General features: G+C 43.6%; 2 protein-coding genes across 3 annotated transcripts in view; both read right to left on the reverse strand.

Annotated features, from left to right (window-relative positions):
- Nucleotides 1–760: 760 nt before the first annotated feature.
- Nucleotides 761–71062, reverse strand: slc38a3b (solute carrier family 38 member 3b). 2 transcript variants are annotated; one of them, XM_029683931.2, is made up of 17 exons: nt 70644–71062; nt 41104–41279; nt 39998–40018; nt 39726–39807; nt 39295–39410; nt 34802–34875; nt 34142–34234; nt 32898–32979; nt 13309–13391; nt 12348–12406; nt 10789–10971; nt 10562–10641; nt 7932–8032; nt 5456–5580; nt 5003–5147; nt 4057–4160; nt 761–3877 (listed from the first exon to the last, which is right to left on the reverse strand). In XM_029683931.2, the coding sequence occupies exons 2-17, from the start codon at nt 41217–41219 to the stop codon at nt 3773–3775; spliced, it is 1569 nt and encodes a 522-aa protein (XP_029539791.1). In that variant the 5' UTR covers nt 41220–41279; nt 70644–71062; the 3' UTR covers nt 761–3772. The 2 variants fall into 2 exon arrangements, with proteins under 2 accessions (XP_029539791.1, XP_029539792.1); XM_029683932.2 differs by lacking the exon at nt 39998–40018 and having other exon boundaries at nt 70644–71061.
- A 60486-nt stretch (nt 71063–131548) lies between these two features.
- The window catches only part of LOC115123729 (RNA-binding protein 5-B-like), a 13368-nt gene continuing 737 nt past the window's right edge, over nt 131549–144179 (reverse strand). Inside the window, exons 3-25 of the mRNA XM_029653083.2 lie at nt 143573–143738; nt 140010–140168; nt 139729–139798; nt 139239–139312; nt 138395–138478; nt 138007–138067; nt 137582–137644; nt 137292–137452; nt 136986–137083; nt 136799–136886; nt 136646–136717; nt 136483–136546; nt 136021–136112; nt 135788–135905; nt 135438–135529; nt 135124–135306; nt 134767–134907; nt 134564–134641; nt 134262–134450; nt 134049–134123; nt 133818–133921; nt 133069–133198; nt 131549–132682 (exon numbers count right to left, since the gene is read on the reverse strand). Of these exons, the coding sequence (XP_029508943.1) occupies nt 132557–132682; nt 133069–133198; nt 133818–133921; nt 134049–134123; nt 134262–134450; nt 134564–134641; nt 134767–134907; nt 135124–135306; nt 135438–135529; nt 135788–135905; nt 136021–136112; nt 136483–136546; nt 136646–136717; nt 136799–136886; nt 136986–137083; nt 137292–137452; nt 137582–137644; nt 138007–138067; nt 138395–138478; nt 139239–139312; nt 139729–139798; nt 140010–140168; nt 143573–143738 (2488 nt within the window). The 3' untranslated portion in view covers nt 131549–132556. The remainder of the gene's footprint in view (nt 132683–133068; nt 133199–133817; nt 133922–134048; nt 134124–134261; nt 134451–134563; nt 134642–134766; nt 134908–135123; nt 135307–135437; nt 135530–135787; nt 135906–136020; nt 136113–136482; nt 136547–136645; nt 136718–136798; nt 136887–136985; nt 137084–137291; nt 137453–137581; nt 137645–138006; nt 138068–138394; nt 138479–139238; nt 139313–139728; nt 139799–140009; nt 140169–143572; nt 143739–144179) is intronic.

Here is a 144179-nt window from a genome sequence, read left to right on the forward strand (position 1 = left end):
AGGAACTTAAACGTTGGCTTTCTTACATGGCACATATTGCACTTTTACTTTCTTCTCCAACACTGTTTTTGCATTATTTAAACCAAATTAAACATTTCATTATTTATTTGAGACAAAATAAAATCTATTTATGTATTATATTAATTTAAAATAAAAGTGTTAATTGTTCATGGTTAACTGAGCTGAATAGTGCTCGTGACCTCTCGAGGGGCTTCATTTTCGACATGCATCTGAGAAGAGTGGCAAGACTGAAAATGGATTTGATTTACACTGGAAGATGAAAAGAGAGCATGTTTTTTATAGTACTTTCTTGAATTAAGCATCCATCCAAGAAGGCACATTCTGATGACCTAGTGTGCAAGAGTATATTATGGAGTTGTTTGTAGCGCCCCCATGTGTTGAGAATTAGGAATATTCATAGTGAGATTTCTTGGTAACGCATAAATAAAAGTAAAACCAGACCTTACTGGAATCTGACAAGAAAATGTCCCATAGTTGTCCCGTAAACATTAGTGTTGTTAGGCAAGGACAGGGGCATACTGATCCAGGGCAAGTTTAAGTGTGTTTATCTAAACACAGCTTTACCTTGAGCAGTATGGCAGACGATAGACCATGTACTACTTGACCATAGAGCAGAAACCCTTTGACAGAAGCTATAACAAACCTGTGTGTGTGTGTGTGTGTGTGTGTGTGTGTGTGTGTGTGTGCATATGTGTGGTGATAATACAGACAACAAATAAGGACAGAAATGACTCAGGTGTAAAAACTTTTACATTTGTTTTATTGTCAGACTGAAACTGTCCCTGCTATTTACACTATAAAAGCTAGATATGCATCACAAATATAAAGGGTTTACATTTATGTACATTATTTATATAAGCCCAAAGTTCATACATAACTTGTTATTCATGCATAGTGCTGTCATTTCCTCAGAAATAAATTGCAAAGTTAAAACAAGAGCTATAACAACATGTTAACTGGCTTGCATAGTTTGGGTTGGGTACAAGAGAAAATGTTGAAAATGTTGCCCCAGACGTTCTAACAGTGATAGCAAAGCTCTAAAGTTGAAGCGCAAGGGCTCTCAGAGAGAAACAGTTGGTAGTAGCTAGATACTGTATACTGTAGGCACATTCCCAGACAGAAGAGGCCTAAGGATTAAGGTAATATACCATAGTCTATGGCAGGGACGGGCTGGACCGTAGTGTCCACTGGTTATTGCTGTATTATTCATTCCACTCAGCGACTGATAGAGACCTGAGAACCCAATGACCGTTATGGATCAATGAAGTACCAGGGAGCAGAGACAACCAGACACTGTTGAGTTGCCTGTTCTTGATCTATGGCAAGGTGTTGCCTCCTTTATACCACAACCACTGCCTCAGCAAGACCAGGAGAAATATGGGTTTGAGGCAGATACATGCATTAACTTTTTAGCCGTTGAGTAAAAGAAAGACCCCTCAACAATATTCTCTTGATTCAAAAATTTAAATCAATTATTGTGCACAAAGACAAAGCAACATCAGAAGCAGTGTATAAGAATAATGAAATATAAAATAGCAATTGTCTTACATATGTAGGACTTGGCAAATTATACGTTTGAGATTAGAAAACACCACTAACAAAGTACCCACCACTTTGTGAGTCTAACCTTTACATTGGTTGAATTATTTTTCACGGGTTATGTCAATTCAACTCTTTCAGCTATAACAGGATTCAATAAGTTATATTATGGGTTTTTCAACAATTATCAATGTTATTACAAAGTTATTACAATGCTATCCCAGTTTGAGAGAACAGATGTCACAGTGTTGTTTTGAAAATCATGTATCAAATGCTGCGTTATGAAATTGAGAAGCCTAAAGGGGCTTTTGAATCACATTCAAATCTAACAATCTCAGTTCACTTCATCGTCAACGCTTTAAAAACTGTACTTAATCACAAGACCTTACGTTTAGAAACCAGATACATTAGGAGATACAGCCATATAGCCACACGTTTTGGAAGTCCTGATATCAGCATACTATGCCTGGAATATCACAGTAGTTCATTTAGTGTGTTAAATTAATCAATTAATAAATCAGTCAATCACCAGACAGGTGACACTTGCTTTCTCCACTAAAACCTCAACCACCAATCACAAAACAAGTAGAAAAGAGATGTTAAAATACAATAAAGACTAACTCAACAACATAACCACATAACCAAAAACACTTTTCCTCCATATTACGTCATGCCAAAAACAGTAAGCCAAACCCCAGTTGTAACTGAAAGGGCACAGTTGAACTGTTCTGAATTTAGACAAGGGTTTACAAATTCATTGTAGAAATATAAGTATTCATTTAATATGTGATATTAGTGTTAAAAAGGTCAGTTTAAGTCATTCATCTTAAATTGATAAAAGCACAATTGATCATAAAAATCTGTCAATACTGTATCTAGGATGTCAGTTGATCATCTAACTAACATGAATGTAAAAGGCTGTTTATCTTTTTCTTCTTAATCAGCTCATTGCCCTCAAGATGCCTCCTATACCTTCAACTGTCATCTAAACTCTCCAATATGCAATGTCATACAATACACTACAGACTGTACATACCATCTATAAAGTCTATCAAAATACCTGATCATATAGTTAAATACTCTGTTCGGAGTCCATTAGCACACCTTGTGAAATTAAAAAACATGGATACATCTATATAATAAATAGAGATGACTATTTCACTGTATAGGCTATTTGTGTGGTTGTTTGAGTCATTCTTCCATCATCTGAGTGTACTGTAGGTACCAGGGACACAGGAAGAGTTCAATAACATAATGCATCATGGGACATATTCTTGAACTAAGCCCAACAACCACATGCACCCTTAGCTTTGGCAGATAAAACAACACAGGCTAATGGCACTCCTGGTAGAAAACATGTGAAAATATACTTTATCTGTGTATGCCCGCACAAATAGAATATTTGGAAAAGCGTGGTAAACTTTGATGGTTAAAGTACGTGCTGATGGCAGAAAGTGATTGACAGGAATACCAAGAGAACCACAGAATGTATGTTTTACAGCACTCACCTAACCTATAGATGTAACCATTTCTTCTATAGTACAAAAATACCATATGACACATAATGTAGAGTCACTTCCCTATCATGTAGTCATGTGCTTCCTTTGCCTTCTTTACATATAGATTCCACCATATCTACATATGTACAGTACTACAGTACATGTAGCTGCAGTTCACATGAACACAGTGGTCAGTGAGAAAGAAACAGGTGGATGGAAAGAGAAGGATGGAGGGAAGGAGGGAGGGAGTGAAGAAGGGGGAACCAACATGAGTTTCTTTCTTCTGGATTTTCCATTGACTTGGATGCACTATCCCACTGATAAATAACAATAATCAGCATGATTTAAAAAAAAATACCCTGTTTAGTCCTGATGATTCATGTAAAAGTACTCCTCTGTGATGGCCTACATACAGTGATTATGAAACCTTTTGTTCAAATAAGTTCTCTACTGCTTAACAATAGTACAGACTGTTTTGTCCGAGTCTTTAGTCTCAAGAGGACTGAAATGTTCAGCATGGTTTTTCCCAGCGGGTTGATTATGTCTCCCCCTCCCTACTCCCAACCTCACTGAAGCCTTTGACCTTTGCTCTACCACGGAGGGGATAGTGCATCAATTACATGAAAACAGTTCTAAACACACACCTAGGCATCCCCTTAAAGCCTCTGCCAACCCCCAGATGACCCCGGCATGTGAAGAGCAGAGGACGGCCTCTAGTGACCACCGCCAGAGTTGCTGCTCCCTGTTGTCCAATCAATGATGATGAAGCTCAAACTCATGGTCATGAAGGCGACGCCCAGACCAGCGAAACAGGCAGCCTGGGAAGACAGAGGAAACACCATCATTAGAATATTTATTTGTATATGGTAACCAGAACCATACTCTAACCATAGTCATAAGGACACACATTAACAGTAATGATGAAGAATCTTACACAGATCAAATCAAGATATGAGAATATTACAATTATCATGTAGAGGATGAGATATGTGCTCACTAATATCTTGGGGGTGGAAAACATGGGTTCCTGTTCCTTAGGCACAATGCGGATGTAGAAGACGGCAGGGAAGATAAAGATGAGACAGGGGGCAGATGTGGCACCTGGAGGAGGAACAGGGGGATGGAGCAAGAGGAGGAGAGGTGCAGGTCAGAGCTACAGATCATTTTACACAGGACATCCAGTAGAACAAACTGTCCAAAAACAGAATATGGGCCACGGCCAACATTCACAAACACTGTCAGATTTCCCTCTTTTAGTGGATGATGATTGGTGCTGTGGCTTGGTCCATGACCTTTAACCACCTTGACTTTGACCTCCATAACATGAAACATGTTGTTCATTCAAGGGAAAGAGATGTAAAAAAAATATATATATATTGACTCAGGTCATGTGTTTATCATTGAGTGAATAAGCACTGGCCCGCTGGTCACGTTTTGTGTTGTGTTTTAAGGCCAGACACAGTGGAGATATTATCAAAACAGAGATCCACTGCTATGTCAACACTGCTCACTTCAATTGGAGCAAAAGAGAGAAAGTGAATCAAGAATTACAGGTGCAGGTGCATAACCACACATTTAACCATGTAAAACATCCCAGACAACAGCAACTTCTACATGTAAAATATTTTTGGCTAGGTCAGGTAAAGTATGTCAATTTAAAGGGACAGTTTCTGTTCCTGGACTAAAAAGCACTTTCAATGGAGAATCATCATTGAATTGTCATTAATCCAGGACTAGGTTTAATCTGTATTTCTTAGTCCAGGACTAGGTTTAATCTGTACTTCTTAGTTCGGGACTAGGTTTAATCTGTATTTCTTAGTCCAGGACTAAATTTAATCTGTACTTCTTAATCCAGGACTAGGTTTAATCTGTGTTTCTTAGTCCAGGACTAGGTTTAATCTGTACTTCTTAGTTCAGGACTACATTTAATCTGTGTAACTAACCGATGATGCCGAAGATTCCCAGGATGTTGGGGGCGAAGATGACCAGAATGTTGATTAAGGAGAGCAGGGTGATGGCGATGGCCACATGACGAAGCCAGTTAAACGATTTACTGGAGAAAAACATCTGGTTCAAGGCCCTGCGCACCTGAGGGGGCAGAGAGAGAGAGGGAGGGAGGGGGAGAGAGGAATAAGGAGGGAAAGGGGCAGAGTTACTGTCAGAAACAACCGTGTCATTCCTCTTGAAATGAGCATTTGACTGTAATTCATCAAGCCATGACACCCACCATTTCAAATTAAGACATGAGGAATCAAACTAAATGTAAGCCACCCACGGAACCCCCAGACACCCCACCAATCCCACCCCAACGGCCAGTATACAATATCAGTTTTCTATGTCTGTCAGAAGAGGGAAGAGGCTATAGTGGAGAACGGGAGGGGGTGGGTGTAACTTACTGGGAAGAGCACGATGGGGACAGTCAGTGTGACAGCGGTGAGGACAGCCAATCGCACGCACAGGATGAGCGTGTCATAAGGGTCGATTTTGCTGTATGTGTGTAGCAGCTCTGGCTCAGTCTTACCTGTCAGGGTAACGTCAGGGGGTACCATCAGGGTAATGTCAAAGTAACGTCACAGGGTAAGATAAGGGGGTAATGTCAGGTGGTAACACCAGGGGGTAAGATCAAGGGGTAACATCAGGGGGTAACATTAGAGATAACATCAGGGGTAACAATAGAGATAACACCAGGGAAACATTAGAGATAACACCAGGGAAACATTAGAGATAACACCAAGGGTAACATTAGGGGTAACAGAGATAACACCAGGGGTAACATTAGAGATAACACCAAGGGTAACATTAGGGGTAACAGAGATAACACCAGGGGTAACATTAGAGATAACATCAGGGAAACATTAGGGGTAATATTAGAGATAACATCAGGGGTAACATTAGAGAACATCAGGGAAACATTAGGGGTAATATTAGAGATAACATCAGGGGTAACATTAGAGATAAGGGGGTAACATCAGGGGGTAATGTCAGGTGGTAACACCAGGGAGTAACATCAGGGACAAAAACATCAGAGGGTAACATCAGGGTAAGATCAGAGATAACAGGGTAACATCAGGGTAACAGAGGGTAACATCAGGGGTAACATTAGAGATAACATCAGGGAAACATTAGAGATAACACCAGGGGTAACATCAGGGTAAGAGCAGAGATAACAGGGTGACATCAGGGGGTGACATCAGATTATGGGTAACACCAGGGAAACATTAGAGATAACACCAGGGAAACATTAGAGATAACACCAGGGAAACATTAGAGATAACATCAGGGAAACATTAGGGGTAATATTCGAGATAAGGGGGTAACATCAGGGGATAACATCGGGGGGTAACATCAGGGTAAGAGCAGAGATAACAGGGTGACATCAGGGAGTAACGGTAACATTAGGGTAACATCAGAGGGTAACATCAGGGTAAGAGCAGAGATAACAGGGTGACATCAGGGGGTAACATCAGATTATGGGTAACATTAGGGGTAACGTCAGGGAAACATTAGAGATAACACCAGGGAAACATTAGAAATAACACCAGGGAAACATTAGAGATAACACCAGGGAAACATTAGGGGTAACAGAGATATCTCTAATGTTACCCCTGATGTTATCTCTGTTACCCCTAATGTTTCCCTGGTGTTATCTCTAATGTTTCCCTGGTGTTATCTCTAATGTTTCCCTGGTGTTATCTCTACTGTTTCCCTGATGTTATCTCGAATGTTTCCCTGGTGTTATCTCTAATGTTTCCCTGGTGTTATCTCTAATGTTACCCCTGATGTTAACACCAGGGAAACATTAGAGATAACACCAGGGAAACATTAGAGATAACACCAGGGGTAACATTAGAGATAACATCAGGGAAACAGTAGAGATAACACCAGGGAAACATTAGAGATAACATCAGGGAAACATTAGGGGTAACACCAGGGAAACATTAGAGATAACACCAGGGAAACATTAGCGATAACATCAGGGAAACATTAGAGATAACACCAGGGAAACATTAGGGGTAACAGAGATAACATTGGGGGTAACAGAGATAACATTAGAGGTAACATCAGGGGTAACATTAGAGATAACACCAGGGAAACATTAGGGGTAACAGAGATAACATTAGGGGTAACATTAGAGATAACATCAGGGGTAACATTAGAGAACATCAGGGAAACATTAGGGGTAATATTAGAGATAATATCAGGGAAACATTAGAGAACATCAGGGAAACATTAGAGGTAACAGGGGTAACATCAAGAATCACAGTATTGTACACTGAACCTCCAAACGTAGCCTTACTTATGTTGACTCATACATTGAAGTCTGCTGTTCCTCGTTGAAAGACATAAAAACAACATGTGTCTCAAGCTACAATAATATTACAGTGTGTAGTATTCAATAATGACCACAAGGGGGAGTCATGCTCTTATTTCCAAAAGACAGAAAACGCACTTACTGTTTCGGTTCAATAACATTGCAAATGTTCAGGAGGGAACATGAGGAGTGTGCAATATGGATATTGTGTTTATGTTTAAACTGTACATTACTGCAAATATAGTCTTGTGGCCTATGAGGCATTTGTTTTGTATCTTATGCTAGCTTGTTGCAAGAAAATTATTTAGAAATACAATGTCTCTTTAGAACCTATGCAAAATACTTGATTGGTTGGAGAAGTGGCAAGTTGAACTAGTTTCCATTTACACTCTACTTAACACCAGATACGTGAGACTACTTTCTGAGGAGATCCTCCCAGGCTTTCCAACTTAACGAGATAAGCCTGGGCTTCTGAGACTACGGCACACATAATCATGACTACGGTATATTTCAGCCTGAGGAAAGGGCAGGAGTTTAAGTGGTGAAGAGGAGGTGCTCACCGTAAAAGGTCAGGTAGCCGAAGAGAGCAGCCAGGAAGTACATGGTGTACATCACCAGGATGGAGAGGTTGGAGACATGCTGCATCCTCCTCTGAGAAGGGCTGGATAACACACACACACACACACACTGGTTAACAGCCAACATTGACTGGAAAATATTGTGGTTCCAATCCTATGGCTCAGTGGGTTAGGGTAAGAGCAATGTTCTTTCAAATTTTGTTCCGTCACTGATCAAATTTCAGGTCTGCTGAGCGCAAACTTCCAGCGCAAACTGAGGCTGTACCTGCTTAAAATTACAGTTTGAACAGTGGCCAAGTAGGCTACTGTGGCTATTTGATCATAATGTAGGCCTACCAGAGTGGCCTACCCTAAAAAACAATGGAAAAAAATGCATCCAATAACATTTTAACAGGGAAATAGCTGTTCTATCATTCAGCCTACAGTAGCAGCCAACGTGCTGTTCAATGTAGGTCTACAGTCCATGAGACTTTTGAAAAAAACACGCAGGGCTTGACATGAGTCTGTTTATCCACTTGTCCTTCAGACAAGGAGGCGACAGAAAATATAGTTTTTTTGATGCAAGAAACCACTTTACAATATAAAATGCATTATTATTCCCATACCATTATTACAGAGAATCAGACAAACTATTCTACCCTCTGCCTATTGGCTACTTAGCTTATTCAAACCTGTCTCAAAACACAACACTGCCCCTTTAAGACAACAAAAAACCTCTTTACCCGACTCCCTTTTCCTAAGATGTCTAGAAATGTACATGTTTTGTGCTCTTGTTGGAAGCAATCACTCCCCCATTGCTGACTACAAATGATCTATAACTGGGCTAAGAACTCACTAACTAGCAAAGGATATGAACAAATGTGAACACATGGCTACATACTGCTCGTTTTGACATCAAAGCGAGAGCTGCATCTACTCACGCTCATGCTGTAAACACAATCCAGTTCAAAGAGAATGGCACAGATCCATATATGGCAATGGTCTGGTTGCATATAGGCCTACTGCAGCACTGATTGGTTATGTCGCACCGGTCTGTGTAGAGTAGGGGTTGAGTAGTGGGTGTCAATGCAATAGAATCCTACTCTGATGCTTTCTGCCTACAACAAAATCTGCGGCATAGTTAGTTTTGCATACTAAGTCTTGCGTAGTTTTGTTTCGGTATGTTGCATTGAAAGTGGCTAATATTGACTTGATTCAATCACAGTTGCTACAGTAAAGGAAAACATTGTTAGTGTTAACAAGGAAAACTAGAAAGTTGAGTGAAGTTCAATCTCATGCTTCTCTTCACAGGCTGATATTTCTTCTGCTCTCTGCACTGCAGTCTCTGGCTACTGAGCGACAGTCTCGGGCTACTGCACTGCAGTCTCTGGCTACTGAGCGACAGTCTCGGGCTACTACACTGCAGTCTCTGGCTACTGAGCGACAGTCTTCGGGCTACTGCACTGCAGTCTCGGGCTACTGCACTGCAGTCTCGGGCTACTGCACTGCAGTCTCGGGCTGTCTGAGGTCCTGAGCGCTCTGAGGCAGATTTTCATCAGGGAACTCTCTGTACTTTGCTCCATTCACCTTTCCTGACTACTCTACCAGTCCCTGTTGCTGAAAACATCCCCACAGCATGATGCTGCCACCACCACACCTCACAGTAGGAATGGTGCCAAGTTTCCTCCAGATGTGACTCTTGGCATTCAGGCCAAAGAGTTCAATCTTGGTTTCATCAGACCAGAGAATCTTGTTTCTCATGGTCTGACAGTTCTTTAGGTGCCTTTTGGCAAACTCCAAGTGGGCTGTCATGTGCCTTTTACTGAGGAGCGGCTTCTGTCTGGCTACTCTAACATAAAGGCCTGATTGGTTGTCCTTCTGGAAGGTTCTCCCATCTCCACAGAGTAACTCTGGAGCTCGGTCAGAGTGACCATCGGGTTCTTGGTCACCTCCCTGACCAAGGCCCGTCTCCCCCGATTGCTCAGTTTGGCCAGGCGGCCAGCTCTAGGAAGAGTCTTGGTGGTTCCAAACTTCTTCCATTTAAGAATGATGGAGGCCACTGTATTCTTGGGGACCTTCAATGCTGCAGACATTTTTTGGTACCCTTCCCCAGATCTGTGCCTCGACACAATCATGTCTCGAGCTCTACAGACAATTCCTTCGACCTCTTGGCTTGGTTTTTGCTCTGACATGCTGTGGGACCTAATATAGACAGGTGTGTGCCTTTCCAAATCATGTCCAATCAATTGAATTCACCACAGGTGGACTCCAATCAAGTTCAATGGAAACAAGATGCACCTGAGCTCAATTTCTCATAGCAAAGGTTCTGAATACTTATGTAATTAAGGTATTTCTGTTTTTTATCATTTGCAAACATTTCTAAAAACCTGTTTTCACTTTGTCATTATGGAATATTGTGTGTAGATTGATGAGGACAAAAAACTATTTCATACATTTTAGAATAAGGCTGTAATGTAACAAAATGTGGAAAAGATCAAGGGGTCTGAATTCGTTCCAAATGCACCGTATTCTATATGCATGTAGGAACCTATGAACAGAGGTTTAGTGCTGACACTAGGGAGGCACCGTGTGGAGACAGATGGAACAAGGTTGGGTAAGGTAGGCATACTCACTTGCGGAGCTCAGTGTAGATAGGCAGAACCTCAGGATGGCACACAAAGGCAAAGGCCAGGATGGGGACGGTGTATGCTGTCTGTGAAGGAAAAACACAAACACCTAATGAGCTTGACTATGGTCAAAAGTAGTGCATTATATAGGGAATAGGGTGCCATTTGGGAAACAGTCCTAACCCTAGCCCAGGGCTGGTGAAACATTGGCCCTGTGGTCTGGTCTACTGTACCTGAGAGTTCATGGTGAACATTTTTGCACCACAGTGGGAGTCATCCACCTCGTGCAACAGACCATTATCATGGAGAGCGTGGTTATCAGTGACGTTCAGGTGGATGTCCAGGTGAGAGACCGTGTGATTGGCTGCAGAGAACTCCTCAAACGGACAGGGAATCTGGAACTTCTTATAGATCACCTACAGAGGAAGTACAGACTCAGTGAGCATAGCCTTGCTATTGAGAAAAGCCGCCGTAGGCAGACCTGGCTCTCAAGAGAAGACAGGCTATGTGCACACTGCCCACAAAATGAGGTGGAAACTGAGCTGCACTTCCTAACCTCCTGCCAAATGTATGACCATATTAGAGACACATATTTCCTTCAGATTACACAGACCCACAATAATTTGAAAACAAATTGATAAACTCCCATATCTATTGGGTGAAATACCACAGTGTGCCATCACAGCAGCAAGTTGTGTGACCTGTTGCCACAAGAAAAGGGCAACCAGTGAAGAACCAGTAATTATTTGCACATAATATGACGTTTGAAATGCCTTTATTCTTTTGGAACTTTTGTGAGTGTAAAGTTTACTGTTCATCTTTTTAGTTTATTTCACTTTTGTTTATCATCTATTTCACTTGCTTTGGCAATGTAAACTTATGTTTCCCATGCCAATAAAGCCCCTTCAATTGAATTTAAATTGAGAGGAGGAGGAGGAGAAGGGGGAAGATGGAGAGAGAAAAGAGGAGGAAAAGGGGGAGGAGAGATAGAGATGGAGGAGGAGGGATAGAGAAGGAGGAGGGGGAGGGATAGAGGAAGAGCGAGAGGAGGAGGAGAACGAGGTATAGAGGGAGAAAGAGGAGAATGGGAGGAGGGAAAAGGGGAGAGGAGGGATAGAAGAGAGAGAGGAGGAGGAGGGAGAGGAGAGATATGGGAGAGAGAGAGGAGGAGGATGGATAGAGGGAGAGGGAGGGAGAGAGAGAGAGAGAGGGGAGAAGAAGAGAGAGAGAGGGAGAGAAAATAGTGGAGGAGAAGAAGGGATAGAGGGAGAGAGACAGGAGAAGGGGGAGGGAGAGGAGAGATAGAAGAGGAGGAGGGAGAGGAGAGAGAGGAGGAGGATGGATAGAGGGAGAGAGGAGGAGGAGGATGGGTAGAGGGAGAGAGAGAGAGAGAGAGGAGGAGGAGAAGGGATAGAGGGAGAGAGGGGGAGGAGGAGGAAGAGGAGGGGAGGAGAGATAGAGGGAGTTGGAATAGGAGGAGGAGAGAGGTAGGATACACATCAAGCAACACAGCAACATGTCTGAGATCAGTGTCATACACACACAGGGAATAGACATGAGTATGAGAGATGAAGGAGGGATGAGGGAGGAAGGAAGAGGGAAGGAGAGGGAGTATTATGGAGCTCAGAAAAGCTATTTCTTATGATTAGATGACTCAGTCTATGAGAGGAAGGGAGAGGAATGAGATGAACGAGGGAGGGAGGAGGCGAGGAAGCAAAGGGAGGAGAGAGGAGGGAGAGAGGAATGAGAGAAGGGGGAGAGGAAGGAGAGGAGAGTGAAGAAACAAACGTACCGCACTGAGGAAGAAGACCATGCAGCTAAGGGAGAAACCACTGGTATAGCCCAGGTAGCCTGTAGAGCACAAAACAATGACATATTAGAAATAATGGAATAGAATTGTGAGCTATTTAAGTTTGGTGGTCACACTAGATGTAGCCTACTAATGGTGGAAAGACCACATCCAATTACATGCCTTTAACATGGAAATGAGTACCAGTGACAGGAGGAGATTGCTGCGCTTCATTTCTTAAAATGTGCTGCAGGGGCGTGGACCAATCATGATTGCCACTGCAACACACACATTGTGTTGCACTGTGTGTGCGTGTGTGTGTGTGTGTGTGTGTAACCGCACCACGATGCAGCATCTCATCTGTGTTAGTGTTGACTTGGTCGTCTACGACTCTGTGTTTCTGGGCTCCATAGAGACATAGGAGGCTAATTGGATCCCTGCCGTTTCCACGGCAGAACCAATACCGGGCCAGGAGAGCAGGAGCGGTGTGAGGGTCTGATTGGCTGCTGTGTGACCCAGGAGAGTTGACAATGCTGTCAGGACCTCCACACGGCAATGGAAGCCTTAATACACCCTGCGGTATTCCTCCACCTTCACCTCCACCTTGCTTCAGTAAGAGTGTAGCTCTCACATCTAACCACATGTACCTGTTATAACCTAATGTAAAGCTATCTGAGGCTTTCATAAGATCTGGCCCAGCAGGACAGCTGTGCATATGTCCTTATGTAGTGGAGGTGGTTCAGTGAACTACACTCTCTTGATGACTAGCCTTGCCTGAGACCCGAAGATTCATGTTAGCTCCCAGAGCCTAACGGCTGGCCTTTAGCTTAGTTAGCTAACACAGTATTCAGTTGTGTGTTGTGGACAACCCAGGTTTATTACGTGGTTAGTGTCACATATGAGCTTGCTGTTATTTTGCGGGAAAACAAAGAGGTTGGAAGGGAGAAGAAGAGGTGCAACTCACCCAGCTGCTTCATCAGGGCCAAAGGAAGGATCACGCTAATGGAGACCATGATCACCAGGTAGTTCCCATTCAGGTACCACAAACTAAGAGCGATATATTTATATATATATATATGAATGAGAGAGAGAGAGAGAGAGAGAGAGACAGGCAGAGAGAGAATTTTAAAATCCCCTTTATTGAGTCAGCACATGAACATTCAACCCTCAGTAATCATGCACCACCGTGCTCATGTAAGAAAAAACAGACATTTGAGAGTGTTTATGGGAGGACAAGATCCCCCTCATTGTCAACAGAGCACAACCCCCTCTGAAGGCCCTATGTATGGATGAAAAGCCTGTCCGTACAGTTCATTCTGGTCTTCTAGATGGCTAGCTTGGCTACTTCTGACAAAAAACTCAGAACAAAACAGACAACCTTCCTAAAAGCTTGGCTCTAGGTGCACCAAATTTATACTGGTGTCTATCGCCCCATGTATGATCCCCCATTGGAGTTCAGCTGTCCGTTTGTCAATTGGCAACTTTTGGGGAAGTGCTTGGACCAAACAACTCAAAACTGACATCACCCCTGCCAAAGTATGTGCATGCATGTTGTGTACATGAGAGATAGAGAGAGAGAGAGAGAGAGAGAGAAGGGAGATAACTTACAGTATTAGAGAGGAAATTGCATAACACCACACTAAATGTTCTGATTGATTGATTGAGTCACTGCCAGAGTCAGAATATAGTCTGTCTAATAGTTCTGCTCTGGTCTATTATGTAAGAGCCAGGCTAGGTTTACAGTGGAACGCCTGTTGGGCTTATTGGGGAAATATGTCTATTTCTGACGATTGTTTCTGCGTGACATTGCTCTTTCATCTGGCACGGGGGGTCTGAAGCACTCTCTTATATAAGGCTATTGATTTACATGGGCGTTGATAGTTCCAATAAGGGTAGCATATAGGGACCCACCCCACACATACTTTCCACCCAAGCATATTTTCCTTCCACAGGGCCTTGGCCTGAGCACCAGTACGAGCTCCCTGCCTCCAGCCAAACACAGGCAAGGACAGTGCTCTCTATATGCTCTATCCTCATCTGGGAGGTCTGCTACATCATAACATACGTGATCCAGACGGATTTGAGGCTTCTAAATAGCCACTAATAATGCATAACGGTCTCCATGTGCACGTCAACAGGCATTGAGATGTGTCACGTTGCATTCTCAGCGCTGAGAATGTTGGACACAGGGTGACCCCATGGTCAGATCACATGGTGGCTTGGGACAGGTTGAGGGCCAGTAACTGTTCACCCCAGGCTCAGTCTGAGAGAACCATTCCTAACATCTAATTGTTTTTTAATAAGTCTCACCACAACAGTGTCTATGTGAAACACCTCAGGCTTGCTCGGCCATGTCCTGCTGCTGCCCTGTGAACAAGCTAATTACAATAACACCAAGGGAACAGGCTAATAGCATTACCACCAAGGGAACAAGCTAATAACATTAACACCAAGGGAACAAGCTAATAACATTAACACCAAGGGAACAGGCTAATAACATTAACACAAAGGGAACAGGCTAATAGCATTAACACCAAGGGAACAGGCTAATAACATTAACACCAAGGGAACAAGCTAATAATATTAACACCAAGGGAACAGGCTAATAACATTAACACCAAGGGAACAGACTAATAGCATTAACACCAAGGGAACAGGCTAATAACATTAACACCAAGGGAACAGGCTAATAGCATTAACACCAAGGGAACAGGCTAATAACATTAACACCAAGGGAACAGGTTAATAACATTAACACCAAGGGAACAGGCTAATAACATTAACACCAAGGGAACAAGCTAGTTACAATAACACCAAGGGAACAAGCTAATAACATGAACACCAAGGGAACAGGCTAATAACATTAACACCAAGGGAACAAGCTAATAACATTAACACCAAGGGAACAAGCTAGTAACAATAACACCAAGGGAACAAGCTAGTAACATTAACACCAAGGGAACACACTAATAACATTAACACCAAGGGAACAAGCTAATAGCATTAACACCAAGGGAACAGGCTAATAACATTAACACCAAGGGCACAGGCTAATAGCATTAACACCAAGGGAACAGGCTAATAACATTAACACCAAGGGAACAAGCTAGTTATATTATCGCCATGGGAACAAGCTAGTAACATTAACACCAAGGGAACAAGCTAGTAACATTAACACCAAGGGAACAAGCTAGTAACATTAACACCAAGGGAACAAGCTAGTAACAATAACACCAAGGGAACAAGCTAGTAACATTAACACCAAGGGAACACACTAATAACATTAACACCAAGGGAACAAGCTAATAGCATTAACACCAAGGGAACAGGCTAATAACATTAACATTAACAACAAGCTAGTTATATTATCGGGGAACAAGCTAGTAACATTAACACCAAGGAACAAGCTAGTAACATTAACACCAAGGGAACAAGCTAGTAACATTAACACCAAGGGAACAAGCTAGTTACAATAACACCAAGGGAACAAGCTAGTAACAATAACATCAAGGGAACAAGCTAGTTACAATAACACCAAGGGAACAAGCTAGTAACATTAACACCAAGGGAACAAGCTAGTTACAATAACACCAAGGGAACAAGCTAGTTACATTAACACCAAGGGAACGAGCTAGTAACATTAACACCAAGGGAACAGGCTAATAGCATTAACACCAAGGGAACAGGCTAATAACATTAACACCAAGGGCACAGGCTAATAGCATTAACACCAAGGGAACAGGCTAATAACATTAACACCAAGGGAACGAGCTAGTAACATTAACACCAAGGGAACAGGCTAATAACATTAACACCAAGGGAACAGGCTAATAGCATTAACACCAAGGGAACAGGCTAATAACATTAACACCAAGGGAACAAGCTAGTTACAATAACACCAAGGGAACAAGCTAGTAACAATAACACCAAGGGAACAAGCTAGTAACATTAACACCAAGGCAACAAGCTAGTTACAATAACATCAAGGGAACAAGCTAGTAACAATAACACCAAGGGAACAAGCTAGTAACATTAACACCAAGGGAACAAGCTAGTAACAGTAACACCAAGGGAACAAGCTAGTTACAATAACACCAAGGGAACAAGCTAGTAAACTTAACACCAAGGGAACAAGCTAGTTACAATAACACCAAGGGAACAAGCTAGTTACAATAACACCAAGGGAACAAGCTAGTTACATTAACACCAAGGGAACAAGCTAGTAACATTAACACCAAGGGAACAGGCTAATAGCATTAACACCAAGGGAACAAGCTAGTAACATTAACACCAAGGGAACAGGCTAGGGAACAAGCTAGTAACAATAACACCAAGGGAACAAGCTAATAACATTAACACCAAGGGAACAAGCTAATAACATTAACATCAAGGGAACAAGCTAGTTACAATAACACCAAAGGAACAAGCTAGTTACAATAACACCAAGGCAACAAGCTAGTTACAATAACACCAAGGGAACAAGCTAGTAACAATAACATCAAGGGAACAAGCTAGTAACAATAACACAAAGGGAACAAGGTAGTAACATTAACACCAAGGGAACAAGCTAGTAACAGTAACACCAAGGGAACAAGCTAGTTACAATAACATCAAGGGAACAAGCTAGTAACAATAACACAAAGGGAACAAGCTAGTAACATTAACACCAAGGGAACAAGCTAGTAACAGTAACACCAAGGGAACAAGCTAGTTACAATAACACCAAGGGAACAAGCTAGTAACAATAACATCAAGGGAACAAGCTAGTTACAATAACACCAAGGGAACAAGCTAGTAACATTAACACCAAGGGAACAAGCTAGTTACAATAACACCAAGGGAACAAGCTAATTACAATAACACCAAGGGAACAAGCTAGTAACAATAACATCAAGGGAACAAGCTAGTAACATTAACACCAAGGGAACAAGCTAGTAACATTAACACCAAGGGAACAAGCTAGTTACAATAACAGCAAGCGAACAAGCTAGTAACAATAACACCAAGGGAACAGGCTAATAACATTGACACCAAGGGAACAGGCTAATAACATTGACACCAAGGGAACAAGCTAATAACATTAACATCAAGGGAACAAGCTAGTTACAATAACACCAAGGGAACAAGCTAGTAACAATAACACCAAGGGAACAGGCTAGTCACATTAACACCAAGGCAACAAGCTAGTTACAATAACACCAAGGGAACACGCTAGTAACAATAACATCAAGGGAACAAGGTAGTAACATTAACACCAAGGGAACAAGCTAGTAACATTAACACCAAGGGAACAAGCTAGTTACACCAAGGGAACAAGCTAGTTACAATAACACCAAGGGAACAAGCTAGTAACATTAACACCAAGGGAACAAGCTAGTTACAATAACACCAAGGGAACGAGCTAGTTACAATAACATCAAGGGAACAAGCTAGTAACAATAACATCAAGGGAACAAGCTAGTAACATTAACACCAAGGGAACAAGCTAGTAACATTAACACCAAGGGAACAAGCTAGTTACAATAACACCAAGGGAACAAGCTAGTAACAATAACACCAAGGGAACAGGCTAATAACATTAACACCAAGGGAACAAGCTAGTAACATTAACACCAAGGGAACAAGCTAATAACATTAACACCAAGGGAACACGCTAGTTACAATAACATCAAGGGAACAGGCTAATAGCATTAACACCAAGGGAACATGCTATTAACATTAACACCAAGGGAACAAGCTAGTTACAATAACACCAAGGGAACAGGCTAGTAACAATAACACCAAGGGAACAAGCTAGTTACAATAACACCAAGGGAACAGGCTAATAGCATTAACACCAAGGGAACAAGCTAATAACAATAACATCAAGGGAACAAGCTAGTTACAATAACACCAAGGGAACAGACTAATAGCATTAACACCAAGGGAACAAGCTAATAATATTAACATCAAGGGAGCAGGCTAGTTACATTAACACCAAGGGAACAGGCTAATAGCATTAACACCAAGGGAACAAGCTAGTAACATTAACACCAAGGGAACAGGCTAATAACATTAACACCAAGGGAACAAGCTAGTAACAATAACACCAAGGGAACAAGCTAATAACATTAACACCAAGGGAACAAGCTAATAACATTAACATCAAGGGAACAAGCTAGTTACAATAACACCAAGGGAACAAGCTAGTTACAATAACACCAAGGGAACAAGCTAGTAACAATAACACCAAGGGAACAAGCTAGTAACATTAACACCAAGGCAACAAGCTAGTTACAATAACACCAAGGGAACACGCTAGTAACAATAACATCAAGGGAACAAGCTAGTAACAATAACACAAAGGGAACAAGGTAGTAACATTAACACCAAGGGAACAAGCTAGTAACAGTAACACCAAGGGAACAAGCTAGTTACAATAACACCAAGGGAACAAGCTAGTTACAATAACACCAAGGGAACAAGCTAGTAACATTAACACCAAGGGAACAAGCTAGTTACAATAACACCAATGGAACAAGCTAGTTACAATAACACCAAGGGAACAGGCTAATAACATTAACACCAAGGGAACACGCTAGTTACAATAACACCAAGGGAACAAGCTAGTTACAATAACACCAAGGGAACAAGCTAGTTACAATAACACCAAGGGAACAGGCTAATAGCATTAACACCAAGGGAACAAGCTAATAACATTAACATCAAGGGAACAAGCTAGTAACAATAACATCAAGGGAACAAGCTAGTTACAATAACACCAAGGGAACAGGCTAATAGCATTAACACCAAGGGAACAAGCTAATAACATTAACATCAAGGGAGCAGGCTAGTTACAATAACACCAAGGGAACAGGCTAGTAACAATAACACCAAGGGAACAAGCTAGTTACAATAACACCAAGGGAACAGGCTAATAGCATTAACACCAAGGGAACAAGCTAGTAACAATAACACCAAGGGAACAGGCTAATAACATTAACACCAAGGGAACAAGCTAGTAACATTAACACCAAGGGAACAAGCTAATAACATTAACACCAAGGGAACAAGCTAGTAACAATAACACCAAGGGAACAAGCTAGTTACAATAACACCAAGGGAACAAGCTAGTTACATTAACACCAAGGGAACAAGCTAGTAACATTAACACCAAGGGAACAGGCTAATAGCATTAACACCAAGGGAACAAGCTAGTAACATTAACACCAAGGGAACAGGCTAATAACATTAACACCAAGGGAACAAGCTAGTAACAATAACACCAAGGGAACAAGCTAATAACATTAACACCAAGGGAACAAGCTAATAACATTAACATCAAGGGAACAAGCTAGTTACAATAACACCAAAGGAACAAGCTAGTTACAATAACACCAAGGCAACAAGCTAGTTACAATAACACCAAGGGAACAAGCTAGTAACAATAACATCAAGGGAACAAGCTAGTAACAATAACACAAAGGGAACAAGGTAGTAACATTAACACCAAGGGAACAAGCTAGTAACAGTAACACCAAGGGAACAAGCTAGTTACAATAACATCAAGGGAACAAGCTAGTAACAATAACACAAAGGGAACAAGCTAGTAACATTAACACCAAGGGAACAAGCTAGTAACAGTAACACCAAGGGAACAAGCTAGTTACAATAACACCAAGGGAACAAGCTAGTAACAATAACATCAAGGGAACAAGCTAGTTACAATAACACCAAGGGAACAAGCTAGTAACATTAACACCAAGGGAACAAGCTAGTTACAATAACACCAAGGGAACAAGCTAATTACAATAACACCAAGGGAACAAGCTAGTAACAATAACACCAAGGGAACAAGCTAGTAACATTAACACCAAGGGAACAAGCTAGTTACAATAACAGCAAGCGAACAAGCTAGTAACAATAACACCAAGGGAACAGACTAATAACATTGACACCAAGGGAACAAGCTAATAACATTAACATCAAGGGAACAAGCTAGTTACAATAACACCAAGGGAACAAGCTAGTAACAATAACACCAAGGGAACAGGCTAGTCACATTAACACCAAGGCAACAAGCTAGTTACAATAACACCAAGGGAACACGCTAGTAACAATAACATCAAGGGAACAAGGTAGTAACATTAACACCAAGGGAACAAGCTAGTAACATTAACACCAAGGGAACAAGCTAGTTACACCAAGGGAACAAGCTAGTAACAATAACACCAAGGAACAAGCTAGTTACAATAACACCAAGGGAACAAGCTAGTAACATTAACACCAAGGGAACAAGCTAGTTACAATAACACCAAGGGAACGAGCTAGTTACAATAACATCAAGGGAACAAGCTAGTAACAATAACATCAAGGGAACAAGCTAGTAACATTAACACCAAGGGAACAAGCTAGTAACATTAACACCAAGGGAACAAGCTAGTTACAATAACACCAAGGGAACAAGCTAGTAACAATAACACCAAGGGAACAGGCTAATAACATTAACACCAAGGGAACAAGCTAGTAACATTAACACCAAGGGAACAAGCTAATAACATTAACACCAAGGGAACACGCTAGTTACAATAACATCAAGGGAACAGGCTAATAGCATTAACACCAAGGGAACATGCTATTAACATTAACACCAAGGGAACAAGCTAGTTACAATAACACCAAGGGAACAGGCTAGTAACAATAACACCAAGGGAACAAGCTAGTTACAATAACACCAAGGGAACAGGCTAATAGCATTAACACCAAGGGAACAAGCTAATAACAATAACATCAAGGGAACAAGCTAGTTACAATAACACCAAGGGAACAGGCTAATAGCATTAACACCAAGGAACAAGCTAATAATATTAACATCAAGGGAGCAGGCTAGTTACATTAACACCAAGGGAACAGGCTAATAGCATTAACACCAAGGGAACAAGCTAGTAACATTAACACCAAGGGAACAGGCTAATAACATTAACACCAAGGGAACAAGCTAGTAACAATAACACCAAGGGAACAAGCTAATAACATTAACACCAAGGGAACAAGCTAATAACAATAACAGCAAGGGAACAAGCTAGTTACAATAACACCAAGGGAACAAGCTAGTAACAATAACACCAAAGGGAACAAGCTAGTAACATTAACACCAAGGCAACAAGCTAGTTACAATAACACCAAGGGAACACGCTAGTAACAATAACATCAAGGGAACAAGCTAGTAACAATAACACAAAGGGAACAAGGTAGTAACATTAACACCAAGGGAACAAGCTAGTAACAGTAACACCAAGGGAACAAGCTAGTTACAATAACACCAAGGGAACAAGCTAGTTACAATAACACCAAGGGAATAAGCTAGTAACATTAACACCAAGGGAACAAGCTAGTTACAATAACACCAAGGGAACAAGCTAGTTACAATAACACCAAGGGAACAAGCTAGTTACAATAACACCAAGGGAAGAGGCTAATAGCATTAACACCAAGGGAACAAGCTAATAACATTAACATCAAGGGAACAAGCTAGTAACAATAACATCAAGGGAACAAGCTAGTTACAATAACACCAAGGGAACAGGCTAATAGCATTAACACCAAGGGAACAAGCTAATAACATTAACATCAAGGGAGCAAGCTAGTTACAATAACACCAAGGGAACAGGCTAGTAACAATAACACCAAGGGAACAAGCTAGTTACAATAACACCAAGGGAACAGGCTAATAGCATTAACACCAAGGGAACAAGCTAGTAACAATAACACCACGGGAACAGGCTAATAACATTAACACCAAGGGAACAAGCTAGTAACATTAACACCAAGGGAACAAGCTAATAACATTAACACCAAGGGAACAAGCTAGTTACAATAACACCAAGGGAACAAGCTAGTAACAATAACACCAAGGGAACAAGCTAGTTACAATAACACCAAGGGAACAAGCTAATAACATTAACACCAAGGGAACAAGCTAGTTACAATAACACCAAGGGAACAAGCTAGTAACAATAACACCAAGGGAACAAGCTAGTTACAATAACACCAAGGGAACAAGCTAGTAACAATAACATCAAGGGAACAAGCTAGTAACATTAACACCAAGGGAACAAGCTAGTTACAATAACACCAAGCGAACAAGCTAGTAACAATAACACCAAGGGAACAGGCTAATAACATTGACACCAAGGGAACAAGCTAGTTACAATAACACCAAGGGAACAAGCTAGTAACAATAACACCAAGGGAACAGGCTAGTCACATTAACACCAAGGCAACAAGCTAGTTACAATAACACCAAGGGAACAAGCTAGTAACAATAACATCAAGGGAACAAGGTAGTAACATTAACACCAAGGGAACAAGCTAGTAACATTAACACCAAGGGAACAAGCTAGTTACAATAACACCAAGGGAACAAGCTAGTAACATTAACACCAAGGGAACAAGCTAGTTACAATAACACCAAGGGAACGAGCTAGTTACAATAACATCAAGGGAACAAGCTAGTAACAATAACATCAAGGGAACAAGCTAGTAACATTAACACCAAGGGAACAAGCTAGTAACATTAACACCAAGGGAACAAGCTAGTTACAATAACACCAAGGGAACAAGCTAGTAACAATAACACCAAGGGAACAGGCTAATAACATTAACACCAAGGGAACAAGCTAGTAACATTAACACCAAGGGAACAAGCTAATAACATTAACACCAAGGGAACACGCTAGTTACAATAGTTACAATAACATCAAGGGAACAGGCTAATAGCATTAACACCAAGGGAACATGCTATTAACATTAACACCAAGGGAACAAGCTAGTTAACAAAGGGAACAAGCTAGTTACAATAACACAAGGGAACAGGCTAGTTAACAATAACACCAAGGGAACAAGCTAGTAACAATAACACCAAGGGAACAAGCTAGTAACATTAACACCAAGGCAACAAGCTAGTTACAATAACACCAAGGGAACACGCTAGTAACAATAACATCAAGGGAACAAGCTAGTAACAATAACACAAAGGGAACAAGGTAGTAACATTAACACCAAGGGAACAAGCTAGTAACAGTAACACCAAGGGAACAAGCTAGTTACAATAACACCAAGGGAACAAGCTAGTTACAATAACACCAAGGGAACAAGCTAGTAACATTAACACCAAGGGAACAAGCTAGTTACAATAACACCAAGGGAACAAGCTAGTTACAATAACACCAAGGGAACAAGCTAGTAACAATAACACCAAGGGAACAAGCTAATAACATTAACACCAAGGGAACAAGCTAATAACATTAACATCAAGGGAACAAGCTAGTTACAATAACACCAAGGGAACAAGCTAGTTACAATAACACCAAGGGAACAAGCTAGTAACAATAACACCAAGGGAACAAGCTAGTAACATTAACACCAAGGCAACAAGCTAGTTACAATAACACCAAGGGAACACGCTAGTAACAATAACATCAAGGGAACAAGCTAGTAACAATAACACAAAGGGAACAAGGTAGTAACATTAACACCAAGGGAACAAGCTAGTAACAGTAACACCAAGGGAACAAGCTAGTTACAATAACACCAAGGGAACAAGCTAGTTACAATAACACCAAGGGAACAAGCTAGTAACATTAACACCAAGGGAACAAGCTAGTTACAATAACACCAAGGGAACAAGCTAGTTACAATAACACCAAGGGAACAGGCTAATAACATTAACACCAAGGGAACACGCTAGTTACAATAACACCAAGGGAACAAGCTAGTTACAATAACACCAAGGGAACAAGCTAGTTACAATAACACCAAGGGAACAGGCTAATAGCATTAACACCAAGGGAACAAGCTAATAACATTAACATCAAGGGAACAAGCTAGTAACAATAACATCAAGGGAACAAGCTAGTTACAATAACACCAAGGGAACAGGCTAATAGCATTAACACCAAGGGAACAAGCTAATAACATTAACATCAAGGGAGCAAGCTAGTTACAATAACACCAAGGGAACAGGCTAGTAACAATAACACCAAGGGAACAAGCTAGTTACAATAACACCAAGGGAACAGGCTAATAGCATTAACACCAAGGGAACAAGCTAGTAACAATAACACCAAGGGAACAGGCTAATAACATTAACACCAAGGGAACAAGCTAGTAACATTAACACCAAGGGAACAAGCTAATAACATTAACACCAAGGGAACAAGCTAGTAACAATAACACCAAGGGAACAAGCTAGTTACAATAACACCAAGGGAACAGGCTAATAGCATTAACACCAAGGGAACGTGCTAGTAACAATAACACCAAGGGAACAGGCTAATAACATTAACACCAAGGGAACAAGCTAGTAACATTAACACCAAGGGAACAAGCTAATAACATTAACACCAAGGGAACAAGCTAGTTACAATAACACCAAGGGAACAAGCTAGTTACAATAACACCAAGGGAACAAGCTAGTAACAATAACACCAAGGGAACAAGCTAGTAACAATAACATCAAGGGAACAAGCTAGTTACAATAACACCAAGGGAACAAGCTAGTAACAATAACACCAAGGGAACAAGCTAGTTACAATAAATAACCACAAGGGAACAAGGTAGTAACATTAACACCAAGGGAACAAGCTAGTAACAGTAACACCAAGGGAACAAGCTAGTTACAATAACACCAAGGGAACAAGCTAGTTACAATAACACCAAGGGAACAAGCTAGTAACATTAACACCAAGGGAACAAGCTAGTTACAATAACACCAAGGGAACGAGCTAGTTACAATAACACCAAGGGAACAAGCTAGTAACAATAACATCAAGGGAACAAGCTAGTAACATTAACACCAAGGGAACAAGCTAGTAACATTAACACCAAGGGAACAAGCTAGTTACAATAACACCAAGGGAACAAGCTAATAACATTAACACCAAGGGAACAAGCTAGTAACATTAACACCAAGGGAACAAGCTAATAACATTAACACCAAGGGAACACGCTAGTTACAATAACACCAAGGGAACAAGCTAGTTACAATAACATCAAGGGAACAGGCTAATAACATTAACATCAAGGGAACAAGCTAGTAACAATAACATCAAGGGAACAAGCTAGTAACAATAACACCAAGGGAACAGGCTAATAGGGAACAAGCTTAAATAACACCAAGGGAACAAGCTAATAACATTAACATCAAGGGAGCAAGCTAGTTACAATAACACCAAGGGAACAGGCTAGTAACAATAACACCAAGGGAACAAGCTAGTTACAATAACACCAAGGGAACAAGCTAGTTACAATAACACCAAGGGAACAAGCTAATAGCATTAACACCAAGGGAACAAGCTAGTAACATTAACACCAATGGAACAAGCTAGTTACAATAACACCAAGGGAACAAGCTAGTAACAATAACATCAAGGGAACAAGCTAGTAACAATAACACCAAGGGAACAAGCTAGTAACATTAACACCAAGGGGACAAGCTAGTAACATTAACACCAAGGGAACAAGCTAGTTACAATAACACCAAGGGAACAAGCTAGTAACAATAACATCAAGGGAACAAGCTAGTTACAATAACACCAAGGGAACAAGCTAGTAACAATAACACCAAGGGAACAAGCTAGTTACAATAAATAACCACAAGGGAACAAGCTAGTAACATTAACACCAAGGGAACACGCTAGTTACAATAACACCAAGGGAACAAGCTAGTAACATTAACACCAAGGGAACACGCTAGTTACAATAAATAACCACAAGGGAACACGCTAGTTACAATAACACCAAGGGAACAAGCTAGTAATATTAACACCAAGGGAACACGCTAGTTACAATAACATCAAGGAAACAAGCTAATAACATTAACACCAAGGGAACAAGCTAGTTACAATAACACCAAGGGAACAAGCTAGTAACATTAACACCAAGGGAACACGCTAGTTACAATAACACCAAGGGAACACGCTAGTAACAATAAATAACCACAAGGGAACAAACTAGTAACATTAACATCAAGGAAACAAGCTAAACTCAGCAAAAGAAGAAACGTCCCCTCACTGCTTTTATCTTTGAATAAACATCCAGGAGCCTCTTAAAGAAGTTACAGGTCTGTGAGAGCCAGAAATCGTGTTTGTTTGTAGGTGACCAAATACTTATTTTCCACCATAATTTGCAAATAAATCCATTAAAAATCCTACAATGTGATTTTCTGGATTTTTTTTTCTCATTTTGTCTGTCATAGTTGAAGTGTACCTATGATGAAAATTACAGGCCTCTCTCATCTTTTTAAGTGGGAGAACTTGCACAATTGGTGGCTGACTAAATACTTTTTTGCCCCACTGTGCGTGGGCGCGTCTGCTCTTGTGTGGGGACGAAGGCTGGAGAAACTTTAGAGAGTCCCTAGGAAGCAGGAAGCACAGACCATGACCTTTCATGGCATTTTAATCTTTATGATCATGTTTTATTAGAGATCAGGAGGTGGGGGTGGGGGGGTCTTGACCCTGTGTCAAACCCACTTTTGATCCACCTGTCCATCTCCTGCTCTGTCTTTGAGGAAGAGTACCTTACCTTATGTTCTATCCAGCTGCCTATGATTTCGTATATACTGTACTGTACATACTATCCTCTTCCTTCATGTAGCCCTCTACTATCCTCTTCCTTCATATGTAGCCCTCTACTATCCTCTTCCATCATATGTAGCCCTTTACTCTCCTCTTACTTCATATGTAGCCCTCTACTATCCTCTTCCTTCATATGTAGCCCTCTACTATCCTCTTGTTTCATATGTAGCCCTCTACTCTCCTCTTCCTTCATGTAGCTCTCTACTATCATCTTCCTTCATATGAGCCTCTACTATCCTCTTCCTTCAGATGTAGCCTCTACTATCCTCTTCCTTCAGATGTAGCCTCTACTATCCTCTTCCTTCATATGTAGCCTCTACTATCCTCTTCCTTCATGTTGCCCTCTACTATCCTCTTCCTTCATATGTAGCCCTCTACTATCCTCTTCCTTCATATGTAGCCTCTACTATCCTCTTCCTTCATGTAGCCCTCTACTATCCTCTTCCTTCATATGTAGCCCTCTACTATCCTCTTCCTTCATGTAGCCCTCTACTATCCTCTTCCTTCATATGTAGCCTCTACTATCCTCTTCCTTCATGTAGCCCTCTACTATCCTCTTCCTTCATATGTAGCCTCTACTATCCTCTTCCTTCATATGTAGCCTCTACTATCCTCTTCCTTCAGATGTAGCCTCTACTATCCTCTTCCTTCATATGTAGCCTCTACTATCCTCTTCCTTCATGTTGCCCTCTACTATCCTCTTCCTTCATATGTAGCCCTCTACTATCCTCTTCCTTCATATGTAGCCTCTACTATCCTCTTCCTTCATGTAGCCCTCTACTATCCTCTTCCTTCATATGTAGCCCTCTACTATCCTCTTCCTTCATGTAGCCCTCTACTATCCTCTTCCTTCATATGTAGCCTCTACTATCCTCTTCCTTCAGATGTAGCCTCTACTATCCTCTTCCTTCATATGTAGCCTCTACTATCCTCTTCCTTCATGTTGCCCTCTACTATCCTCTTCCTTCATATGTAGCCCTCTACTATCCTCTTCCTTCATATGTAGCCTCTACTATCCTCTTCCTTCATGTAGCCCTCTACTATCCTCTTCCTTCATATGTAGCCCTCTACTATCCTCTTCCTTCATGTAGCCCTCTACTATCCTCTTCCTTCATATGTAGCCTCTACTATCCTCTTCCTTCATGTAGCCCTCTACTATCCTCTTCCTTCATATGTAGCCTCTACTATCCTCTTCCTTCAGATGTAGCCTCTACTATCCTCTTCCTTCATATGTAGCCTCTACTATCCTCTTCCTTCAGGTGTAGCCTCTACTATCCTCTTCCTTCATATGTAGCCTCTACTATCCTCTTCCTTCATGTTGCCCTCTACTATCCTCTTCCTTCATATGTAGCCCTCTACTATCCTCTTCCTTCATATGTAGCCTCTACTATCCTCTTCCTTCATGTAGCCCTCTACTATCCTCTTCCTTCATATGTAGCCCTCTACTATCCTCTTCCTTCATGTAGCCCTCTACTATCCTCTTCCTTCATGTGTAGCCTCTACTATCCTCTTCCTTCATGTAGCCCTCTACTATCCTCTTCCTTCATATGTAGCCTCTACTATCCTCTTCCTTCAGATGTAGCCTCTACTATCCTCTTCCTTCATATGTAGCCCTCTACTATCCTCTTCCTTCATATGTAGCCTCTACTATCCTCGTCCTTCATATGTAGCCTCTACTATCCTCTTCCTTCATATGTAGCCCTCTACTATCCTCTTCCTTCATGTAGCCCTCTACTATCCTCTTCCTTCATATGTAGCCTCTACTATGCTCGTCCTTCATGTTGCCCTCTACTATCCTCTTCCTTCATGTTGCCCTCTACTATCCTCTTCCTTCATGTAGCCCTCTACTATCCTCTTCCTTCATATGTAGCCTCTACTATCCTCTTCCTTCATGTCACCCTCTACTATCCTCTTCCTTCATATGTAGCCTCTACTATCCTCTTCCTTCATATGTAGCCTCTACTATCCTCTTCCTTCATGTAGCCCTCTACTATCCTCTTCCTTCATATGTAGCCTCTTCTTCCTTCTACTATCCTCTTCCTTCAGATGTAGCCTCTACTATCCTCTTCCTTCATATGTAGCCCTCTTCTATGTAGCCTCTATCCTCTTCCTTCAGATGTAGCCTCTACTATCCTCTTCCTTCATATGTAGCCTCTACTATCCTCTTCCTTCATGTTGCCCTCTACTATCCTCTTCCTTCATATGTAGCCCTCTACTATCCTCTTCCTTCATGTAGCCCTCTACTATCCTCTTCCTTCATATGTAGCCTCTACTATCCTCTTCCTTCATGTAGCCCTCTACTATCCTCTTCCTTCATATGTAGCCTCTACTATCCTCTTCCTTCAGATGTAGCCTCTACTATCCTCTTCCTTCATATGTAGCCTCTACTATCCTCTTCCTTCATATGTAGCCTCTACTATCCTCTTCCTTCATATGTAGCCCTCTACTATCCTCTTCCTTCATGTAGCCCTCTACTATCCTCTTCCTTCATATGTAGCCTCTACTATGCTCGTCCTTCATGTAGCCTCTACTATGCTCGTCCTTCATGTTGCCCTCTACTATCCTCTTCCTTCATGTTGCCCTCTACTATCCTCTTCCTTCATGTAGCCCTCTACTATCCTCTTCCTTCATATGTAGCCTCTACTATCCTCTTCCTTCATGTAGCCCTCTACTATCCTCTTCCTTCAGATGTAGCCTCTACAATCCTCTTCATTCAGATGTAGCCTCTACTATCCTCTTCCTTCATATGTAGCCTCTACTATCCTCTTCCTTCATATGTAGCCCTCTACAATCCTCTTCCTTCATGTTGCCCTCTACAATCCTCTTCCTTCATGTTGCCTTCTACTATCCTCTTCCTTCATGTTGCCCTCTACAATCCTCTTCCTTCATGTTGCCCTCTACTATCCTCTTCCTTCATGTTGCCCTCTACTATCCTCTTCCTTCATGTTGCCCTCTACTATCCTCTTCCTTCATGTTGCCCTCTACTATCCTCTTCCTTCATATGTAGCCCTCTACAATCCTCTTCCTTCATGTTGACCTCTACAATCCTCTTCCTTCATGTTGCCCTCTACTATCCTCTTCCTTCATGTTGCCCTCTACTATCCTGTTCCTTCATATGTAGCCCTCTACTATCCTCTTCCTTCATATTGCCCTCTACTATCCTCTTCCTTCATGTTGCCCTCTACTATCCTCTTCCTTCATGTTGCCCTCTACTATCCTCTTCCTTCATGTTGCCCTCTACTATCCTCTTCCTTCATGTTGCCCTCTACTATCCTCTTCCTTCATGTTGCCCTCTACAATCCTCTTCCTTCATATGTAGCCCTCTACAATCCTCTTCCTTCATGTTGCCCTCTACTATCCTCTTCCTTCATGTTGCCCTCTACTATCCTCTTCCTTCATGATGCCCTCTACAATCCTCTTCCTTCATATGTAGCCCTCTACAATCCTCTTCCTTCATGTTGCCCTCTACAATCCTCTTCCTTCATGTTGCCCTCTACTATCCTCTTCCTTCATATGCCCTAGCCTTCCTTCATGTTGCCTACAATCCTCTTCCTTCATGTTGCCCTCTACAATCCTCTTCCTTCATGTTGCCCTCTACTATCCTCTTCCTTCATGTTGCCCTCTACTATCCTGTTCCTTCATATGTAGCCCTCTACTATCCTCTTCCTTCATATTGCCCTCTACTATCCTCTTCCTTCATGTTGCCCTCTACTATCCTCTTCCTTCATGTTGCCCTCTACTATCCTCTTCCTTCATGTTGCCCTCTACTATCCTCTTCCTTCATGTTGCCCTCTACTATCCTCTTCCTTCATATGTAGCATCTACTATCCTCTTCCTTCATGTTGCCCTCTACTATCCTCTTCCTTCATGTGTAGCCTCTACTATCCTCTTCCTTCATGTCCAATTTGTAAGTCGCTCTGGATAAGAGCGTCTGCTAAATGACTTAAATGTAAATCTAATGTTGCCCTCTACAATCCTCTTCCTTCATGTTGCCCTCTACTATCCTCTTCCTTCATATGTAGCCCTCTACTATCCTCTTCCTTCATGTTGCCCTCTACTATCCTCTTCCTTCATATGTAGCCCTCTACTATCCTCTTCCTTCATGTTGCCCTCTACTATCCTCTTCCTTCATGTAGCCTTTACTATCCTCTTCCTTCATGTTGCCCTCTACTATCTTCTTCCTTCATGTAGCCCTCTACTATCCTCTTCCTTCATATGTTGCCCTCTACTATCCTCTTCCTTCATGTTGCCCTCTACTATCCTCTTCCTTCATGTTGCCCTCTACTATCCTCTTCCTTCATGTAGCCCTCTACAATCCTCTTCCTTCATGTTGCCCTCTACTATCCTCTTCCTTCATGTTGCCCTCTACTATCCTCTTCCTTCATATGTAGCCCTCTACTATTCTGTGTGAGAGTGAGTGACAGGCACTTATCCAATCAGACACACTGTATGAATCACTGTAAACCCATTTCTATTTTAATAACCTTGGGCCATAAACAAACCCTTACTCCACAAATGTAAAAGCACCTGAAACCAGAGAATATGATGTACTGACCATGTAAGTATAGAGGGAGCTAAAGAAGTATGGGTGTGTGCATGATGTTGTGTGCATGCTGCTGTGTGTGCGTACTGTTGTGTGTGCATACTTGTTGTGTTTGCGTACTGGTGTGTGTGTGTGTGTACTGTTGTGTATGCGTACTGTTGTGTGTGTACTGTTTAAATGTCTGGACATAAAGTTTCCTGTCTATGTGTTTGTGCCTGAGTTGACCTGTCCTTTAGTGTGACCTGAACTGAGGCTGCCCCCCCAGTCCAGACAGCTCTCAGCTGTCACCTGATAATGTGTGTATGTGTGTTTGCTTGATATGTGTTTGATCCTTCCCCAAATACACACACACACACGCGTCACAATCTGACCCTGTCACACCCCTCCTCATCAACAACAAAGGGTGATGACAGGCCTTCAGAGAACTCTAATATCCCCATGGAGAAATACCTGCACTCTCCCAGAAATGAAACGCACACCCATAACAACAGTTCAACACACTACAATCACTTAGCTACAGGACACACAGAAACCCACTGAGACACATGGTCTGAGCATCAGACTAGCTGGATAACAGAGGGCTCTAAGCCAGAGCACAGAGGACGGACGGAGAAGCCGTCTCATCTCACCTCCATTTGTCAGGAGGCCAACACCATTGAGATAAATATGAGCCATTTTCACTGCTCTTCTGGCTGCACTACTGTACATTTCTTTCATGTATTCAACTCCCCCGTGTCAACTACAGCCAGTGTGCTTTGATGCAGGGCTGAGCCCTTTGGCCAGGCTAATAGAGAAGGGAGCTGTGATGTTTCCTAAAGCAGCCTGGCTGGCTGGCTGACTGGCTGGGTAGGGCAGGACAGGGCTCAGCTCTCTGCACTCCCTGTCGTGTCCAGTCCAGGGTTTGTTTTTAGATCCAGCCAGAGGGAGAAGCAGTGCAGGAAACCACTTCAGACAGCCAGGGACCGTAGGGGTGCCCAAAACACCACCACAACACTTCTGTTTGGAGGCGTTGTCACCACAACCCATGGGTGGTCGAAGAGACGTATGCTAGCCATTCCTGACAATCCTCTCTGTTCTGTCTAGCAGACAGCAGGCTCCCACCCCTGCCCCACCTCTCACCTGGAATACGAGGCAATGCCAGGTGAACCAGGGTCCATGCAAAGCTACCAGCTACAGCTCCACAGGCAGAAAGGGCCTTCATCTGGGCGTTTAGCAGGGAACAACGTTGTGGAACATTCCGATATACTTTATAGAACAAACATGTCTCACTTACATGCAAAATTAGGAATCACATCCACTCTACTCTTGCATTTTCTATGTTCAGCATTTGCCTACTGTGGGCCTGGAATGTAGAGACATGTTAGATCTAGTGGACAGACCAAAAATAGTACTCACTCAGCCGTGGGGTCTGCCCTACTGAAGGCCTGGATGACCAATGGGAACTCAGACTTGACGATGTACAGGTAGCTGGACATGGCTGTGAGGAGTAGAGACCGACAGAAACTATGAGTGACACAGTCAGTGACATTTAATCAAGACGTAGCTAACACCTTCACATATGGGTGACTCACTCAGTCACCACATAGAACATTCACCTGGGGAAAGACAGACGTACAGACGTCTAGAAAAGAACAAACTGCACAGTGTGAAAAGACATTTTCTAAAGGCATGAATTATTAAAACGATATACAAACATAAAAAGCTATTCAACAGTTCTCAAAGAAAATTAAAGTTTTCCCCCATTTCAGAACACATCCTCTTCTTCATAATGTGTCCACATTTCAGCACATTTTTATTTTATTTTATTGAAATTTTATTTAACTAGGCAAGTCAGTTAAGAACTAATTCTTATTTACAATGACGGCCTACACCTGCCAAACCCAGACGACGCTGGGCCAATTGTGCACTGCTCATGTGTTATTAAGTGGTTATTCCCTCATGTGCCCTCACATCCAACTGAATAAGTGACCATGCATTGTCCATGTAATTAATGTCTACATTCTGAATTTGATCAAACTGTTCCTATTCTATTCTTACTCTCCATGTGTAATTCCTCGCCTTGACCTAAAACAACCTGATTCATGATTCTCAGACAGTACTTTGTGTTATGTGTTCTCTGTGTGGTACAAGGAGACACTTCACTTCACTGCTACAGTAAGAAACACAATGGTAACATGGCTGGCTGGTTGGTGCTGGCTGGTTGGTGCTGGCTGGTGCTGCCTGTGCCTCAGTCAAAGCTAGGGATCAGACCACGCAGGAAGGCAGGCAGCCAACACACTGCCAACGCCAACACACCACCTCGTAACCAAGGCAGCAGCTGTTAGCTAACTGGACAGCTGGCCTTAGCTCCTTAATACACTGCCATATCATATATACACACACACAGAAAGAGAGAGAGAGAGAGAGACAGTGAGGGCTAGAGCTGTATTACTAGTACTATATAAATATGGAGAATGGGGTGGGGGTGGGGGGGGGGCTAATGTGAAGGCCTGAACTCCAAGTGAACAGGAAGACCAAACAGTCTGCCTGCCTGTCTACTGCAGAGCTTTGTGATTCATCATAACACTATAACCACTACAAATACACACAGATGTGAATTGTTGAGATAAACTAGACCAGTGACCACAGTGTCCTCTCACCTCCAATGTTCTGTAGTGTGATGGCGATACCAGCGGCCATCTTGCCTGTGGTGCCAAAGGCTCTATAGCCTAGTTGTTCATAAGCTCGGATTCCTGGAAGAGGAAGAGGGTTGTGCAACATCATCATTACACAGCTTTACAGGGGACACCCAGGTAGTAAATCAAACCACACTTAGTTATATAGTCCGTGTAGAATCTACAGGTTAATCTACAGAAATTAATATGCCAGGCCTCTATTTCCATGCCAGTCCTCTATTTCCATACTAGGCCCCTATACAGGAATATGAACGCACAACAATATATAAACATTTGTCAACATCCTTAATGCTGGGCCATTGGGGATCCATTACATTGTAATAGCACATTACTTCCCCAAGCTAATCTATCCAAGCTGCAATCAAGACATGCGAATGCTAAAACGGTAATTATGCCAGCCATCACTTTTTCTCCATTTGGCCCTGTCCCTGTGACTGGACACAGCAGCAGCCCAACATATGTAGTAGCGTCATCTCCTCTCAATGGTTCAGCAATAGTGTCACACACCCCTACGTCTTGGAGTGTTGCCACTGGATCAAACAATGTGTATGTATAACTACAGTACACATAGCTACACAAGCACCATTCAAGCATGAGGTCCACTGAAGACGAGGGTCAGCTTACCCACAATGCCAGAGGATTTGAGCAGCAGGTGAATGGAGTAGGAGGACAGAGCCGCCACAGCAGTCAGAAGAAACCTGGGAGGAGAGAGAGAAAGAGTACATGATAAACACATCAATACCTCATTTCAATGCAGTGAAAGGTCTTTAGTTGAGCAAGCTCATTATTGACTGTGGAAGTGAACTCCTTTCTGACCATATGTAATAATACAGTACAAACACACACGTCTACGACAAGCACTGCACTTAGTGGCTTGACTAGGAGCCAATAGAACAAAATAAATTACAGTTTGAGATTACAATTGTCTGGGTATAATTCCAAAAATAAACATTTAAAGGTTTTACTGAAATACATTAAATTGTATCATGATGGGATTACTAGGATGAACAGTGAAAAAGTACAGCTAGAACAAAGCCAACTTTGGCTGGCTAACCACCAACTGTAATGTCCAACTGTAGCCATTTGATCTAAAGGATCAAGTACAGACAGTTAATAAAGGCAAGCGCTTTCTCAGCAGACTCTCAATGTCATGAAAAGGTAATGCTGTATGATGTTGCCAACAGTCTGAGAAAATCATGTCGGGGGTAAGAACTTAGGAACTATGTGTGGGGGGGTTTAATAAAGGACGTAAGTCTGCGTCCAGCCATCCTGGTCTATTGTAATACTCTGAGAAACAGTGTTTTCCACAACTGCTCTTCCCCTTATGCCCCTGTGCCAAAGGGAGCGCAGAGCGGAGTCGCAGTCCGCCTACAGAACACTGACCCCTTCGATCAGCATTCCTAGAGGGTCAGAGGGCGCTCTCGATGCCATCACCTTTCCCAGACCTCAGAGTCTGGCCCCTACAGCCAGATGGAGGCCCCTTGACTACTGACCACAGCAGAGGTGAGGATCCTAGCATCTGGCCACAGTCAGCGTGGGCACAGAGGTTAAGCCCTGACATTCCACTGACCACCAAAAGAGCAGGGCCTTGGGTATGTAGGCCTATGTGGCCATTCCTCCATGAGTCACAACAGCCGGTGAATGAGACCACGGCATCGAGTGTGAGCTGCTCAATGGTTGGTTTGGTTCCATGTCCAGGAAGTCTCAGTTCTCAGGTCTAAATGTCCTGTTATAGGACCATTATTCCCACTCTGTTGTTAGTGCTATGGGAAACGCTGAGTGATGCTGAGTAAGAAATCATGGAAATTCTGAGTGATGTTGACAAAGAAATCATGGAAATTCTGAGTGATGCTGAGTAAGAAATCATGGAAATGCTGAGTGATGCTGACAAAGAAATCATGGAAATGCTGAGTGATGCTGAGAAATAAATAATGGAAACGCTGAGTGATGCTGAGTAAGAAACCCTGGAAACGCTGAGTGACACTAAGAAATCATGGAAATGCTGAGTGATGCTGAGTAAGAAATCATGGAAACGCTGAGTGATGCTGATTAAGAGATTATGTAAATGCTGAGTGATGCTGAGTAAGAAATCATGGAAACGCTGAGTGATGCTGATGAAGAAATCATGGAAATGCTGAGTGATGCTGAGTAAGAAATCATGGAAATGCTGAGTGATGCTGAGAAATAAATCATGGAAACGCTGAGTGATGCTGAGTAAGAAATCATGGAAGCGCTGAGTGATGCTGATTAAGAGATTATGTAAATTCTGTGTGATGCTGAGTAAGAAATCCTGGAAACGCTGAGTGACACTAAGAAATCATGTAAATGCTGAGTGATGCTGAGTAAGAAATCATGGAAACACTGAGTGATGCTGATTAAGAGATTATGTAAATGCTGAGTGATGCTGAGTAAGACATCCTGGAAACGCTGAGTGACACTAAGAAATCATGTAAATGCTGAGTAAGAAATCATGGAAACACTGAGTGATGCTGATTAAGAGATTATGTAAATGCTGAGTGATGCTGAGTAAGAAATCCTGGAAATGCTGAGTGACAATAAGAAATCATGTAAATGCTGAGTGATGCTGAGAAATAAATCATGGAAATGCTGAGTGATGCTGAGTAAGAAATCATGGAAATGCTGAGTGATGCTGAGTAAGAAATCATGGAAATGCTGAGTGATGCTGAGTAAGAAATCATGGAAATTCTGAGTGATGCTGAGTAAGAAATCATGTAAATGCTGAGTAAGAAATCCTGGAAACGCTGAGTGACAATAAGAAATCATGTAAATGCTGAGTGATGCTGAGAAATAAATCATGGAAATGCTGATTGATGCTGAGTAAGAAATCATGGAAATGCTGAGTGATGCTGAGTAAGAAATCATGGAAACGCTGAGTGATGCTAAGTAAGACACCATGGAAACACTGAGTGATGCTGAGAAAGAAATCATTGAAACACAGAGATGATGAGAAAGAAATTATGGAAACGCTGAGTAAATGTGTAAATGCTGGACTATAAATGGTTCCATCCTCTATTATACTTATGCTAAAATGTTTATTATACTTTACTGAACCATTTCATATATGTTCTTATTCTTATATTTTATTTCTTATTGTTGTTGCATTGTCGAGTAAGGAACCTAAGCAAGTAAGCATTTCATTGGACGGTGTATACCATGTGTATCCCATACATACAACTAAAACTCAAAACTTGAGTAAGGCATCATGGAAACGCTAAGTGATGCATCATGGAAGATCATGACATATCACTCCTGCAAGGCGAATGGGACCGGTTTCAGGGCTCCCCCCCACGTCCCCTGAGGACTGCTAAGGTGTATGGCATTCCCAGGGGACGTGGGGGAGCCCTGAAACGGCTCCCATGTGCTGAGGAGGCAGATAACTTATATTTGGGTCTCCTAGTTCTCTTGAGAAATGGGGGTTTTCTATCTTGAGTTACAGTAGGTTACCATTGAGACACAAAGAAGGTTCTGCGTCGGTCACACCAACAATGCCACAAATCTACAATATAGTTGTTCAATATAAAATAGTCTGTTTTTCCATGGGAAAAGAAAGGACTTGGACCAATGACTTGAAATGTAATCACATTTTGTTTGCTACAGGAATCGAGACTTACTTTTACCAGAAGACATGCCTAAGAGTCCAAAGTCGGTAATACTATACTTAGATGGGAAGAAACATCCTTGGGTCAGAATACACAGACAAACAAATCCATGTGAATTGATTCCTGCTTCTAACAAATACATCTATGTGAAGCTGTTGAACAATAACCTGAAGTCACAAAGCCAGAGAAATGCCTCTGTTAATGGGATTTCTTTCATAAAAGCTGCATTAGAGACTTAAACAATAGGTTTTTATTTGCCGCAATCTCACTAAAACAATTCCTAGTAGGTTCATAAAGAAGAAAGCCTTCATGAAGACAGCTTAGTTACTTGGTAACATTTATTTTCAGGTCGAAGGGTTTCTTCATTCACCAAAGTTTCTCAAAGGTGACCTTGTTTGACATTAGTCTTTGTGGAAAAGCATAAGTTCAGCATGAGCACCATGTCATTGGGACAAAATTTGCAACAAAGATGATAACAATCACCATGGCGATGGTGATGATGCGTCAGGTGACCGTGAGCTCTAAGGAAGGGTTCTGCTGTTGACTCCATCTTTAGAGGAGAAACTCTTTAGAATCCATAGAATAGGTTGTGTTCCCATGCAGAGTTGTGACTGAAGTCCTGCTCCCTGCAGCTAAACAAACCAACACAGCGTCACGCCTTTCTAGGGTCTGCTTGTGTTCACAGGGGCGGGAACAAGAGTTGGAGCAATGGGGGAGGATGGGAGGGAGAGGATAGTGTGGACCACCTCACCACAGACCCCCCAGCTCCACCCTGGCCCCTTCTCACCCCATCCTGGCCCAGCATCCCTCTTGAAGCAGGCAGGCTAGGCCTCTGGGCAGAGAGCATTTCTGATCGTCTCAGCTCCCTCCTGCAAGCGAAGGTTGTGGCTATTTTCAACTCCCACTCCAGCCCTTTCCACTCTGTGGTATCTATGTGCAGCCTAAAGGCTATCACTGGGACTGGGGAGTACGTTCTCCACAGGCTCTCTGCTTAGGCAAAGGGAGATCACACCACAACAAGCTGGCAGAGGCAGTGCGACTAGCAACAGACCAATGGCTAATGTGTGACTCCTACTGTGTCGGTGCTCAGTGTGTCACTTGCGGTTTCAGGGTTTTACGAGATGAGGAATGAAGAAACACTAAGCCACCTGGGGAAAGGAGAGACTAGGAGACAGTTAAGAAGCAAGGGGCAGGACTAGACATTACATTTAGATTACATTTACATTATATTTTGGTCATTTAACAGCAGTGGAGGCTGGTGGGAGGAGCAATAGGAGGACGGGCTCATTATAATGGATGGAATGAAATGAATGAACGGAGCCAAACATGTGGTTTATATATGTTTGATGTGTTTAATATCGTTCCATTTCTTCCATTCCAGCCATTACAATGAGCTGTTCATCCTTTAGCTCCTACTAACAGCCTCCACTGTTTAACAGACACTCTTATTCAGAGCGACTCACAGTACAGTGCTGTATCGCTGACGGTTTGACTTACAGGAAGAGGAGGATGCCAGTGTTGGCCATGGCATAAGCCAGTCCCAGGATTCCACTGCCCATGATAGCATTCCCCAGGTTGAACACAGACATGCCGAAAGACGTCTTTCCCTCAAACTGATCAAAACAAATACAACAATTCAGTTCATTCAATACTGAGGTAAAGCAGAAAATGGCTGCTGTTCTTACATTTTTAAACTCATGATTTTTATCAAGTGCAATGTGACAGGCAGAATGTGTTACCAGATTCCAATCACAGTGTGTTCATCCCAAGTGGCACCCTATTCCCTATATAGTACACTTCTTTTGAACAAACCCCTATGGTCAAAAGTAGTGCACTACATAGGGAATAGGGTACCCACTTGGAACAAAGCCAGGGAGTGATGTTTGAGTTGAGGTACATGTGGAGGTAATGAAGTCAGCTACACTCACATCTGTGAAGCGCATGGGCTTCCTCCCTTCTCCGTTGGGCAGAAACTCCTCATTCTCCAGGATGGCATCAGGATCATCAAACCTGGATGAAACAAAAAACCTGCAGCTTAAAATGGGGACACAAGCTACACAGACAGGAGGGAGTTAATTGTTAAAACAGTGTTAAAAATGCTTCACTCAAAGGATTGTTTGTGAGTAATGATTTGACATCGTCAGTAGGCCTACTAGGTAGAGATTGTCGGTGTGACTGTGTGTAGAAAGTAGAAACCTACCTGACGTTTTGAGTACCATTTCTGTGTTGGAAACAGAGCGTCCATGGGGCGTAGGAAGGACAAAAACAAGGCAAACATGCACTTAGAAACACAAACACCACTCAGGAAATCAGACGTCATTCACGCTCTATAAACACTTCATACTCATTACTGATGTCATACACTTAGCACAAGGAGGACATGACAAGCAAACACAATGTGCAATGGTGGAAATTGAAACAGAGTTTTATGAGGTCCTTGTATAAGACCTCTACATCCCAAATGGCACCATATTCCCTTTATAGTGCACTGCTTTTGACCAGGGACTATAGGGAAAGTACCACACTATGTAGAGAACAGGGTGCCATTTGTGATACAAACAGTGTCTCTGTATTTTATGGTTAATTACCAGTGTTTGGAATAATGTGGATGAATATATTGTATTGACCGGTGACATTTACAGGCTGTTTAATGGGTTTTGGTTTCCACACAGGTAGATAGATGACAGCAACACATGGTACATTCACAAACTGTAACACAACACAGGACAAAGCCATTACTCTCTCCAGTCTAAGGTACTGGAATAATGAGGGCTGGGCATAACACTGCATGCAGAGGGCAAAATAAATGTCACCACCCTTATATGACAGTAAGATCAAAGCATCCCTTCAAAAACAATTGGAATGGAATATACAATGTAATGTTTATGTGGTATGCAGTAGAGGCAACATGAAAAAAATATAAACACCAGATAGGTGCAGTGAAATGTGTTGTTTTACAGGGACAACCCAAAGTAGGTTGGCGCCACTGGAGCAAATTAGGGTTAAGTGGCTTGCTCAAGCACACATTGAGAGGTTTTCATTTTTTTCGGATCAGGTATTGAAACCAGCAAACTTTGGAATACTGGCCCAATGCTCTAACCGCTATAAACTGCCGCACCAATCAGGTGTAATCTGTGACTAAAGTCATTGTTTTGAGCCAAGTGTACGGCCCTTCTCAGCTGCTCATCGGAGAGAGATTTTTTATAGTTGTGGTAGTTGTTGAACAATTCAATAGTCTAACAACAATAATTGAGGTAGGTGTTAGAGCGGGGTGGGGAAAAGAAAGGACAGGAGAAGTAAACTCACGTGTCTAATTCCTCTACCATGGTCTTCATGGACACATACGTGTCATCTTCTAGGTCGTGACCTTTCCCATTGGGCGATTGTCCCAAGATGCTCATCTCTGATTGGTCTGGCTCCATGCTCTAAGCAGCACTTATGATACACTGTGTGTGGTCCTCTCAGTCTGCTCCCTCGGGTATCTAGAGCAGAGAGAGAAGGCATTTCATTGACACAGATCCCACAATTACTCCCCTATCTGTCTTGTGTATCTACAGGATACAGTGCACATGGTGACACTTGTAAATGTATAAATAGGCATTCAGTAAAAAAAAAACATCCAACAATAAACTTCAACGGCTAGTCTCTCTCTGCTAATGACTGTGTGCATTTCGCTACACTCGCAATAACATCTGCTAACCATATGTACGTGACCAATGAAATTTGAATTTGATTTGTGGTGACTCATTTATTTACACAGTAAAACTTTCACTTCAACATCCAAGATCTGACCTGTTTCACACACTTTCTTATGGTATAAATTATTCTGAATCAACTCAAGCCACGACACTATGCTTTTTGGGCAACTACAATACCAAGTAATGCAAATAGGTCCAAAGCATGGGGTCAAAGTTTGTGTTTGAGCCAATGTCACATCATCATTACACTGTTTGCTCATGGTGTTCCACTCAGTGATGTCACAAGGCCTGCCAGCTTCTCAGAGCTGAGAACGGAGGTGGTTCAACTTAACCCTCAGTTCAGGTCCCACGTAATGTTGTCACACAGACACTTTCCTCCCACGCCTAGCCTATGTACACAAACTACACCAGCCACACATAACCTACCCAAGTAGCACATACCATGTTGGAATTTCATTACTTCAGCATAACATTTCTTACATGTTTCCTCGTGGTTCTATTTAGTCATGTTCTCAAATTGTTACAAGAACATTAATTAAACTTTCCATAAAAACCACAAGAAAACTTTTGTAACGTCTAAGAATGTTATTTAAAAACATATACATTCTGTTCTCAGTATCAGAACTCAGGATAAGACACAGGTGCAGACAGCTAGAGTCACAGATGTGTATTGACCCAAACAGGGCAGGCAAAAGTCAGGTCAAAGGTCCATAATCCAGGGCAGAGTGAATAAGGTACAGAACAGCAGGCAGGCTCAGGACCGGCAGAGGTTCGTAAACAGCTCAGAGTCAGTCAGGCAGGCGCAGGACTCGGACAGACTGCTCAGGACAGACTGCTCAGGACAGACTGCTCAGGACAGACTGCTCAGGACAGACTGCTCAGGACAGACTGCTCAGACCAGACTGCTCAGACCAGACTGCTTAGACCAGACTGCTCAGACCTGACAAGACAAACTGGCAACAGACAAGCAGAGAACACGGGTATAAATACAATGGGGATAAAGAGGAAGATGGGCGACACCTGGAGGGGGAGTGGAGACAAGCACAAAGACAGGTGAAACAGATCAGGGTGTGACACTCAGCATCAACAAAATTCTCTCTACACTACATCTTGTTAAGTGTGTGTAGGTGTGTTGGTTACACCTGATCTCAATGAGTGCTTGTTTCCTTTAAAATGGGGTCTGTCTGAATAGGCTAAAATAAACAGCTTTGTGTGTGTAAAAAAACATGGCATGCTGGCTTCAGCCTTGTGGCGCAGTGGACTAATTCAATGGATGAGGACAAGGAAACCAGTTTCACTAGTTCAAATCTCACAAACTCACAAAAATTATTGCGTTGGCATGCTTAATGAAAACATTTCCACCTGTGCTTTAACAAGTTTACCCAGAATAAGCTAACGGTGTAATTAAAATTATTATTGAAACATTCAGTGAAAGTTTTAAGGAAGTTATTAAAACACTCCAAATAACCTATAATTTCCATTCTCAGAGCCTTAATAAATCCTTCCAGGAAGATATTCCAGGAAACATATTAAAGCATTATCAGAAGCTCCCTGCAACCTAAATATAAATGTTCCCAGTACAGGCAAAATGTTCCCTAACGTTCTCAGTATGTTTAAAAAACGCTCCGTTTTCTGGCCAGGAAACGTATGGCTTCGTACCCACAACCAATGTGAAACCAAAAACGTAAGTTTGCACAACTTCCAAGGAACCAAATGTGCTAGCTGGATAGTGACGTGAATGGAACTATACAGAACAAAAATATAAACGCAACTTGCAAAAATGTCAACAATTTTAATTACATTTATTAGGCCCTAATCTATGGATTTCACACGACTGAGTGGGGGCGCAGCCATAGGTGGGCCTGGGAGGGCATAGGCCCACCCACTTGGGAGCCAGGCCAACACACTGGAGAGCCAGGCACAGACAATCAGAATGAGTTTTTCTCCACAAAAGGGCTTTATTACAGACAGAAATACACCTCAGTTTCATCAGCTGTCCAGGTGGCTGGTCTCAGATGATCCCGCTGGTGAAGAAGCCGGATGTGGAGGTTCTGGGCTGGCGTGGTCACACGTGGTCTGTGATTGTGAGCCCGGTTGGGCATACTGTCAAATTCTCTAAAACGACGTTGAAGGCAGCTTATGGTAGAGAAATTCACATTCAATTCTTTGGCAAAAGCTCTGGTGCACATTCTTGCAGTCAGCATACCAATTACACGCCCCCTTAAAACTTGAGACATCTGTGGCATTGTGTTGTGTGGCAAAACGGCACATTTTAGAATGGCCTTTTATTGTCCCCAGCACAAGGTGACCTGTGTAATGATCATGCTGTATAATCAGCTTCTTGATATGCCACACCTGTTCAGTGGATGGATTATATTGGCAGAGGAGAAATGCTCACTAACAGGGATGTAAACAAATTTGTGCACCAAATTTGAGAGAAATCATCTTTTTGTGCATATGGAATATTTCTGGGATCTTTTATTTCTGCTTGAAACATGGGACCAAGACTTTACATGTTGCGTTTATATTTTTGTTCAGTATAGATAAATCCTTAAGCTAACATAGCTGGTCATGTAACTGTAAATGTTTTGGGTTTTGACCATGGTCTGAAGGTAAAGATGAGAGGTTGAGTTGGAGGGTAAGGAGATGGAGACGACTATGATATACGATCTCTGTCTGAAAGGTCAATGTAACAGTATAACTTTAGACCGTCCCCTCGCCCATACCCGGGCGCGAACCAGGGACCCTCTGCACACATCAACAACTGACACCCACGAAGCATCGTTACCCATCGCTCCAGAAAAGCCGTGGCCCTTGCAGAGCAAGGGGAACCACTACTTCAAGGCCTCAGAGCAAGTGACGTCACCGATTGAAACGCTATTTAGCGCGAACCACCGCTAACTAAGCTAGCGTTTCACATCCGTTACATCAACACACTAAACCTGCAGAGTAATAATGTATGTGCGGGTGTTAACCTTTCTGCAGTGATGGTATAGTTACTCCCCACCAGGTTGCATGCCCTCAGTGACAACGATTCACCTCATTTCCAATTTCTTCTGTGATCTCAGAGGCTCACAAGGGGTCAGTTCCACAGACAGACAATGGGCAGTGTTGTTGTGATGGGAGCAGCTTCCCGGGTGAAGACAGCAGACAGCAGCCCCATTGTGTCACCACAACAAGTGTCCCCCTGCCTGCCAGAGTCTCTTTAGTCGCAGCTCACCACACAGCTGTTAATCAATCAACCACCACTCCAGTTTCAACAGTAAAATTACAATATGTGATCAGGGAAGTCATGCACCCCAAAAATCTCAGGGGATGTGAGGATGGCTGGGGGGTGGTCCAGAGGGGGGGCTGGGCCCTCTGTCCGGAAGTTGGAGCAATTAGCAGTTTTCGAACACCTCAAACAGCTTTTTTCCTGCAATCTAGAGCAATCTAGAGCCATAATCACTAATCATTGAAAATCATTGAAAATAAGAATTTGTTCTTAACTGACTTGCCTAGTAAAATAAAGGTAACATTTAAAAGAAAAAATGTGTATATTCTTCTGCACATCTAAGCATAATTCTTGAGCTGTCTGGTGGTGATTTTTTTTAAGAAACAAAAAACTTTTCTGCATCTCTTCTAAAATCTGGGTGAAAGATTGAAAGGAATGTGAATCTTGTTCAGTACGTTTAGTTATTACTTGCTTTTTAAAAGTCTATCAACCTTGTCAACAGGCATACCAGCTAAGATAGTTAGACAAGCTAGCTACTCTAACTTGATTTATTAGGATCCCCATTAGCCAATGCTAGTTTTACACATAACGAATAACAATTTACATACATGTAAAAACATGAACATGTAGTGTGTGTGTGTGTGCATCTATCACAGGCCTGGGCAACTCCAGTCCTCAAGGGGCCTGATTGGTGTCACACTTTTGCCCCAGCTAACCCACCTAACAACAATAATCAAGTAATCATAATCTTCAATTTAGATAGCAATTAGTTTAAATCAGCTGTGTTTGCCAGGGATAGGGGAAAAGTGACACCGTGTACATTATACAACACCGTGGAGGTGTTTAAACTTGTTTTTTTTAAACCAGGTTTGCTGTTCACTTGTGTTACATTCCCACAAGACAAAAAGAAAATGTTGATCACAACAAAGGGAACTAACAAAGAAAATCACTTTAACAACCAAAACAAAAAGGGGTTCAAAAGGGGTTCTGAAAGGCGCCCATGTATGTACCCACTGAAAGATGTCAAAGCCACTAGTAAAGGGTTCTTAAAGACACCCGCCATGGATGCCCACTAGGTTAGCTAATATATACTGAATAAAAATATAAACGCAACATGTAAAGTTTTGTTCTTGTTCCATGAGCTAAAACAAAAGATCCCAGAAATGTTCCATACGCACAGAAAGCTTATTTCTTAAAAATGTTGTGCACACATTTCTTTACATCCCTGTTAGTGAGCATTTATTCTTTGCCAAGATAATACATCCACCGGACAGGTGTGGCATATCAAGAAGCTGATTAAACAGCAGGATCATTATACAGGTGTACGTTGTGGTGGGGACAATAAAAGGCCACTCTAAAATGTGCAGTTTAGTCAAACAACACAATACTACAGATGTCTCAAGTTTTGAGAGAACATGCAATTGACATGCTGACTGCAGGAATGTCCACCAGAGTTGTTGCCAGATAATTAATTGTTAATTTCACAACCATAATACGCATTCAACATCATATTAAAGAATTTGGCAGTACGTCAAATTTTGAAAAATGAGAGAGAAAGATCACATCACATTGCATGGCTGGGTGCCAGCAGCGTTTTGCATGCGCAACAGCTTGGAGCAGACATTTCTCTCTCTCTCCTATTGAAGAAGCTACAATCCCGGTTGAGATATTATCGATCATATATTGTAAAAACAACCTGAGGATTGATTATAAAAAACGTTTGACATGTTTCTACGAACATTACGGACACTATTTGGAATTTGTGTCTGCGATGTCGTGACCACTCGAGCCTGTGGATTTCTGAACATAACCAAATGGAGGTATTTTGGATATAAAAATAATCTTTATGGAACAAAAGGAACATTTATTGTGGAACTGGAAGTCTTGTGAGTGCAAACATCCGAATATCATCAAAGGTAAGCGATTCATTTTATTGCTTTTCTGACTTTCGTGACCAATCTACTTGGCTGCTAGCTGTTTGTAATATTTTATCTACTGAGAGATATGTCCTTACATAAACGCTTGGTATGCTTTCGCCAAAAATCTTTACTGAAATCTGACACGCCAGGTGGATTAACAACAAGCTAAACTGTGTTTTGCTATATTGCACTTGTGATTTCATGAAAATTAAATATTTTTAGTAATTTAATTTGAATTTGGAGCTCTACAAATCAGCGGATGTTGACGAAAATGATCCCGCTAACAGGATGGATGCATCAAGAGGTTTTAACAAACTATAGCTTTGGCAAGTCGGTTAGGACATCTACTTTGTGCATGACACAAGTCATTTTTCTAACAATTATTTAAAGACAGATTATTTCACTTATAATTCACTGTATCACAATTCCAGTGGGTCAGAGGTTTACATACACAAAGTTGACTGTGCCTTTAAACATCTTGGAAAATTCAAGAAAAGGATGTTATGGATTTAGAAGCTTCTGATAGAGGATCGTTACACAATTATCCTTCGTCTGATGAAGAGTAGTCAAGATCGGACCAAAACGCAGCGTGGTAAGTGTCCATGTTAATATTTATTTTAACTCAGAACACTAAGGCAAAATAACCAAAAAATAGACCAACACGAAACAGTTCTACCTGGTACAGAGACAGAAAACAACTACCCACAAACACAGGTGGGAACAGGCTACCTAAGTATGGTTCTCAATCAGAGACAACGATAGACAGCTGTCTCTGATTGGAACCATACTAGGCCAAACACAGACATACAAAACATAGAATGCCCACCCCAACTCACGCCCTGGCCAAACCAAAAGAGATACATAAAAAAGGAACTGGACGCGACAAATTGACATAATTTGAGTCAATTGGAGGTGTACCTGTGGATGTATTTCAAGGCCTACCTTCAAACTCAGTGCCTCTTTGCTTGACATCATGGGAAAATCAAAAGAAATCAGCCAAGACCTCAGAAAAAAAATTGTAGACCTCCACAAGTCTGGTTCATCCTTGGGAGCAATTTCCAAACGCCTGAAAGTACCACGTTCATCTGTACAAACAATATTATGCAAGTATAAACACCATGGGTCCACGCAGGCGTCATACCACTCAGGAAGGAGATGTGTTCTGTCTCATAGAGATGAACGCACCTTGATGCGAAAAGTGCAAATCAATCCCAGAACAACATAGCAAAGAACCTTGTGAATATGCTGGAGGAAACAGGTACAAAAGTATTTATATCCACAGTAAAATGAGTCCTATATCGACATAACCTGAAAGGTCGCTCAGCATGGAAGAAGCCAATGCTCCAAAACCGCCATAAAAAAGCCAGACTATGGTCTTCAAATGCACATGGGGACAAAGTTCGTACTTTTTGGAGAAATGTCCTCTGGTCTGATAAAACAAAAATAGAACTGTTTGGCCATAATGTCCATCGTTATAATTGGAGGAAAAAGGGGGAGACTTGCAAGCCAAAGAACACCAACCCAACCGTGAAGCATGGGGTGGCAGCATCATGTTGTGGGGGTGCTTTGCTGCAGGAGTGACTGGTGCACTTCACAAAATAGATGGCATCATGAGAAAAATTATGCGGATATAGTGAAGCAACATCTCAAGACATCAGTCAACTTAAAGCTTGGTCGCAAATGGGTCTTCAAAATGGACAATGAACACAAGCATACTTCCAAAGTTGTGGCAAAATGACCTCAATCCTATTGAAAATTTGTGGGCAGAACTAAAAAAGTGTGTGTGCGAGCAAGGTGGCCTAGAAACCTGACTCAGTTACACCAGCTCTGTCAGGAGGAATGGGCCAAAATTCACCCAACTTATTGTGAGAAGCTTGTGGAAGGCTACCTGAAACGTTTGACCCAAGTTCAAATCAAATCTTATTTGTCACATACACATGGTTAGCTGATGTTAATGAGAATGTAGCGAAATGCTTGTGCTTCTAGTTCTGACAATGTAGTAATAACCAACGAGTAATCTAACCTAACAGTTTCACAACAACTACCTTATACACACAAGTGTAAAGGGATGAAGAATATGTACATAAAGATATGAGTGATGGTACAGAACGGCATAGGCAAGATGCAGTAGATGGTATTGAGTACAGTATATATATATATATATATGAGATGAGTGATGTAGGGTATGTAAACATATAAAAGTGGCATAGTTTAAAGTGGCTAGTGATACATGTATTACATAAAGATGGCAAGATGCAGTAGATGGTATAGAGTACAGTATATATGTCAGGACCCGGTTACGAACCCGGGTCTCCGGAGTGAGAAACAGTCACTTAACCAACTGAGCCACGAATAGTCGGCAGAACCCAGAAGATGAGGCAGACACAGCAGTACTTGAGACGGTGTATTTAATGTAGTAAAAAGTGAAGTCCTTCAGGAACACATGTAACTCCACAACCTCAAAAGGAATTCCACAAGAACAAAGGTAATCCTCCAAGACAAAAAAGGTAAATCCACAAGGTGGTAGGTATAGCACAAAAAGCCTCAAAAGATACTCAAAAAATAAATAAACAAGAACAAAAAACAGAATTCCACAAGAGCATCCACCGGGATCAACAAGAGTTAACAGAATACTAGGGCTGGGTGCTAACATACAAACACAGAGCAAAGGACTGAGGAAAACAAAGGGTTTAAATACAATCAGGGGAAACGAGGCACAGGTGCAAATAATAATGGGGATCAAGGGAAAACAAAAGGTCAAAAGGCACAATGGGGGCATCTAGTGACCAAAAACCGGAACAACCCTGGCCAAATCCTGACAGAATCCCTCCCCTAGGAACGGCTCCTGACGTTCCTACCAGCTCTCTCAGGGTGGAGAGCCCTGAACTGACGAATGAGGTCAGGGTCCAGTATGTCTTTGGCAGGAACCCAGGAGCGCTCCTCGGGACCGTAGCCTTCCCAGTCCACCAGATACTGCCAGGACCGCTGCACCCGGCGGGAATCCAGTATCCGATGGACGGTATAAGCCGGCTGGCCTCCAATGACACGAGGCGGAGGGGAGGTCTGTCTGCCGGGACAAGGGAGAAAAACAACAGGTTTTAATAAGGAAATGTGAAATGTGGGATTAATCTTAAGGGATCTGGGTAAGTGTAGGCGATAAGAAACTGGGTTAACTCTCCTGGCAACCTTAAAGGGACCGATGTATTTTTGGGACAGCTTGCGAGACTCCACCCGTAGTGGTAAGTCTCTTGTGGAGAGCCAGACTCTCTGGCCGGGCGCAGGGTAGGCCCGGGACGGCGACGTCTGTTGGCTTGTTGTTGGTACCTCTGTGAGGAACGCATAAGATTAAGACGGGTCTTCCTCCACATAAGCCGACAGCGTCTGACGAACTTCAAGGCTGAAGGCACTCTGACTTCTGCCTCCTGGTCCGGGAACAATGGAGGGGCATAGCCAAACTGACACTCGTGCGGGGACATACCAGTGGAGGAGGAGCGCAAGGTTTTGTGCGCGTATTCGGCCCAAACAATGAAGGACGACCATGTGGACGGGTTGTTACGAGTCATACATCGGAGGGTGGCTTCCAGCTCTTGATTCATCCTCTCTGTTTGGCCGTTGGACTCCGGATGGTACCCTGAAGATAGACTGGCAGAAGTACCCATGAGTTGGCAGAAGGCCTTCCAAAACCTTGAGGCGAACTGGGGACCTCTGTCAGAAACCATATCTTGAGGAATGCCGAAGACTCGGAACACATGATTAATTACCAACTCAGCCGTCTCCTTGGCAGAAGGTAACTTAGTCAGAGGGACGAACCTGGCCGCCTTTGAAAACCTGTCGATTATGACTAGGATAGTAGTATTGCCATGGGATGGAGGAAGGCCAGTAATAAAGTCCAACGAGATATGGGACCAGGGTCTGTGGGGAATAGGTAAAGGGTGAAGGAGTCCTTGAGGGCGGAGGTGAGAAGATTTGCCCTGGCAGCACACGGGGCAGGCATTGACGAAAGAGGCAACGTCTTCTCTTATGGTAGGCCACCAGAACTTACGCTGGATGAACTCCAAGGTGCGACCTACGCCCGGGTGACAGGTGAGGCGAGAGGAGTGCCCCCACAGAAGGACCTGAGTCCTCACTGCCTTGGGGACAAACAACCGATTGGCAGGACCCCCTTTCGGGTCCGGTTCGATAGCTTGAGCTCGTCTCACGGTATCCTCAACTTGCCACGAAATCGGAGCCACGATCTTAGCAGCAGGAAGGACAGGCATGTCCGTGTCATCTCGAATGGCAGGAGCGTAGACTCGGGACAGGGCATCCGGTTTGAGATTCTTCGACCCGGGCCGATAGGTGAGGATAAACTGGAATCGATTGAAGAAAAGAGACCATCTAGCTTGTCTAGAGTTCAACCGCTTCGCCTGCTGGATATACTCCAGATTTTTGTGGTCCGTAAGCACTTGAAACGGGTGAGAAGCCCCCTCGAGCCAGTGTCTCCATTCCTTCAATGCCATCTTAACCGCTAGGAGTTCACGATCCCCCACATCGTAGTTCCTCTCAGCCGGGGTAAGCCGGTGAGAAGAAAGCACACGGATGAAGCTTCTTGTCTTCACCCCTCTGAGACAGGACAGCTCCAACACCAACCTCTGAGGCGTCTACCTCCACCACAAACGGTTCATCAGTAGTCGGTAGTATCAGGATGGGAGCAGAGGACGCGCTGCTTGAGTCCTTGGAAGGCCGTCTCAGCTTCTCTTCCCCACAAAAACCTTGCATTGCCACCCTTGGTTAAAGCTGAGAGAGGGCTGCCACCAAGCTGAAGTTCTTGATGAACTTGCGGTAAAAGTTTGTGAAGCCCAGGAAACGCTGAACTTCCTTAACGGATTTGGGGGTGGGCCAATCCGCTACCGCCCCTACCTTCCTGGGGTTCATTTGGACTCGACCGGGTTCCACTACAAATCCCAGAATTGTACTCGGGATGAATGGAATTCACATTTTTCCGGCTTAACGTACAGATGGCTGTCTAGGAGGCGTTTGAGTACTTGTCTGACATGCTTTGTGTGTTCTTGAAGAGAGCTCGAAAAGATGAGGATGTCATCCAAGTAAACAAACACAAATATGTTAAGCATATCCCTAAGCACATCGTTTATGAGCGCTTGGAACACCGCTGGGGCGTTGGTCAGGCCGAAGGGCATCACCAAGTATTCATAGTGACCAGTAGGCGTGTTGAACGCGGTCTTCCACTCGTCACCAGGTCTGATCCGCACAAGATGGTATGCGTTCCGCAGGTCAAGCTTAGTGAAAACAACTGCTTCCTGGAGCAGCTCGAAGGCTGTGGCCATAAGGGGTAGCGGGTAACGGTTACGGACGGTTATGGCATTGAGTCCCGGTAGTCGATGCAAGGACGTAATCCACCGTCTTTCTTGGCCACAAAGAAAAACCCTGCTCCCGCCGGGGAGGTGGATGGACGCATGAGGCCTGCTTCCAGAGCGTCCTTGATGTAGGTATCCATAGCAGCTCGTTCGGGTGGAGATAGGGAAAAGATCCGACCCCTGGGGGGGCAAGTGCCCGGAAACAGTTCGATGGGGCAATCATAAGGTCTATGGGGTGGTAGCATGGTGGCCCTCTGTTTGCTAAATACCAGTTTGAGGTCATGGTAACACTCGGGAACTCGGGTCAGGTCGATGGATTCTAAAGACTCGGGAGTAGAACTCGGGAATTCGGGAAAATACATGTAGCTTGGCACGTAGGACCCCACTGCTTGATAGTGCCCACAGACCAGTCGATGTGAGGGTTATGGCTGTGAAGCCAGGGGTATCCAAGGACGAGAGGGAACTCGGAACAGGAGATCAAATGAAAGTTCATCAATTCCTTGTGTTGTGAAACTGAAAGTCGCAAGGAGGTAGTGACATGAGTGACAAGTCCAGATCCCAAAGGGCTTCCATCCAATGTAGTAACCCTCATGGGGTCACTTAGAGGTTCAAAGGGAACGCCATTCTCCTTCGCCCAGACACCATCCATGAAGTTACCTGCGGCTCCAGAGTCTACCAAGGCTTGAAGGTGAAGCTTGTGGTTGTCCCAGGAAAGGGTGACTGGAATGAGCAGACGGGAGTTGGACGGATGGGAGGAGGTTATCTTTCCCGTTACAGTTCCCCCGGTCTGTACGGGACAGAGCGTTTCCCTGGAGCCCGGGACACGTGGAACGGAAATGGCCCGGTTTGCCGCAATATAGACAGCGTCGCTCCCTCATCCGGCGGTCTCTCTCAGCCTGGGAGATGCGTCCAATCTGCATGGGTTCCGGTGGAGCCAGCGAGGATAAAGGTGGGGACTCGGAGCTGGGACTGATAGGGGCTAGAGGTCTACGGTTGAGTTCTCTCTCTCTCAGACGCTGGTCAATGCGTGAGGCCAACTTGATCAGGGACTCGAGATTGTCCGGTGGTTCCCGAGTGGCCAGTTCATCTTGGATAGTGTCGGAAAGGCCTTTCAGAAAGCACACAGTGAGCGCCTCGTTGTTCCAACCACTCGCTGCTGCCACCGTGCGGAACTGGATGGCATAGTCCGTCACGCTGCGCCGACCTTGGTGGAGAGTCAGGAGCTGTTTGGCTGAGTCAGGACCACTGCTTGGGCCTTGAAACACTCGTTTGAATTCCTCAACAAAGGCAGAGTAGCTGGCACAGCAGGAACTATGGGCATCCCACACAGCAGTAGCCCAGGCCAGGGGTTTTTCCGACAGCAGGGTGATGATATATGCGATCTTAGACCGGTCGGTGGGGAACGACGAGGGTTGCAGCTCGAAGGAGAGAGAACATTGGGTGAGAAACCCTTTACAAGCACTTGGATCACCTGAGAACCGTTGGGGAGGTGGAAGACGAGGTTCAGCCAGAGGGTTAACTGCCATGGGTACGTGAATCTGAGGTACTGGGACGGGAACTGTTGCCGAGGTAAGTCGATCAGATATCTGCTTTATGGAAGTCAGCATCTCCGACAGAAGATGAGAATGTCTAGCCATTAAGGCCTCTTGCTGAACCAGGGCGGCTTCGTGGCGTTGGACAGTCTCCTGGTGGTGGGACAGCATGGCAACAAGGTCCTGGGAACTGGCTGCCTCTGGGTTCATTTTTGGCTCTGTGTTTCTGTCAGGACCCGGTTACGAACCCGGGTCTCCGGAGTGAGAAACAGTCACTTAACCAACTGAGCCACGAATAGTCGGCAGGACCCAGAAGATGAGGCAGACACAGCAGTACTTGAGACGGTGTATTTAATGTAGTAAAAAGTGAAGTCCTTCAGGAACACATGTAACTCCACAACCTCAAAAGGAATTCCACAAGAACAAAGGTAATCCTCCAAGACAAAAAAGGTAAATCCACAAGGTGGTAGGTATAGCACAAAAAGCCTCAAAAGATACTCAAAAAATAAATAAACAAGAACAAAAAACAGAATTCCACAAGAGCATCCACCGGGATCAACAAGAGTTAACTGAGGTCATAAGGTGAATGCACCAATTTGTAAGTCGCTCTGGATAAGAGCGTCTGCTAAATGACTTAAATGTAATGTAAATGTTAACAGAATACTAGGGCTGGGTGCTAACATACAAACACAGAGCAAAGGACTGAGGAAAACAAAGGGTTTAAATACAATCAGGGGAAACGAGGCACAGGTGCAAATAATAATGGGGATCAAGGGAAAACAAAAGGTCAAAAGGCACAATGGGGGCATCTAGTGACCAAAAACCGGAACAACCCTGGCCAAATCCTGACAATATACATTTAAGATGAGTAATGTAGGGTATGTAAACATTATATTAAGTGGCATTGTTTAAAGTGGCTAGTGATACATTTTTTCCATCATTTTTTCCAATATTAAAGTGGCTGGAGTTGAGTCAGTATGTTGGCAGCAGCCACTCAATGTTAGTGGTGGCTGTTTAACAGTCTGATGGCTTTGAGATAGAAGCTGATTTTTCAGTCTCTTGGTTCCTGCTTTGATGCACCTGTATTGACCTCGCCTTCTGGATGACGACACTACAGTGGTAGGCTTGATTACCAACAACGACGAGATGACCTACAGGGAGGAGGTGAGGGCCTCAACAAAACAAAGGAGATGATCGTGGACTTCAGGAAACAGTAGAGGGAGCACCCCCCCCTATCCACATCGACGGGCCAGTAGTGGAGAGGGTAGTAAGTTAAGTTCCTCGGCGTACACATCACGGACAAACTGAATTGGTCCACCCACACAGACAGCGTGGTGAAGAAGGAGAAGCAGTGCCTCTTCAACCTCAGGAGGCTGAAGACATTCGGCTTGTCACCAAAAGCACTCACAAACTTTTACAGATGTTAATGTTAGTTAATGTTAGTGGTGGCTGTTTAACAGTCTGATGGCCTTGAGACAGAAGCTGTTTTTCAGTCTCTCGGTCCCTGCTTTGATGCACCTGTACTGACCTCGCTTCAGATCCACTGGGAATGTGACGAAAGAAATAAAAGCTGAAATAAATCACTCTACTATTATTCGGACATTTCACATTCATAAAATAAAAGTGGGGAACCTAACTGACATAAGACAGGGAATCTTTACGAGGATTAAATGTCAGGAATTGTGAAAAACTGAGTTTAAATGTATTTGGCTAAGGCGTATATAAACTACAGACTTCAACTGTATATACAGAGAAAATAGTCGGCCCAAGAATTGAACCCTGTGGCACCCCCATAGAGACTGCCAGAGGTCCGGACAACAAGCCCACCGATTTGACACACTGAACTCTATCTGAGAAGTAGTTGGTGAACCAGGCGAGGCAATCATTTGAGAAACCAAGTGCAATGGTCGTCGTCGTCTGATGAGGAAGAATCGGACCAAAGTGCAGCGTGGTAAGTGTTCATGACTTTTATTAAACTGAACACTGAAACAAAAATAACAAAGTGCAAAACCAAACCAAAACAGTCCTGTCAGGTGCAGAACACTAAACAGAAAACAACTACCCACAAAACACAGGTGGAAAAAAGCTACCTAAGTATGGTTCCCAATCAGAGACAACGATAGTCAGCTGTCCCTGATTGAGAACCATACCCGGCCAAAACAAAGAAATACAAAACATAGAAAAGAGAACATAGAATGCCCACCCCAAATCACACCCTGACCAAACCAAAATAGAGACATAAAAAGCTCTCTAAGGTCAGGGCGTGACACCAAGGCTATTGAGTCTGCCGATAAGATACATACATGTGTTACGTAAAGAAAGCAAGGGTTGAGGGAATAGGGAATGCTTTTCCTAAAAACTAGGGATTTCGGTAACATTACTTTTCAGTCAGAAATGGCTGTAATTATGTTGCAGCGTCAGCAACACGGACAGCGCGATAAACACTTTGATGTTCTGTGACATCGCTGCAGCAAATCAAATCAAATTTTATTTGTCACATACACATGGTTAGCAGATGTTAATGCGAGTGTAGCGAAATGCTTGTGCTTCTAGTTCCGACAATGCAGTAATAACCAACAAGTAATCTAACTAACAATTCCAAAACTACTGTCTTATACACAGTGTAAGGGGATAAAGAATATGTACATAAGGATATATGAATGAGTGATGGTACAGAGCAGCATAGGCAAGATACAGTAGATGGTATCGAGTACAGTATATACATATGAGATGAGTATGTAAACAAAGTGGCATAGTTAAAGTGGCTAGTGATACATGTATTACATAAGGATGCAGTCGATGATATAGGGTACAGTATATACGTATGCATATGAGATGAATAATGTAGGGTAAGTAACATTATATAAGGTAGCATTGTTTAAAGTGGCTAGTGATATATTTACATCATTTCCCATCAATTCCCATTATTAAAGTGGCAAGCAGGAAGGAGAGAGAGACAAAGGGTGCTAGTCACACAGTCACTCACAGTTTTTTTTTTTTAACACAGTGCAGCAAGTCTGAGCCTGGCCCGGCGCAATCAAATCAATTGCTGGTCGGACTCCCTCTAGTAATTTGTGTGTCTTCATTATTTAATCAAACAGTGTGCTTAAAGCATCAGACAAGTTCAGTGAATATAGTTTATTTGATTAAAACACATAGGATGTGTCGATATATGGAAAAATACAAGTTTAAAATCTTCGACCAATCGGTTGGTCGAAAGAACAGACGACTCTTAGTCAACCAAGATTTTTAGTCGGGGACAGCCCAACTTGGTAGACTGCAGGGCTTGCCTGGCAAGAATTGGATCAAGCAGATAGATCCAGGAGTTCATCTATCAAATGTTATTAAAGAGCAGATAAGCCAGCAGAAGGCTAGATATAGATGTTGCTGTGTGTATTCAAACACTGGTACATTTAGGCCTTTATATATCCATGGCCCTGGGTGGTGAATGGTGATATAGGTCACTGGCAGGCCACACTTTTTGGAAAATATGAGATGGTCAGTTCGGGATCAGATAAAATGAGGGACACTCAGTCGCATTTAGAGAGTTAGAGAAAAGGGTTCCAAAAGGGTTCTTCAGCTGTCCCCTTAGGAGAACACGTTTTGGTTCCAGGTAGAACCATTTTGGTTCCAGGTAGAACCATTTTGGGTTCCATGTAGAATCCTCTATTGAAAGGGTTCTACGTGGAACCCAAAACGGTTCTACTTGGAACCAAAAGGGTACAGTGTACCTAAAAGGGTTATTCGGCTGTCCACATAGGAGAACCCTTTGAAGAACCTGTGTTGGTTCCAGGTAGAACCCTTTTGGTTCCAAGTAGAACCATTTTGGGTTCCACGTAGAACCCTTTCCACAGAGGGTTCTACATGGAACCCAAAATGGTTCTATATAGATTCAAACCATTTTGGTTCCAGGTGAAAAATTGTGAAAAATGTGTTGATGTGCCCTTGAGCAAGGCACTTAATGCTAATTTCTCCCATAAGTCGCTCTGGATAAGAGTGTCTGCTAAATAACACAAATGTAAATGTACTCGTTACAGAGATGGGTCCACAGGTACGACGTCTTCCATCTTTACACGCACACTTCTTTCCATATTGGTATATTTATCGTAGGTTGTTATGACGCTGTATTTACACTGTACCGTATGTGGCCCTGTGCTATTTGTTTCCTTACTCCTGAGAGCATGGCAACTGACCTACAGCTGGCATCCGTAGCCCCACCCAACCCAAACAAACACACAAACCAGGAGTCTATTCACTAGGATCCAAAAGGAAGCAAAATGGCTGAAACGGAACTAGCTTGTTTTCATTGCAAAATATTTGCTACAGTTTGCTAGTGTCCACTAATGAATACACCCCAGGCATCCCTGAGTTTCGTCCTGTGAATCAGGGGGGAAGTTATGGTGAGTGGGCACCATTAGTAATCGTAGGTGTCTTTCCATTTTTACACCAGAGTCAACATAGTTAATCAGCCAGTATTGACCTGCTCTGGTGCCACACAGAGCCACATGGGAGGTTAACAAACATTTAATCAGCACCAGCCCCCTGCCTGGCTGTCTTGCAGGTGCTGCAGCCCCTGGGAGAGGAACAGAGGCATGGATGTGCATACAGTACCACACTATGTACCATATCCGATCCCGGAGGAGGTTGTATACATTACCACACCTCCTTGCCCTTCCAAATAAAATATACAGTACCAGTCAAAAGTTTGGACACACCTACTCATTCAAGGGTTTTTCTTTATTTTTTACAATTTTCTACATTGTAGAATAATAGTGAAGACAGCAAAACTATACACATATGGAATCATGTAGCAACCAAAAAAATGTTAAACAAATCAAAATATATTTTAGATTTTAGATTCTTCAAAGTAGCCACCCTTTGCCCTGATGACAGCATTGCACACTCTTGGCATTCTCTCAACCAGCTTCACCTGAAATACCTTTCCAACAGTCTTCACGTAGTTCCCACATATGCTGAGCACTTGTTGACTGCTTTTCCTTCACTTTGCGGTCCAACTCATCCCAAACCACCTCAATTGGGTTTGGTCAGTTGATTGTGGAGACCAGGTCATCTGATGCATGTTGGGTCATTGTCCTGTTGAAAAACAAATGATAGTCCCACTAAGCGCAAACCAGATGGGATGCCGTATCGCTGCAGAATGCTGTGGTAGCCAAGCTGGTAAAGTGTGCTTTGAGTTCTAAATAAATCACTGACAGTGTCACCAGCAAAGCACCCTCACACAATAACACCTCCACCTCCATGCTTCATGGTGGGAACCACACATGCAGAGATCATCCGTTCACCTAATCTGCATCTCACAAAGAAACAGCGGTTGGAACCAAAAATCTCACAGACCAAAGGACAGATTTCCACCGGTCTAATGTCCATTGCTCGTGTTTCTTGGCTGTCCATTGCTCGTGTTTCTTGGCCCAAGCAAGTCTCTTCTTCTTATTGGTGTCCTTTAGTATTGGTGTTTTTTAGCATCAATTTGACCATGAAGGCCTGATTCACACAGTCTCCTCTGAACAGTTGATGTTGACATGTGTCTGTTACTTGAACTCTGTGAAGCATTTATTTGGGCTGCAATTTCTGAGGCTGGTAACTCTAATGAACTTCTCCTCTGCAGCAGAGGTAATGCTGGGTCTTACTTTCCTGTGGTGGTCCTCATGAGACCCAGTTTCACCATAGCGCTTGATGGTTTTTACGACTGCGCTTGCAGAAACGTTCAAAGTTCTTGAAATTTTCCGGATTGACTATCATTAATGTCTTAAGTAATAATGGACTCTCATTTATCTTTGCTTATTTGAGCTGTTCTTGCCATAATACGATCTACAGTCTTGGATTTACCAAATATCTTCTGTATACCACCCCTGCCTTGTCACAACACAACAAATTGGCTCAAACGCATTAAAAAGGAAAGAAATTCCACAAATGAACTTTTAACAATGCTCACCTGTTAATTGAAATGCATTCCAGGTGATTACCTCATGAAGCTGGTTGAGAGAATGCTAAGAGAAAAATTGTCATCAAGGCAAAGGGTGGCTACTTTGAAGAATCTCAAATGTAAAATATATTTAGATTTGTTGAACTCTCTAGCTCAGTATGTGTAGCCCATTTATCTGATGCTGTCCGGCCAAAAATACTATCCCCCTCAAATACATTGGCTACACATTGTAAGACAGAGGGGCGCTGTTTTGCTCGCTCGGATGCTTTCTCCGGTGAGACAGTTTCAGCCACTTGTGAATTGAATTAAAGTTGGCTGGAAGCTGGAAAAGCTGGAATTATTTTGGACGAACAAGTGAATGTAACCTACTTTTGAATACGTGGTGCGTCCAATGGGCTAATAAACTAAGCTTCCCCTAAAGTACATTTAAATACATTTACCAAAATTATACATTTACTCCTTTCTATACAGAAATAAATAAAGTAATTCAAAATACTTCACCAGAAAGCATGACTTAGGTACAGAGGATCATTAGCTTATTTTGTTTCAAATCACAAGCTTGTACTACAGTATGACTCTTTGGGAAGCCCACAATTTGGGCAGTACACGTGGCAATAGGACTAGCTGATTATTGAGTTGTGGCTGTCAGTGAAAAGCATCTAAAATGTGTTAAGATAATGTGTCTGGAGTATAATAAATACAAATGTTGAGACAAGATGAAGGGGGGGGAGGGGTGGCAAAGATATAGGCATGCCTCTCTCCAGAATGCATGCGCTCAGCTTTCCAGAATGACTCGGCTGTCTCCCGCCAATTCTTGCACATTCACTGTTTCATTGTGTGCATTGTTTGCCCTTTGATTGTTTATTTTTAATCAACTCCCCATTACATACAGTTGAAGTCTGAAGTTTACATACACCTTAGCCAAATACATTTAAACTCCTGACATTTAATCCTAGTAAAAATTCCCTGTCTTGGGTCAGTTAGGATCACCACTTTAATTTAAGAATGTGAAATGTCAGAATAATAGTAGAGAGAATGATTTATTTCAGCTTTTATTTATTTCATCACATTCCCAGTGGATCAGAAGTTTACATACACTCAATTAGTATTTGGTAGCATTGCCTTTAAATTGTTTAACTTGGGTCAAACGTTTCAGGTAGCCTTCCACAAGCTTTCCACAATACGTTGGTTGAATTTTGGCCCATTCCTCCTGACAGAGCTGTAGTAACTGAGTCCGTTTTTTAGGCCTCCTCGCTCGCACATGCTTTGTCAGTTCTTCCCACACATTTTCTATAGGATTGAGGTCAGGGCTTTGTGATGGCCACTCCAATACCTTGACTTTGTTGTCCTTAAGCCATTTTGCCACAACTTTGAAAATGTGCTTGGGGTCATTGTCCATTTGGAAGACCCATTTGTGACCAAGCTTTAACTTCCTGACTGATGTCTTGAGATGTTGCTTCAATATATCCACATAATTTTCATGATGCCATCTATTTTGTGAAGTGCACCAGTCCCTCCTGCAGCAAAGCACCCCCACAACATGATGCTGCCACTCCCGTACTTCACAGTTGGGATGGTGTTCTTCGGCGTGCAAGTCTCCCCCTTTTTCCTCCAAACATAACAATGGTCATTATGGCCAAACAGTTCTGTTCTGCCAGAGGAGATTTCTCCAAAAAGTATGATATTTGTCCCCATGTGCATTTGAAAACCGTAGTCTGGCTTTTTTATGGCGGTTTTGGAGCAGTGGCTTCTTCCATGCTGTGCGGCCTTTCAGGTTATGTCAATATAGGACTCGTTTTACTGTGGATATAGATACTGTTGTGCCTGTTTCCTCCAGCATCTTCACAAGGTCCTTTGCTGTTGTTCTGGGATTGATATGCACTTTTCGCACCAAAGTACGTTCATCTCTAGGAGACAGAACGCGTCTCCTTCCTGAGAGATATGACTGCTGTGTGGTCCCATGGTGTTCATACGGGGTACATTCAGGCATTTGGAAATTGCTCCCAAGGATAAACCAGACTTGTGGAGGTCTACAATTGTTTTTCTGAGGTCTTGGCTGATTTCTTTTGATTTCCCCATGATGTCAAGCAAAGAGGCACTGAGTTTGACGGTAGGCCTTGAAATACATGCACAGGTACACCTCCAATTGACTCAAATGATGTCAATTAGCCTATCAGGTGCATGGTGTTTCCTCTGACACTGGTGTAGCTGGTTTTCCGGGTTAAGTGGGCAGTGCGGCTTGGTTATGTTGTGTTTCGAAGGACGCACAGCTTTTAACCTTTGCCTCTCCCCGAGTCTGTACGGGAGTTGCAGCGATGAGACAAGATGTAACTACCAATTGGATACCACGAAATTGGGGGGTAAAAGTAACCATACAGAAATACAGCCGGTATGGTGCATTTTAATCAAATGTTATTTGTTTAAAAATAGTTGTGTTAAAATATATTACATTACACATTACGCATTTTAAACTTCACGCCAGTGACACTTCTGTATAATCAATACAATCGATAAGAGTGGGAAAAACAGTGCTTATGGTTGTGATAAAAACACCAAAGCATTAAGGATTAGTAATCAAATACAGACAACACTTTCTAAAAGCCTATTTCACACTATAGCCTGCTGAATTCACAAGATAACTTCACTTTCATTAGGATTTCAGCACAAATTAAAATTTTCGCATTGACTTGCACATGGATTGATGTTTCAGCATTGTCTCAATGAAAAGTTCAGCATTCACTAACCACGTGTGACATGCACGAGCAGTTACAAACCTGCTAGTGTTAGCGGCAGGCGGACAAGCAATATCGTAGTACAGATGTAGCCTGAGCTGGAATGTGAAACTAACTGAAAATGGTCAGCTTTAGAAAACCCTGAGTAGATCTAGCTTGCTTCATAGGACACACCTCTGACATGAGGTAAGTTGAAAGAGCCTGAGTGCTGTCATTAATCGAGCACAGAGCCGGGGGTGAGTGGGGCTAAGTGGGCAATGGGCACATGTGGATGGATGAGGAGATGCCCACTGCCCAGGCCGTGTGTCAGGAGCAGCCACCACGAGGTGCCAACACAAAGATCCTGGTAGTGCCTGCTCCTCACCCTCCTTAGCCACGTGCCCGCTGAGTGCTCAGAGACAAAGGGACACATGATCACTTCCCCTCCTGCCTGGCAGCCCTCTGAATGGGATGGGACCCTCTGCAGTCCACATTGGCAAAGTTGACAATAGGGTGTGTGTGTGTGTGTGTGTAGGAGGAGTATTGTCTCTCTCGTTGCAGAAGCAGGTTATGCAATCTACAGTTTAAAAAAACATGAACTCATACTTAACATTTGCTTTGACATGACGACATCATCGCTTGTGTTATGCGGCTTGTGATTACGTGAGTAATGTTAATCAGCAGTATAATGCCAATATAAAATATTTGGCATCATTTGTGTGACGATTCATTTGTGGGGCAAAATGTTCTAGTTTGGATTTGCATCTCTTCCTCCCTAGATGAACCTTGGGCTGTCTGTAATGTACTTTTCCCATCAGCAGTTTGTTCATAGTTGTTCGCTAGTTTGTTACCTTGTATTTCAGAGAGAGTGGAACCAAACGGTTTTCCAGCAATAGAACTGGGATGAATGCTGTAGACGTCTCACCCACCATCCCATTCTCACACTGCCTGGGCTTACGCCTCCCAAATTAGGGTTGTGTTTTTCACCTTGTCAGCTCAGGTATTCAAACCAGCAACCTTTCAGTTACTGGCCCAACAGTCTAACTGCTAGGCTACCTGACACCTTAAAAGTGTGCACGGAGATACATACACAGAGAACACAGCCAAGTGGACTGGATCCAGCGACTGTGTGATGGGATTGGGATGTCCCTGGGCCATGGGCACAGACAGTCCACGTTGAGAAATGCAGCTGTTCTTCTCCGTTACACATCTCATCAAATTCTGTCACGTCAGGCGACAATTATAATAGCTTGCGGGAAACCATTGAAATGTACTGAAGCCAGGGTGACATGATATTTGATATGTAACCCAGTGATCCCACTGTAATGGAAAACCATGATAGCTGTGGTACTTTCCATAGACCATTTGTATTTTTATTTATTATGGATTATGTTGGAGAGGCTTCCATTAAAGAACACCCTCTGAGTGCTGTTACTCTTCCTGGGGTCCAGCAAAATTAAGGCAGTTGATACAATTTTAAAAACATTACAATAAATTCACAGATTTCCCAACACACTGTTCACCCTCAGATGCTTACTCCACCACCACATATCTACAGTACAAAATCCATGTGTATGTATATGTCTGTGTGGCTTCACAGTCCCGCTGATCCATAAGGTGTATTTTTATCTCTTTTTTTAAATCACATCCTACTGCTTGCATCAGTTACTTGATGTGGAATATTCTTTATTTGACCTTTATTTAACTAGGCAAGTCAGTTAAAGAACAAATTCTTATTTTCAATGACAGCCTAGGAACAGTGGGTTAACTTCCTGTTCAGGGGCAGAACAACAGATTTGTACCTTGTCAGCTCAGGGGTTTGAACTTGCAACCTTCCGGTTACTAGTCCAACACTAACCACTAGGCTACCCTGCCATGTAGTACTGTGCACCTCACATAGTCTGTTCTGGACTGTGAAGAGATCCCTTGTGGCAGGTTTTTTGGGGTAATTTAAATTTTAACTAGGCAAGTCAGTTAAGAACAAATTCTTATTTTCAATGACGGCCTAGGAACAGTGTGTTAACTGCCTTGTTCAGGGGCAGAACGACAGATTTTTACCTTGTCAGCTCGGGGATTCAATCCAGCAACCTTTCAGTTACTGGCCCAACGCTCTAACCAATAGGCTACCTGCCGCCCCAAGGGTGTCCGAGCTGTGTGCCAGTAGTTCAAACAGACAGCTCGGTGCATTCAACATTCCAATACCTCTCATAAATACAAGTAGTAATGATGAAGAAAAGCTCTCCTCCACTTTGAGCCAAGAGAGATTGGCATGCATATTATTAATGTTAGATCTCTGTGTACATCCCAGGGCCAGCTGTGCTGCCCTGTTCTGAGCCAAATGCAATTTTCCTAAGTTCCTTTTTGTGGCACCTGTGGGGCAAAATGTTCTAGTTTGGATTTGCATCTCTTCCTCCCTTGACCACACGACTGAACAGTAGTCCAGGTGCGACAAAACTAGGGCCTGTAGGACCTGCCTTGTTGACAGTGCTGTTAAGAAGGTAGAGAAGCACTTTATTACAAACAGACTTCTCACCATCTTAGCAACTGTTGTATCAATATGTTTTGACCATGACAGTTTAGCCACCTCAACTTGCTCAATTTCCACATTATTTATTACAGGATTTAGTTGAGGTTTACGGTTTAGTGAATGATTTGTCCCAAATACAATGCTCCTAGTTTTAGAAATATTTAGGAGTAACTTATTCCCCGCCACCCACTGAAACTTACTGCAACTCTTTGTTAAGTGTTGCAGTCATTTCAGTCGCTGTAGTAGCTGACATGCATAGTATTGAGTCATCCGCATACATACAGTGGTTGCTCCACTAAAAGTTTTGCGATTATGCTGCGGGACTTAGAGGTAATTTGTGGTTTAGTACAGTACCCTGCGTCACTACTTCATTTCTCCAGGCCAGCGCAAGGGGGAGTTAGAGCTCTGATTATGCTTTTGGTGTCTCTGTACTGGAGCCTACTCCCGACCAGTCATTGTACAGTGCCTTAGTGGCACAGTGGTCTAAGACAGTGCAGCCTGTGTTGTTACAGATGCTGGTTCAATATCTGAGCCCGTCTCAACTGGGAGATCCATGATATGACTGTAGTTTTTGGTTTCTCTCCCTCTAAAAACAGAAGTAAATCATTCTAAATAACAAACTGGCTTTATTTACAAATTAGTAACAATGTCTCACCCCATGTTCAAGAGTGGCCTTTTTCTCACTCATTTTACTTTATTTGAAAACGAAATCATCTCCAAAATATTGTTACTTTTTAAACAAAGCGATTATTATTTTTATTAATTTAGAATTATATAAAAGCCCCTTGGACATTCTCACAGATATATTATTAACCCTATTGTTAGCAGGACAATATATATCGTCATATGGGTCATGGCTCTCGAGTGGCACACAATGGGATTGCCTTGCAGTTCTCCAGCTGTATCCACTGAAATAGAGGTGGGCGCGCGAGGTTCAAGGCATGAGGGTAGGGGGCTTTACATAATTCAAAATGACAATGCTTGTCTTTCATAATTTGGCCAGATATACTTGGATGTGTAGTGTCAGCGTTTTTTGCTGGAATGTCATGCCTAAATTTGCTAATCTTGCCAATGAAAAAAACATTAAAGTATTATTTGGTTTTGTGATGAATGAGCCATCTGATTCAATGAATGACGGAGCTGAGTTTGCTTTTTTCCCCAAAATATCATTTAAGGTGTTCCAAATCTTTTTACTATCATTCTTTATGGCATTAATCTTTATTTCTGTCACACCTTGATCTGTTTCACCTGTCTTTGTGCTTGTCTCCACCCCCCTTCAGGTGTCGCCCATCATCCCCATTATCCCCTGTGTATTTCTACCTGTGTTCTCTGTTTGTCTGTTGCCAGTTCGATTTGTTTGTGAAACCTACAAGCGTTTGTTCCCCTGCTCCTGTTTTCGAGTCCTTCCCGGTTTTGACCTCTCTGCCTGCCCTGACCCTAAGACTGCCTGCCCTCCTGTACCTTACTGTTATGGGATTTTTATGAATGACTAAATTATGTATACATTTAACTTAGAACTATAACTAAACAGAATACTACTCTGTTACTGTATGAATGTATGAATCTTATTATAATCATAATACTGAATATAATGTGTGTAGTTTGAGTCAAGAATTAGAACAAGGACTTTCTGTTCCTTGTTAGAAACTAATGGAGCTATCGTCAGACCGGCTGGAATACTGTGTTCCTTACAGGACATTCTGTCCCTACCCAGGGAGGGGAGAGACCGTGGGCTTGTACATTTACATTTACATTTAAGTCATTTAGCAGACGCTCTTATCCAGAGCGACTTACAAATTGGTGCTTTCACCTTATAGTAGATTGTTTAACAGGTGGCAGACAATGTGAGAAGGCTTGTGAACTATATTGCCATTGTAACTGAGAGGAGGAGGGACATTTATGACGAAATGTGAGGTATATAAATCAATGTACATGGTATTATGACCAGAGCTCTCGAGAATAAACGCTATTGGCTAATTTTGGTGGCTGGTCTCTGTCCATTTTATGCAAATAAGAACCTTACAAATTCTTAGAAACAGACAGTGTTTTAATTGAATTGGTTAATGAACACATAAGTAAATTCATCTAACACTTACCCCACCTTACTGGATTATTGACCCCTGCCTGCCTTTGACCTGTTGTTTGTCTACCCCCGTTTAAGGAATAAACTTTTGTTTCTTCAACACTGTCTGCATCTGGGTCATACCTTAAATGTGATGGTATCATAGTGTAGTTTCTTCTTCTTTTTATTCAGTTTAGTCACATGATTTCTCAATTTACATAGCATGGTGTAGTAACACATGGTTAATGGATGTAATAGCTCTATGACAACACACTGGTGTAGAATGTGACGTCTACACACAGAAGGTTAGTCAAGGTCAAGAGTCATAAGAAGAGCTCTAGAATATGGTGAGTGCCAGGCACGTAAGCAATATTAACAGAGCTACACAGATACTTTTCACCTAAAACCTGATCCAACCAAACAGACACAGGAGGAGTGCACTACAAAAGTGTTTTACCCCTGTCCTCAAACCAAGCAAACAAAGTGCAACCAAAGCATTTTCAAACCTGGTAAAAACACAACATGTGAAAATTGTTTTACGCAAATGAAGCCCTCCCTTTTACAAACCTGGTTAAGCAAAGCCAACACAAACCATTTTGTGATGCAAACTCCCTCCCTCCTCTCTGGTTTGGTTCTGGCAAACTTTCTGAGCTTACTTCATTATAGAGGTTAGCTGGTTACTTAGAATATAGCTCTAAGAAACAGCCTAGTAACCGAGTGTTAGCCACAGGGCAACTTTGCAATAAGACTCCAGGCCCTTCTTCGCTTCTTCTGACGCTTGAGGCACAACTTTGGGTCTGAGCCCAGGTCAGGATAGATCCACTGGCTCAACATAACACTTGTGACTGTGCAAACTAAAGGTCTGCCTCACACGACTCTGTAACATCACACGCTCTGTCGGTCTCTGTCTGTGTGAGATTGCACTATGCTGAACTCTGATTTACTCCGGTTATTCAAAGCTCCTGTCGGAATAAAACACCTTCAATCATAGCTGCGCGATCATAGTTTAATGGCTGTAGTGTTTTAATGAAGCGGTATATCAGGAGTTGTACAGCAGCAGCCAGAAGGCCAGTTTCCCTGTGAGGCTCCAGTAAGGCCTCTTTACAGCAGCTTTATACTTCAGCTGTTATATTGTTAGTTTTTCATGGAAGCTCATAATATGATCTTATCTAAATATTTAAATATTATTTCAGACATGTACGGTGACATACTACAGTACTGTACCAACTAGGAAAATTATACAGTCATAACTATCAGCATTCCTTCATGAAAGCAATGGCTTGGCATGGCATCCTTTGGAATATGCTGGGCTGGAAACCTGAACAGTACAACTTCAGTCAGGCACCAGCAGCTATATAAGGACCCTATAGGTGGCTGGAACAATACATAAAAAACATAAACAAAGACGGGTAACTGTCCTGTGACTTGATCCATATAAATACAGAGTGTCAAATGACAAGGTCATGTCTGACCCATCCGGGCCAGATAGGGAAAGGACTGGGATAAGAATAAACTCCACTTTAACGGAGCTGGCGGCTTGGCTCAAACAGAACTATTCACAGGGCTCTTCACTTCAGACTGACAGGAGAGCACAGCTGCCTCTTTCCCATCCAGCCTGGTCCCAGGACAGACCTACCAGCCACCCCTCCAATCGCAGGACAGACCCACCAGCCACCCCTCCACTCCCATCTTGAATGCGGAGCCAGGTTAACCAATCACCTACTCCAACACGCCATGCCCTAGTGTGGGTGGGGGGGGGGGGTCAATGACTGGAGCCCTGCTTATCAGCCCTGTTCTCCAGCCTCACCGGTAAAGTTCTCTGTTTCATTTACGGACCGGGGAGAAAACGCAATAACTCCAAAACAGTGAAGAGATTGTTCACGTGCAAAATGTCCAAATGTCATCAGTTTAACCGGTTTTAAGGAAATGAAAAGCTGAGGAAAAGATGAAACATGTTTCTGATAAGACTTCAGTTTGTCTTGATATTTGATGAGGTTGAAAGACTGTGTGCTTGCATTGACAATGGCACAGGTAACACGTTACACACGCTTTTTCCATTTTCTCAAGAGGTGCTGAAAGAAATAAGTCATATTTCTCCACTCCTGTTTCCGAGACAAAATTAACATTTGTTGTACAATTCTACTGCAAGAAATGCATAATTCTGCAGGAGTTAATATCATATTATACTACATGTGAGATGTTATAGGCCCATAGTCAGTGTCCAGATTTCAGTTACCATTCTGTTAAACCCATATGACCTTAAATTATAAATATTATTTAATTAATCGATACAGGTATACTCGTGAGTGGGATTTCAAAGGTGCATGTAAACAGCTTATCCTGAATAAGACCTTACGAGGGTTATGAGCCACTATCTGGAATACTCTGAGCATGTAAACATGGTCATTGATTTATATATACACTAGATGACTGACAGGGGGTGCTGTTTTGAAGCCTCCGACCGTCTATCTTGGCACTTTCTAACCACCATTGTAAAACATATTTTGGAAGCTATAGAAATACATTTATTAATGTCTACATTTGTTTTTTCCATGTTTATTATATTACAGACACCCTAGTGCATACATTTAAACAATAGTATATGAGCTAAACATTAACATAAAAAATATATATAAAAACATTTTCCTTTAAGTATATTTTTTGGAAAGTTCTGTTACTGTCCCCACTACAACAACAACACACTTAAATACATGTAATTTAGTACTTAAAACATATAATTGACATACTGTAGAATTACATTCATTCCTAAGGAGGACTGCTTCTTCTGGGGAATGTCAATACGGCCGACCAGTGGCTTCAGAGCCTCTCAATGGCCAATACATAGCATCAGCAATCCAGGGTTTATATATCAGCAATCCAGGATTTATATACATCATTGGTTTTGAGGTGGGAGTGTGGGAGGTAGGCATACTGGGAAATAAATGGTCCCCCATGCGGTCTATAATACTTATCCACTGCTACATTCCACATGACCAGGACTCATATTTCAACAAAGTATGGGCAAAGGCTACGTATACTGGCCTGAAAAAGCTTGTTTAAAATCAAAGAATGCCATTATGCACAGACTAAGAATCATGCGCTTCAAGTCCCCAATGTCTGAGGTACTATTGCTCCATTATGTGGGGGAGAGGGGGAACCTATATACAACAAGAGACTTGCTCTTTAAAAAATCTGATTGAATAGAAATAAATTGATTAGCACAATGGATATCATTTATCCCACATACCCATCACATGTTGTCTCGTTCAGTGAGGGGGTTTCCTTACAAAATCATATACATAGACCATTATACCATTAATTTAGGTACTCTCAGGGGCCATGCATGCTCTGTTTTTTTAATGGTTATGCTATCTGGCAATGAAACTTGAGTCACATGTGCCAACACACATGGAGTGCACAAGATATTGTGGAGGTGGCAAAATCAAATGGAAATGTGTTTTTTTATGTAGTCTTCAAGGCACCAAGGTCTGGACGAGTAAGACACAATGAAACGAACTGACAGTTTTCTTCTAAGGCACATGTTGGTGACATTTGCGCTCACGCCATAGGCCTATTAATATTTGTGAGGGGAAAAACTAAACTAATGGATAAGAAATAAGACACATTAAATCGTATATGGTATATGCAGGCATTGCTCATTCATGTGAATAAGGAATGGTTATTTTTTCTTTTTCATTGTCTTCACCAACGTGTTGGCAGTACGCGTCAATTGGGTTTCATAAATGGAATAGATTCTTCAACTTCAGTTTTGAATTAACTGTATTCAATTGTGGAACAATCAATCAAAACATTCGACAATTCAGTGGTCAATGAATCGTGTTTCTTTACACAGAGGCAAGCATTGAAATACTGTTAAAATCTTACCAGTTGAGTCGAGTGCCACGCTGTGAATTAATTCCGCGTTTAATTATATATTTTACAACTCTTTACTCTCAACGCTGTCTTCTTCTTTTCTTGACTCCTCGGTCTCTTCTCTTTTTTATCTCTGAGATAAGAACGCGCACTCAATTATCTCATGTAGTTTGTAGTAAAAGAAAAATGTTCATTGAGAGATGAACCGCATTTGTAAATGGACTATAACTGAGCTGTATGGCTTGTTTTAAGTTCCGCCCCCCCCTGCTATCTATTCTATTCGTTCAAGGTTCCCACTCTCTGTGCGCGTGGTGAGGAAATAATCGGAAACGCACGGTGGGTTACTTTCATGTCCTTAGTTTTTACTGCCTGTAATGTACCGTCGCGAATTCGGTGGGTAGCCCTGATCCGGACTCGTCAAGCAAACACTATAACCATTACGCCAAGATGTCCAAACCTTCTGATGAGATCACCAGGTGTTGGGTTAAGGTAGCTACAATACAAACTATACGATATGCATGCAGCAATGCCATGTAGGCTCATGTAGACTTAGTTGAAGCATTTTGCAGGCTATTGGAACACCTCTCAGAACCGTATCCTACATATGTTAATCAAGCATCATGCCCTGTCTATTTACATCTGGGCCCCTCATGATGAGTTCAGATTGTTTTATGACCCCCACCACCATCAGAGTTGCCCATCCCTGGTTTACACCATGAAATGTTATAGAGCTGGGTGGAGAGCAATATCTAGCAAATTGACATTCTTACGCTTCAAGCAAGGCACTTGTACTTGGATATGCACGCCTAGTCGCCTACTATACCCATATTTGCCGGATTCCCATTAAAGAGCCTAATTGGTTACCGTGCCATACTGAGATTTGTCACCAAGGTCTCTGTTGTCAGGATGCCATGTCTCTGGAATGGGAAGTGGAGGATCAGATACCTCATGGTGAGAAATGAGAGAGAATAACAAGGCTAGAGAGCCTTTAGACTGGCTAGAGGGGGAGAGGTCAATGTTTGCGCTGACAGATGAATAGACCGACTGCGCGACACTTCACAAATTAATTGTTTTAATTGAATGGTTCTGCACCAGGCTTGGTTGAGTTATACTGCCACACATGCACTTGTAGGTTATTTTGGTTTCCACCCCTGAGGAAATCTGCTGTGTGTGTGTGTGTGTGTGTGTGTGTGTGTGTGTGTGTGTGTGTGTGTGTGTGTGTGTGTGTGTGTGTGTGTCCATGCCCGTGTTGAGAATGGCTGGTAGGGGGGTTACTTAGACCCCAGAGCTGTCCTGACAAAGACTTATGACTTTGATGTGGTGATGATGTGCTTTTAATGTGTGATTTTATAATAAAATAAATTAATCACCACTGGGTATTTGTTTCAGAACTCTGTTAATTGGCTTGTCGTGTTTGAGCTCTATTTTACTGAGGGGGAAACAATTATGAGCAATGTAATAGCACTTCCTATTATTGGGAAGTGGAAAAAAGTTAACTTTGTCAGTTTATTTCCTGGATACATTGTCTGCTTTAAATAAGTAAATAATCATCCTGTACGACGGTATGATACATAAAGTATCAAACTGCTGGGTTCTTACCAAAACAGTGTCTTACCCACTGAGTTTGGCCTCTGTCTCCATCCTTCAGTGGGATCCAGCTTTCCATTCCAGATCATGGATCATTGGTGATGCCACGAGGCAAAATATATCTTATCCAATACCCATTCATTGACTGACTTGTCTGAGAAACACAACAATTGCTACTTAAGTGTCAATGATAGGAATGGAATAAGTTTCTGTGGTATTTCTTAATGGTTATTGACCAAACAACCAACCCTTTGACCTAAATCTAAATCAAGCTAGTAGGAAGGTGTGGTGGAGGGGTGTGATGGGGAGATGTGAAGGGGAGGTATGGTGAGGAGGTTGGAGGTCAAAGCTGCTCGGCCGTCTATATGGACCACTTGGATCTTGTTCATTATTGAAACAGGAAAAATTATTCTTCCTGTAATGTGATAGACTGGTTGTCCTCAATATGTCTCACTATGCCACACAGACACACAGCTCAAAACGCCATACAGCTCACTACGCAACACAGACACACAGCTCACTACGCCACACAGCTCATAACGCCACACAGACACACAGCTCAAAACGCCATACAGATCACTACACAACACAGACACACAGCTCACTACGCCACACAGCTCATACACCACACACACAGCTCACTACGCCACACAGACACACAGCTCACTAGGCCCGTAGACACAAAGCTCACCACGCCACACAGACACACAGCACCACACAGACACACAGCGCACTACGCCACATAAACACAAAGCTCACTACGCCAGACAGCTCACGACGCCACACAGACACACAGCTCACTACGCCACTCAGACAGACAGCTCACTATGCAACACAGACACACAACTCACTACGCCACTCAGACACACAGCTCACTACGCCACACAGACACACAGCTCACTACGACAAAAAGCTCACTACGACACACAGACACACAGCTCACTACGCCACACAGACACACAGCACCACACAGACACACAGCGCACTACGCCACATAAACACAAAGCTCACTACGCCAGACAGCTCACGACGCCACACAGACACACAGCTCACTACGCCACTCAGACAGACAGCTCACTATGCAACACAGACACACAACTCACTACGCCACACGGACACACAGCTCACTACGCCAGGCAGACACACAACTCACAACGGCACACAGCTCACTACGCCACACAGACACACAGCTCACTACGCCACGCAGACAGACAGCTCACTATGCAACACAGACACACAGCTCACTACGCCACACAGACACACAGCTCACTACGACAAAAAGCTAATTACGCCACACAGACACACAGCGCACTACGCCACACAGACACACAGCTCAATATGCCGCACAGACCACTACAAAACACAGACACACAGTTAACTACTTCACGCAGACACACAGCTCACTAAGTCACACAGCTCACAACGCAACACGGACACAAAGCTCACTACACCACACAGACACACGGCTCACCCCTATACGCAGACACACAGCTCACTACGCCACACAGCTCACTACGCCACACAGCTCACTACGACACACAGCTCACTACGACACACAGCTCACTACGACACACAGCTCACTACAACACACAGACACAACGCTCACTACGCCACACAGACACATAGCTCACTACGCAAACCAGACACACAGCTCACTACGCCACACAGACACAAAGCTCACTACACCACACAGACACACGTCTCAATCCTCCATACAGACACACAGCCCACTACCCCGCACAGACACTCAGCTCCCTACGCCACACAGACACATAGCTCACTACGCCAACCAGACAAACAGCTCACTACACCACACAGACACACGGTTCACTCTTCCATACAGACACACAGCTCACTACGCCACACATACACACAGTTCACTATGCCACACAGCTCACAATGCCACACAGACACACATCTCACTACGCCAGGCAGACACACAGCTCACACCACCACAAATACACCTAGTTTACTATAACACACAGACACACAGCTCACTACATCACACAGGCACACAGCTCACTATCCACACAGACCACTACACCACACAGACACACAGCTCACTACGCCACACAGACACACAGCTCACTACGCCACACAGACAGATGGCTCACTACGCCACACAGACACACAGCTCAAAAAAACAAAAGTAAGGTAGTTGATCGGCCATATAACTTGAACGTCTAGCAACCCAAACGTTGCAAGTTTGAATCTCATCACGGACAACTTTAGCATTTAGCTGGACTTTTCAATGACTTACTACTTTTTGGCTACTTTGCAACTGCTTAGTAAGTTTGCTAACCCTTCCCCTGACTTTAACCTTTTTAGTCAACCTTTCCCCTAACCTTAACCCTAACCCCTAGCCCTAACCCCTAACCCTAACCCCTAGCCTAGCTAACGTTAGCCAGCTAGCTAGAATTCGTAACATATCATATGTTTCGCAAATTCGTAATATATTGTACGTTTTGCAAATAATACCAATTGTAATTAGTAACATATCATACAAAATGGGTGATGGACATCCACAAATAAATACATACCATATGAAATGTAACATATCATACTGAACCTAAATCATACTAATGTATATGCAGAATAATACGAAATGCTCTGAGACCGGCTTCATGGTTAGGTCATTTAGGGTGGCTCATGTTCACTACCTTTAATGACCTGCCCGCCCCGTTTGACGACCCCCTCTTTGTCAGTGAGGCTGGTCACCACGGAGACAGACTTTTTATAATGTGAGGCCCTCGGGGCCCAGCCACCCAGGGGGGCGGTACTAAAGGAGCTTTACAGGCAGCTGTGTCAGTCCACAACAACAACAGCATCAACAGCACACTGACATTCACAACCAGCTTAGAGTTATACCCCAGACCTTTCTGGGAAAATTATGAAAGACAAAGCAGTTTAATATCCAAGATAGTTTTCCCTGCAAGTCAATCCAACTGTGCTTCAGGAAAGGTGTGAGAATACTTTATATTAAAATATATTAATTTAATCTGATCAGAGACAATATACTCTTACTGTATAGTATATGACAAGGAAATGAAACAGCACAGGAATCCTGTGAATTTTAGCACGTTTCAATCCCTCACTGGGGGACAATTGGTTGGATCAAGCATTTTCTCCTCTCAACATGGAACCATCCAACAACTGAAATGGATGAATTACATTTAATGGATGAGAGCAATACACTGACTGTGTACTGAAGGCCTACGCTATTGGACTTACCTCCATGGTCAAGGGGTCACTTCTGTGCCAAAAGTATATGTTCTATTACAGGTTCTTTGAACTCATTCCAATTCCAAAGAGAATGACTCACAATTGAAGAACTGTTCTCTGTTCTGCTTACCTTGACTACTTTGCAGATTCTGTGTTGCTTAAGGCGTTGCAGTGTTCCGGATGATAGCATGCCATAGCTCTCTGTTGTTCATGACAGCTGGTTTTGTAGGTCCTCTGTTCTGAGACCAGTGTATAGACCGATGTTGTCCATGTAGGTTTCAAGTGTTCTTCCAGGAGGTCTTGAGGCCCATGACAGGGACCCCACAGCATGAGACTGGTGGAAACTAGTTCAGGATCCCAGAAACAGCGATTCAACAGTAAAACATCAGCAATTAAGAGCACATTTAAGATTTTGTTTAAAATTATTAAAGATTACATTTACTTTTAACTTTAAATTGAGTATTGGTAAGGAATATATATCTCACTTCTGTGTTGTTGCATATTACACCAATGGTAAATCAATCTTCCTCTCTTTACACAGAGTGGAAGTTTCTGTAACGGAATCGATTCAACCTCCAAATTGGTTCCCGTGAAGAGTCATTGCGTTTTTTCAGCCAAAGTACATAGAGGTGTATTGTGAACGCAACTGTACAGCAAGTCCCTCTCCCTACGTCACCCTACATTGTGAAACTGTTCCTTCATCTCATAATGACTGGTTAAATTTGCTCACTACGTCATGTTTGTTCTGTACCTGGAAGGCTGAACTGAAGAATACTCTAGATGCATAACTAACTGGGTCTGCTAGGCACCATGGTTTCCCCAATGATGATGTGTGGTGTAGTGAGTCTACCGGTAGCCTATGTGGAATGTGCCAGTACCTTCCTAAAATTGGACTCTACAAGGAGTCGAAACGCTTTCGACACCTTGTAGAGTCCATGCCTCGATGAATTGAGGATGTTCTGAGGGAAAAAAGGGGTGCAACTCAATTTTAGGAAGGTGTTCCTAATGTTTTGTACATTCAGTGTATATGAAGATGACATACTTTCAAATAGCAGTTGGGCAGACAGGCAGTCTAAGTAGAAGTGTTCTTTTTTCCTGCTTGTCTGGCAGTATCTACTAGCTACAACATAGGTTACATTATTTGATGGGAACTTAAAGACAGCATAAAACCAAGAAAGATTTACAAAAATCCTGTCTGAAAATACATTCCACATAGGCTACCGGTAGACTGATTTGTGAATAAAGTAACACATGAGCAGAGCGTGATAAGATTGTTTAGCTCTGGGGGGCGAGGTGTCCTGGGGGGCAATGCCGCCTTGGGTTGGAAACTTGTGAACGTCTGGGATTGGCTGGTATCAACAGGAAATGCCTCACGTTTCTGGGCCCTGCACTGTGACATTGTGGGTCATAATGAGATTCAGGTGCCACATTCCTCAGGGTAATTTTTAACACGTTCATATTGTTTACAATAGTGAGACAGCGGCCAAAAGTTCATGGGGTCATCATTGGGGAAACCATGGTGCCTAGTTGACCCAGTTAGTTATGCATCTAGAGTATTCTTCAGTTCAGCCTTCCAGGTACAGAACAAACATGACGTAGTGAGCAAATTTAACCAGTCATTATGAGATGAAGGAACAGTTTCACAATGTAGGGTGACGTAGGGAGAGGGACTTGCTGTACAGTTGCGTTCACAATCCACCACTATGCACTTTCTTTAATTCCTATAACTAGTGTCTAATCCACTGGGTCACTCTGGTTTACAGGGTAAATTTTGTTACAAATAATCAAATAAACAATTTGTGAAGAAATTAATACGGGAAATAATTTACTTAGTATTTATTAACTGTTTGGATCTAACTATGTTGATTTAGTCAGCAATGCAAATCGACTGATTGAGGTAATGATTTCAGCCAATGTATTATAGCGGTTTATTACATATTTATAAACTATCTATAAACTTAGAAATAACATTTTTTAACTACTAATAAACCCATTTATTAATGTTTTTTAAGTATACCTTAATTAATGTAAAGTGTTACCTTGATTGAATTTGACAGTTGACTTCTTGACCTGCCGCCAGATTAAATGTCTGAGTCTCAGACTCCAATGTAAGTCTTTAATGTGTAACCATGTGGCACCCCCATGGTTATGTCTTAATTGAGACTTCACAAATCATCCTGCATGCTTTAATCGTAGTAATATGAGTAATGACTTATTTGTCGTCTCTCTGTGTACCCTTTGACCTCCATGCTGCCACATACAGAACGCCAACAGACAGTATTTGGGGGAAATTCTGTGTCCTCACCTGAAGTTCACGTAGAACATATGCTTTGTAAATTAAGGGATTTATCTTAAAACACTACTTATAGGAAAAGGGAGATTGAAACGCCCCAAATAAAGGAACATTATTTTATATTTAATTTTTTATTTGACCTTTATTTTACTAGGCAAGTCAGTTAAGAACAAATTCTTATTTTCAATGACGGCCTAGGAACAGTGGGTTAACTGCCTGTTCAGTGGCAGAACGACAGATTTGTACCTTGTCAGCTCGGGGATTCAAACTTGCAACCTTTCGGTTACTAGTCCAACGCTCTAACCACTAGGCTACCCTGCCGCCTGTCTCAGAATAGAGATGGAACCCAACCCAGTCTTTAATTAACCCAGTCTTAATTCTTCTGAGAGTGTCGGACTGGATGATATTATAATTATAAACTCATATCCAAAAGCCAGAACATTAATTGACTGGTATTTTTAAAACCTGTTGTGACTAGAGGGCAGTATTTTCATTTTTGGAAAAAAAAACGTTCCCGTAGTAAACAGGATATTTTGTCAGGACAAGATGCTAGAATATGCATATAATTGACAGCTTAGGATAGAAAACACTCTAAAGTTTCCAAAACTGTAAAAATATTGTCTGTGAGTATAACAGAACTGATGTTGCAGGCGAAAGCCTGAGACAAATCCAATCCGGAAGTGCCTCATGTTTTGAAAGCGCTGCGTTCCAATGAGTCGCTATTGAGCAGTGAATGGGTTATCAACCAGATTACTCTTTCTCCATATTCCTGAAGGTGTCTACAGCATTTGTGACGTAGTTTTACGCATTTATGTTGAAGAATACCCGTAAGCGGCTACATTGCGCAAGTGGTCACCTGATGCTCCCAGAGAGATTCTCGCGTAAAATACAGAGGTAGCCATTACTCCAATCGGTCCTACTGAAAAACGAATTGTCCCGATGGATATATTATCGAATAGATATTTGAATAACACCTTGAGGATTGATTATAAACAACGTTTGCCATGTTTCTGTCGATATTATGGAGCTAATTTGGAATATTTTTCGCAGTTTTCGTGACTGCAATTTCCGGTCGATTTCTCAGCCAAACGTGAAGAACAAACGGAGCTATTTCGCCTACAAAAATAATCTTTTTGGAAAAAAGGCACATTTGCTATCTAACTGGGAGTCTCGTGAGTGAAAACATCCGAAGCTCATCAAAGGTAAACGATTTAATTTGATTGCTTTACTGATTTCCGTGACCAAGTTACCTGCTGCTAGCTGGACAAAATGCTATGCTAGGCTATCGATAAACTTACACAAATGCTTGTCTAGCTTTGGCTGCAAAGCATATTTTGAAAATCTGAGATGACAGGGTGATTAACAAAAGGCTAAACTGTGTCTCAATATATTTCATTTGTGATTTTCATGAATATGAATATTTTCTAGGAATATTTATGTCCGTTGCGTTATGCTAATTAGTGTCAGGCGATGATTACGCTCCCGCATGCGGGATGGGGAGTCACTAGAGGTTTTAATGATTGTGAAAATGTGTCCAGACTTGGGATTTACATTTGTACAATAAACAGTTAATACTAGAAAATGAATAGAAAATCACTAAATTCACTGGCGTTAGGTTCACCTCTGTCATCTCAGGGCATGTTCCAGGAGATATCTTACATTTTGATATCAGTAGTACAGGACACAATTTAGAAGAAACGAGACTCCTCTGAAAGCTATGGGATGTGCATTGTAGGAACCCATCTATTCTCCACTCTGTTTCTATCTAGATCCTAAGGAAAAGAGACACACCCCTTGTCCTGCCCGACATGGATCCTCGTCCCCGGTGCAAACCAACATGGTGAACAGAGAGGCTCTTTGTCTAGCCATCCCCAGGACGCTTCTACCTGCTGTTCTCTCAGATGGGCCATGTGTCCCCCACCCCCTGGCCAGGTCATGCTGCTTCAAACCTGGGCAAGAGTTTTACCAGAGCCCATGCCTTTTCAATCTCACTCTGTTTGTTTGAAGAAATAATGCAGTGTAGAGTATCTTTAACGATGGGGAAAGGTTGAAAGGCATTTTCCTACGGCTCACCTTCCGCTTGTAATATTTCCAGGAATTGGGAATGTGGAGGGAGAGAAGGAGGGAGAAATGATAACAGACCACTGATTTTACAGAGATGAGTCAAACCCCTTGGTGGGCTGAGAAGCAAGTCAGAACATTTGTGCCTGAGATGTAATAATAACAGAAGGATATCTGCAGGCCATCGGGTCTTCCAAGATCACCCATGTGAGATGATGATTGGTTTATGGTCACTAGATTGTCGTGTGTGAAGAGTCATTCTGGGAAAATGTCATTCACTAACCGTCCAAGATTTAAAGCTTGAGTCCTTAATTGAAGCAATAACAAAGCGGAGACCCTGCCTCTATTTTGGTCAAAAGCTCAGGGATGGGGCTGGAGAAATCATACCACTCAGAGCTATGGATGCAAGGACTGACTATCCATGATATCAAATGTATAGGTTTAACTAGTGTTGCAAAGGGTCGGAAACTTTCCGGTAAATTTCTGGTAATTTTCCATGGAAAGTTAAGCCCGGGAATATGGGGAATTTTGCTTAAATTCATCAAAAAAAGTTAGCTTATAACAGTGAACCTTTTTTGTGGGATACACATAAGGCAATTCTAGGTCTTGTGGCACATTTTGGTTATCCCAAGTCAATGGAATTGCAACCCTCTGCATGCACAGTGCATTCTTCCATCACATGTACAGTGCACTCTTCCATCACATGTACAGCTGATTCGCAAGATCTTGCACACTAATGAGATGCTATTGAGCCCACACTACTACACTGTCTGAGCCAAGGACTACATGCTTTCTGGTAAGTTTTGATCACAATACTGGGTGGGGTGAAAATATTATATATGACATACATTATTTTTTTGTTAACTAGTAAATAGTAGCCTTAAATAATTTCGAACTTGTTAATCATTTCTGCTCGTTAGTTTTTGCTACCATGTGGGTTTTAGCTTGCTTGAGCCTTGCTAACTGAGGAGTGTTACTTCACCTGTTTCCATACAGGTTTCATTTGAAAACATTTATCTAACAAAGGAATTGTTCAATCTAACAGCTTAACGATTTATCTGTACATGGAATTGTATTTATTTATTTTTTACACATTTTTTCTAATCTTTATAGGAAAATGCCACGGGCACTATCTGATGTGTGGAGACATTTCACTGCATCTAATGTAGAAGGAAAAGCTGTGTACATTTGCATATACTGTGCCAAATCATATGTGAAGAATGCAACAAAGATGCAGAATCATCTGGCCAAGTGCATAACGTTCCCTCAGCGCTCACAACAAGCAACCTCTGACAAAAGTAGCATCATTACTCTGGACGGTTCTGACTTAGAATATGTGGGCAACTATAAATACCTAGGTGTCTGGCTAGACTGTAAACTCTCTTTCCAGACTCATATTAAGCATCTCCAATCCAAAATTAAATCTAGAATCGGCTTCCTATTTCATAACAAAGCCTCCTTCACTCATGCTGCCAAACATGCCCTCGTAAAACTGACTATCCTACCGATTCTTGACTTCGACGATGTTATTTACAAAATAGCCTTCAACACTCTATTCAGCAAACTGGATGCAGCCTATCACAGTGCCATCCGTTTTGTCACCAAAGCCCCATATACTACCCACTACTGCGACCTGTATGCTCTCGTTGGCTGGCCCTCGTTACATATTCGTCGCCAAACCCACTGGCTCCAGGTCATCTATAAGTCTTTGCTAGGTGAAGCTCTGCCTTATCTCAGCTCACTGGTCACCACAGCAACACCCACCCATAGCACGCGCTCCAGCAGGTATATTTCACTGGTCATCCCCGAAGCCAACACTTCCTTTGGCCGCCTTTCCTTCCAGTTCTCTGTTGCCAATGACTGGAATGAATTGCAAAAATCACTGAAGTTGGAGACTTATATTTCCCTCACTAACGTTAAGCATCAGCTGTCAGAGCAGCTTATCGATCGCTGCAGCTGTACACAGCCCATCTGTAAATAGCCCATCCAACCAACTACCTACCTCATATTTGTTTTTGTTTTTTCTGCTCTTTTGCCCACCAGTATTTCTACTTGCACATCCTCATCTGCACATCGATCACTCCAGTGTTAATTGCTAAATTGTAGTTACTTCACCACTATGGCCTATTTATTGCCTTACCTCCTTACTTCATTTGCAAACACTGTATACAAATCAAATCAAATGTATTTATATAGCCCTTCGTACATCAGCTGATATCTCAAAGTGCTGTACAGAAACCCAGCCTAAAACCCCAAACAGCAAGCAATGCAGGTGTAGAAGCACGGTGGCTAGGAAAAACTCCCTAGAAAGGCCAAAACCCAGGAAGAAACCTAGAGAGGAACCAGGCTATGTGGGGTGGCCAGTCCTCTTCTGGCTGTGCCAGGTGGAGATTATAACAGAACATGGCCAAGATGTTCAAATGTTCATAAATGACCAGCATGGTCGAATAATAATAAGGCAGAACAGTTGAAACTGGAGCAACAGCACGTCCAGGTGGACTGGGGACAGCAAGGAGTCATCATGTCAGGTAGTCCTGGGGCATGGTCCTAGGGCTCAGGTCCTCCGAGAGAGAGAAAGAAAGAGAGAAAGAGAGAATTAGAGAAAGCACACTTAAATTCACACAGGACACCGAATAGGACAGGAGAAGTACTCCAGATATATCAAATTGACCCTAGCCCCCCGACACATAAACTACTGCAGCATAAATACTGGAGGCTGAGACAGGAGGGGTCAGGAGACACTGTGGCCCCATCCGAGGACACCCCCGGACAGGGCCAAACAGGAAGGATATAACCCCACCCACTTTGCCAAAGCACAGCCCACACACCACATATTTTTCTATTATGTTATTGACTGTACGTTTGTTTGTGTATGTGTAACTCTGTGTTGTTGTTTTTGTCTCACTGCTTTGCTTTATCTTGGCCAGGTCGCAGTTGTAAATGAGAACTTGTTCTCAACTGGCCTACCTGGTTAAATAAAGGTGAAATAAAAATTTTAAAAAATGTAAATGGTGATGGACAATGCTGCAAACATGAATGCTGCTTGGTCTAAAGTTGAGGACTCCTACCCTCACATCACACCTATTGGCTGTGCTGCTCATGCATTAAATCTGCTCCTCAAGGACATCAAGGCAGTGAAAACAATGGATACACTATACAAGAGAGCCAAGGAAATGGTTAAGTATGTGAAGGGTCATCAAGTTATAGCAGCAATCTGCCTCACCAAGCAAAGTGAGAAGAATAAGAGCACCACATTGAAGTTGCCCAGCAACACCTGTTGGGGTGGTGTTGTCATGTTTGACAGTCTCCTGGAGGGGAATGAGTCTCTCCAAGAAATGGCCATATCACAGTCTGCTGATATGGACAGCCCCATCAAGAGGATTCTCCTGGATGATTTATTTTGGGAGAGAGTGGTAAGCAGCCTGAAACCTAAACCTATGCAAGGATTGAGGGAGACAATGCCATCCTGTCTGATGTTCAGACTCTGCTTGCAGATGTAAGAGAAGAAATCTGTACTGCCCTGCCCAATTCACTGTTGCTCCAAGCAGAGGAAACTGCATTTCTGAAATACATTAAAAGCATGAAGACTTCTGCCTGAAGCCCATGCACGCCGCAGTGTACATGTTGGACCCCAAGAATGCTGGCAAGGGCGTCCTGTCTGTTGGTGTCATCACTACCATGTCTCGCCACCATGGCCTGGATAAGGGCAAGGTTCTTGGCAGTCTGGTGAAGTACACTTCCAAGCAAGGACTTTGGGCTGGAGATGCAATATGGATGTCGTGCCAACATATCTCATCAGCCACCTGGTGGAAGGGACTTTGTGGATCTGAGGCTCTTTCCCCTGTTGCCTCCATCATCCTCCAAATCCCACCAACATCAGCCGCCTCAGAACGCAACTAGTCCTTGTTTGGGAACTCACACACCAAAGCACGAAACAGGCTGACCAATAAAAAAAAATGGTTGAAAGAATGGTGGCCATCCGGGCAAATTTGAGGCTTTTTGAGCCTGATAACGAACCATCCTCAACAAGGTTGGAAAGTGACAGTGAAGATGAGACCTCAGAGTCTTGTGTTCAAGAGGTGGTAATTGAGGAGGTCCAGGGAGAAGACATGGAAGCCTGAGAGGAAGACAACCAAAGCTTTAGTTTCTAGACTATCATTTTACAGATGTATGTTGAAAACGTTTTTGGAAGATGAGATGTATCATTGGGGATCTTTCAATATTCCCTTTTTTGTTGTTCAATGAAATCACCCCATGTGAAGAGTCAGCTCATTTCATTAAAGTTCAATTCATAACTAAATCGTTTTTTTTGTTTTTCTATTGGAAGGATTTAATCATTTGCAATTATGTCTACTTATGAATAGGTAAAAAGTTTATGTTTGTCTCCATATGATATGGTAAATATGCATACATTTCCATTAATTCACATATATTGCCGTTAATTCCCACAGAAAGTGTCCACCTCTGAATATTCTCTAAAATGTGCAACCTTAGTTTTAACCATATTTTGATGCTATAACTAGTGTTAATTTACATTGTTAACAAACATTGGAGCAAAACAATGTTATATTTTAAGTTCTGATAGGGTACAACAGTTGAACTAAGCTCATGAGGCATAAGTTGTATCCTTCAAGAATCAATGGGTGTGTATTATTCATCCAAAAACGGACATAGCGTCTAATTTTTCTGTCTAACTATCTGTTTTCTTCTGATACCTCTCTCCCCATCTAAAACACAAACACAGACCTTGATCTCAGAAACCCACAGAGCAATGATCTCTTTCAACGTTCGCTTCAAAAGATACAGAAGAGCAAAGTCAACAGAACTTCCAACTCAACTAACAAACAAGAGGCTCCCCAAACATGAACCGTGACTTGTCACATGATCATGTGTCCCAGGGTTTGACCAAATATAAAGTGTTTACAAAAGTTTCAAAAGTTCAAAGTTTTTTTTTATCGCTTTTCATTCACATTTATTAAGCAACAGTGGCGTCACAGAGCTGCGCATGTTTAGATTTTGGTTAGATGCCGTCAATTCAATTGGTTTGTGTACAAACTAATTGTTTGTTAGTCCGCTAATATCAACTCTTTCTTTTCATGCCAAAATTGAAGGGGTTGATTGATGATTGGTTAACAACGGTATGGTCCAAGTGAGGACCATACTGAGAGGATATTTAAACCCTGTTATTCCTCTGGCAGGGAGACAGGGGACAGGTTCCTACATGCCTCGACTATAAGACCATGGTACTTGCCTACGGAGCAGCAAGAGGAACTGCCCCTCCCTAACTATGCTCAAACCCTACATCCGTGCACTCCGTTCTGCCATCTCTGGTCTTTTGGCCCTCCCACCCCTACTGGAGGACAGCTCCCGCTCAGACCAGTCCAAGCTCTTCTCTGTTCTGGCACCCCAATGGTAGAAGTCCCTACCCATCTTCCCAAAAAATCTGAACCCCCCTCCCCTACCCACCTTTCATGAACTAACACTCGCGCATCACGTTTTACCCTCTTACTAGCTCTGACTTTCCTGATAGCTACTTTACTGAGAGAAAAAAGTACTTACTATGACTGTGATATGTGGTTGTCCCACCTATAGTAGCTATCTTAACTCTAAGTCACTCTGGATAAGAGCATCTGCTAAATGACTAAAATGTCAAATGTAAATGTCTCTTAACAGGCATGATTGAAGCCTGAGTATTGAAACCTGGGAAATGCACAGTGGTGTAAAGTAAAAGTACTACTTAAGTAGTTTTTTGGGGTATCTGTACTTTACTATTTCTATTTTTGACAACTTTTACTTCACTAAATTCCTACTGTAAGTAATGTACTTTTTACTCCATACATTTCCCCTGATACCCAAAAGTACTTGTTCAATTTTGAATGCTTAGCAGGACTGGAAAGTGGTCCAATTCACCCACTTATCGAGAGACATCTCTACTGCCTCTGATCTGTGTCCCTGGTTATCAATAAATAAATAAAAACACAAATTGTGCTGTCTGGTTTGCTGAATATAAGGAATTTGAAATTATTTAAACTTTTACTTTTGATACTTAAGTATATTTTAGCAATTACATTTACTTTTGATACTTAAGTATATTTCAAACCAAATACTTTAAGACTTTTACTCAAGTAGTATTTTACTGGGTGACTTTACTATAACAGTATCTTTACTTTGACTCAAATATGATAATTGGGTACTTTTTCCACCACTGTAAATGCAGCAGATTGCCTTAACCCTGTGAGAACCAAGCATACATCCAAATCAGGGGGAAAAAAATGTATTACCCTTCAGAAACACTTGTAATTAGGCCTCTGAATGTAAATGTAAATGATTATGAAAATAATGTGTTTTTTGAATTTCAAGGTTGTAGAGCTTGTAGAGAAACTGAACCACTGTATCAGCAAAACACTTACATAATGTACTGACAAATCATATTAAAAAAATGCTGTACCTACCTAACATTTTGCAGTGAAGTGATTCCCAACCAGGGGTACTTGGCCTATCCACAAAGGGTACTTGAGAAGACTCATGAGACCATCAGCCTACTGGTAAAATGCACATGAGTGGGTACTTCAGGGATACTCCGGGCAGAGCAAAATTCCCCCCTTCTTGCCCTCAGAACAGCCTCAATCTGTTGTGGTATGGACTCTACAAGGTGTCGAAACCATTCCACAGGAATGCTGGCCCATGTTAACTCCAATGCTTCCCACAGTTGTGTAAAGTGGGTTGGATGTCCTTTGCGTGGTGGATCATTCTTGATACACACGGGAAACTGTTAAAAACTCAGAAGTGTTGCAGTTCTTGACACAAACTGGTGCGCCTGGCACCTAGTACCATACCCTGTTCAAAGGCATCCTCTAACTGGATTACTGCAACTCGCTGTTGGCTGGGCTCCCTGCCTGTGCCATTAAACCCCTACAACTCATCCAGAACGCCGCAGCCCGTCTGGTGTTCAACCTTCCCAAGTTCTCTCACGTCACCCCGCTCCTCCGCTCTCTCCACTGGCTTCCAGTTGAAGCTCGCATCCGCTACAAGACCATGGTGCTTGCCTACGGAGCTGTGAGGGGAACGGCACCTCAGTACCTCCAGGCTCTGATCAGGCCCTACACCCAAACAAGGGCACTGCGTTCATCCACCTCTGGCCTGCTCGCCTCCCTACCACTGAGGAAGTACAGTTCCCGCTCAGCCCAGTCAAAACTGTTCGCTGCTCTGGCCCCCCAATGGTGGAACAAACTCCCTCACGACGCCAGGACAGCGGAGTCAATCACCACCTTCCGGAGACACCTGAAACCCCACCTCTTTAAGGAATACCTAGGATAGGATAAAGTAATCCTTCTCACCCCCCTTAAAAGATTTAGATGCACTATTGTAAAGTGGCTGTTCCACTGGATGTCTTAAGGTGAACGCACCAATTTGTAAGTCGCTCTGGATAAGAGCGTCTGCTAAATGACTTAAATGTAAATGTAAATGTAAATGGCATACATACACAATCTATGTCTCCAACAATGATTACCAACAATGACGAGACAGCCTACAGGGAGGAGGTGAGGGTCCTGGTGGAGTGGTGCCAGGAAAATAACCTTTGAGTCTGGAAAGAGAGTTTACAGTCTAGCCAGACAAAACGAAGGAGCTGATTGTGGACTTCAGGAGACAGCAGAGGGAGCACGCCCCTCATCCACATAGACGTGACCGCAGTGGAGAAGGTGAAAAACGTCAAGTTCCTCTGCGTACACATCACTGACAATCTGAAATGGTTCACCCAGTGCTTAATTTGTAAAATTGGGAGGTTCCAGAACAAATAGTGAGCGTGCGAAGGGGGGGGGGGGGGTCCGGGGGCTCTGAGGTACCGGAACACATTGAGAAAAAAAGGGTAAAAACAACGTGTCAGCGTGTCACTCCCCAAGGTGCTGATTAAATCAAAGCATTTTAGACATCTCAGGGATTAGGAACCTCCCCAGGCGCCGAAGACGAGGGGTTGGGTTAAATGCGGAAGACACATTTCAGTTGAATACATTCAGTTGGACAACTGATTAGGTATCCACCCCCTCCCCTTTCCCTAAATTACACAAGTCTGAATTTCTTATTGCCTAATTTTCTAGACATCAATGTACAGCAACATTTTGAAATGACACTGCAGAACACCTGCCATATGCATACATACTCAGCTGTGGGGTTTACAAGACCTGAATTTCATATCATTTTCACGACATCGACGTAGCAGTAGAACAAATATCACAATATCGGAATATAACTTCAAATAAAATAAATCAATGTAGGCTACAGCAAAACACATTAGAATATATAGGCCTCCTGCCTATGTGATAATATGAAGCACATAATCAGATTACCTTCACAGTACTGAATAAGTTTATAAAGAAGAAAAAAAATTGTACCTTAGTTTTCTTCAAGCCATGAGCGGGCATGTGGCTGTGACATTTAGCCTCCTAAGGCTGATCTGAAGAATCTGGCTGTAGTGTCTATTTTTTAAATTAAGAGTGTACCTACCAGACGAGCTAAATGCCTTTTTTGCTTGGTTGGAGGCAAGCAACACTGAAGCAAGCACGAGAGCACCAGCTGTTCTGGATGACTGTGTGATAACGCTCTCGGTAGCTGATGTGAACAAAACCTTTAAACAGGTCAACATTCACAAAGCCGCTGGCCAGACGGATACCAGGGCGTGTACTCAGAGCATGTGCGGACCAACTGTCAAGTGTCTTCACTGACATTTTCAACCAGTCCCTGACCAAGTCAGTAACACCTACATGTTTCAAGCAGACCACTGTGCCCAAGGAAGCGAAGGTAACCTGCTTAAATGATTACCGCCCAGTGGCACTCATATCGGTAGCCATGAAATGCTTTGAAAGGCTGGTCATGGCTCACATCAACAGCATCCTCCCGGACACGCTAGACCCACTCTAATTCGGATACTGCCCCAACAGATCCACAGATGATGCAATCTCAATTGCACTCCACACCGCCCTTTCTCACCTGGACAAAAGGAAGAATGTGAGAATGCTGTTCATAGACTACAGCTCAACGTTCAAAACCAGAGCGCTCACGAAGCACATCATTAAGGACTCTGGGACTTAGTGATGTGCATTTCATAAGTGTCAAAGGCTTTTATTGATAATGACAAGAAGATGATGCAAAGAGTCAATATTTGTAGTGTTGACCATTCTTTTTCAGGACAACTGCGATCCGCCCTGGCATGCTGCCAATTAACTTCTGGGCCACATCCTAACCAATGGCAGTCCATTCTTACATAATCAATGCTTGGAGTTTGTCAGAATTTGTGGGTTTTTGTTTGTCCACTCGCCTCTTGAGGATTGACAACAAGACCTCAAATGGGATTAAGGTCTGGGGAGTTTCCTGGCCATGGACCCAAAATATCGATGTTTTGTTCCCCGAGCCACTTAGTTATCACTTTTTCCTTATGGCAAGGTGCTCCATCATGCTGGAAAAGGCATTGTTCATCACCATACTGTTCCTGGATGGTTGGGAGAAGTTGCTCTCGGAGGATGTGTTGTTACCATTCTTTATTCATGGCTGTGTTCTTAAGAAAAATTGTGAGTGAGCCCACTCCCTTGGCTGAGAAGCAACCCCACACATGAATGGTTTCAGGATGCTTTACTGTTGGCGTGACACAGGACTGATGGTAGCGCTTACCTTGTCTTCTCCGGACAAGCTTTTTTATGGATGCCCCAAACAATCGGAAAGGGGATTCATCAGAGAAAATGACTTTACACCAGTCCTCAGCAGTCCAATCCATGTACCTTTTGCAGAATATCAGTTTGTCCCTGATGTTTTTCCTGGAGAGAAGTGGCTTCTTTGCTGCCCTTCTTGACACCAGGCCATCCTCCAAAAGTCTTCGCCTCACTGTGTGTGCAGATGCACTCACACCTGCCTGCTGCCATTCCTGAGCAAGCTCTGTACTGGTGGTGCCCCAATCCCGCAGCTGAATCAACTCCTTGCGCTTGCTGGACTTTCTTGGGCGCCCTGAAGCCTTCTTCACAACAATTGAACCGCTCTCCTTGAAGTTCTTGATGATCCGATAAATGGTTGATTTAGGTGCAATCTTACTGGCAGCAATATCCTTGTCTGTGAAGCCCTTTTTGTGCAAAGCAATGATGACGGCACGTGTTTCCTTGCAGGTAACCATGGCTGACAAGAGGAAGAACAATGATTCCAAGCACCACACTCCTTCTGAAGCTTCCAGTCTGTTATTCGAACTCAATCAGCATGACAGAGTTGTCAACTTCCGGCGCCGACAGATATGGCCGCCTCGCTTCGCGTTCCTAGGAAACTATGCAGTTTTTTGTTTTTTTTACATGTTATTTCTTACATTAGTACCCCAGGTCATCTTAGGTTTCATTACATACAGTCGAGAAGAACTACTGAATATAAGATCAGCGTCAACTCACCATCAGTACGACCAAGAATATGATTTTCGCGACGCGGATCCTGTGTTCGGCCTTTCAACCAGGACAACGGAATGGATCCCATGCGGCGACCCAAAAAAACGACTCCGTAAAAGAGGGAAACGAGGCGGTCTTCTGGTCAGACTCTGGAGACGGGCACATCGTGCACCACTCCCTAGCATTCTTCTCGCCAATGTCCAGTCTCTTGACAACAAGGTTGATGAAATCCGAGCAAGGGTAGCATTCCAGAGGGACATCAGAGACTGTAACGTTCTTTGCTTCACGGAAACATGGCTCACTGGAGAGACGCTATCGGAGGCGGTGCAGCCAGCGGGTTTCTCCACGCATCGCGCCGACAGAAACAAACATCTTTCTGGTAAGAAGAGGGGCGGGGGCGTATGCCTTATGGCTAACGGGACATGGTGTGATCAAAGAAACATACAGGAACTCAAATCCTTCTGTTCACCTGCTTTAGAATTCCTCACAATCAAATGTCGACCGCATTATCTACCAAGAGAATTCTCTTCGATTATAATCACAGCCGTATATATTCCCCCCCAAGCAGACACATCGATGGCTCTGAACGAACTTTATTTGACTCTTTTCAAACTGGAATCTATTTATCCGGAGGCTGCATTCATTGTAGCTGGGGATTTTAACAAGGCTAATCTGAAAACAAGACTCCCTAAATTTTATCAGCATATCGATTGCGCAACCAGGGGTGGAAAAACCTTGTTACTCTAACTTCCGCGACGCATATATCCCGCCCTCCTTTCGGAAAAGCTGACCACGGCTCCATTTTGTTGCTCCCTGCCTACAGACAGAAACTAAAACAAGAAGCTCCCACGCTGAGGTCTGTCCAACGCTGGTCCGACCAAGCTGATTCCACACTCCAAGACTGCTTCCATCACGTGGACTGGGATATGTTTCGTATTGCGTCAGATAACAACATTGACGAATACGCTGATTTGGTGTGCGAGTTCATTAGAAAGTGCGTTGAAGATGTCGTTCCCATAGCAACGATTAAAACATTCCCTAACCAGAAACCGTGGATTGATGGCAGCATTCGCGTGAAACTGAAAGCGCGAACCACTGCTTTTAATCAGGGCAAGGTGACTGGTAACATGACCGAATACAAACAGTGCAGCTATTCCCTCCGCAAGGCTATCAAACAAGCTAAGCGTCAGTATAGAGACAAAGTAGAATCTCAATTCAACGGCTCAGACACAAGAGGTATGTGGCAGGGTCTACAGTCAATCACGGACTACAAGAAGAAAACCAGCCTAGTCACGGACCAGGATGTCTTGCTCCCAGGCAGACTAAATAACTTTTTTGCCCGCTTTGAGGACAATACAGTGCCACTGACACAGCCTGCAACGAAAACATGCGGACTCTTCTTCACTGCAGCCAGGTGAGTAAGACATTTAAACGTGTTAACCCTCGCAAGGCTGCAGGCCCAGACGGCATCCCCAGCCGCGCCCCAGAGCATGCGCAGACCAGCTGGCCGGTGTGTTTACGGACATATTCAATCAATCCCTATACCAGTCTGCTGTTCCCACATGCTTCAAGAGGTGCCACAATTGTTCCTGTTCCCAAGAAAGCTAAGGTAACTGAGCTAAACGACTACCGCCCCGTAGCACTCACTTCCGTCATCATGAAGTTCTTTGAGAGACTAGTCAAGGACCATATCACCTCCACCCTACCTGACACCCTAGACCCACTCCAATTTGCTTACCGCCCAAATAGGTCCACAGACGATGCAATCTCAACCACACTGCACACTGCCCTAACCCATCTGGACCAAGAGGAATACCTATGTGAGAATGCTGTTCATCGACTACAGCTCGGCATTCAACACCATAGTACCCTCCAAGCTCGTCATCAAGCTCGAGACCCTGGGTCTCGACCCCGCCCTGTGCAACTGGGTACTGGACTTCCTGACGGGCCGCCCCCAGGTGGTGAGGGTAGGCAACAACATCTCCACCCCGCTGATCCTCAACACTGGGGCCCCACAAGGGTGCGTTCTGAGCCCTCTCCTGTACTCCTTGTTCACCCACGACTGCGTGGCCACGCACGCCTCCAACTCAATCATCAAGTTTGCGGACGACACAACAGTGGTAGGCTTGATTACCAACAACGACGAGACGGCCTACAGGGAGGAGGTGAAGGCCCTCGGAGTGTGGTGTCAGGAAAATAACCTCACACTCAACGTCAACAAAACTAAGGAGATGATTGTGGACTTCAGGAAACAGCAGAGGGAACACCCCCCTATCCACATCGATGGAACAGTAGTAGAGAGGGTAGTAAGTTTTAAGTTCCTCGGCATACACATCACAGACAAACTGAATTGGTCCACTCACACAGACAGCATCGTGAAGAAGGTGCAGCAGTGCCTCTTCAACCTCAGGAGGCTGAAGAAATTTGGCTTGTCACCAAAAGCACTCACAAACTTCTACAAATGCACAATCGAGAGCATCCTGGCGGGCTGTATCACCGCCTGGTACGGCAACTGCTCCGCCCACAACCGTAAGGCTCTCCAGAGGGTAGTGAGGTCTGCACAACGCATCACTGGGGGCAAACAACCTGCCCTCCAGGACACCTACACCACCCGATGTTACAGGAAGGCCATAAAGATCATCAAGGACAACAACCACCCGAGCCACTGCCTGTTCACCCCGCTATCATCCAGAAGGTGAGGTCAGTACAGGTGCATCAAAGCTGGGACCGAGAGACTGAAAAACAGCTTCTATCTCAAGGCCATCAGACTGTTAAACAGCCACCACTAACATTGAGTGGCTGCTGCCAACACACTGACTCAACTCCAGCCACTTTAATAATGGGAATTGATGGGAAATGTAAAATATATCACTAGCCAATTTAAACAATGCTACCTAATATAATGTTACATACCCTACATTATTCATCTCATATGCATACGTATATACTGCACTCTATATCATCCTTATGTAATACATGTATCACTAGCCACTTTAACTATGCCACTTTGTTTACATACTCATCTCATATGTATATACTGTACTCGATACCATCCCGGAATCGACTTCCGGGTTGGAGCGAGCAGTCGCATCCGCACTTCGGTCTGCACTTCGGTCTGCAGGTAGTATAACTTTTCATTACATTTCATTACATTTCATTATAGTACAACGGTTTGATTTGTCTAATCTTAGCAATTTCTTCTTAGCTAGCTACCGTCTTTGTATCAAAGATAATTGCGTAATTATCGTATTTCGTCGTCCTAACGTATCTGCCCAGCAGCTAGCCAGCTAGCTAACGCCCACCGTCTACATATCTAGCTACATAGCCGTCTCTGTATCAAAGATAATTGTGTAGATAATTGTGTAGTCTAGAGCGATTTTCTAGGTTACCTAGCCAGCTATTGTCGTTCTTTTAACGCAACGTAACGTAATCAACACTGCTAGCTAGCTAGCCAGCTAGCCCCTGAATCAACAACGCAGCCAGCTATTTGTCGTCCTTAACGTAGGAGACACTGCTAGCTAGCCAACAGCTAGCCAACGTCTACCAATTAGAACTCAACAACCCGGTCGCATTCCGCCTCGCTCCACAGGTAGTATCACATTTTCATTTCATTTCATTACAGTACAACGGTTTGATTTGTTTGATCGTAGCTAGCTACATAGCCGTCTCTGTATCAAAGATAATTGTGTAGTCTAGAGCGATTTTCTAGGTTACCTAGCTAGCTATTGTCGTTCTTTAACGCAACGTAACGTAATCAACACTGCTAGCTAGCCAGCTAGCCCCGAATCAACAACGCAGCCACTGCCAGCTAGCCTACAAAGTCAACAACGCAGCCACTGCCAGCTAGCCTACTTCAGCAGTACTGTATCATTTTTAATCATTTTAGTCAATAAGATTCTTGCTACGTAAGCTCAACTTTCTGAACATTCGAGACGTGTAGTCCACTTGTCATTCCAATCTCCTTTGCATTAGCGTAGCCTCTTCTGTAGCCTGTCAACTATGTGTCTGTCTATCCCTGTTCTCTCCTCTCTGCACAGACCATACAAACGCTCCACACCGCGTGGCCGCGGCCACCCTAATCTGGTGGTCCCAGCGCACGACCCACGTGGAGTTCCAGGTCTCCGGTAGCCTCTGGAACTGCCGATCTGCGGCCAACAAGGCAGAGTTCATCTCAGCCTATGCCTCCCTCCAGTCCCTCGACTTCTTGGCACTGACGGAAACATGGATCACCACAGATAACACTGCTACTCCTACTGCTCTCTCTTCGTCCGCCCACGTGTTCTCGCACACCCCGAGAGCTTCTGGTCAGCGGGTGGTGGCACCGGGATCCTCATCTCTCCCAAGTGGTCATTCTCTTTCTCCCCTTACCCATCTGTCTATCGCCTCCTTTGAATTCCATGCTGTCACAGTTACCAGCCCTTTCAAGCTTAACATCCTTATCATTTATCGCCCTCCAGGTTCCCTCGGAGAGTTCATCAATGAGCTAGATGCCTTGATAAGCTCCTTTCCTGAGGACGGCTCACCTCTCACAGTTCTGGGCGACTTTAACCTCCCCACGTCTACCTTTGACTCATTCCTCTCTGCCTCCTTCTTTCCACTCCTCTCCTCTTTGACCTCTCCCTCTCACCTTCCCCCCTACTCACAAGGCAGGCAATACGCTCGACCTCATCTTTACTAGATGCTGTTCTTCCACTAACCTCATTGCAACTCCTCCAAGTCTCCGACCACTACCTTGTATCCTTTTCCCTCTCGCTCATCCAACACTTCCCACACTGCCCCTACTCGGATGGTATCGCGCCGTCCCAACCTTCGCTCTCTCTCCCCCGCTACTCTCTCCTCTTCCATCCTATCATCTCTTCCCTCTGCTCAAACCTTCTCCAACCTATCTCCTGATTCTGCCTCCTCAACCCTCCTCTCCTCCCTTTCTGCATCCTTTGACTCTCTATGTCCCCTATCCTCCAGGCCGGCTCGGTCCTCCCTTCCCGCTACGTGGCTCGACGACTCATTGCGAGCTCACAGAGCAGGGCTCCAGGCAGCCGAGCGGAAATGGAGGAAAACTCGCCTCCCTGCGGACCTGGCATCCTTTCACTCCCTCCTCTCTACATTTTCCTCTTCTCTCTCTGCTGCTAAAGCCACTTTCTACCACTCTAAATTCCAAGCATCTGCCTCTAACCCTAGGAAGCTCTTTGCCACCTTCTCCTCCCTCCTGAATCCCCCCCCCCCCCCCTCCTCCCTCTCTGCAGATGACTTCGTCAACCATTTTGAAAAGAAGGTCGACGACATCCGATCCTCGCTTGCTAAGTCAAACGACACCGCTGGTTCTGCTCACACTGCCCTACCCTGTGCTCTGACCTCTTTCTCCCTCTCTCTCCAGATGAAATCTCGCCTTGTGACGGCCGGCCGCCCAACAACCTGCCCGCTTGACCCTATCCCCTCCTCTCTTCTCCAGACCATTTCCGGAGACCTTCTCCCTTACCTCACCTCGCTCATCCCTGACCGCTGGCTACGTCCCTTCCGTCTTCAAGAGAGCGAGAGTTGCACCCCTTCTGAAAAAACCTACACTCGATCCCTCCGATGTCAACAACTACAGACCAGTATCCCTTCTTTCTTTTCTCTCCAAAACTCTTGAACGTGCCGTCCTTGGCCAGCTCTCCCGCTATCTCTCTCAGAATGACCTTCTTGATCCAAATCAGTCAGGTTTCAAGAATTGTCATTCAACTGAGACTGCTCTTCTCTGTATCACGGAGGCGCTCCGCACTGCTAAAGCTAACTCTCTCTCCTCTGCTCTCATCCTTCTAGACCTATCGGCTGCCTTCGATACTGTGAACCATCAGATCCTCCTCTCCACCCTCTCCGAGTTGGGCATCTCCGGCGCGGCCCACGCTTGGATTGCGTCCTACCTGACAGGTCGCTCCTACCAGGTGGCGTGGCAAGAATCCGTCTCCTCACCACGTGCTCTCACCACTGGTGTCCCCAGGCTCTGTTCTAGGCCCTCTCCTATTCTCGCTATACACCAAGTCACTTGGCTCTGTCATAACCTCACATGGTCTCTCCTATCATTGCTATGCAGACGACACACAATTAATCTTCTCCTTTCCCCTTCTGATGACCAGGTGGCGAATCGCATCTCTGCATGTCTGGCAGACATATCAGTGTGGATGACGGATCACCACCTCAAGCTGAACCTCGGCAAGACGGAGCTGCTCTTCCTCCCGGGAAGGACTGCCCGCTCCATGATCTCACCATCACGGTTGACAACTCCACTGTGTCCTCCTCCCAGAGCGCTAAGAACCTTGGCGTGATCCTGGACAACACCCTGTCGTTCTCAACTAACATCAAGGCAGTGGCCCGTTCCTGTAGGTTCATGCTCTACAACATCCGCAGAGTACGACCCTGCCTCACACAGGAAGCGGCGCAGGTCCTAATCCAGGCACTTGTCATCTCCCGTCTGGATTACTGCAACTCGCTGTTGGCTGGGCTCCTGCCTGTGCCATTAAACCCCTACAACTCATCCAGAACGCCGCAGCCCGTCTGGTGTTCAACCTTCCCAAGTTCTCTCACGTCACCCCGCTCCTCCGCTCTCTCCACTGGCTTTCAGTTGAAGCTCGCATCCGCTACAAGACCATGGTGCTTGCCTACGGAGCTGTGAGGGGAACGGCACCTCAGTACCTCCAGGCTCTGATCAGGCCCTACACCCAAACAAGGGCACTGCGTTCATCCACCTCTGGCCTGCTCGCCTCCCTACCACTGAGGAAGTACAGTTCCCGCTCAGCCCAGTCAAAACTGTTCGCTGCTCTGGCCCCCCAATGGTGGAACAAACTCCCTCACGACGCCAGGACAGCGGAGTCAATCACCACCTTCCGGAGACACCTGAAACCCCACCTCTTTAAGGAATACCTAGGATAGGATAAAGTAATCCTTCTCACCCCCCCTTAAAAGATTTAGATGCACTATTGTAAAGTGGCTTCTCCACTGGATGTCATAAGGTGAATGCACCAATTTGTAAGTCGCTCTGGATAAGAGCGTCTGCTAAATGACTTAAATGTAAAATGTAAATGTCTGTATCTTGCCTATGCTGCTCTGTACCATCACTCATTCATATATCTTTATGTACATATTCTTTATCCCCTTACACTGTGTATAAGACAGTAGTTTTGGAATTGTTAGTTAGATTACTTGTTGGTTATTACTGCATTGTCGGAACTAGAAGCACAAGCATTTCGCTACACTCGCATTAACATCTGCTAACCATGTGTATGTGACAAATAACATTTGATTTGATTTGATTTGATCTCCAGCCTTGTCCTCATCAACACTCACATCTGTGTTAACGAGAGAATCACTGACATGATCTCAGCTGTTCCTTTTGTGGCAGGGCTGAAATGCAGTGGAAATGTTTTGGGGGGATTTAGTTCATTTGCATGGCAAAGAGGGAATTTGCAATTAATTGCAATTCATCTGATCACTCTTCATAACATTCTGGAGTATACGCACATTGCCATCATACAAACTGAGGCAGCAGACTTTTAATATTTGTGTCATTCTCAAAACTTTTGGCCACGACTGTACATCCCACCCACTCTTTTGCTAGTTTAATACCTCCAGTCATTTTTAGACCCAAGCTCCCTACCTTTTGCATGTTGTATAACCCAATGTTTTATTCTGCATGACAAGCCAGGTGTTATACGTTTGCTTGTTCTTGAACTGCAAATTGCACCTGCACCGAGCACTTTGTCGGTGGATGCACTGCCCCCTCCCCCCAGCTCCGCGTCTCCCTCTGTGTCTCTCGCTATTAGGCCTACATTCTGGATTTAATTCACCATCTTTCTCTGGATTTTAGGACTTGAAAAATCTCATCAAACTCTATTGCCTTTTCTTATCCATTTTTTATTTGGCTTTCTCACGATTCAAATTCAGTAGGGAGATGACTAGCCTAGGCTATGTAGTGTGATCCTTTAGGGACCTCTTCACTAGCTGACCACCACTACCAAGACCTGTGTCAAGATCAGTTACTTACCCCACCGGCCCTCCCCATAACCTCTATGTACAAACAAGAAAGCAGGTTGGAATCAATGTTGCAGGATAGGATGATGACACAGAAGGATCACGGTGCTTTTACATGATGGTCTGTCTGGGGGAAATAACAAGGAGGCAACTTGATTTAACATTGATTGCTTTTATTAGAATATCTACAGAGTTACCGGGTCCGGAAAAATACGGGCCGGAACAAACAAAGTGCCAGATCAGATGCACAATTGAGAGCAACCTGTCTGGCTGTATCACCACCTGGTACGGCAACTCCACCGCCCACAACTGCAGGGGTCTCCAGATGGTGGTACGGCAACTCCACCGCCCACAACTGCAGGGGTCTCCAGATGGTGGTGCGGTCGGCCCAACGCATCACCACCTGGTACGGCAACTCCACCGCCCACAACTGCAGGGGTCTCCAGATGGTGGTACGGCAACTCCACCGCCCACAACTGCAGGGGTCTCCAGATGGTGGTACGGCAACTCCACCGCCCAGAGCCGCAGGGGTCTCCAGATGGTGGTGCGGTCGGCCCAACGCATCACCACCTGGTACGGCAACTCCACCGCCCACAGCAGCAGGGCTCTCCAGATGGTGGTGCGGTCGGCCCAACGCATCACCGGGAACACTGCCTGCCATCCAGGACACCTACAGCACCCGATATCACTGGAAGGACAAAAAGATCATTAAGGACATCAACCACCCGAGCCACGACCTGTTCACCCCGTTATCATCCAGATGGCGGGGTCAGTACAGGTGCATCAAAGCTGGAGCTGAGAGACTGAAAAAATAGCTTCTATCTCAAGGCCATCAGACTGTTAAATAGCCACCACTAGCCGGCTACCACCCGGTTTCTCAACCCTGCACCTTAGAAGCTGCTGCCCCTATGAACATAGACATGGAATCACTGGTCACTTTAATAATAGAACACTACTCACTTTAATAATGTTTACATACTGTTTTACTAATTTAATATGTATATACTGTATTCTACTATATTCTAGTCAATGTCGCTCCCACATTGCTCATCCTAATATTTATATATTTCCATTCTTTTACTTTTAGAATTGTGTGCATTGTTGTGAATTGTTAGATACTACTGCACTGTTGGGGCAAGGAACACAAGCATTTAGTTAGATACTACTGCACTGTTGGGGCAAGGAACACAAGCATTTAGTTAGATACTACTGCACTGTTGGGGCAAGGAACACAAGCATTTAGTTAGATACTACTGCACTGTTGGGGCAAGGAACACAAGCATTTAGTTAGATACTACTGCACTGTTGGGGCAAGGAACACAAGCATTTAGTTAGATACTACTGCACTGTTGGGGCAAGGAACACAAGCATTTAGTTAGATACTACTGCACTGTTGGGGCAAGGAACACAAGCATTTAGTTAGATACTACTGCACTGTTGGGGCAAGGAACACAAGCATTTAGTTAGATACTACTGCACTGTTGGGGCAAGGAACACAAGCATTTAGTTAGATACTACTGCACTGTTGGGGCAAGGAACACAAGCATTTAGTTAGATACTACTGCACTGTTGGGGCAAGGAACACAAGCATTTAGTTAGATACTACTGCACTGTTGGGGCAAGGAACACAAGCATTTAGTTAGATACTACTGCACTGTTGGGGCAAGGAACACAAGCATTTAGTTAGATACTACTGCACTGTTGGGGCAAGGAACACAAGCATTTAGTTAGATACTACTGCACTGTTGGGGCAAGGAACACAAGCATTTAGTTAGATACTACTGCACTGTTGGGGCAAGGAACACAAGCATTTAGTTAGATACTACTGCACTGTTGGGGCAAGGAACACAAGCATTTAGTTAGATACTACTGCACTGTTGGGGCAAGGAACACAAGCATTTAGTTAGATACTACTGCACTGTTGGGGCAAGGAACACAAGCATTTAGTTAGATACTACTGCACTGTTGGTTAGGCAAGGAACACAAGCATTTAGTTAGATACTACTGCACTGTTGGGGCAAGGAACACAAGCATTTAGTTAGATACTACTGCACTGTTGGGGCAAGGAACACAAGCATTTAGTTAGATACTACTGCACTGTTGGGGCAAGGAACACAAGCATTTAGTTAGATACTACTGCACTGTTGGGGCAAGGAACACAAGCATTTAGTTAGATACTACTGCACTGTTGGGGCAAGGAACACAAGCATTTAGTTAGATACTACTGCACTGTTGGGGCAAGGAACACAAGCATTTAGTTAGATACTACTGCACTGTTGGGGCAAGGAACACAAGCATTTAGTTAGATACTACTGCACTGTTGGGGCAAGGAACACAAGCATTTAGTTAGATACTACTGCACTGTTGGGGCAAGGAACACAAGCATTTAGTTAGATACTACTGCACTGTTGGGGCAAGGAACACAAGCATTTAGTTAGATACTACTGCACTGTTGGGGCAAGGAACACAAGCATTTAGTTAGATACTACTGCACTGTTGGGGCAAGGAACACAAGCATTTAGTTAGATACTACTGCACTGTTGAGGGAACACACAAGCATTTAGTTAGATACTACTGCACTGTTGGGGCAAGGAACACAAGCATTTAGTTAGATACTACTGCACTGTTGGGGCAAGGAACACAAGCATTTAGTTAGATACTACTGCACTGTTGGGGCAAGGAACACAAGCATTTAGTTAGATACTACTGCACTGTTGGGGCAAGGAACACAAGCATTTAGTTAGATACTACTGCACTGTTGGGGCAAGGAACACAAGCATTTAGTTAGATACTACTGCACTGTTGGGGCAAGGAACACAAGCATTTAGTTAGATACTACTGCACTGTTGGGGCAAGGAACACAAGCATTTAGTTAGATACTACTGCACTGTTGGGGCAAGGAACACAAGCATTTAGTTAGATACTACTGCACTGTTGGGGCAAGGAACACAAGCATTTAGTTAGATACTACTGCACTGTTGGGGCAAGGAACACAAGCATTTAGTTAGATACTACTGCACTGTTGGGGCAAGGAACACAAGCATTTAGTTAGATACTACTGCACTGTTGGGGCAAGGAACACAAGCATTTAGTTAGATACTACTGCACTGTTGGGGCAAGGAACACAAGCATTTAGTTAGATACTACTGCACTGTTGGGGCAAGGAACACAAGCATTTAGTTAGATACTACTGCACTGTTGGGGCAAGGAACACAAGCATTTAGTTAGATACTACTGCACTGTTGGGGCAAGGAACACAAGCATTTAGTTAGATACTACTGCACTGTTGGGGCAAGGAACACAAGCATTTAGTTAGATACTACTGCACTGTTGGGGCAAGGAACACAAGCATTTAGTTAGATACTACTGCACTGTTGGGGCAAGGAACACAAGCATTTAGTTAGATACTACTGCACTGTTGGGGCAAGGAACACAAGCATTTAGTTAGATACTACTGCACTGTTGGGGCAAGGAACACAAGCATTTAGTTAGATACTACTGCACTGTTGGGGCAAGGAACACAAGCATTTAGTTAGATACTACTGCACTGTTGGGGCAAGGAACACAAGCATTTAGTTAGATACTACTGCACTGTTGGGGCAAGGAACACAAGCATTTAGTTAGATACTACTGCACTGTTGGGGCAAGGAACACAAGCATTTAGTTAGATACTACTGCACTGTTGGGGCAAGGAACACAAGCATTTAGTTAGATACTACTGCACTGTTGGGGCAAGGAACACAAGCATTTAGTTAGATACTACTGCACTGTTGGGGCAAGGAACACAAGCATTTAGTTAGATACTACTGTACTGTTGGGGCAAGGAACACAAGCATTTAGTTAGATACTACTGCACTGTTGGGGCAAGGAACACAAGCATTTAGTTAGATACTACTGCACTGTTGGGGCAAGGAACACAAGCATTTAGTTAGATACTACTGCACTGTTGGGGCAAGGAACACAAGCATTTAGTTAGATACTACTGCACTGTTGGGGCAAGGAACACAAGCATTTAGTTAGATACTACTGCACTGTTGGGGCAAGGAACACAAGCATTTAGTTAGATACTACTGCACTGTTGGGGCAAGGAACACAAGCATTTAGTTAGATACTACTGCACTGTTGGGGCAAGGAACACAAGCATTTAGTTAGATACTACTGCACTGTTGGGGCAAGGAACACAAGCATTTAGTTAGATACTACTGCACTGTTGGGGCAAGGAACACAAGCATTTAGTTAGATACTACTGCACTGTTGGGGCAAGGAACACAAGCATTTAGTTAGATACTACTGCACTGTTGGGGCAAGGAACACAAGCATTTAGTTAGATACTACTGCACTGTTGGGGCAAGGAACACAAGCATTTAGTTAGATACTACTGCACTGTTGGGGCAAGGAACACAAGCATTTAGTTAGATACTACTGCACTGTTGGGGCAAGGAACACAAGCATTTAGTTAGATACTACTGCACTGTTGGGGCAAGGAACACAAGCATTTAGTTAGATACTACTGCACTGTTGGGGCAAGGAACACAAGCATTTAGTTAGATACTACTGCACTGTTGGGGCAAGGAACACAAGCATTTAGTTAGATACTACTGCACTGTTGGGGCAAGGAACACAAGCATTTAGTTAGATACTACTGCACTGTTGGGGCAAGGAACACAAGCATTTAGTTAGATACTACTGCACTGTTGGGGCAAGGAACACAAGCATTTAGTTAGATACTACTGCACTGTTGGGGCAAGGAACACAAGCATTTAGTTAGATACTACTGCACTGTTGGGGCAAGGAACACAAGCATTTAGTTAGATACTACTGCACTGTTGGGGCAAGGAACACAAGCATTTAGTTAGATACTACTGCACTGTTGGGGCAAGGAACACAAGCATTTAGTTAGATACTACTGCACTGTTGGGGCAAGGAACACAAGCATTTAGTTAGATACTACTGCACTGTTGGGGCAAGGAACACAAGCATTTAGTTAGATACTACTGCACTGTTGGGGCAAGGAACACAAGCATTTAGTTAGATACTACTGCACTGTTGGGGCAAGGAACACAAGCATTTAGTTAGATACTACTGCACTGTTGGGGCAAGGAACACAAGCATTTAGTTAGATACTACTGCACTGTTGGGGCAAGGAACACAAGCATTTAGTTAGATACTACTGCACTGTTGGGGCAAGGAACACAAGCATTTAGTTAGATACTACTGCACTGTTGGGGCAAGGAACACAAGCATTTAGTTAGATACTACTGCACTGTTGGGGCAAGGAACACAAGCATTTAGTTAGATACTACTGCACTGTTGGGGCAAGGAACACAAGCATTTAGTTAGATACTACTGCACTGTTGGGGCAAGGAACACAAGCATTTAGTTAGATACTACTGCACTGTTGGGGCAAGGAACACAAGCATTTAGTTAGATACTACTGCACTGTTGGGGACAAGGAACACAAGCATTTAGTTAGATACTACTGCACTGTTGGGGCAAGGAACACAAGCATTTAGTTAGATACTACTGCACTGTTGGGGCAAGGAACACAAGCATTTAGTTAGATACTACTGCACTGTTGGGGCAAGGAACACAAGCATTTAGTTAGATACTACTGCACTGTTAAGGAACACAAGCATTTAGTTAGATACTACTGCACTGTTGGGGCAAGGAACACAAGCATTTAGTTAGATACTACTGCACTGTTGGGGCAAGGAACACAAGCATTTAGTTAGATACTACTGCACTGTTGGGGCAAGGAACACAAGCATTTAGTTAGATACTACTGCACTGTTGGGGCAAGGAACACAAGCATTTAGTTAGATACTACTGCACTGTTGGGGCAAGGAACACAAGCATTTAGTTAGATACTACTGCACTGTTGGGGCAAGGAACACAAGCATTTAGTTAGATACTACTGCACTGTTGGGGCAAGGAACACAAGCATTTAGTTAGATACTACTGCACTGTTGGGGCAAGGAACACAAGCATTTAGTTAGATACTACTGCACTGTTGGGGCAAGGAACACAAGCATTTAGTTAGATACTACTGCACTGTTGGGGCAAGGAACACAAGCATTTAGTTAGATACTACTGCACTGTTGGGGCAAGGAACACAAGCATTTAGTTAGATACTACTGCACTGTTGGGGCAAGGAACACAAGCATTTAGTTAGATACTACTGCACTGTTGGGGCAAGGAACACAAGCATTTAGTTAGATACTACTGCACTGTTGGGGCAAGGAACACAAGCATTTAGTTAGATACTACTGCACTGTTGGGGCAAGGAACACAAGCATTTAGTTAGATACTACTGCACTGTTGGGGCAAGGAACACAAGCATTTAGTTAGATACTACTGCACTGTTGGGGCAAGGAACACAAGGATACACTGCACTGCAATTTAGTTAGATACTACTGCACTGTTGGGGCAAGGAACAAATTTAGTTAGATACTACTGCACAAGCATTTAGTTAGATACTACTGCACTGTTGGGGCAAGGAACACAAGCATTTAGAACACTGCACTGTTGGGGCAAGGAACACAAGCATTTAGTTAGATACTACTGCACTGTTGGACTTTAGTTAGATACTACTGCACTGTTGGGGCAAGGAACACAAGCATTTAGTTAGATACTACTGCACTGTTGGGGCAAGGAACACAAGCATTTAGTTAGATACTACTGCACTGTTGGGGCAAGGAACACAAGCATTTAGTTAGATACTACTGCACTGTTGGGGCAAGGAACACAAGCATTTAGTTAGATACTACTGCACTGTTGGGGCAAAGGAACACAAGCATTTAGTTAGATACTACTGCACTGTTGGGGCAAGGAACACAAGCATTTAGTTAGATACTACTGCACTGTTGGGGCAAGGAACACAAGCATTTAGTTAGATACTACTGCACTGTTGGGGCAAGGAACACAAGCATTTAGTTAGATACTACTGCACTGTTGGGGCAAGGAACACAAGCATTTAGTTAGATACTACTGCACTGTTGGGGCAAGGAACACAAGCATTTAGTTAGATACTACTGCACTGTTGGGGCAAGGAACACAAGCATTTAGTTAGATACTACTGCACTGTTGGGGCAAGGAACACAAGCATTTAGTTAGATACTACTGCACTGTTGGGGCAAGGAACACAAGCATTTAGTTAGATACTACTGCACTGTTGGGGCAAGGAACACAAGCATTTAGTTAGATACTACTGCACTGTTGGGGCAAGGAACACAAGCATTTAGTTAGATACTACTGCACTGTTGGGGCAAGGAACACAAGCATTTAGTTAGATACTACTGCACTGTTGGGGCAAGGAACACAAGCATTTAGTTAGATACTACTGCACTGTTGGGGCAAGGAACACAAGCATTTAGTTAGATACTACTGCACTGTTGGGGCAAGGAACACAAGCATTTAGTTAGATACTACTGCACTGTTGGGGCAAGGAACACAAGCATTTAGTTAGATACTACTGCACTGTTGGGGCAAGGAACACAAGCATTTAGTTAGATACTACTGCACTGTTGGGGCAAGGAACACAAGCATTTAGTTAGATACTACTGCACTGTTGGGGCAAGGAACACAAGCATTTAGTTAGATACTACTGCACTGTGTTAGCAAGGAACACAAGCATTTAGTTAGATACTACTGCACTGTTGGGGCAAGGAACACAAGCATTTAGTTAGATACTACTGCACTGTTGGGGCAAGGAACACAAGCATTTAGTTAGATACTACTGCACTGTTGGGGCAAGGAACACAAGCATTTAGTTAGATACTACTGCACTGTTGGGGCAAGGAACACAAGCATTTAGTTAGATACTACTGCACTGTTGGGGCAAGGAACACAAGCATTTAGTTAGATACTACTGTACTGTTGGGGCAAGGAACACAAGCATTTAGTTAGATACTACTGCACTGTTGGGGCAAGGAACACAAGCATTTAGTTAGATACTACTGCACTGTTGGGGCAAGGAACACAAGCATTTAGTTAGATACTACTGCACTGTTGGGGCAAGGAACACAAGCATTTAGTTAGATACTACTGCACTGTTGGGGCAAGGAACACAAGCATTTAGTTAGATACTACTGCACTGTTGGGGCAAGGAACACAAGCATTTAGTTAGATACTACTGCACTGTTGGGGCAAGGAACACAAGCATTTAGTTAGATACTACTGCACTGTTGGGGGCAAGGAACACAAGCATTTAGTTAGATACTACTGCACTGTTGGGGCAAGGAACACAAGCATTTAGTTAGATACTACTGCACTGTTGGGGCAAGGAACACAAGCATTTAGTTAGATACTACTGCACTGTTGGGGCAAGGAACACAAGCATTTAGTTAGATACTACTGCACTGTTTGCAAGGAACACAAGCATTTAGTTAGATACTACTGCACTTTTGGGGCAAGGAACACAAGCATTTAGTTAGATACTACTGCACTGTTGGGGCAAGGAACACAAGCATTTAGTTAGATACTACTGCACTGTTGGGGCAAGGAACACAAGCATTTAGTTAGATACTACTGCACTGTTGGGGCAAGGAACACAAGCATTTAGTTAGATACTACTGCACTGTTGGGGCAAGGAACACAAGCATTTAGTTAGATACTACTGCACTGTTGGGGCAAGGAACACAAGCATTTAGTTAGATACTACTGCACTGTTGGGGCAAGGAACACAAGCATTTAGTTAGATACTACTGCACTGTTGGGGCAAGGAACACAAGCATTTAGTTAGATACTACTGCACTGTTGGGGCAAGGAACACAAGCATTTAGTTAGATACTACTGCACTGTTGGGGCAAGGAACACAAGCATTTAGTTAGATACTACTGTACTGTTGGGGCAAGGAACACAAGCATTTAGTTAGATACTACTGCACTGTTGGGGCAAGGAACACAAGCATTTAGTTAGATACTACTGCACTGTTGGGGCAAGGAACACAAGCATTTAGTTAGATACTACTGCACTGTTGTGGGCAAGGAACACAAGCATTTAGTTAGATACTACTGCACTGTTGGGGCAAGGAACACAAGCATTTAGTTAGATACTACTGCACTGTTGGGGCAAGGAACAAGCATTTAGTTAGATACTACTGCACTGTTGGGGCAAGGAACACAAGCATTTAGTTAGATACTACTGCACTGTTGGGGCAAGAAACACAAGCATTTAGTTAGATACTACTGCACTGTTGGGGCAAGGAACACAAGCATTTAGTTAGATACTACTGCACTGTTGGGGCAAGGAACACAAGCATTTAGTTAGATACTACTGCACTGTTGGGGCAAGGAACACAAGCATTTAGTTAGATACTACTGTACTGTTGGGGCAAGGAACACAAGCATTTAGTTAGATACTACTGTACTGTTGGGGCAAGGAACACAAGCATTTAGTTAGATACTACTGTACTGTTGGGGCAAGGAACACAAGCATTTAGTTAGATACTACTGCACTGTTGGGGCAAGGAACACAAGCATTTAGTTAGATACTACTGCACTGTTGGGGCAAGGGAACACAAGCATTTAGTTAGATACTACTGCACTGTTGGGGCAAGGAACACAAGCATTTAGTTAGATACTACTGCACTGTTGGGGCAAGGAACACAAGCATTTAGTTAGATACTACTGCACTGTTGGGGCAAGGAACACAAGCATTTAGTTAGATACTACTGCACTGTTGGGGCAAGGAACACAAGCATTTAGTTAGATACTACTGCACTGTTGGGGCAAGGAACACAAGCATTTAGTTAGATACTACTGCACTGTTGGGGCAAGGAACACAAGCATTTAGTTAGATACTACTGCACTGTTGGGGCAAGGAACACAAGCATTTAGTTAGATACTACTGCACTGTTGGGGCAAGGAACACAAGCATTTAGTTAGATACTACTGCACTGTTGGGGCAAGGAACACAAGCATTTAGTTAGATACTACTGCACTGTTGGGGCAAGGAACACAAGCATTTAGTTAGATACTACTGCACTGTTGGGGCAAGGAACACAAGCATTTAGTTAGATACTACACTGTTGGGGCAAGGAACACAAGCATTTAGTTAGATACTACTGCACTGTTGGGGCAAGGAACACAAGCATTTAGTTAGATACTACTGCACTGTTGGGGCAAGGAACACAAGCATTTAGTTAGATACTACTGCACTGTTGGGGCAAGGAACACAAGCATTTAGTTAGATACTACTGCACTGTTGGGGCAAGGAACACAAGCATTTAGTTAGATACTACTGCACTGTTGGGGCAAGGAACACAAGCATTTAGTTAGATACTACTGCACTGTTGAAGGAACACAAGCATTTAGTTAGATACTACTGCACTGTTGTTGGGAAAGGAACACAAGCATTTAGTTAGATACTACTGCACTGTTGGGGCAAGGAACACAAGCATTTAGTTAGATACTACTGCACTGTTGGGGCAAGGAACACAAGCATTTAGTTAGATACTACTGCACTGTTGGGGCAAGGAACACAAGCATTTAGTTAGATACTACTGCACTGTTGGGGCACTGTTGGGGCAAGGAACACAAGCATTTAGTTAGATACTACTGCACTGTTGGGGCAAGGAACACAAGCATTTAGTTAGATACTACTGCACTGTTGGGGCAAGGAACACAAGCATTTAGTTAGATACTACTGCACTGTTGGGGCAAGGAACACAAGCATTTAGTTAGATACTACTGCACTGTTGGGGCAAGGAACACAAGCATTTAGTTAGATACTACTGCACTGTTGGGGCAAGGAACACAAGCATTTAGTTAGATACTACTGCACTGTTGGGGCAAGGAACACAAGCATTTAGTTAGATACTACTGCACTGTTAAAGGAACACAAGCATTTAGTTAGATACTACTGCACTGTTGGGGCAAGGAACACAAGCATTTAGTTAGATACTACTGCACTGTTGGGGCAAGGAACACAAGCATTTAGTTAGATACTACTGCACTGTTGGGGCAAGGAACACAAGCATTTAGTTAGATACTACTGCACTGTTGGGGCAAGGAACACAAGCATTTAGTTAGATACTACTGCACTGTTGGGGCAAGGAACACAAGCATTTAGTTAGATACTACTGCACTGTTGGGGCAAGGAACACAAGCATTTAGTTAGATACTACTGTACTGTTGGGGGCAAGGAACACAAGCATTTAGTTAGATACTACTGTGTTGGGGCAAGGAACACAAGCATTTAGTTAGATACTACTGCACTGTTGGGGCAAGGAACACAAGCATTTAGTTAGATACTACTGCACTGTTGGGGCAAGGAACACAAGCATTTAGTTAGATACTACTGTACTGTTGGGGCAAGGAACACAAGCATTTAGTTAGATACTACTGCACTGTTGGGGCAAGGAACACAAGCATTTAGTTAGATACTACTGCACTGTTGGGGCAAGGAACACAAGCATTTAGTTAGATACTACTGCACTGTTGGGGCAAGGAACACAAGCATTTAGTTAGATACTACTGCACTGTTGGGGCAAGGAACACAAGCATTTAGTTAGATACACTGCACTGTTGGGGCAAGGAACACAAGCATTTAGTTAGATACTACTGCACTGTTGGGGCAAGGAACACAAGCATTTAGTTAGATACTACTGCACTGTTGGGGCAAGGAACACAAGCATTTAGTTAGATACTACTGTGTTGGGGCAAGGAACACAAGCATTTAGTTAGATACTACTGCACTGTTGGGGCAAGGAACACAAGCATTTAGTTAGATACTACTGCACTGTTGGGGCAAGGAACACAAGCATTTAGTTAGATACTACTGCACTGTTGGGGCAAGGAACACAAGCATTTAGTTAGATACTACTGCACTGTTGGGGCAAGGAACACAAGCATTTAGTTAGATACTACTGCACTGTTGGGGCAAGGAACACAAGCATTTAGTTAGATACTACTGCACTGTTGGGGCAAGGAACACAAGCATTTAGTTAGATACTACTGCACTGTTGGGGCAAGGAACACAAGCATTTAGTTAGATACTACTGCACTGTTGGGGCAAGGAACACAAGCATTTAGTTAGATACTACTGCACTGTTGGGGCAAGGAACACAAGCATTTAGTTAGATACTACTGCACTGTTGGAGCAAGGAACACAAGCATTTAGTTAGATACTACTGCACTGTTGGGGCAAGGAACACAAGCATTTAGTTAGATACTACTGCACTGTTGGGGCAAGGAACACAAGCATTTAGTTAGATACTACTGCACTGTTGGGGCAAGGAACACAAGCATTTAGTTAGATACTACTGCACTGTTGGGGCAAGGAACACAAGCATTTAGTTAGATACTACTGCACTGTTGGGGCAAGGAACACAAGCATTTAGTTAGATACTACTGCACTGTTGGGGCAAGGAACACAAGCATTTAGTTAGATACTACTGCACTGTTGGGGCAAGGAACACAAGCATTTAGTTAGATACTACTGCACTGTTGGGGCAAGGAACACAAGCATTTAGTTAGATACTACTGCACTGTTGGGGCAAGGAACACAAGCATTTAGTTAGATACTACTGCACTGTTAAAGGAACACAAGCATTTAGTTAGATACTACTGCACTGTTGGGGCAAGGAACACAAGCATTTAGTTAGATACTACTGCACTGTTGGGGCAAGGAACACAAGCATTTAGTTAGATACTACTGCACTGTTGGGGCAAGGAACACAAGCATTTAGTTAGATACTACTGCACTGTTGGGGCAAGGAACACAAGCATTTAGTTAGATACTACTGTGTTGGGGCAAGGAACACAAGCATTTAGTTAGATACTACTGCACTGTTGGGGCAAGGAACACAAGCATTTAGTTAGATACTACTGCACTGTTGGGGCAAGGAACACAAGCATTTAGTTAGATACTACTGCACTGTTGGGGCAAGGAACACAAGCATTTAGTTAGATACTACTGCACTGTTGGGGCAAGGAACACAAGCATTTAGTTAGATACTACTGCACTGTTGGGGCAAGGAACACAAGCATTTAGTTAGATACTACTGCACTGTTGGGGCAAGGAACACAAGCATTTAGTTAGATACTACTGCACTGTTGGGGCAAGGAACACAAGCATTTAGTTAGATACTACTGCACTGTTGGGGCAAGGAACACAAGCATTTAGTTAGATACTACTGCACTGTTGGGGCAAGGAACACAAGCATTTAGTTAGATACTACTGCACTGTTGGGGCAAGGAACACAAGCATTTAGTTAGATACTACTGCACTGTTGGGGCAAGGAACACAAGCATTTAGTTAGATACTACTGCACTGTTGGGGCAAGGAACACAAGCATTTAGTTAGATACTACTGCACTGTTGGGGCAAGGAACACAAGCATTTAGTTAGATACTACCGCACTGTTGGGGCAAGGAACACAAGCATTTAGTTAGATACTACTGCACTGTTGGGGCAAGGAACACAAGCATTTAGTTAGATACTACTGCACTGTTGGGGCAAGGAACACAAGCATTTAGTTAGATACTACTGCACTGTTGGGGCAAGGAACACAAGCATTTAGTTAGATACTACTGCACTGTTGGGGCAAGGAACACAAGCATTTAGTTAGATACTACTGCACTGTTGGGGCAAGGAACACAAGCATTTAGTTAGATACTACTGCACTGTTAGGGCAAGGAACACAAGCATTTAGTTAGATACTACTGCACTGTTGGGGCAAGGAACACAAGCATTTAGTTAGATACTACTGCACTGTTGGGGCAAGGAACACAAGCATTTAGTTAGATACTACTGCACTGTTGGGGCAAGGAACACAAGCATTTAGTTAGATACTGTGCACTGTTGGGGCAAGGAACACAAGCATTTAGTTAGATACTACTGCACTGTTGGGGCAAGGAACACAAGCATTTAGTTAGATACTACTGCACTGTTGGGGCAAGGAACACAAGCATTTAGTTAGATACTACTGTACTGTTGGGGCAAGGAACACAAGCATTTAGTTAGATACTACTGTACTGTTGGGGCAAACACAAGCATTTAGTTAGATACTACTGCACTGTTGGGGCAAGGAACACAAGCATTTAGTTAGATACTACTGCACTGTTGGGGCAAGGAACACAAGCATTTAGTTAGATACTACTGCACTGTTGGGGCAAGGAACACAAGCATTTAGTTAGATACTACTGCACTGTTGGGGCAAGGAACACAAGCATTTAGTTAGATACTACTGCACTGTTGGGGCAAGGAACACAAGCATTTAGTTAGATACTACTGCACTGTTGGGGCAAGGAACACAAGCATTTAGTTAGATACTACTGCACTGTTGGGGCAAGGAACACAAGCATTTAGTTAGATACTACTGCACTGTTGGGGCAAGGAACACAAGCATTTAGTTAGATACTACTGCACTGTTGGGGCAAGGAACACAAGCATTTAGTTAGATACTACTGCACTGTTGGGGCAAGGAACACAAGCATTTAGTTAGATACTACTGCACTGTTGGGGCAAGGAACACAAGCATTTAGTTAGATACTACTGCACTGTTGGGGCAAGGAACACAAGCATTTAGTTAGATACTACTGCACTGTTGGGGCAAGGAACACAAGCATTTAGTTAGATACTACTGCACTGTTGGGGCAAGGAACACAAGCATTTAGTTAGATACTACTGCACTGTTGGGGCAAGGAACACAAGCATTTAGTTAGATACTACTGCACTGTTGGGGCAAGGAACACAAGCATTTAGTTAGATACTACTGCACTGTTGGGGCAAGGAACACAAGCATTTAGTTAGATACTACTGCACTGTTGGGGCAAGGAACACAAGCATTTAGTTAGATACTACTGCACTGTTGGGGCAAGGAACACAAGCATTTAGTTAGATACTACTGCACTGTTGGGGCAAGGAACACAAGCATTTAGTTAGATACTACTGCACTGTTGGGGCAAGGAACACAAGCATTTAGTTAGATACTACTGCACTGTTGGGGCAAGGAACACAAGCATTTAGTTAGATACTACTGCACTGTTGGGGCAAGGAACACAAGCATTTAGTTAGATACTACTGCACTGTTGGGGCAAGGAACACAAGCATTTAGTTAGATACTACTGCACTGTTGGGGCAAGGAACACAAGCATTTAGTTAGATACTACTGTACTGTTGGGGCAAGGAACACAAGCATTTAGTTAGATACTACTGCACTGTTGGGGCAAGGAACACAAGCATTTAGTTAGATACTACTGCACTGTTGGGGCAAGGAACACAAGCATTTAGTTAGATACTACTGCACTGTTGGGGCAAGGAACACAAGCATTTAGTTAGATACTACTGTACTGTTGGGGCAAGGAACACAAGCATTTAGTTAGATACTACTGCACTGTTGGGGCAAGGAACACAAGCATTTAGTTAGATACTACTGCACTGTTGGGGCAAGGAACACAAGCATTTAGTTAGATACTACTGTACTGTTGGGGCAAGGAACACAAGCATTTAGTTAGATACTACTGCACTGTTGGGGCAAGGAACACAAGCATTTAGTTAGATACTACTGCACTGTTGGGGCAAGGAACACAAGCATTTAGTTAGATACTACTGCACTGTTGGGGCAAGGAACACAAGCATTTAGTTAGATACTACTGCACTGTTGGGGCAAGGAACACAAGCATTTAGTTAGATACTACTGCACTGTTGGGGCAAGGAACACAAGCATTTAGTTAGATACTACTGCACTGTTGGGGCAAGGAACACAAGCATTTAGTTAGATACTACTGCACTGTTGGGGCAAGGAACACAAGCATTTAGTTAGATACTACTGCACTGTTGGGGCAAGGAACACAAGCATTTAGTTAGATACTACTGCACTGTTGGGGCAAGGAACACAAGCATTTAGTTAGATACTACTGCACTGTTGGGGCAAGGAACACAAGCATTTAGTTAGATACTACTGCACTGTTGGGGCAAGGAACACAAGCATTTAGTTAGATACTACTGCACTGTTGGGGCAAGGAACACAAGCATTTAGTTAGATACTACTGCACTGTTGGGGCAAGGAACACAAGCATTTAGTTAGATACTACTGCACTGTTGGGGCAAGGAACACAAGCATTTAGTTAGATACTACTGCACTGTTGGGGCAAGGAACACAAGCATTTAGTTAGATACTACTGCACTGTTGGGGCAAGGAACACAAGCATTTAGTTAGATACTACTGCACTGTTGGGGCAAGGAACACAAGCATTTAGTTAGATACTACTGCACTGTTGGGGCAAGGAACACAAGCATTTAGTTAGATACTACTGCACTGTTGGGGCAAGGAACACAAGCATTTAGTTAGATACTACTGCACTGTTGGGGCAAGGAACACAAGCATTTAGTTAGATACTACTGCACTGTTGGGGCAAGGAACACAAGCATTTAGTTAGATACTACTGCACTGTTGGGGCAAGGAACACAAGCATTTAGTTAGATACTACTGCACTGTTGGGGCAAGGAACACAAGCATTTAGTTAGATACTACTGCACTGTTGGGGCAAGGAACACAAGCATTTAGTTAGATACTACTGCACTGTTGGGGCAAGGAACACAAGCATTTAGTTAGATACTACTGTACTGTTGGGGCAAGGAACACAAGCATTTAGTTAGATACTACTGCACTGTTGGGGCAAGGAACACAAGCATTTAGTTAGATACTACTGCACTGTTGGGGCAAGGAACACAAGCATTTAGTTAGATACTACTGCACTGTTGGGGCAAGGAACACAAGCATTTAGTTAGATACTACTGTACTGTTGGGGCAAGGAACACAAGCATTTAGTTAGATACTACTGCACTGTTGGGGCAAGGAACACAAGCATTTAGTTAGATACTACTGTGTTGGGGCAAGGAACACAAGCATTTAGTTAGATACTACTGCACTGTTGGGGCAAGGAACACAAGCATTTAGTTAGATACTACTGTACTGTTGGGGCAAGGAACACAAGCATTTAGTTAGATACTACTGCACTGTTGGGGCAAGGAACACAAGCATTTAGTTAGATACTACTGCACTGTTGGGGCAAGGAACACAAGCATTTAGTTAGATACTACTGCACTGTTGGGGCAAGGAACACAAGCATTTAGTTAGATACTACTGCACTGTTGGGGCAAGGAACACAAGCATTTAGTTAGATACTACTGCACTGTTGGGGCAAGGAACACAAGCATTTAGTTAGATACTACTGCACTGTTGGGGCAAGGAACACAAGCATTTAGTTAGATACTACTGCACTGTTGGGGCAAGGAACACAAGCATTTAGTTAGATACTACTGCACTGTTGGGGCAAGGAACACAAGCATTTAGTTAGATACTACTGCACTGTTGGGGCAAGGAACACAAGCATTTAGTTAGATACTACTGCACTGTTGGGGCAAGGAACACAAGCATTTAGTTAGATACTACTGCACTGTTGGGCAAGCAACACAAGCATTTAGTTAGATACTACTGCACTGTTGGGGCAAGGAACACAAGCATTTAGTTAGATACTACTGCACTGTTGGGGCAAGGAACACAAGCATTTAGTTAGATACTACTGCACTGTTGGGGCAAGGAACACAAGCATTTAGTTAGATACTACTGCACTGTTGGGGCAAGGAACACAAGCATTTAGTTAGATACTACTGCACTGTTGGGGCAAGGAACACAAGCATTTAGTTAGATACTACTGCACTGTTGGGGCAAGGAACACAAGCATTTAGTTAGATACTACTGCACTGTTGGGGCAAGGAACACAAGCATTTAGTTAGATACTACTGCACTGTTGGGGCAAGGAACACAAGCATTTAGTTAGATACTACTGCAAGCAAGGAACACAAGCATTTAGTTAGATACTACTGCACTGTTGGGGCAAGGAACACAAGCATTTAGTTAGATACTACTGCACTGTTGGGGCAAGGAACACAAGCATTTAGTTAGATACTACTGCACTGTTGGGGCAAGGAACACAAGCATTTAGTTAGATACTACTGCACTGTTGGGGCAAGGAACACAAGCATTTAGTTAGATACTACTGTTGGGGCACTGTTAGATATTACTGCACTGTTGGGGCAAGGAACACAAGCATTTAGTTAGATACTACTGCACTGTTGGGGCAAGGAACACAAGCATTTAGTTAGATACTACTGTACTGTTGGGGCAAGGAACACAAGCATTTAGTTAGATACTACTGCACTGTTGGGGCAAGGAACACAAGCATTTAGTTAGATACTACTGCACTGTTGGGGCAAGGAACACAAGCATTTAGTTAGATACTACTGCACTGTTGGGGCAAGGAACACAAGCATTTAGTTAGATACTACTGCACTGTTGGGGCAAGGAACACAAGCATTTAGTTAGATACTACTGCACTGTTGGGGCAAGGAACACAAGCATTTAGTTAGATACTACTGCACTGTTGGGGCAAGGAACACAAGCATTTAGTTAGATACTACTGTACTGTTGGGGCAAGGAACACAAGCATTTAGTTAGATACTACTGCACTGTTGGGGCAAGGAACACAAGCATTTAGTTAGATACTACTGCACTGTTGGGGCAAGGAACACAAGCATTTAGTTAGATACTACTGCACTGTTGGGACAAGGAACACAAGCATTTCACTACACCTGCAATACATTTAAAAAAAAAAATCTAAATATGTCAAAGTGACCAATAAAATGTTATTTGATTTTAATTGTCTCGAGGCTTAAAAATCCTTCTTTAACCTGTCTCCTCCCCTTCATCTACACTGATTGAAGTGGATTTAACGAGTGACATTAATAAGGGATCATAGCTTTCACCTGGATTCACATGGTCAGTCTATGTCATGGAAAGAGCAGGTGTTCTTAATGTTTTGTATACTCAGTGTATATACAGTACATATATGAAAATAATAAAGTCCTATTTTGTCTGAAAGACACATTTTTTTGTATTTCGCTATCCCCAAAATATTTTGAAATGACAACTATTTTGTGGGTTTTCTATGTATAGAGAACATTAACTCACTATACTTTTAGTAATATTTGGTGGTCCTTTCTCACTTAATTTGGAGAGATAATCGACTTTCTTACGTCTTTACCATAAAATGAATGGTCGTCAATAGCCATATTCTGACATCATAAACCACTTTTTTTTTTAAAGATATACATTTTTGTTCTTTTGATGTGTAGAGGGGTCACCAAATTTACTCTTTGAGTATTTGGTTGTGCATATTTGCAGAATTTGGAAGGGAAACAATCTCTCTAACTTGTCTATCAATAAATGAATGTGGCCCTGCACTCTTAGAAAACAAGGTGCTGTCTAGAACCTAAAAGGGTTCTTCTGCTGTCCCAGTAGGATAACCTTTTGAAGAACCCTTTTTGGTTCCAGGTGGAACCCTTTTGGTTTCAGGCAAAAAAATAGTTCTACCTGGAACCAAAAAGGCTTCTACCTGGAACCAAAAAGGGTTCTCCATGGGGACAGCCGAATAACTCTCTGGGAATGCTTTTGTTTGCGTTTTTGCAACACTTACCAAACTACCTCTAGATCAAGCTCAGAATGTTTATTTCTGCCCCAACATATATCTACATAAACACCACATCTTAGAGAAGAATTTCAAGTAAGTGACTTGCATAGATGGCCTACAACATATGCTTGTGTAGGGGACCAGTGTGGTGCCAGACGAGGGGACAGATTTAGTTTCTAATGTTTTAGAGCAGGGTCCCCCAACGCGAGGGATTTTATTTGGCCCCCCATGTATTCTGAGCAAAAATACATAAACAAACTTTTGACATGAAAGACTGTAAAAACATCAGCAAATCACAATTAAAATTTTGGAAATATGTCAAAAAGTATTCCCACTCATAATAGAGCGATATATGTGATCGTATACAAATGTAAGCAAGGTTTTAAATGATTGTTTTATTCAAATATTATATCCATTTAGGTTTCTTGCGGTCAATTAGCAGTCTACAAATGATTTGTAATTATGGTCTGGCCCCCTCACTATCCACTCAAGAAGAAATCTAGTTGAGGATCCGTGTTTTAGAGGCTACTGATGACACAAAAATCCCACTAAAACACAACAGAGACTACTATAAGAGACTGATCTGGGTCTAAGGATATTCATTATGTAGTGTTTGACATTATTTTTGAGTATACAGAACGCAATTTAGGAAAAGTTGCATTTTTACAATGTTGGGTCTCAGGGATAAAAGAGACTATAATATTGTACCTGGGTCGCTGGCGTGAAATGTAAAACCTTAGGTTAACTCACTTGCTGGGAATTGTAACATTGCTCATTCGTGAGGATCGATACACTGCCCCCTGCGAACGGGACGGTACAAACTTCGACCACTTCAGCCTCCTCACACATCCGGCAGTGCATTATGATGGCCTCACAGCCACCATACAACTTCTGAAACCAATGTAGCAAAGAGAGGAACAAAGACGCAAACCTGGGACGCTGGCGTGAAAGGCAAAAAACCTAGGCATCGCGGAAGTAGAGATAACATGGCTCATTAGCGAGGATCATTCCAATATAAAGCACTGTAAATGTGAATATGCTCTCAATCAACTTGCTAAGTCATGTGCTACACCTCACTGAACCCTTCTATGTAACCCAGGATGTCTCATTCAACAGTGAATATGTTTATTATGTTTCCCAAGACACTGAGCATAAGAGAGTTTTCACAGAACCCTCGTGACCTTGCTACACCACATCCATTGTTCAGAAAAAACCTGCCTGCGCCACAGCACACACACATGCTCTGCTGGAAACCTGAGTAAAGCTGAGACCTCTGGAAATAATGAACCCACAGAATCGCGCCCATTGCAATATAATGGCGTAGATAGAGAGGGAGACACAATAATGTACTCTGTCTCATGAAGAATTGAAGTGATGTAGTATCTGAATGCCCATGATAAATTCCATTGGTCTTTTCACCAACAACACTGTAGAATAGTAGTGGCCTTGGACAGTAAAGGCCTCAAGGTTATCAGATTTCTTAAAGATAAATCATGGGCTATCATGCAATGTGTCCATGTCATACAACAAGAAGAATGAAAAGGCACTTTTATAACTTCATGGGAGGCACGTGCACAGATAAGAGGTCAACCAGTGCCCTCACCTATGTCCTTTGAACTTCTACTCTTAACACCCACCTATGGTTTCAGAGCTGGTCATGGGTGCACCTCAGCCACGCTCAAGGTCCTAAACGACGTCATAACCGCCATCGATAAGAGACAATACTGCGCAGCCGTATTCATCAACCTGGCCAAGGCTTTCGACTCTGTCAATCACCACATCCTCATCGACAGACTCGACAGCCTTGTTTTCTCAAATGATTGCCTCGCCTGGTTAACCAACTATTTCTCTGATAGAGTTCAGTGTGTCAAATCGGAGGGCCTGTTGTCTGGACCTCTGGCAGTCTCTATGGGGGTGCCACATGGTTCAATTCTCGGGCCGACTCTCTTCTTTGTATACATCAATGATGTCGCTCTTGCTGCTGGTGATTCTCTGGTACACCTCTACGCAGACTACACCATTCTGTATACTTCCGGCCCTTCTTTGGACACGGTGTTAACAACCCTCCAGGCAAGCTTCAATGCCATTACAACTCTCCTTCCGTGGCCTCCAACTGCTCTTAAACGCAAATAAAACTAAATGCATGCTATTCAACCGATCACTGCCCGCACCTACTTGCCCGTCCAGCATCACTACTCTGGGCGGCTCTGACTTAGAATACGTGGACAACTACAAATACCTAGGTGTCTGGTTAGACTGTAAACTCTCCTTCCAGACTCACATCAAGCATCTCCAATCCAAAATTAAATCTATAATTGGCTTCATATATCGCAACAAAGCATCCTTCACTCATGCTGCCAAACATACCCTCGTAAAACTGACCATCCTACCGATCCTCAACTTCGGTGATGTCATCTATAAAATAGCCTCCAACACTCTACTCAACAAACTGGATGCAGTCTATCACAGTACCATCCGTTTTGTCAACAAAGCCCCATTCACAACCAACTCAGCTCACTGGTCACCATAGCAGCACCCACTCGTAGCACGCGCTCCAGCAGGTATATCTCACTGGTCACCCCCAAAGCCAATTCCTCCTTTGGTCGTCTTTCCTTCCAGTTCTCTGCTGCCAATGACTGGAATTAACTGCAAAAATCTCTGAAGCTGGAGACTCATATCTCCCTCACTAGATTTAAGCACCAGCTGTCAGAGCAGCTCACAGATCACTGCACCTGTACATAGCCCATCTGTAAACAGCCCATCTATCTACCTACCTCATCCCCATACAGTATTTATTTATTCATCTTTGCACCCCAGTATCTCTACTTGCACATTCATCTTCTGCACATCTACCATTCCAGTGTTTAATTGCTATATTGCAATTACTTCGCCACCATGGCCTATTTATTGCCTTAACTCCCTTATCTTACCTCATTTACACTCACTGTATATAGACTTTTTGTTTTCTTTTGTTCTACTGTATTATTGACTATGTTTTGGTTATTTCATGTGTAACTCTGTGTTGTTGTATGTGTCGAATTGCCATGCTTTATCTTGGCCAGGTCGCAGTTGCAAATGAGAACTTGTTCTCAACTAGACCACCTGGTTAAATAAAGGTGAAATAAAAATAACAAAAATGAGGAAGTGCCCTCGCAGCTCATTGATTTTGTTTCCAATTCATTACTTTAAAAAATATATATTTTATAAAAAAATGTCAATGTAACAAATTCTTCAAACTTTCATTTCATAAGTGCACGTACGTATATTGTATTGTACTGTACCACAACATCTTCTGCACTTGCATCACCATGTGTAAAAGACAGCTAGCTTTACTGTCCATTTCAAAATTGCATACACATGCCAAGTGAGTTAAAATGTCAACAGACTAGGTATTGTTTGAGACCATCGTCATGTATTTTTAATAACTGTTTCTCAATTCCTACAATGTCGTCTCTGTGGATGCCAGGTGCACACAACATCCTTTAATACCATGTGATACATCACATGCAGGCAGCATTGTAAGTAGGTGTGTTGTTCTTTTCCCAAAGGGAAACAGAGCTGGGATAATGAGAGCTAAACATGAGGCCATCAAGTCGTGTGTAGACAGGCTCCCCCAGTCAGCTGATATTCCCCTGAACACGCCTGATTCACACTATAACGCCTACGAGCCAAACCAAGTCGAGCTGGTGCTGGTCTGGCCTGGTTAAGCATCCCCCATAGATGCTGAAAGAGTGCTGGAAAGGACCGTGTTAAAACAAAATACTAGAGCCAGGCAGCACAGTATGGTTTGGGTCAGCCCTATAGTGTGATTCAGGCAAGAGTGTCAAATCCCACTGCTGACACCCACCCCTACCTCACAACTACTACCAACAGAGACTTGACCATAGAAAAACAATGAACATGTTTGGAAATTCTATCCCAGGCGATTTGACGGGTAAACTCATGGATACACTCACAATGGCTGCCTTTAATTCCAGCCTGTTCTCGTAGACTAGACGTAACATAGTGAATGTACATCCGAGACACTCAAATTAGTAGGATACACTATATATATATAAAAGTATGTGGACACCCCTTCAAATTAGTGGTTTCAGCTATTTCAGCCACACCGTTGCCGACTGGTGAATAAAATCGAGCACACAGCCATGAACTCTCCAGAGACGAAACTGGCAGTAGAATGTCCATACTGAAGAGCTCAGTGACTTTCAATGTTGCACCAATGGTTTAGGAGGAATAAGGGTCTGAGGCTGTTTTTCATGGTTCGGGCTAGACCCCTTAGTTCAAGTAAAGGGAAATCTTAACATTACAGCATACAATGAAATTCTAGACGATTCTGTGCTTCCAACGTTGTGGCAACAGTTTGGGTATCGCCCTTTCCTGTTTCAGCATGACAACACCCCCGTGCACAAAGCGAGGTCCATACAGAAATGGTTTGTCAAGATCGGTGTGGAAGAACTTGACTGGCCTGCTCAGAGCCCTGACCTCAACCCCATGAACACCTTTGGGATGAATTCTAATTGCCCAACAACAGCGCTCGGCCTCACTTATGTTCTTGTGGCTGAATGGAAGTAAGTCCCCGCAGCAATGTTCCAACATCTATTGGAAAGCCTTCTCAGAAGAGTGGAAGCTGTTATAGCAGCAAAGGGGGACCAACTCCATATTAATGCCCATGATTTTGGAATGAGATATTCAACGAGCAGGTGTCCACATACTTATCATGTAGTGTATGTTGCATTTGGTATGGTTACTTAAGACAGATGGTTACTTAAAGCAAAAACAAAAGTAGGGTGAATGTATAACCATAACGTCCAGCAACCCAAAGGTTGCGATTTCTAATCTAATCGCGTACAATTTTAGCATTTTAGCTAATTGTCACATTTTTAACTACTTACTACTTTTTAGCTACTATGAAACTACTTAGCATGTTAACTAACCCTTTCCCTAACCCTAACCTTAACCCTTTAAGCTAACCCTTCTCCTAACCATAGTACCCTCCAAGCTCATCATCAAGCTGGAGGCCCTGGGTCTCAAACCCGACCTGTGCAATTGGGTCCTGGACTTTGACGGGCCGCCCACAGGTGGTGAAGGTAGGAAACAACATCTCCACTTTGCTGACCCTCAACACTGGGGCCCCACAAAGGTGTGTGTTCAGCCCCCTCCTGTACTCCCTGTTCACCCACGACTGTGTGGCCACGCACGCCTCCAACTCTATCATCAAGTTTGCAGACGACACAACAGTAGTGGGCTTGATGCCCAACAACAACGAGACAGCCTACAGGGAGGAGGTGAGGGCACTCGGTGTGTGGTGTCAGAAAAACAACCTCTCACTCAACGTCAACAAAACAAAGGAGATGATCGTGGACTTCAGGAAACAGCAGAGGGAGCACCCCCTATCCACATCGACAGCAGTGGAGAAAGTGGAAAGTTTTAAGTTCCTCGGCATACACATCACAGACAACCTGAAATGGTCCACCCACACAGACAGTGTGGTGAAGAGGGCACAATAGCACCTCTTCAACCTCAGGAGGCTGAAGAAATTTGGCTTTTCACCCAAAACCCTGACAAACTTTTACAGATGCATACTCGAGAGCATCCTGTCGGGCTGTATCATAGCCTGGTACGGCAACTGCACCGCCCTCAACCACAAGTCTCTCCAGAGGGTGGTGCGGTCTGCACAACGCATCACCGGGGGCAAACTACCTGCCCTCCATGACACCTACAGCACCCAAATGTCACAGGAAGGCCAAAAAGATAATCAAGGACAACAACCACCCGAGCCACTGCCTGTTCACCCAGCTATCATCCAGAAGGCGAGGTCAGTACAGGTGCTTCAAAGCTGGAACCGAGAGACTGAAGAACAGCTTCTACCTCAAGACCATCAGATTGTTATAGAGCAGTCACTAACTCAGAGAGGCTGCTGCCTACATGGAGACCCAATCACTGACCACTTTAATAAATGGATCATTAGTCACTTTAAACAATGACACTTCATTAATGTTTACATATCTTACATTACTCATATCATATGTATATACTGTATTTTATACCATCTATTGCACCTTGCCTATGCTGCTCGGCCATCGCTCATCCATATATTTATATGTACATATTCACATTCACCCCTTTAGATTTGTGTGTATTAGGTAGTTGTTGGGGAATTGTTAGATTACTTGTTAGATATTACTGCACTGCCGGAGCTAGAAGCAGAAACAAGCATTACGCTACACTTGCATTAACATCTGCTAACCATGTGTATGTGACCAATACAATTTGATTTGATTTGACATGCATATTATTAATGCTAGCTCTCTGTGTACATCTACATTACATTTAAGTCATTTAGCAGACGCTCTTATCCAGAGCGACTTACAAATTGGTGCATTCACCTTATGACATCCAGTGGAACAGCCACTTTACAATAGTGCATGTAAATCTTTTAAGGGGGGGGGGTGAGAAGGATTACTTTATCCTATCCTAGGTATTCCTTAAAGAGGTGGGGTTTCAGGTGTCTCCGGAAGGTGGTGATTGACTCCGCTGTCCTGGCGTCGTGAGGGAGTTTGTTCCACCATTGGGGGGCCAGAGCAGCGAACAGTTTTGACTGGGCTGAGCGGGAACTGTACTTCCTCAGTGGTAGGGAGGCGAGCAGGCCAGAGGTGGATGAACGCAGTGCCCTTGTTTGGGTGTAGGGCCTGATCAGAGCCTGGAGGTACTGAGGTGCCGTTCCCCTCACAGCTCCGTAGGCAAGCACCATGGTCTTGTAGCGGATGCGAGCTTCAACTGAAAGCCAGTGGAGAGAGCGGAGGAGCGGGGTGACGTAGAGAACTTGGGAAGGTTGAACACCAGACGGGCTGCGGCGTTCTGGATGAGTTGTAGGGGTTTAATGGCACAGGCAGGGAGCCCAGCCAACAGCGAGTTGCAGTAATCCAGACGGGAGATGACAAGTGCCTGGATTAGGACCTGCGCCGCTTCCTGTGTGAGGCAGGGTCGTACTCTGCGGATGTTGTAGAGCATGAACCTACAGGAACGGGCCACTGCCTTGATGTTATTTGAGAACGACAGGGTGTTGTCCAGGATCACGCCAAGTTTCTTAGCGCTCTGGGAGGAGGACACAATGGAGTTGTCAACCGTGATGGCGAGATCATGGAACGGGCAGTCCTTCCACGGGAGGAAGAGCAGCTCCGTCTTGCCGAGGTTCAGCTTGAGGTGGTGATCCGTCATCCACACTGATATGTCTGCCAGACATGCAGAGATGCGATTCACCACCTGGTCATCAGAAGGGGGAAAGGAGAAGATTAATTGTGTGTCGTCTGCATAGCAATGATAGGAGAGACCATGTGAGGTTATGACAGAGCCAAGTGACTTGGTGTATAGCGAGAATAGGAGAGGGCCTAGAACAGAGCCCTGGGGGACACCAGTGGTGAGAGCACGTGGTGAGGAGACGGTTCTCGCCACGCCACCTGGTAGGAGCGACCTGTCAGGTAGGACGCAATCCAAGCGTGGGCCGCGCCGGAGATACCCAACTCGGAGAGGGTGGAGAGGAGGATCTGATGGTTCACAGTATCGAAGGCAGCCGATAGGTCTAGAAGGATGAGAGCAGAGGGAGTTAGCTTTAGCAGTGCGGAGCGCCTCCGTGATACAGAGAAGAGCAGTCTCAGTTGAATGACTAGTCTTGAAACCTGACTGATTTGGATCAAGAAGGTCATTCTGAGAGAGATAGCGGGAGAGCTGGCCAAGGACGGCACGTTCAAGAGTTTTGGAGAGAAAAGAAAGAAGGGATACTGGTCTGTAGTTGTTGACATCGGAGGGATCGAGTGTAGGTTTTTTCAGAAGGGGTGCAACTCTCGCTCTCTTGAAGACGGAAGGGACGTAGCCAGCGGTCAGGGATGAGTTGATGAGCGAGGTGAGGTAAGGGAGAAGGTCTCCGGAAATGGTCTGGAGAAGAGAGGAGGGGATAGGGTCAAGCGGGCAGGTTGTTGGGTGGCCGGCCGTCACAAGACGCGAGATTTCATCTGGAGAGAGAGGGGAGAAAGAGGTCAGAGCACAGGGTAGGGCAGTGTGAGCAGAACCAGCGGTGTCGTTTGACTTAGCAAACGAGGATCGGATGTCGTCGACCTTCTTTTCAAAATGGTTGACGAAGTCATCTGCAGAGAGGGAGGAGGGGGAGGATTCAGGAGGGAGGAGAAGGTGGCAAAGAGCTTCCTAGGGTTAGAGGCAGATGCTTGGAATTTAGAGTGGTAGAAAGTGGCTTTAGCAGCAGAGACAGAAGAGGAAAATGTAGAGAGGAGGGAGTGAAAGGATGCCAGGTCCGCAGGGAGGCGAGTTTTCCTCCATTTCCGCTCGGCTGCCCGAGCCCTGCTCTGTGAGCTCGCAATGAGTCGTCGAGCCACGGAGCGGGAGGGGAGGACCGAGTCGGCCTGGAGGATAGGGGACATAGAGAGTCAAAGGATGCAGAAAGGGAGGAGAGGAGGGTTGAGGAGGCAGAATCAGGAGATAGGTTGGAGAAGGTTTGAGCAGAGGGAAGAGATGATAGGATGGAAGAGGAGAGAGTAGCGGGGGAGAGAGAGCGAAGGTTGGGACGGCGCGATACCATCCGAGTAGGGGCAGTGTGGGAAGTGTTGGATGAGAGCGAGAGGGAAAAGGATACAAGGTAGTGGTCGGAGACTTGGAGGGGAGTTGCAATGAGGTTAGTGGAAGAACAGCATCTAGTAAAGATGAGGTCGAGCGTATTGCCTGCCTTGTGAGTAGGGGGGGAAGGTGTACATCCAAGGGCTAGCCGTGCTGCCCTGTTCTGAGCCAATTGCACCAGACCACACGACTGAACAGTAGTCCAGGTCTGTAGAAGTTACGCATGTTTGTCTTCACAATTATTGACTGATATAGCCAAGAGAAGACCTTCAGTGAACACCTTGAGGGTTCATGCTCTATCTGTGTGTGTGTGTGTGTGTCATGACAACACAAACACAATCTGGATAACCTGTGAAAAGACAGTGTCCAGGGTTTTAAGGACATTGTGGACAGATTGAAATGTAACAGAAGGTTGAAACCCACAAATTACTAACATTTCATAAAAACATCTCTCTCTCTCACACACACACACACACACTTGGTAAAAACATTCCTCAGGTGATATAAAAATGTCCCAGAAAGGGTGCCCATTGTAAACTTAACCAGGAAATTAGTTACTGTGAATTGTCATAAAATAACATATTATTACTTAATAATGTCATATCAAATGTATTCTTTAAGTTCTGATTTGTGGAGAAAATAAAAGTTTTAGGACAATGGCACAATGCAGTCCATGATAATCCATCATCCTGGCCTAGACTCCTCCGAGTACAGAGGGGCTCACTGTAGCCATACTTCAGGGGATCCCTGCAACGTTTGGTAGTCTTTGGTAAGTGTCCACAAAGTTGCCCAGGAATCAACCGTCGAAATCTTTCTGGTGATGGTGCCGAATAAATGGTTTTCAGACTTGTTAATAACCAAATACTTGTTTGAAACCCTGCTTGGTTTGACTGTTGCAGCAGCACAGCCTGTGTTGTGGGGGGCATTCTCCATTGAGAATGACCTCGACACCACAGAATCATCAGTTGTAACATAGATCCAATTTGTAAGTCGCTCTGGATAAGAGCGTCTGCTAAATGACTTAAATGTAAATGTAATCTCTTTTCCAACGACAGATTCATTGGCACACACCTTCTGTGTCAACATTTTGAAAAGATCCTCTTCGTGAAAAGGATTTCTAAGAAAATCACAGAACTTACATGGAAGCTTGGTTGTCTCCCCAACTTTCTTTCTGACGCCTTTTCCTCACTCCTCTTTTGTTGAGGCTTTTAGACCATCTTCTTTGTATCTGTCCCACTCAATATTGATTGTATTGCAATTGGTGCTCTACCCCAGGCTGGAAGAGACTACAGCCATATTTGCCAAATGTGGAAACTTTGCGGGTGTGCATCAAAAGAAGAAGGCACAGGTGGGTAGGAATCTACAGCGATCAGGCCTAGCATGTAAGATCTGGGGGCAAGTTAAGCATGCTGTTATTTGAAAGGGCTGGAGGACATTCGTATTCTCGGGAGAGAAAAACTCATGCAGATTTCCATCTCGGAACTTGATCGTTTGCTGATTGTTACTTTTTTCTCTTTTGTGACTGGCTTTGCCTTAACATTGTTAAGCAGTGGTACATTATTCCTCTTAATGCTCTGTTGGAAGGATGTACTGTTTGTGTTCCTATCCACAATGATTTCCTTCAAAGATTTCAGATATTGGAAAAGTGCATAGTTTCTCAATGGTGCGAACAGTTCTAATGACATATTTGCTTGCACAATTGTGTTTGTATCCAACACCAGAAGCTCTAGACATTTAGCTTGGAATGGACTCCCCTTGCTTGAAATTGTTGCAGCTGGCCACCTGTTTTTCTAATGTCTACTGGTGTGATGAACTTTGCTCGTGTTAAAGATTGTGTTAAAGGGGTCTCTACATTCAAAAGCTGGGATTCAAAATCAACCGGTAGACTAGCCGGCTCAGGTCCTGCTTTTACCATCCATCTCCAGAAGGCAGTGGGGTTCTCTGTTAGACCAATGGCTCCCCCTGCCCCTTTCACCAGCTCATTGTTTTGTTCATGGGCTTGGTCATGCAGCACGCATGAGATCTTGTATTTTTGTCAGGATCCAGAAGTATTACAATTCCATGTATCAAAAGAAGTGCTTGTGCATCTTTCAGGAGTTTTGACAATGAAGTGTAGTACCTTGAGGGCTGTACCTGGTTTTAGTCAAGTGTGCTGACTTCAAGAATGAGTCTTCTTTTCCTGAACGAAGCTGTCCAACCTGAGCCATCCAAAAGTTATCCTATTGTGTGACATAGGACAATCTATATGCAGTCCACCAAACAAAAACTTACTGTAACAAACTTAACAAAAACGGTGGTTAGCTTTTCTTGACATGGATACGGTTTCAGTTTGATAAGTTGTAGCGTAATGTAGCCTGTTCGAATATGACAAACTGGAGATGGTCGTTCTGAGTAAATTACCCATTTCAGTGTACTTAATGTAACTCCTAGGGTGTGTTCCAATTTTAACTTGATAACAAAAGTCTATAAACTGTTAAACACCATGTTAAGGTGATTCATGTTATAGTTAATCAAAATTCTAGTGATTTACAGGTTGATTTCTAGTGTTTCCAGGTCATTTCTGGCACTTTAGGCAGGGTGCTGATGAAATATAATGGCATATTGTTGAAGACTGGTCTACTACTCACAAATACACAATATTTGTTGTATAAATGGCAACAAAAATGTAACAGCAATATCACCTTTTGAAAAAATCTGATTCAGTATTGGTGGAAATATTAGATAAAAAATATATATAATAATAATAAGTGGTGCCATGACCCAATTTTTGGGCACCCCTTTTAATATCAACAAATACATCCCAAATTTGACGCTTTAATCCACCGCTTAATGGTTTTGTCCGTTTTTGAAGCTAAGGCCCCGGACTACATGCCCTGAGAAACATTAACTACTGGTAGTGGAGAAACATTAACTACTGGTAGTGAACAATGAATAATGCAATAGACAGATTATTATAATAGTATTTGTTTGAGGCAGCCAAGGGTTCTTGCAAATGCATGCAAATCTGCTGAAAATGACATAACGACATCCAGATACTGTGGAACAGGGGCAGGCAGATCCAGTGCAAATCCCAGGGTACACTTCGCTGTAGATATGTTAGTGCAGCCGGCCAGCCAATAGAGCAGCACCAAGAGGACGTAGAGGCGACCAGTCAGCAGCATGTAGGGGAGGATGGGTGTGGAGGACAGAACCAGGTCTAGCAGGGTTTCGAGGAAATTGACCACGTGGCAGTTGATGCTGAAGGCAAAGAGGGGGTGGCGGGACATGGGGTAGTTTCCAGTCCAGTACAGAAAAGAGACGGTGAGGGGGCCCTGGGAGATGTGGAGGAACCACTGCAGCCTCAGAGAGAGGCCCAGGGGAGCAGGAACGTATCAGGAGAGAGAAAATCTTCCTCTACTCTGCAGGATCTATGGGAGGTTAGCTACATTATATTACATTGTTAAGGAGACAAATACATTCCATGTTTATAGACTCAACAAATTGCATGAGATCTATTTTCTGATATATAAAGTAGGTCTAGACTAGTTATTGATGGGTTATTATTTTAGTTCCAAAACATTTACACACAAATCATTCACAAACATGAACCTGATCCCTAGAGACACTGTATTCACATGACATACTGTACAGGCATCTACCAGCAGAGACATCGCTCTGCTCTGGCCGACAGTCTCTTGGTGATCATGAAGGCAGCAGCCAGGTTCCAGAGGGCACACAGGTAGTACAGGGGTCAGTTATTTCCGGGATCCTTGGGACATCCCTACCCTAAATCCTAACCCCTACCATTATCCTAACCTTAACTCTTACCATTTTAAAATGGACATCCCTACCCTAAATCCTAACCCCTACCATTATCCTAACCTTAACTCTTACCATTTTAAAATGTCAACTTCAGTGGGCTAGGGACATCCCCCGAATAGCAAGGACTGTAGTACAGGCCCATGAGACAGTAGGTGAGGCAGCTGAGGAATAGGAGGGTATACTAAGGGGACATTGAATAGCAGGGCTGTGTACACACACCAGGCCAGTGTATAGACCAGCATGTAGAAGAACTGGCAGAGCAGCCAAGCCCAGGGAGGAATGTTCCACTGGGGATAGATGGGATAAAGGGAGCATAGGATATGGGATAGAGGGAGCGTAGCCTAGTGGTTAAGAGCAGAAACCAAAAGGTTGCTGGTTTGAATGACTGAGCCGACTAGGCAAAATATCTGTTGTTGTGCCCTTGAACTAGGGTCTTAACCCCGATGTCGCTCTGGATTAGAGTGCCTGCTAAATCAGTTTCCCAAACTCAGTCCTGGGCTGCTTAAGAGCTCCATGGAGGGGAACGCCATTACCTGGTAGTGAGTCACCGGGGAGGAGAGGAACGCCATTACCTGGTAGTGAGTCACCGGGGAGGAGAGGAACGCCATTACCTGGTAGTGAGTCACCGGGGAGGAGAGGAACGCCATTACCTGGTAGTGAGTCACCGGGGAGGAGAGGAACGCCATTACATGGTAGTGAGTCACCGGGGAGGAGAGGAACGCCATTACCTGGTAGTGAGTCACCGGGGAGGAGAGGAACGCCATTACCTGGTAGTGAGTCACCGGGGAGGAGAGGAACGCCATTACATGGTAGTGAGTCACCGGGGAGGAGAGGAACGCCATTACCTGGTAGTGAGTCACCGGGGAGGAGAGGAACGCCATTACCTGGTAGTGAGTCACCGGGGAGGAGAGGAACGCCATTACCTGGTAGTGAGTCACCGGGGAGGAGAGGAACGCCATTACCTGGTAGTGAGTCACCAGGTAGGTCCTGGTGGAAAATTGGTAGCAGGTAGTTCAGTATTCTCTAGCTTCAGTTTGTTAGAATGGCCATGCCTGTGGTAAGAGGAAAGGAAGTGGGGGGTGGGGTGGATTGCATCTGCAGAACATTTATTTTAGGTTGAAATCAAATGTAGTGGCCCTGCTTCAGGAGAAATGTGACCCTAGAGCCCACACTATAAATGTATTCCAGATTTCCTCAATGTTATGTCTCTTTACTGACCGGTTGAGCAGCCAAGTTTGGTATGTGACTCTAGATTGCATGTTCTCGTAGTCAATTAACCTTGCATTGAACTCAAATGTTAAGGATTCAAAGTTGAACATCTTGTGTAAATTCATATTTTAGTAATTTAGCAGACTTATCCAGTGACTTAGTCATTGCACTATACTGCACAATACCTGGAGAGCTACGCTCATCACTTATAACCAATGTTCCACACGAATTGAGTGATCGATCTTATTTAATATTTTCTGTACAAAATGAGAAAGCATATCATACAGAATGTACAATAATTTAAATACTATTGCCACAACAAAAGGAGAAAAACATGTCTATATCTTCATTCTTACAGAAGGAAATAATGACCTGTGCGTATATATACACAAATGATAAGTTACATAATTCATAGTTTTACACTTTCTCCAATAAAGACCAGTCCTTTCTTTATGTCTCTCTTCCCTGCTAGGCTAATGAGTACAGTAAACATAATTCTCCATCCAATCCCCTTATCGAGCGTGTCATCTTCTCCATGCCGCCATTACAATCCCTTCAGCTCATCTCAAGGTGTCTTTTAATGGATGACTGTAGGGAAGGATTTTAGGATACCCCTGGATGTTGGTCCCACACAGAAAGGAAGGGAACATAGGAGCAGGGCCCAGATTTACAAAGTCTTCTTATGAAGACATTTCTTCTTAACTGCCATTTTTTCCTTAACTAAGTAAAGATGCTATTCCTCAAAAAGGGTTATTGGAACATTTCTTATGCTTCTCCTTAAGCAAAAAGTTAAGAAATTAGATTATTGAAAATAAAGTTCATGGAAATGTTGTTCATTCCAAGATAGCTAAACCCTTGTCTTAAACTCAGGGCAGTGAGAGAAAATGCAATTGAAAACAATTGAACATGTTTAATTCACACAAACTTCATCTGAAAGTATCAGTATTGATTATTTAAACCCAAGAACATGTTTTAGAATAGTGATCTCAGTAAGAAATACGGTAACATGATTGGCATTGCTAGTTAAAACGTTTGCTTAGCAACAAACATCCCAAGAAGATATTTGAGAAGATGGTAAGAAATCATAAAATCTTCAGATACGGTTGAGGAATTGCACTTACAAACATCTTTTTATATCCTTAAGAAGCTTCTTAAGTTTTTGCATAAGTGTTTTGTGAATCTGGGCCCAGGCCCAGAAGGATGTGTCCATTCTTAGGAGGCAGGTAGATTGGGCAAATCACTCCATTTCAGTGAAGCGGGCAAACATGGCTTTGCGGACAGCGTCTTTGTATGTGTCGGAGGCAGACAGGCCGTAGCTGCTGCCTTTGGTTCCAAGACCAGCTCCCTTTGCCCTCAGCTGAGCCTGTAGAGATGACAGCAGGCCTGTGATCAGTAAAGCAATATGACACTGGAATCACTGGCATATTAAATAACAAAAAAATCTCTATCCATCTCTATATACTTATTTTCCAATATATTGCTTAGGTGTTTAAACACATTCAGACAATAAGGAAATTAGGTGGAGAGAAAGACAGTGGGAAGGGTGTGCCCAGGGATTGAACCCTGGTCTCCGGTGGGAAGTTGTATATGTGATGTGACGTCTCGGGGAATGTTACCTCTACCACGGCTCTGCATTTATACAGCAAACTTAACAGACTTGTTGTATATGAAAGACACCTTAACAGTTTCCTTATGTTTAGCTGTTGGGTTGAAGCAGCACTATTACTGGTTTAACTGGACGAGATTCACCTCTATAGGTGCAGTGATGCCCTGCTGGTTACGGCCCAGACCTCTGCCCTCCTGCCATCCCATGGCCTGCAGCATCTTGTTCCCTATGTTGTCACTGTTCAGACCGTCCTTGGTGGGTTGTTCATAGTTACTGCAGAGGGGGAAATGACACAACAATCATTATTACCCAATCTCATGTCACAGAACATCAATGTAGGTTCTTGAGTCAAAGTATGCTTTGTTCACACTGCAGACCGTAATGCTCAAAGCAGTTTTGTTTTTCAAATCTGTTTTGGAATACTGACTGTCCAAACAGCAAGTTACAAGCGACCAAATCAGGTGTTAAGACAGCAGTAATTTGCTGACATGGCTATGCTAGTTGTCATAGTAACGATGGGTGTGTGTGCAGTGGTGTGGGCTGACTGGTGGTGGTGCTCGTGCTTCCTATCAGTTAGAAGTTATGTAGCACGTTAAGGTGACAATGCCTGCCATATAAGTTTCCCAGTTGCTTTGAATGTTCAAAATCATAGTAGAAGAATACTTAACACCTCAAAGGATAAGATTAACCAACTTTCAAAATGAGTCCTTTTTGGCTAGCCACAGCAGTCAACTAGCTGGCTAGTGGTTTAGCACATTTACATGGTTCTTTTCACCTATGAAGGTGGTTTGAAATGTGTCTTGGAATATCAGAATATGGATTTGAGTCACTTCAAACTGACAGTGTGAACAAGGCTTAAGAAGTATGTGCACGGCATAACACTAGCACTAACATGACTGGTGCTGGCTGTGCGGTGAATTTCTTCTTCTTGGGTGCTGGGGGTTCAGGGATGCCGTATTTTTCTCTCCTCTCCGCAGCCCGGTCCCTGTACTTCATCTGAGAGCAAGAAAGAGACACAGAGAGTGTGAATGAATGTAGAAACAAACCTGATAACAGGGTTTCTATTAACTGGACCCCAACTAAAACAGTTAAAGCAGCATCGTCTCCATGTCTGAGCCGTTACCTCGGTCTCTCTCCTCTCCTGCTCCTCCAGCTCAGCCTCACTCAGCTTAGATCTGCGGTGGACCTCCAGGTTTTGCTGGGATAAGACAAATAAGTCAAAGACCTTTACACTTCATTCATACATTTCAAGCTCTTCCTTTCCCAGATTAGCTTTTCATAACAGTTGAGAAAGTGGACTATTTTGGAGTTCTTCCTTTGAGTCAGTGATAAGTACCTTATGGAGGTCTGAGAGCTGCTGGTGGCGCACCAGGCCATCCTTATTGGGGAACTGTCTCCTACACAGCAGGCACGCCATCTTCTTCCAGTCTGTCAGCTGGTCCTGCTCACCACCACCATGCTCCGGCTCTGCTGCACCCCCTTCCTCTGGGTCACTGTCTCCACTATAGGCTGCCACCAGACCAACCTGGAGAAGGACAACCAAATGGTTGTATATTAACTAGGTAGTTACCATACCAGACTGGAAAATGTACTCTAAAATTGCAGCTCATACATTGGAGTCTAGTAACAATATCTTACCTTGGCTGAGTTGGTTGGGGCCTGCTCCTCAGGGCGCTGCACTGCTTCTGACATCAGCATTTCCAAGCTTCCAGCCTGCTGTGAAGTCACACCACAACACTACTCAGTCCACCTCGTCAATCTACCATCAAGTCAATGTTAAGATTTCCTGGATGGGTTTTCTAAAGGATTCAAACTATCATGGATAGACTTAAAATGGCTACCTTCTTCTCGAAGAGTGTGAAGCCTGCGTCAGCGGCCGCGGCCTCTTTCCTCTCCTCCTGGCTGACGGGCTGGAAGCTGCTCTTAAAGTTCTCCTTCTGCTTGTTCAGACTCTTCGCCCAGCGCTCCATGTCCTTAGCGATCTGAAAGGCCAACCAGAACAACTCAGACACACCAACCACGGTATTCAGCAGTATCATTGTGTATCACTGTAATCCATGTGTATTTAATGTGTGTTAAGTCTTGTGTGCTCCTCTGCTGCAGAACCAATTGCCCCCTCTTAGACAAATACACTTGAACAAACTACACACAATTATCACAAGTCTAAAGTTATGCTGTCTCGATATCCCTCTGCCTACCTGCTGCGCCGTCTTGCTCTTGGGCTTTTCTTGTTTCCTCTCCTTGGATTCCTTAGCCTCGTTGCTAGCTGCTGCTGATGCATTCGCACTCTGCTCAGTTTGGTCGGCGGCTGAGGCAGGGACGTACGTCTGCTTCTCACTGTCCCAGTAGAGGTACTGCTGCGTCTGGGAGTTGTAGTAGTACTGAAGGAAAGGAGAAACTACAACTATCAAAACACATACATCCACAGACCAAGTGTTCGCACAACTCAGACGGCATTGTGCAACAATGCAGAACAGCAAGAGAAAACACAGACTGGTGTGTGGGTACTAACGTGGGTATTTGGGTCGTAGTAGAGGCCGGTTTGAGGGTCGAAGTAGAAGCCAGAGGATTCGTCATACTGGTAGGTAGAGGTATCAGGTACAGCTGAGGATGCAGACAGAGTATGGCATATTAAAAGAGTCAAACACCTGGCTTGAACAGAGTAGATCATTTTACATCTGAAAGGATTCCACAAGTGTTCTATTCTTTTCAATTCTGCACTGGTACCTGCAGTGTCAGTCAGACAGGGAACATGCAGTGTCAGTCAGACAGGGAACATGCAGTGTCAGTCAGACAGGGAACATGCAGTGTCAGTCAGACAGGGAACATGCAGTGAGACAGGTAGGCGAGTGAGGCTCTAACCTGTGTCAGTGGCCAGTCCAGAGAGTGTCGCTGTGGCTGTGGAAACCGGCGCTGTCATCGCAGCTGCCGAGTGAATTCCGGTTTGTTTTGCTTCCAGTTGCTGGGCCAATTGCAACGCCTGCAAAGACACAATTGGTAATTATGGGAATCTTTACAGCGAGCACATTGTGAGTTGTGCAGTAAATAAGGCTGTGTGTCGTGACAAGCTCATAGGTTAAATACATAGGACTTACTTGTGTGGCAGTGTGACTGATGAGGTTGGATTGGTAGACCTGTGCACCTTGTGAGATCACCACTCCTGTAGCTGCTGGGACACCTGGAGCCGCTGTCAATACAAGACTCCCAGGCTTTATAACATGCTATTACCAACACCTCTTTTGGAAACAGATCTTTAGCACCTGATGCCTTACCATACAAGTCAATGATTGTTGTAATGCTTCCAATGCTTCCTACATCCTTCACAGTACAAGTAGTGTCAACAGCGTACTGATGTATAACACTGACACCACCACCTGGGATTCCAACAGCCCTAACCCTCTTTATCCCTAATTATTAAAGCAGCTAGGGGTTCTGTAGAAACCCTGTACAACAAAGCTGACAAAATTACAGCCCCGCCTTACTGACCTCTCTACAGGGAAAGTATCTGTTAAAGGTATCGACACGGAATGAATTGCAGACTGTATGTTTCCTCTTACCTCCCAGTATTCCGTTCCCCTGGGAAGGGTCTCCTGCTGCCTGCTGGTAGTAGGCTTGGTAGTCCTAGCAACACAGAAAGGAAGTCAGTCAGTCACATTGGAGCATTTGCAATAAACCCCAGGGATTTCCAGACTGGGGTAACCTCCCCGCCGATCATCATACCTGTGTGTAGGGAGCGTAGCCCTCCTCTAGGTAGCTGTACTCTGACAGATGTCCTTCAGCACCCTGCTGAGGCTAGGAAGGAATACACTGCATCTTAGTATGTGTGTGGCAAAACAAAAGACAGTGGCTGAATATGAGCGGTGTGTGGGTTACCTGGCTGGAGGACCACTGGGCAGCAGCGATGGCTGTGCTGGCCACAGAGAAGGCACTGATCCGGTTACCGTCTGGGAGCAAGAGATCCCTGAAGAGAGAAGAGTCAAGATTAGAGACGCTGTCTTCACTACGCCCTCTGAGGACATAATTTACTGAAAACCATTGACATCTGTGACAGGACACTCACTTCCTGGCACTCTTGGCATAGTCCACACCAATGGTCTTTCCATCCAGCTTGAGAGGAGGCTGTAGTCCTTGTAGGATGGTTAGAAGCTGAGATGCCTCCTGTGACGCATAAAAAAACAAAGCACTTAAGACTATTTTACACAGATTTCACTTAATCAAGCCAAAGATGAGAAGCACCAGTCGAGCAATATGGCCATTCATAATCATAAGGGACATCAATGAAGTTAGAGGATGTTCTGTAGAGAAACTAAAATCTAAGACCATATCATGTGTATATGTGGAGACGTCTGCTTAAAGGATGGCGTACCAGAGGGGAGGAGAGCTGTACAAAGGTGAAGCCTCTGTTCTGGCCCGTCTGTTTGTCCTTAATGAGACGGATGTTGCTAGGTGACAGGTTGGCGTAGGGGGCCAGGGCTGTCAGGATGGCCTCCACCGTGGTCAAAGGGGCTATGTTCCTCAGGATGATTGCTGGAGAGGACATGAACACATACAGTCTAAAGTCTCTCACTGGCTCTCCTCAAACCCCCCTTCCCCATGACATCTGACAGGACATTATGGGTGTGTCTGTGGGCTGCCCATTTGTGGAGAGGTACTCACTGTCGCCGTAGTAGTCTCCACTCGGCTGGATCTCTGTGACTCCAGTGGTGTTGGTCTCACCCTCTGTTGAGGCAGACAGAATGAGAGCAGGGCATTAACGTCATCTCACCTTCAGTACCCATGAGAGTCCAGGACATGAGTTAGAGAAAAAAATCCGCTCCACAGGGATTTGACATCCTCGCTATTCCGCCAGTCAATTCTCACGTACGTTTTCAGCTAAATCTGATTTGTTCACAATACTAAGGAATATGATTGGTCAGTGTTTATGGGGGCATGATGACAGTCGTGTTAATAGGGTTGGCATTTCTAAAGTATATATATCAGTATTCTGTACTGGTCCTGTGCGCAGCCCCTCTTGCCTGAACATTGTCTCAGGCCATCCAGATGGGTGCAGGCAGTGGCTTCCTGGTTCAGGAACTACTTACCAGCTTTAGCTGCTCCACACCTGAAGCACTTCAGCCTCCTCCGGAAATTGTACAGGCCGCACTGCAAGCAACCGGTCACATCATTTTTATTGATAATACAGCTACTTATGTCCAGGACACTGCTGCCTCAGATGAATAGCAAACTAACAGCGGTGCAGCATACGGTACTTACCTGAGCCAAATGCTCACCCTGGCAACTAATGAAATCAGGGATCCCTATACCTAACGACGTGCTCCAACTCATTTGGCAGGAGCTCATTCTGGACTCTAAGGTAACTAACAATTGAGGGCCTAACGTTGTCACTACAGCATTTCAGATAGGAGTGGAAGGTAAATATAGTGTGGGCAGCAGGGTTGGACATGTAGTCAAGCCACAAAAGAAACTTACAGTGTTGCAGAGCCAGTCTTCAAACTTGTGACGCGGGATGCTGTAGTGCATGGCCACACTCTTGCCTTGGATGACCAGGAGTTTCTGCAAGAGGAGGTTCAAAATGTTGGTAATTTCAAGCTTCCTGGCAGGCACAGGTCTCACTCTAGCTGCAACCAAAGAACAAGCAGTGCTGGCAGGTAGGGAAGGGGAAAGGGACCCCCGGTTGGAGTTGGTATCAAAGACAGACAGAAAGATGTGTATGTGAGCTTGTGTACAGAGGGTTCTTAAGGTGTTTGGGACCCGAGTGTCCAGACTGAGCCGGAGCAGTGTGTATAATGTTAACATGAGAGATACTTTTATCAGCTTTCCTAGAACCAGGGATAAGCCTCCCACAACAGACATTGGATGAAAATTAATTTGCTAAGCACAGCATAAATCAAAGAAATCAAAGGGGGGGGGCTCAAATTTGGAGAGGCCCCTGGGCTAAAAGGAGTAGAAATTCACCATTTGTCCCCCGAAGGCCTTAGGCCAATTTTATTTAATCAGGAAACTCTTACCAGCCATACTGCAAGGTGCTACAATCTCAAAGCTAGTTTGAAAATCAAGTGTTTTAAGTTAAGCTTCCGATAAATTAGGCTACATGGGGGGGGGTGAAATGCTAAATAAACCTCTAAAATCATGCAGTCTTTCTGGATACCATATTCAGATTCCAATATTGTATTCTCCAACTACAAATCCACATTTCCTTCAAAACCTCAGTTCTTATTTATAATCACTTTGGTTGCCATTTGGTTGTCTTTTTTCATAGCCCCAAGGTAAAAAAAACAAGTAAAAAAACTAGACTTGGCGATTGTGAAGCAACCTGATTGGTCTCCATCCATCGGGTAGCATCTTGCAAGTGATAAAACTCCACGAAGACGAAACCTCGGCTTATACCTAGAGACAGCATTCAAATATAGACGGGAGGAGTGTTAGTCAGAGTCCATGGGCACAACATTCAAACTCTGTCACAAACTGCTTCAGGGGCCAGTACGGCAAACAGTGGGCCCTTCCTTTTGGATTTTGCCATAGCAAGAAATGCTGCAGGATGACACTGGCCCAGACATACTCAGTGTGCCTCTATGACCAGTGTCTCGCTCATTTAAAACAGCTTGGCTGGCTGATGGCCTTTCTTACCTTTTCGCTCCACATTTTAAGACAAAATAAAATTGTTTCTTTGCTTGACATTAATTCTTAACAATTTCCGATTTTTATGTTGCTATAGCAAAACTGAAGTCAACTGAAGCAGATTGGCCCTGTAGTCAAATATAGTGTGGGGGGAGGGGGGGCTGCGTGGTACGCCTGGGTCTCACCTGTCCTCTTTTTCATCAGGCGGACATCTATTGGCTGGGGTCCCTCCAGCTGGTCCAGGGCAGCTCGGATCTGGACGGCAAGAGAAAGACAGACATTAAATCCGTAGCCTTAAGTTCTGGAACACATTTCACTTGACATTATACATAGTTACTACTGTGTCCTTTAGTTTTACTCTTCGCAGAGTAGGCTATACAGTAGTGCCCCCACCCTTCTTCGCAGAGAAAATGGCAGCCAACCAAACCACAGGTGGTGTGTCTAAAGCAGAGAAAGAGAAACTTACGTCTCCCTCTGTAATGTGAAGAGACAGGCCCCGGAGCATGATGGTTTTACTCTCCTTCTCCTCCCCTGGCTCCTCCCTGTATTCCTGCTCAGGGTAGTCTCCATCAGAGTGGTAACAGTCTTCAGATCTATCGCTGTTCCGTCGCTTCCTGTCTCTCTGCTGGAGTGGATAAAACAGTATGCATCAGCATGGACCAATGCTAACTTTTGTCCTCACTATCCCAAATAACCAAAAACTTACTGTCCAGAACATAATTTCTACTGGCTAGGACATTGTGTAGTTCTTAAGTTCATTGGGTTCATGCAGGGCCTATAGGTTGACATGCCTTCTCGCCATATTCAGCTATTAAATGAGCTACATCTGGTTATTATAAATATGTATATTTATTAAAGGGGCAGTGCAGTCAAAAAGGTGCTTTCTGTGTATTATATATTCAAATCAAATTGTATGTCACATGCACCAAATACAACAAGATGAATAAAATATACAAGAATGGAGCTATATATACAGGGAGAACCAGATCAATGCGCAGGTGTAAGAGGTATTTGAGGGAGGTAAAATGAATGAAAGCAGTGTAAAGTGACTAGGCATCAGGATAGATGATAATAATAAAGGTATTTAAGGTAGATGAAGGCAGGGTAAGTTGACTAGGCATCAGGATAGATAATAAGGCTTTAATAAGGCAACACTAGATGTTTGAACATTGCTGTGAGGACTTGCTTCCATTCAGCCACAAGAGCATTCGTGAGGTCGGGCACTGATGTTGGGCTATTAGGGCTGGCTCGGTGTCGGCCTTCCATCTCATCCCAATGGTATTCGTGAGGTCGGGCACTGATGTTGGGCTATTAAGGGCTGGCTCGGTGTCGGCCTTCCATTTCATCCCAAAGGTATTCGTGAGGTCGGGCACTGATGTTGGGCTATTAGGGCTGGCTCGGTGTCGGCCTTCCATTTCATCCCAATGGTATTTGTGAGGTCGGGCACTGATGTTGGGCTATTAGGGCTGGCTCGGTGTCGGCCTTCCATTTCATCCCAAAGGTATTCGTGAGGTCGGGCACTGATGTTGGGCTATTAGGGCTGGCTCTGTGTCGGCCTTCCATTTCATCCCAAAGGTATTCGTGAGGTCGGGAACTGATGTTGGGCTATTAGGGCTGGCTCGGTGTCGGCCTTCCATTTCATCCCAATGGTAATCGTGAGGTCGGGCACTGATGTTGGGCTATTAGGGCTGGCTCGGTGTCGGCCTTCCATTTCATCCCAATGGTATTCGATGGGGTTGCGGTGAGGCCTTTGCGCAGGCCAGTCAAGTTCTTTCACACCGATCTCGACAAACCATTTCTGTATGGACCTTGCTTAGTGCGAGGGGGAATTGTCATGAAACAGGAAAAGGCCTTCCCTAAAACTGTTGCCACAAAGTTGGAAGCATAGAATGGTCTAGAATGTCATTGTATTCTGCAGCGTTAAGATTCCCCTTCACTGGAACTAAGGGGCCTTGCCCAAACCATGAAAAACATGGCCTACCACTTTGCGGCTGAGGCGTTGTTGCTCCTAGACATTTCCACTTCACAATAACAGCACTTACAGTTGCCCGGGGCAGCTCTATCAGGGCAGAAATTTGACAAACTGGAAAGGTGGCATCCTATGATGGCGGAACGTTGAAAGTCACTGAGCTCTTCATTTGGGCCATTCTACTGCCAATGTTTGTCTATGGAGTTTGCATGGCTGTGTGCTCGATTTTATATACCCGTCAGAAACGGGTGTGGCCGAAATAGTTGAATTCACTCATTTGAAGGGGTGTCCACATACTTTTGTATATATAGTAGTATAGTTTTTCTTTACATAAAAAAACATTAAACCAAAACATACACAGAAAATGGCTTCATTTTCATCAGATGACAACAGATGTGCAAAGCTATTTCACTAGCAGTCACAAGTAAATGAGCTAACAATGAAAAGGCAAGGTACATTTATAATGTTTTTCCTAGAAAAAACATAGCTAGCTATATTTCCCCATGTTTAGCTTGAAGTTAATCTTGCATTTTACTGGAAAATAAATAAATAGGCTACACGAGAAAAGTAGCTACACATCAAATCAGACCGCTGTCTGCTGATAAATTCACCAATGGTCATTCTTCATCTGAGTGGAGAATTGCAACTGAAGCACAAAATTTGTATGATGCAGATCATACAGTAGGCTAGCCAAGACTAGTTGTTTTATTTGTAGCTTCTTTTTGTAGACTACCAACAGTAGCCAGCATTTTGTTAGTATGTTCACTATTGAAGGTTTACTTTTGTAAATCACGTTCCCCTAAAATAAATAAGCTCAGCGAGTAGATTGATGGGCACTTCTTTTTCCTCTGGACAGCTCACGTGTAATGTGTGAAGTAGAGGTTGACCGATTATGATTTTTCAATGCCGATACCGATTATTGGAGGACCAAAAAAGCCGATACCGATTAATCGGCCAATTAAAAAAAAATGTATTTGTAATAATGACAATTACAACAATACTGAATGAACACTTATTTTTTTACCCCCTTTTCCAATTGTTAGTAGCTACTATCTGGTCTCATCGCTACAACTCCCGTACGGGCTCGGGACAGACGAAGGTTGAAAGTCATACGTCCTCCGATACACAACCCAACCAAGCCGCACTGCTTCTTAACACAGCACGCATCCAACCCGGAAGCCAGCCGCACCAATGTGTCGGAGGAAACACCGTGCACCTGGCAACCTCGGTTAGTGTGCACTGCGCCCGGCCCGCCACAGGAGTCGCTGGTGCGCGATGAGACAAGGATATCCCTACCGGCCAAACCCTCCCTAACCCGGACGCTATGTCAATTGTGCGTTGCCCCACGGACCTCCCGGTCACGACAGAGCCTGTGGGAAAACCCAGAGTCTCTGGTGGCACAGCTGGCGCTGCAGTACAGCGCCCTTAACCACTGCGCCACCCAGGAGGCCCATATTGAACACTTATTTTAACTTAATATAATACATCAATAAAATCTGACAAGGAAAAAAATCTGTCGTTCTGCCCCTGAACGAGGCAGTTAACCCACCGTTCCTAGGCCGTCATTGAAAATAAGAATGTGTTCTTAACTGACTTGCCTAGTTAAATGTAGGTATAAATAAAATAAAAAGATTTAAAATAAATCTGCGCCCAAAAATACCGATTGTTATGAAAACTTGAAATCGGCCATTCTGATTAATCGGTCGACCTCTAGTGTGAAGGCATCAACTCATGTACTGCTTGGAAAGTTGTGACTCGCTGGAGCATGGTGGTGTTAGAATGAAAGACCAATCAAATTGTTCAAATTGCATGAATTTTCCACTTGTAGTCTTTAATGCTTTTCAATGGCAGAACGCGACACTAAAGGTAAATGTTGAACCGGAAGGCAAAAATGTGCTGAAAAGTTACTGGCCAGGTCAGGACAGAGAAGATTCACCGGCCCCGGCCCAGCGTTGATACTGGTACCTGATCAGTGGACTCTACTAGTAGTCAATGAGATTGGTTTTGGATGCACTCCCATTACAAGTCATGTCACTGGGTGCCTGACTCAGAACACATACCTCTGGACTGCCTCTGCTCCCCCGGCGTTCTCCTCCATCGTAGCGTTCGCTGTGTCTCTCTTCTCCCCATCGGCGCATGTCCTGCTCTCCCCTCTCACGCCACTCTGACTCACCCCGGCCCAGATCGTTGCCGCCGTATCTTCCGCTACGCTCTGTGCGACTCAACCTGTGCACAGTCAGGCATGCATACAGAGTAAAAAGCTGATTGAAATTTGACACACTCAAGGAATAAAGAATGTGTTCCAATGCAATTGTATATTGGTCAAGATAACTTCCAAGTACTTTTATTTACAGTTAGAAATGTAATCCTCCCAATTCTGATTTATTCTTCAAGCTGAAATTGTTGTGTGTGGATTTAGTCAAGAGGTTTATCCAACAAACCACTGCATTCAAGTCTGGTCTCAGACTAAATACGAAATGCTGAGACCTGGTTGTGCGTTCTCATACTGAGAATGTCACTGATGATGCGATGCCTAACGCCCTAGCCAGTTTAATATGAGGGAGAGTTTCTTACTAGCAAACCATGGAATGGTAAACATTACTGCCCCTGAACAGGCAGTTAACCCACTGTTCCTAGGCCGTCATTGAAAATAAGAATTTGTTCTTA

Source organism: Oncorhynchus nerka, linkage group LG15 (genome assembly GCF_034236695.1).
Source record: "Oncorhynchus nerka isolate Pitt River linkage group LG15, Oner_Uvic_2.0, whole genome shotgun sequence".
NCBI classification, from domain to species: domain Eukaryota; kingdom Metazoa; phylum Chordata; class Actinopteri; order Salmoniformes; family Salmonidae; genus Oncorhynchus; species Oncorhynchus nerka.

Excerpts from the sequence above, each read along its gene's own strand:
- slc38a3b (XM_029683931.2), bottom strand. The coding sequence starts at position 41,219 with ATGGAGCCAGACCAATCAGAGATGAGCATCTTGGGACAATCGCCCAAT. Across the intron at positions 4,161-5,002 it reads GGGAATCTTCGGCATCATCG|GTGCCACATCTGCCCCCTGT; the intron begins GTTAGTTACACA and ends TTCCTCCTCCAG. Across the intron at positions 3,878-4,056 it reads TTTCCACCCCCAAGATATTA|GCTGCCTGTTTCGCTGGTCT; the intron begins GTGAGCACATAT and ends CTGTCTTCCCAG.